This window comes from Cupressus sempervirens, chromosome 11, assembly GCF_028749045.1.
Source record: "Cupressus sempervirens isolate cs-2001-9-10 chromosome 11, ASM2874904v1, whole genome shotgun sequence".
NCBI lineage: Eukaryota > Viridiplantae > Streptophyta > Pinopsida > Cupressales > Cupressaceae > Cupressus > Cupressus sempervirens.
In genome coordinates this window covers 167,745,252-167,889,430 of record NC_143128.1, presented here as the reverse complement: position 1 = coordinate 167,889,430, position 144,179 = coordinate 167,745,252, and the positions used below count along the sequence as shown (strand labels likewise).

Below are 144,179 nucleotides of genomic sequence, written 5' to 3'. Positions count from 1 at the left end.
GGGCAAACAAATAATAGGATCTACCAGTATAGCCCAAGAGGAGAGACCTGAAGAGCCTAGTCCTAAGAGGCAAAAGGTAATGACAGAAGAAAGGCCTCAAGATGAGGAATATTCACCCACCTAGTCCCCTTTGAGGATTGGAGAAGAGCAGCTCACTGGTGAACAGGTTGAACAAATGGGATCATAGGGAGATATTTTTATTACTCAAGCAGAATTAGATGAGGGTAACCCTCCAGAACTTCCTCTCCCAAGTTTGGATCTAACAATAGCTAATTATAGAGACAGGGAGTTGGACCTTGTATTAGAGCAGGCAAGTCATCAATTTTTGACTGATGACAATTTTGTGAAATCAAGGGCTTTTCAACAGTTTGCATGGAGGACAAACATGAACGTTTTCGAGGAGAAATGTAAAAAGATGAAAACAAAGCATCCAGAAATGGATGAAACTTCCATGCAAAACCAAATTAAAGAAGAAATGATGAAGGAATAGTAGAATATAAGCCCTAAGGAGGGGAGGAAAATGATAAAGGCATCTAACATTTTATTATTGCCCAATTGCGATATTGCAGATGCATTAATTTTCAATTCTGTTTCAAGTAGATTGGAGTTGCAAGACCCAAATAGAAGAGACTTCCAAGGCACTTCATTCATTGAAGATCAAGTTGCAATGGTCAGTTGGTCATTGAGAAAGGGATCTAGAGCCACACCATCACAATCAGATGAGTCTAGGTTGATGGGAAATATACTTGTAAGAAGGGTTGCTAACACTTCACATGTACAGGCAGCATATTGGAATGTGGATTCTTCTAAGTTTCTGTTGGCCACTGCTAAGAAGGAGGAACAGGTTATGTCTGAGTTACAGAATAAATATGAAACACTTCTTGAGGCCTATAATAGGGAGGTAAAAAGGAGAATTGAACTTGAAAACAAGGCAATGGGAAAATCCACAAGGCCAAGAATAACATACCCCCGTCCTCCAGTGGAACCTTTTAAATCCACCCCCCTTGTAGAGATACCAGACACACCTCAAAGGCCTAAATATTATATAGCCACAGAATTTGAAGAAGAGAAGAGCAAACTATGGGCCTTACATGTAGAGTTAAATACGCAATATGAGGATAAGCTTAGAAAGGCTCTAATGTATTTAGCGAACAAAATTGAGTGGCCCTTATTCTTTGATCAGTTGGTAAAAGTAATAGATATATGGGAGGAATTGAAAACTCATGATGATACCCTGAAGCCTATTGTTAATAAATGGGGAAGAAGGGAAAAGGAAATCACCCTTCTATGTTATTCAGTTATAAAGTATTCCCATGACCATGTTGAAAAATTGTATGATATTGCTAATGACCTGTCAGATTTTGATAACAGGAGAGTTGCTCTGCAACTGAAAATTGTTTCTTATTTGAATAAGTACAAGAATAAAAAATTTGATCTATTTCCTTGTGCGTTGGATAGAAAGAAGAAATTGAAAAATAAGGAAGAGTGGAGTAAATAATTGGATGACCTTTTTTGCACAAGGATAAATAAAGTTATTAATGAAAAAGGGCATGCCTGGTGGGCCACCACGATAGAGGAATTGGTTAAAGTCCAATTATTTTTTGATTCTTTGAAGCAAGAATTTGTTGGTTTTGAAAAGGAGGCTGGTTATATTTTTAAAAAGCAAAATGATATCCTACAGTTCAGTTGGCTGGATGATATACAATTTGACACTTGGATGGCAGATCTTATGTTGGACAAGCAATTAGAGGAGGACAGTTCAGATGATGATGAGAAACTAGAAGGCGAGGTGCAGGTTATTGACACCTCTGCACCAGAACTGAAAAAAGAAGAAGGGGAAAAGGTAATAATGCCTGCTCAGGGTGAAAGCAATGAGAACTCACAAGAGAAAACCAATTTGGAGGTATCACAAGATCATCCTTCTTTGGCTAGCTTGGTAGCCACGTATTCTAAGGAGTCAAAATAATGAGAGACAAATCAGAAGTTGATGATTCACAACAGAAACTAGAACGGGCCTACCTGAAGGAATATTTGATACGCCGGCATTCTGTTGTGATTGTTTTTGTCTTTTGTATGATGCTTTGTTCCTTGGACACTTTTCAGATCACAATTGCCCTTTGCTTGTTGCAACTCATGCTATATAAATGAGTTTTCAAGGCACTATGATGGTCCGAGACTTGTGCAATTTTTTGTTTCTTTCAAGAAGAGTACATATTCAGTCGATCCAATAGTATGCAGAGGTTTTGAGTTTGCTTCCATTGTACTTTCTGATAAGAAAATTGAAATGATAGAAATGGCAATCTATTCTGGGCATTCAATTGGTTTTCTATTGGTTATTGTAATATACACTGTTCAATCCACACTGTCATCCAATCAAGATTGTTTGCAATATACAAGTGTAGTGCATCCCACTCACGACCAACTATAAAGAAGACAATTACACCAGTTAGAAACAACTTATATATATTGATGATGGATAAGAATTGTTAAATTACAAAAAAAAACTTATAATTACCTCTCACCCTCCTCAATCTACCTTTCCCCGTCAGGTACTCCCCTTTGAATTTGTCATTATAGTTGGGATCCCAAATGCAATCTAGATGGATACTTGGTGCAAACTTTGGAAGATATTCACTGATATACACCATGGTCTGGTATATCATATATCCCTCTATCATAGAATCCTCAGGACATGCTCTTTGTCAAACCAAGCCCTTCATAAATTTCAAATACCTCTCAACCATCCACATTGATCTAGCTTGTACAGCTCCACACAATTCAATCTCCTCAACTTGATGTATGAGGTAGTGTTCTTGAGCATTGAAAAATGTTGGAGGTAAAAACTTTTGCATTTCACACATAAGCTGTGAAATTTTTCTCTTCCAATATTTTATATCTTTTTTATCAATTTATTTAGATGATAACCACCTAAATGAGATTCAATACGCAAAAACACATAGAGGAGATTTCAAATAAAATTATACAATAGATTTCAAATAAAAAGCTACAAATCTAAGATAAAACACTCTTCTAACCTCATGTATTTTCCAAGATCATATATAACTTGTTTAATACTGTTGTCAAACTGTTGTGGAAGGGATAGAGGTAGGACGAATTGCAATCATTAAAAAATGATCATTTCAATATATTATTAAATAATGCAACTGGTACTACATTTAATCTTACAAATATACTGTAAATAGAAAACATGACTTACCTTGAGGGAGGTATGCCAATCATGTGTCTTCAACCCTGGCCCAAAATCACCTTTCTTTGATAGAAGAGTGCTTATATTTGTAGCAAATCCTGTTGGAAATTTTGTTTTTTTATGACTTCTTTTAATGCATCACTTTGTTGCTCCATTAATAACCAAGGAAGGGCACTTGTATTTATATGATCTCCATTCCTATTTGATTCAATAAAAACTTTTAGTGCATAATTAGATAATTGAATGTCAGTACAAATTTTATCAATTTGTTCTCTATCACACCTTCCATCCAACATTTTTCATAGTGTCTCTATTACATTCTTTCCAATATGCATAGCATCAAACAAATGCACGATTGGGAGATCCTTGTAGTATGGTAACCTACTAAATTGAGTAGGATAACTTTTCATTCCTCTAGGAAGTTGGTCATTGATTCCTTGATGACCTTCATGAGCATCAATTACAACATTAGTAAATATAAGACAATATCAAAATACAAATTGTAAACTTTGGACAACAAATTGGACATTACCTCGATGATTTAGTCAATCATATTCCAACTTCCATAAATGAGGTGTCATTCTTCGTGGCCTTGATGATGTCTCTTCTTTCCCATTGAAAAGATGTTTTTCAAAAATTCGACACCTATGATTATTGTGGAGAAAGTGTCTAAACTCATCAAACACCTGCTTTCCTAAACTTCTAGAATGACGACATTTCATCTTCGGACCACAATCTGGACATGCAAATTTTCCATTTGTCTGAAGACCTAAAAGATCATGTATAATTGGATCATGTACAATTATCATGGGCAACTTAAGCATTTGATAGTTATGTGTAAGCACTATAACAGACCAAAAATATGTGATCTTAACAATATAACATACCGCAAAAATGAGTTAGCCCAGGGGCATCATGTATTGTCCATATAAGCATTGCATGGAATTGAAATTGTCGATGTCCTATCAGTCTAGAGATGTCATACATAGTGATGCCATTCCATAACTTCAACAACTCATCAAATAGGGGCTCAATATACACGTTCATATCTTTAACTTGGTATTTACCTAGCAATTGAATGAACATAAACATTAAAATTAATTATTATAACCATTTTCATGCACTATTTATAAATTAATTTAGATAACTATAAAAAAAAAATACCTGGCACAATCATTGACAACATTATGTGCTCCCTCTTTATGGACATCCAAGGAGGAATGTTATTGTTAATAACAAAAATAGGCCATACTGAGTAAACAGATCTCATATCTCCATATGGATTGACACCATCTACCACCAATGAAAGTTTCAGATTACAAGGTTCTTCTTTAAAGTGTGACCATGTTTCTTCTATCTCTTTAAATGCGTAACCATCGGTAGGCATTCGCATAATGTCATCCTGACTTCTATTGTGTGCATGGTAATCCATAAATTATGCCAAGCTAGTGCACTTGAATAACCGTTCCAAACGTGGAATAATGAGAATGTACTGAAGAACCTTGTGAGGCACTTTTTTTGTTATTTGATCTAACTGATATCTACTAACATGACAATTAGGACATTCTGTTGCAAATTCATGTTGTTTATGATATAGAATGTGATCATTGGGACATGCATGTATTGTTTGATACTTCATTCCAATCTGATCCATAATGTTAGATAATTCTCGGTACGAACGAGGCAAAATGTTTGATGGTGGTAAAAAAAACTCACTAATCAACCTACAACAACAAATATGCATTGTTAATATAATGAATAGTAATTGTATGCTAACCTTGAAGATGACAAAAATGAGATACCTTAGCATACATGACATTGCTACATTAGATATGCTATTCATAACCTTTAAGTTCACCAACAACACTATAGCCGACAGTAGAGTTGTTTGGGAGCCTGGGTATAAGGGCTCGTGTGCCTTCTCAAGTAAAGGTATATCAAGACCATCTTCATCATTATTATTAGATTTTCTAGTACCATCATTGTGAGCCTATTCATCACTTGCCCCAATACCATCTTCTTCAATCATGTCCTCTGGCCCATTATCATCTTCTTCCATGGGAGTGTTATCCTCAACTTGGATATTCACACCTCCATGTTCCTCCAGTAGGAAATCCACATTCAGCAATGGATGAAAATCGTGGCCCCCTTCAACATGACCATATTGCCTACAATGACTCTGGGTTGTTGTGATTAGAATTCTTTGATTCTTTAAACCCTTACACTTTTTGCAAGGACAATAACATTTATCAGGTTTTCTTCAAAATTGAGCCCACAATGCAGCCATTGTCTCATTGTTTTCTTCTAGATTCATATTGTTAGGCGTGGTCTTTCTTCATAGGAAAATATACCTACAAATAAATTGGACATGTTGTGATTAATGTTTATATCTGCACATATGGTTTTTGTTAATTAATGTTTTCAAATGTAACTAAAATGATTACAAACATATCAAAAAGGACCTTCACAGGGTCTTATTACATCAACTATCTTAATACTTTTTATAATCAATGGCTTTCTTTCCAATGTCTATCTCTCGACTCAACACATTTTTTCATTTTTCTTTCCTTCTTGCTTCATCATAAATACTTGGTTCACAAGCACTTAGTGTGTTCTTCATGCTAAGATTATGAAGTGGACAATGACTTTCAATCTAGATAATCAAATGTTTGGCTCAACTTTTTTGGGTAAGTGTGATGATATGTAGTGCACTATAAATTTTATCTTCAATGAAAGGATTAACACCTATAATTTTCAAATGGCGATCAACCAGAACTAGCTGACAATCTAACCTAAAAAATACATTTTATGCCAAATTCCAATCACAGTTAAAGACATTTAGCTATTGGAAAATGGCAAGATTATGTCTCATTTCAAATATGCAATAAAATGGGCAAGAAATATGGAAGAACGTTAAGTTTTTGTCCACCAAAACATGAGTAAAATTGTATAAACTGAATGTATTTTTTAAAATAATGTCAATTCCCTTCAAAAAAAATATTTTGCATGCAACTTACTTGCTGAAGATATTTCAAGTTCAGCAACTCTTTAATCACAGGATCCACAATAGTTGGAAGCTTTGACTTGTCTGTCAGCTGTGGCTTGGCCTACAACAACAAAAAATTCTTAGTATATGCATCTCAACATTTAAAAAATACATCAAGCAATTTAGGTCAGTTACAGTTTGTAAATTAACTAGCATTTATTTCTTCTTTAACATATTCGACAATCAAGTACAATTAATAGGAATACAAGAGCAAAACTTGGAATTCTACTAATGTCATCAATGTTAATCTTGGGTACTAGTACAAAGCCAGCAAGAAATCTGCAGTTGTACCAACCAAGATATTTACAAGATTTGATCACAAAAGGTTCATTTAGCACAAAACAACTTCAAAAATATTGTATATATACACTCTTTGACGCTGTCAAAGGGAACAATTATTTTAATGATGTTTTACGTAAGAATTGCTAGAGGAAATGATAAGCATGAAATATATTCAAGTTTTGACACTAAGGAATTGAAACATCCGCACTCAAGAATTGCCTGGAGTATTTAAAGAGTGTGTATCCCACAAATGAAATTGGTATAAATGTTACAACCACCAAATTTGGAGGGCATGGAAATTCAGTCATCACTATCCTATGTAGTACACTTAATTTCATATGCTAGAATCATTTTGTGACTTGTACACATGATAGTCCAATAGTTTTTAAAGTCGTCTTCATCACAATTTTTCTATGATAGTCTAATAGTTGCAGGTGGCATCTTCGTCACAATTTTTCCATGATAGTTTTGTTGGTCTGAATTTTTGCATAATCAAATTCCTTTGTCCAAGGTATAGAAGAATTCAGATTGGGATCCACCTATGGTGAATAGGGTTTCTAGCCAAGTCATATTTTGTAGGTCTTTGAAGCAAATTTTTGTCGAAACCCTAGGTCTTGTTTTCTTTTAAATTTTTCGGGCGTGAAACTAAAAATATGCGAAGATTGCCATCCTTTTCAAACTTTTTGCACCTTGAGTCACATATTTTCTTTTGTGTTTCTGACCGCCTGATCCCTAAAAGATCTACGGCAATCGCTATCTCGCTATGAAAAGATACAAGTATTTTACCCTTAGCGACATAGCGACCACCGCTAAGTTGAAAAGCAGTACCGTCAAGTGGAAATACGGTGACCGAAGATTGTATTGTTTCAGAGATATTTCATCACGTTTACAACAGACATGTCAGAACTTGAAAAGGAATTACAACATTGAGGTACAAAAGGCGTCAATAGAAATATTAGCTTTTTCGATTAGTCGCTTTGTCACTATCGGAGAAATTGGGCACTTCGCCGTTAGCAACATGACGCCTTCACCAAAAATAATAGCTGGTAGTCACTTTTAAATTTTTCGATGATCGTAAGTTTTTCAGGCTACGTGGTGCACGTGCTATTTTATTATGTGTCAGATGCATTAACGAGGGTAGTTATGACTTCACTCACCTTTATCTTTCTGACCCTGAATTTTGACGAGTCACCAGAAATCGCTATGTCGCTATCAGAGAATTGGTGTCTCTCGTCATTAGCAACATAGCGCCCAAACAGAAAGTAGTACTGCGGCAACTTTTCAGAGTAAGTGGGTCCCAGAAAGTACTCCATCAAATATCAATTATAAAGCTTTGGAACACGCTGGCATCTAATGGGCTACATGTATACGCTGGGAAAAGCAAAGACACCGGGATTCGCTATGTCGCTATCGGGAACTTGTTCTTCTCGCCATTAGCAACATAGCGCCTGGCCGAGAAATAAACAAATATGGGCCCCAAGTAGTAGGTAATATAGCCAAGATTTCATCACGTCATCAATGATTGGACCCACGCCCTGTTCATAAAATATATGAAAGACTGATCGTCAGATCTATCTCAGATCCATGATCATCGCTATCTCACTATGGCGAGTTGCATGAAGGTTACGAATAGCAACATGGCGACAAGGGGCCCACCATATTTCTTTTGAGCAATGCATCAAATGTCATCCACATGATCAAATTAGGATCAATGACGGGCATTATCTCACTATGGCTAGGTGCTCACTCTTTATGTATAGTGAGATAGCGCCTAAGTGACACGTGTCCTTAGAGTTCTGTGCGTCCAGTTTAGAGGTGCCAACAATGAAGGAAAGGTACACATGGAAAATTTTCATTGGGTTGACTGCCAGCTTGTCAAGAGGAACATGAGTCGTCTTTTCTTGCATCCCTGGATCGTAGGATTTTTTGTAAATCCACGGTGTAAATTTGAATATAGAAGGTGATGCCACCCTATGCATTTATGAGAGATGAAAGCTTCATGTGTGAAGAAAAATAGAGTATAACACAGAAGATTTTCTTAATTCCACCGTACTCGAACAAAGATTCAGAGCATTTCTAAGCAAAAACAGTTGTTGAGAAGACCGTGCTGGATTCGGTAAGATTGTGAAGCAGTTTGTTCGCAGAAAGTTTGCAGTAATACTGAGAAGAACTAGAGAGAAATTCAAAGTAAGTACTTGTATTATAATCCTCCTACTGTTTCAATTCCTTCGAGAGTTAATTAAAATGGCTCCAAAATAGAAAGCATTTTCTGGTCAAGAGAACTATTTAGATAGGAATGTCCACGATGATTTGCTTGAATTGCTCCCTTCTTCCACTGTTGAAACTGTAGAAGTTAAGAGGCTAACTTCATTAAACCCTAGGCTGAAAATAGCAGATGGGTTGTATGACAAAAGAAACTAGGTTAGGGATGCAACAACTTTACAGACTGGTCTTGTTTTATTCAAAAAATGGTTTTCAGAGAGGAACCTTTTTGCCCCACATGCCAACATCTGGAATTTTGGTCTAGGGAAAATGGTGGTTCCCAGTGTTTTCATGGATTATGATCTTTTGGAAGCTGTAGCTAAGAATTACGACCAAGCCCTTAGGGTAGTCAGGAGAACTGATGGTGAAATCTTGATTACAATCAATGCAGAGGAGATTAGGGAAGTTTTCAGTTTAGGGTTTGTCACTGATTATCATGTGCCCATTGATTTGAAAGGGTTAGAAAATGAGTATATGTCTAAGAGAGATGCTATTAGGCAAGGAGCGATGAGCGCACACATAGGTAGAATTGGAACACTGCCAGCAATAATAGCATCCTCCAGGGAGCCTTTCAAAAGGGCATACTTCAATTCTAGGGCTATAGAAATATATAGGTCCTTGTGTAAAGTTTTTGGGAGAGGTGAAGAAGAGTTCATGCCTGTGGATTTTATGTATATGATTACTCAGATTTCCTCTTTTGGTGTGGATATAATTTTTTATTTTGCTTCTTACTTAGCTGAGGAGATTCACATTGGACTGATTGGAATTGCTAAGGGTAAGGTGGAAAAAACTTGTGGCCATTATTCTCTGTTAATGCACATGTTCTTATTCAAGGGAGTAACATATTTTAGTAAAGAAATGGAATTAGACAGAGAAGAGAGTGGGGAAGCATTATCAGTTCAATTGTGGAGTGCAGATATGACTTGGGATGCCGAGAATGCCAGTTTTGTCAAGTTTGATAGGTATTTCGCTTCAAAGCTGAGATGCCTCCTATTAAGGGACAATCCTAGAATCCCCAAAGCATTAATGAATCTCATTAGGCCTATGGACAACCCAAGTGGTTTGAAAGTTTCACATAATTGGGGAGATGTCATTCCATATTTTGTTTCTACTATATTTAGAATATATGGTTTTAAAGGAAGCCCTCACGTACTACCCTACCAAGTGTCTTTGAAGGTAGGAGTTGCTGAGATATTGTGGCAGCTGGGAGGAGTGGAGGAAGCCCTTCTATTGAAAAGACAAAAGGGGTCAAATTTTTCCTACTTGCACAGTGGCTTATCATTTTGTAATCACAAAAGGAGGTTGGCTTTCTCTGCACAAGATTTTGAATCCTTATAAGATGGCCACTTCCCATCCTTGTTTTTGTGATTCTGAAGGATTTTATCATTTGGCTCTGAGGCAGAGAATTAAGCTTGGTAAAATTGAGCATGAATTTTATTTTTCTGAAGACTTAATAAGGAATGAGTACTCCTTGTAGGAGCAAGAGACTAGGAAAGAAAAGTGGAAAGTCTTTTCTAAAATTTTGGATTGCATTCATTGTTTTGATCTAGATTGTAGTCATTTGGACGATGCAGTTAAAAATGTAGATAAGATGAGAAAACTTATGAATAATTTTCTTGAAATAATAGAGGCAATGAATGAAAAGAAGCAATTGTTTATTAGGTTCTACCCAGATAAGGCTAGGGAAGTAATGGGAAGATTGGATTTTACTCCCAATATAAGGGCAGGTCAATTAATTGTCCAAAAAAGGTCGGGATATACTATTGTTCAAAATAAAAAGAATACAATGGACAAAGGCAAACAAATAATTGAGTCCACTAGTAGGGTTTTGGAAGAGAGGCCTACTGAGCCCTCCCCTAAGAGGAGGAAAATAATAAGAGAGGAGGATTCTCATGTTGAGGAGTATTCTCCTTCACAAACCCCTTTGAGAACCGGGGAGGAGCAGCTCATTATTGAGCAAATTGAACAAATTGGATCACAAGGGGGAGTTTTTGTCACTCAAGTAGAGATCGATGAAGGGAACCCCCAGGAACCTCCTGTGCCAAGCCTCGAGCTGACTGTAGCTGATTTTAAGGGAAGGGAATTGGACCCTATTTTGGAACAAGCTAGCCAACAATTTTTGTCAAATGACAGTTTTGTAAGGTCTAGGGCTTTCCATCAATTTGCTTGGAGGGCAAACATCCACAATTTTGAGGAAAGATGTAAGAACATGAAAACAGAGCATCCAGAAATGGATGAAGCCTCCATCCAAAACCAAATAAAGGAGAAAATGATGCAAGAATTCCAGAACATTACCCCCGAGGAGGGAAGGCAAATGGTAAAAACTTCTAACATACTATTGTTGCCTAATTGGGATATTGCAGATGCATTGATTTTCAACTCTGTTTCTAATAGACTGGAGTTACAAGACCCAAATAAAAAGGAATTTGCAGGGATTTCTTTTAGTGATGATGAAGCTGCTCTTGTTATGTGATCATTAAGAAGAGGATCCAGGATTGTATCAGCATAGCTTGATGGTTCAGGACTGATAGGGAATATTATTGTGAGGAGAGTTGCTGATACCTCACACATATAGGCAACCCACATGAATGTGGATTATTCTCAGTTTGCCTTGGCTACTGCTAAAAGGGAGGAAAAGGAAATGTTTGAATTACAAAGTAAATATGAGGCAGTTGTGGATGCCTACAATAAAGAGGTAAAAAGGAGAGTTGAGCTTGATAACAAGCTACTGGAAAAATCCACCAGGCCTAAAATAACATACCCTCGCCCCCCTGTTGAACCTTTCAAATCTACCCCCCTCATTGAAATACCAGAAACACCCCAAGGGCCACAGTATTACACTGCTGAGGATTTTGAAGAAGAAAAGAGTAAACTGTGGGCCTTACATGTAAAGCTGGAATCTAAATATTAAGATAAACTAAGAACAACTCTTACATATCTAGGAGACAAGGTTGAATGGACACTAATCCATGATCAATTGGCCAAGGTGATTAACATCTGGGAGGAGTTAAAAGCAGATGATGAGGCCCTAAAGCCTATTGTGAACAAATGGGTGAGAAGGGAGAAAGCAATAACCTTATTGTGTCTATCTGTTATAAATAATTCTCGTGAACAAATTGATAAAACCTTTGACATTGTTTTTGATCTTGCTGATTTTGATAGCAAAAGGATACATTTACAGAAGATAATAATAGGCTACTTAGACAAATATAAGAGCAAAAAATTCAATTTATTTCCTCATGCCCTAGATAAGAAAAATAGTTTGAAAAGCAAAGAGGAATGGGCGAAGGAACTTGATGATTTATTCTGTTTATGAATGAATCAAGTCATAAATGAAATAGGGCATGCACGGTGGGCCACCACAACAGAAGAAATGGTGAAAGCCAAAATATTCTTTGATTCTTTAAAACAGGAATTTGTTGATATTGATAATGAGGTTGATTATATAATAAAGAAACAGAAGGATATTTTGCAATTCAATTGGCCAGATGATACATTATTTGACAGGTGGATGGCAGAAATGCCTTCTAGTGAATAGTTTGATGTAGATGAAACTGACAGTGATGAGGTGCAAGGTGAGGAAGTCCAAATCATTGATACCATCACTACTCAAACCCAATCAAAAGAAGAAGACAAGAAAAACCTATCACTTTCAGTTGCAGAACCCGGACCACAAGATGCCAATACAATTAAAGAAAAGGAAAAGGTAGAAGTTGTCCTTACCATGTAGAATGAAGGTGGTGGAAGCCTGCAGGTGGAGGTTAATGTGCCCTCGTCAGAACAAGCTTCATCGTTGGTTAATTTAGCAGTTACATATGAAGATGAATCAGATCAATAGCCAACTCAGCAGCATCAGAACATGTAATAGAAGCCGGCCCACCGAAAGGAATGATTTGATTTTGATATCTTCTGTTACCCATAGTTTTGTCATTTTGTGATAGGTGTATGTAGATATTCCTTGTAAAAGACACCTGTCAGTTTCTCTTAGCCTGAAGCTTGTTGCATTTCACACTATATAAGTGAAATTCCAGGGTAAGAGAAAAGGTCCGAATTCTATTTGCTAAGTGATACACTTAGTCTGTTTTTGGTCCACCATTTTTGAGCAAAAATTCATGATGTATTTTCTCTGTCAGATCTTGAGAATACATGAATATAGAATGATCTGTGTTTCTTTCTGAAGGTCATTCTGAGTCTATTGTAAATTGTATACAATTTTCAAGGAAAATGAATACAAATTATGAACTGTCCCCATATCAGTTCTTTCTGAACTTTGTCTCCTTTTGATTACTTGATTATCTTGATGTTGTATAAGTAAAGGCTTGTGCAATTAAATGCAGTTCAATTAGGTTGTATATCTGTTTATCATGGTTATTAATTTAATGGATTAAGTAAAAGCTTTGATGAATTTGATAAGGTTGCTGCAGTAGTGGAAAGGATTTTGAATGACGATTTCTGATAAGAATTGCTAATAAAATTTGTTGTAAGGCAACAAATTAGATCTAGAGATTTGTAATAGACTCTGAACCCCAATGGATTAGGCACTGATCAAATTTAATCCAGCTGAAAGAGAAATGTGTCACACATGATTGTCAAAATGCAAAATTATAATCAACTTTACTTTTATTTCCTGTAGATCTTCAAAGTTGGCCTCTACTTGTTTGCATGGAATGTTTTACCTTTAGTTAGCCATTACTGCTGAGAACATCTGCAAACCTATAGAATATTTTTGGCCATATATGTTACATGGGATGTGTTTATTAAAGTATCAAGAATTGTACATGTATTGGAGAATTTGAGATGAGAATCAGAATGAAACTAAGATAATTCTCATATAGTTTTCCCAGTCTTGTATCATCCCTGGTTATACCCACCCTAGTTTTGTAGAGCCAAAAGAGTAGAAAACCAACCTTGGTTTTGTAGAAGTTTGGCCCAAATGGTGTGCACATACAATTGATAATAAGAATTGGCTAGTCTTTAGACTGTGAGAGTATTGTCATCTTGGTATTAAGCATTTTGTTGCTTAGTAGTTATAAAACACCAACAAGTTGGTTATTCATCCAAATGGAAACCCTTATAGGAAGACCTAATTGCAATGCAACAATTAAATGCAATGTTGAAATATAGGAGAGAGATTATTTTGGTTGAACTAGAAGATAAATCATCTTCTAACAAAATGATAGAGACTTTCGGTGAAGGATCCAAAGTACATCAATTCAATTATAGTCTAGTAAATTTAGGTGCCATCTTCATCATAAGTTTTTGAAGATAGTCCAATATTTGTAGGTGTCATCTTCATCAAAAAATTTCCATGATAGTCTATTAATTTGAGGAGTCATCTCCATCACAAGTTTTCCATGGCATACTTGTAGTTAGAGGTGCATTGAAGACCTTTTATCACTACATGAGCTAGTAGTAGATGGTGATTATTCATTATCATCATCATCATCATCTAACATAGAATCACTTGAATATCATGTTTTATAGACCACATGGCCTAGGTATTGAGGGTACAACTCCAAGCACTAAACACACCAGATTTCAAATTATTATCTTTATGTGTTGATGTTTAAGTTGAATGTTCTAGAGTTGAAGAGAGATACACACTCATTTTATTTTTCTTTTTGTTCTTTTTTTGAATATGAAACTGTTGTCTAAATGATACAATATAATTATGTATTATTAAAACAAAAATACAAGAAAAATATGATACCAACACAACTATATTTATAAAACAAAAAAAATTTCATTATTATTTCCTCTAAGCTTTTACAACTACAGCTTCTGCATATACATTTCCTTTCTTTTCTTTCATTACTATAACAAAAAGTATAATAGTTGTTACAATAGACCAACATTCCAAATGATAAATCTGCATCTACACACTTTCAATAAAATTAAACAAGTAGTACATTACATTCTTTTTGCAACTAGACTCTTTTTAACACTTATCATCAAAACATCACTGAGAAAAAACACTTGAGCAGAGACTCCCATTTATATTACACAACAATGGCTAAACTTTGGCATAAAAAATAATAATGATAGTAATAGTATTCACTTCCATCTTCAATATTATCATAAAAACCTACAACAAAAATACACATGTACCTATGGAAATATGCTCGAAGAGAAATCCCTCTCCTCGACCATCAGAGATGCAGGTGTGATTGGAGGTCGTGAATGGAACAACTTTTGAAGTCGAGCACATCAGGAAGAATGAAAGAAAGACAATATTGAGAGTTTCGAACTACTATTCTGCTCCCCCTATATTGATGCAAATGCAGGGCCCCCTTTCATATTATTCCCAGGGCTAGCAGGCATCATTAATCAAGTGGGTGGAGAAAACCTGAAACAAAATTGGGCTCAGAGAAAACCATGTGAAAATGCAGAGATAACCATACGAAAATGCTCCAAAAACATCAAATGAAACCAAGCACAAAAAATGTAATTGGGCAAATGTTTTTTGAACTTTACGGATGTATAAGCCCTGTGTTGGTCAAAATTTCGACCAACACGGGTCTTATATGTAAAAAAATGAAATTTTTGCCTTCACATTTCGACCACCCTAAATTTATTTAGTTGATGGTCAAAATTTTTGGTCGAAAAATGATGTTAAATGTAGTAGTGAAACTTCCATCAAAACCAGTGGGGTTGAGAAACTAAAACCTCGATTCTACGGACCCTATAAAGTCAAAGAAAAGATAGGTGAAGTAGCTTATGAATCAGAGCTTCCTTCAGACAGTCGGATTCATAACATATTCCATGTATCAAGACTGAAAAAGGTTTTGGGGCAACATATTACTCCATGCTTGGAACTACCACCGCTAGATGATGAAGGAAGATTAATCTTAGAACTAGAAACTATTCTTGAGTACAAGAGAAAAAACTAAGAAACAGAACCATTGAAGAATACCTAATTAAATGGAAATGATTACAGATGGAAGATGCAACATGGGAAGGATCTCAAATTTTAGATCACCTGAACCTCAGAGGAATTGCTTGAGGACAAGCAATTTCTAAGAGGGGATGGTTGTCATATCCCCTTAATTAACCAAATTGTAAATTATTTTAAATGTTTGATATTGATTATATTCACCACCTTATCATTGGTGTTGAGCATTCATAAAAAATTAATAAATTATAAATGTAATAAGAATGTTACAAATGTTGCATTACAAATCACCAATAAAATGTTATTACCAAATGATTATATTATATTACAAATGTTATATCCAATTAAATATAATATAACTTTTATTATAAAAAATAATTATAAACAAAAGAATACAACTTTATATTTAAAAGCAATTAAAGTATATAGTCATGCCTCCTCATATACGTCGCTCCCGCCAAGAGATAAGATATTTAATTAGGGTTAGGTAAAATGTAAAAGAAAGAAAGGAAAAGTTTGGAATAAAGATAATAATAAAGAAAGTGCAAAACTCTTCTCCTCCACGTAAAGTCTGCGATAGATAAAACTATTAATTACAGCCTCTGTCAGGGTACAAACCCTACGCAAGGTCTAACGCCAGGTTCAGTCACTATGTAATGTCTGACCCCAGGTACAATCACTGCGCAACATCCAAACTCGAGTTATAATCCTAGTACTTCGAATGATACAGGTGATAAGCTATGAATGATATAAATGCTTTTCCAATAATGGAAAATGCGGTTGATACTTGTTGATTGAATTGATGTTTGAATTGACAGTAGTTTCATTTGAAGATTGAATTGTTATTAATACATTATATAAAAGATATATATATATATATCATTGAATTGACATTAGCTTTAAAACATATATGTCAAAGGTGATATTTAATATTAAATCTCTCTATAACAAAAATATACCAAGATTAATAATTGAATTAATATCAAAATTGCAAGAACATACATTAAAATGGAATATTGGGTTAATATTAATTTCTCTCAGGATAATTAAATAGATTAATCCATCAAGGAAGCATTAGAATAACAATTGAATAATACTTAAACTAATGAAGATCATGATTCTCCAAGTTGAGATAAGGCCTGCAGTGGAATGGACTGGATGACATCACTCGAGGTACCGAATAAAGCCTACAGGTATCAAGTAAGGCCTATGGTGACAAGATATCCCAGGGTACATCATACAAATGCACCTTCTTGGAAATAATGATCGAAGGAAAGTAACGATAATAAGGGTGAACAGTGAGGCCCATTGATTGGGTAACAAGACACCCTATTATAGTTCCTCCTCCAACATTTTAATAATAAATTAAGTTTATGATGCTATAAAGAACTATTCCTTCTGAATGTAAATAGATTTGATAAGATTATTTTAAAGTTAAATCTGTTGTATTCTCTAAAACTAAGAATATAATTACTTTGTCAGGATTCCTTATAAGAGCTCCAAAAAGGGGACATCACACAAACCTAGGGAAACAAGAAATACTATAAAGTTTTTATTTATTTATTTTTCATATTTCCATCGGTATTTGAAATTTTAAAAGTGGGAAGTGACCGCTAGGTATTTGAATTCAAATATGGCAATTTTGGCGGGAAGGCAATTTTGACCAACAATTCTAGGGACTCAGAGGGGATGCAGGCCAACTATGTATATGACCAATAACCCTATGCATCCATTGGGCTATAGAGTCATAAAAAATGTGGATCTACATTTATGAAACCCTAACCCTACCTCTGTGGTAACAAAACACAAAAAATTCTACCTCTGTAACTAGAATTAGGAACCAAAAACCCCTCTGCAACCTTGAAAACTTCAAAAAGCCTACTATCTCACAGAGAAACAACCAATGCTCGCGCACTTCTTGGAAAGCAGGAAACCAAAAGAAACAAAACAAAACTACTTATGTACATGGAACTTTAATCTTATCAGAAATATGGTTTGAGGTAGATCCCATTGATTGGGATAGGCAAAATTTCACCATTAGGCTTGCTTAATTGAAAAGTATTTTCCTGCTTGCAATTGATAATCACATAGGGACCACTCCATTATGTATCAAATTTTGAGTGCCTCCCTGGTTTTGCCCTATCTACATCCCATTTCAATAGCAAATCACCTTCTTTGAAGATTTTGACCTTGCCCTTCCTATCAAAACTCCTTTTCACCTGTTGTTGATGTGTTTCTAGGGTCTGCATGGCCTGTTTTCTTTTCTCTTCTAGTTCCATCAAGTCATCCATTCTTACTATCATTGCATCATCTTCAATTAGCTCCAACTGATGAGCCAGTTCTAGGGATGGGAATTATAATGAAATTGGAAGCCTTGCTTCCCTGTCATATACCAACATAAAGGGTGATTTCCTATTGACCTCTTAGGTGTTATTCTATCAGCCCATAAAGTGATTCTTAACTTTTGATGCCAACACCTCTTGTTATCCTCTATTATCCTTTTCATAATCCTGATTAGGTTTTTTTTGGATGACTCAACCAATCCATTTCCTTGAGTATGGTAGCTTGAGGATGTGCTCAAGTAAATATTATGATCAACTACCTATGCACAAATTTGAGCTCCAACAAAAGATTTTGCATTATCTAAAATAATGGTTGAAGGGGCACCAAACCTAGTCACAATTCTGTCAAGGAACTCAACAACCGAAGATTATGTGGCATCCTTCAAAGCAACTACCTCTGTCCATCTGGTGAAGTAATCTATAGCAGCTAGAATCCATTTGTGACCATAACTGAAAGGAGGATTGATAGGTCCTATGAAATCCAATCCCCATTGAGAAAAAGGTTGGTCCACCTAAATGGGATGAAGAGGAAGAGATGCAAGCTTTTTCTTACCAGAGAAGAAGGCACATTTTTCACACTTCCTCACATACTTATGACAATCATAGAACAAGGATGGCCAGTAGTAACTAGCCCTCATGATTTTCGTTGTAATTGTCCTTGCTAAAAAGTGGCCGCCATTAGGACCATCATAAAGCTCTTTGATCATTCTTTTAGCTTGGTCTGTGTCAATGTATCTTAATAGGGCTCCATTGGAATCTCTCCTGAAAAGAACACCATCAACTATGACATAAGGAATTGACTGCAATCTATATTGTCTTCTTTTAGCTCTATCCAATCCTTGAGGATATCCATTGCCTGACAAGAAATTCTTCATATCATCCATCCAATTCCTTGGGTTATCATTTCTTGTCTCTTGATGTTCTATTAGTATCATAGCAACCTCCTCATCGGACTCTTGAGATGAGATCATTTGTTTACACAATCCATTCCCTCTTACCAACTTGATAATTTGGATGTCAACATCATATTCTTTTACCTTAGTAATCCATTTAGCTAGTCTCACTGATATTTTTGCTCAAAAGGAAATCCTTCACACTAGCATGGGGTACTAATAAATGAACCTTGTTGTGTGACAGAAGGTGTCTAAATTTCTTCAAAGCTCTGATGACTGCAAGGGCTTATTTCTCTACATAGTTGTATTTGTCTTCATACTCTTTAAGCCCTTCACTAGAGAAGGGTATGGGCCACTCTTCATCCTTATCATTTGTTTGAGTCAAAACAATAGAAATACTTGACTCACCACCTAAGGTATATAGAATAAAACCCTTTTCAAATTTTGGATTAATGAGAGTAAGGGTTGAGACTATGGTTGCCTTATCTCTTCAAAACTTTCCTTCCCTTCCTCAGTCCATGCAAAGACCATATTTTTCTTGAGCATAGCTGTAAGGGGTTTCACCATGGTAGCAAGATTAGGGATAAATCTTCTCACAAAATTTATCCTACCAAGAAAACTTTGCAGCCCTTTCTTATGTTTAGGAAGAGAGAGAGAGAGCAAGTATTGCTTTTGTTCTCTCTGGATCAATGGTTAGACCATCCTTAGATACAATGTGTCCTAATAATTTTCCTTGATTGGTAGCAAGGACACACTTGCTTGGGTTAAGGGATACCCCAAACTCTCTACATCTTAAGAACACTTGTCTGATATGACCAAAATGATCTTCTACATTCTTTGAATACACTGTGATATCATCAAGGTAAACCAACACAAACCTTTCAATCATGTTCTTGAAGGCCATCTCCATTGCCTTTTGAAATGTGGCACTTGCATTTGTTAGCCCAAAAGGCATCTTACTATAAGCATAGGTACCCCACTTAGTGGTGAATACAGTCTTGTACCTATCAGACTCTTTGACTAGCACTTGATTGTAACTAGAGAATCTATCTAGAAATGAAAACCTCTCTGAACCACTAACTCTGGACAAAATTTTCTCTTTGGAAGGAAGGGGATGGTGATCTTTAAGGGAAGCTTGGTTAAGGTCCCTAAAGTCCACACACAATCTAATTTCTCTATTCTTCTTCCTAATAGGGACAAGGTTTGCTACCCATGATGAGTGCTTGATAGTGAAAATTATATTAGCCTCAATTAGTTTGGATAGCTCTTTTCTCATTAAGGGTTCAATCTTAGGATTCACTGGCCTCTACTTTTGTCTTACTAGTTTAACATTATCAACTAAATCTATGGTATGTTGAAACAACCTTGGGTCAACAACTTTTAAATCATCACATGTCCAAGCAAATATATCATTAAATTCTTGACATAGATGAATGACATTTTCTTGTTCAATTTCAGAACATACCTTTCCCATGTTGAAGGATTTCCCATCAGCAATTGCAACTGGTGTGTGATCATCTTTGTCAACAACTAGGTTCATGATTTTGCCTCTTGCTTGGTCATCAGGGTTGAAAAAACTCTCTAAGGTAATGAAACCTTTAGGCAATTTGTTGGAACTGAGGTTAATGATCTGATCACCATATTGATCATGCAATCTTGACTGGTTTCTATCTGAAAACTCTGCTTCATTCTGCAAGAAGCTTACAATTTTTTCATCAGATTCAAACACTTGCCAATGGATGTTGTTGTTAGGGATGGTAGGCCTTACTAACAATTTGATTTGTTGCTTCTTTTTAGCTTCAAGATTCTTCAGCACATCATAGGATGCACTTATTGCTGCAAGTCTATCAACATGTCTATTCTTTTTTCTAGGGACACTTTGAATATTAAATGCATTGAAACCTTCAAGAAAATCCCATACTCTATGTTTATAAGACTTGAGCAAACCATTCTTGGTGATATTTTGATTTCTCACTTGATTAACCACCAACTCACTATCTCCATGTACACTTAAGGCTTGAATCCCTCTCTTTCAAGCAAGTAGGAAACCTTGAATCAAGGATTCATATTCTGTCATATTATTAGTGCAATTAAATTGGAGCCTAAAGGAGTAGTAGTACCTTACTTGTGTAGGAGAAATCAACATCACATCAACCCCTGATCCATTCTTGTTTCTTAATCCATCAAAGTACATGCTCCATATCCCACTCACATCTTCTTTAGTCTTCACAAGATCAGGGATAAGGGTATCCTTTTCTGATATGCAATATGTACCAAGACCTATCTCAAGGGTTTCTGATCTAGGATCAAACTGGTATGCATTAGCCCATTCATCTAAGAGAAAATTAGGTAGCTTCGCTAGAGAAGTGGTAGGCTCATTTACTATATCTCTATCCTCCTCCTCATAGATGGCACAACTCATATTTATGAGATTAGGGGTGTAGGATTCAATGTGATGGAGAGCTAAAGACTCTGCTCTGATTGAAGCCTTAGTTCCATATCTTGTTCTAAAAAACATGTATGACCAATCAGAAGATATGTAGCCAACTATTTGGGTAGTGAAGTCTTTTGACAGACAAATAGCAAAATGTAGCTTGACTTCAGCAACTAATATATCTTGGATTGCAGTACAACCAAGGCATGCATGTAGGGCCATTTCCACATTCCTAAGAATCCCTACAATCTTGATAGTACTACCATCCAACTGTAGCACATCCTTAACAATGGGCTCCTATTTTATTGCTAAAGCATCAACAACACACCTATGCATCACTGAACTACTAGCCCTTGAATCAATCATGCAATTGTGGACTAGCCTATCCCCTATAATCAGAGAAACATAAAATGGAGGAGATCTAACCTTTTTACTTGTTTCCACCTCCCTTGATGGTTTTATTAGACTTGTGGCACTTTCTTTTTTTGATGTTTGATCCTTTGGTTCAATGCTCTCCAATTCTTGCTGCAGTCAACATCCCACATGGAAATATTCACACTCGTCTTTTTCATCTAATCTACTACATTGAATGATGCATTATGCGCTCTACTAGAAGCTTTGGGAGCTGCATTTGTAGGAGGTTGAGATGGAACAACCTGACGATCACTCACATCCTTTCTGCTATTATTTTTCCTTTGTTGTTGAAAGGTATTTGATTGATCATTTATATCTTGTACATGAGGTATTGCATTTGAAGTTGAAGCTTGATTAGGAAGAGGAGGGGTAGCTTCTTCAATAGCTCTTCTTTTGCTCTTGGTGTTGTGAGCAATGGAATCCTAGTTTACATTACAATGTTCCTCTGCCTGATGATTCATAGAGGAGCAATCACCTTGTCCTTGCATATATGAGGCATCCTTGAATTGATCATCCTTATATGATTGTCCTATTGTAGGCTCTTGAATGGTCAAAGCCAAATAAGATTCATCCTTCTGACACATGCAATGGGCATAGGAGTATTTACAAGAGGGACAAAAATCTTGATCTTGGGCCATATCATTTTGAGGGACTATGGCCCTACTTTAGTTTACATTTGAGGTTGAAGCATGACTATTCTGCTTACTCTGATCAAAAGAATTGTTTCCATAATTATGATTTGGAGGCCTACCATTGTTCAGAGTTTGACATTGCGATTGATGAGTTTTACTACCTTGAGCTTGTTGTCTCTCCATAGTCACCACCTTGTTGCTTACTTTATACATCACCGAGAAGCTATCTTCTAGCTTCTTCTCTTGGCCTTGTAATCTTTTATCTATGTTCAGCATCATAGACTGCATCATCTCCTTGATTTCATCTATTCCATTTGAAGATGTGGAAGGTTGAGGGACTAGAGCAAGGGGTTGTGATGTGGAAGTTGTGGGAATAGGAGCCATTGTTGGTTGGTGATTTGGGACATTAGGGAAGAAAGGCATAGGAGGCCTTGGAGCTAGCTTACCTCCTTGCATTAGGATGTTTTCTGACTTTATTGCTATGTCATAAGCATTAGGCAAGGTATCTCCTCCCATAGTTTGGATTGTAGTGCCAATGTCACTATTAAAAGCTTTGAGGTAATGCAAGAAGCCATTACCAAGGGTAGGCTTCACTGAAGCAGGTATCCTATCCCATGTCTTTTGAAATCTATAGTTGAAATCAGTCATACATTCATGGGGGGCTCTTTTTGTAGTAGTCAATTGTTTTAAAAGTGACAAATGGTCACTTTTATCCTCAAAAGTGTTTGCACAGTCCTCCTCCTAACCCATCCCAATTTGTTATAGAACCATGAGCCAAACCTCTATGCCATTTTAGTGCTTTTTCTTTCAAGGATGAGGCTAGAAGCCTAACTACAACATCATCTTCCATAATGCCATGGGTATTGTAGACATTTGCAACCTCTTGAATGTGTTCTAAGGGAGAGATAAAAGTTTCACTAATAAATTCGGGTATACTTTTGAGTGCAGCTACTGGTATGTCATGTCTTTGAGCCAATAGGAGAGGGCTTCCACCATTAAAGGTGGCAAAAGCATGAGCTCTAGGTTGTGCCATATAAACAAGTGATCAATCTATTGATATGTGTTGATGGCAATCTAGATTGAGATCTAACAACAGGAGGAGTGGATCTTGTAGGTGTATTTTTTACTGTTGCACTCCTAACTGGTGATAAAGATACTCTAGTCTTTCTTCTTCTCGGATTTGAAAATGAAAGCTCTTGATATTGAAATTTACCTCTAGAAGATGCCCTTGTTTCAGCTTTGGGCATGAATCACTACAACTTTTGTCTGGAACAATATGTATTTGAAGCTCAGAGTCACCAAGTACTTGAAAAAGAGCCTCTTGAAGGCTTGAATACGAAAGCTAGTACTATCGCTTCAATATTAATCTTGAAATCTTCCTTTTGACACTAGTAGACTTGAAATTTTCTAAATATTGGTCCCACCAAGTGTACCAAAAATTGTTGTCACAAAAGTTTGCACCCTTGTCCAAAGTTTTTACCCAAGGACAACCTTGTGAAACATGGAAACAACCTCCAAGCTGTGGGACTTGAATTGTGAGGTTGAGTCTCTAGAGAAGGTTGGCTTCCTTTACTACAAGGTGCACCTAACTACTCTTAGAGAGGAAAAGGGAGAAGAAATGCATGGAAGCAAATCTACCTACTCTAACCTAAGGGGTGATGCACCAAAATAGAGTGTTCGAACCAATCTCTACCCATACATGCACTATTGAACCATCGTGACACCAAAAGATATACAAATCCAGGCTTGCTTTAATCTAACAACCACATGCAGATTAGAAAACCCAAATAAATGACACGAGGAAAGAGAGAATTCACTTATATATCATTCATAGGCCAAAAGAGATACAATCATGTAGATTACAAATATCCACAACACACCAAAGAGAGGCAAATAGTTCTTGCACTTTACATCAATGACTAGAGGAGATAAGGAAAAATGTCATACAACTTAGAGGCAAAGGGAATTTACATTAAAGTTGTAGAGAAATATTAGAGAAAACAAAGAAGAGTCCAACCTTAACAAAATCTACAAAAACTGCCTTTATAGTTCAGGCATAACTGAGATATCTTCTAACTGAAGTTACCCTACAATTATTGCTATTAAGTTTCTCAGAGAATAATCATGCAGATCTAGAGAAAATCTGATCTTGGTACAGATTCAAATACAATGAAATCCAATATTTTGCCAAAACAGAACCTTGAGAAGATAGAAACGGTGCCATTAAACCATTCTAACCAAGTAGATGGATAGGACTAGGGGTGGTGGAGTGTTTCCTTTATTTACCAGGCATGGCATTCATTCAAGAGTGTTTGGAATCAATCATGCAAGAAAACCTAATTTTCTCACCTCTAGCTCGATGAATCAATAAGGTCAGCAAATCAAACAAGTTCTGCAATCAAAATGGGCCATGTGGACCAATAGCATTATTTCATTTTGCCACCCTGCAAAGTCTCCACGTAGTTGACCATGCTTCTTAACTAATTACACCAACTTAAAAACCCCTGACCATGGCGGCTTCATAACTATCAATGCCAACTGTAGCTTTTATTTCTTTGGGCCTATGAGGACATGTGGCAATTTGGCACTTGCCCACATTGCCTAATTTCCTTGCATCTTCATAGAACAGGGAAGTGTCAATCATCGATCTATAGAAGATTGATGATTGTGAAAGATTTGCATTTATTTTGTGCTTACCTTTAAAGATTTTGGGCCCACGAACCACTCAAAAGCCACCTCAGCAACCTAGCATCCATCTAGAATCACATGTAAACCCCAACGGCCTATACAATAAAACATGACCCCACAAGGACATGTGGCAGGGAGGCGCTTGCCCGCACTATTAGGAAGTCTGACAAAACACAAAATGCAGGAAAGCGCCCACCAATCAAATTGTCAGCTCACTTGATAGCTTGTCAACTCTCTTTGCGACGGTTCACAAAGAAGATGGACCCACATGTCCACACGACAGCGAGGCACTTGCCTGCATTGCTTAAAGGTTGCTTATTTTGAGAAAGCGGGAAAGCGCCCATCGTAGATCTATGTAAGATCTGACAATGCAAAAAATTGTGGGCCCGCGAAAACAAACCTAGGGAAATAGGAAATAACATAAAGATTTTATTCGTTTATTTTTCATATTTCCATTGGTATTTGAAATTTCAAAAGTGGGAAGTGATCGTTGGGTATTTGAATTCAAATATGGCAATTTTGGCCAACAAAAGGCTTGCAGCCAAATGGTATTTCTGTTAAAAATATATATGTTTTTGGAAGGCTCGCCGCTAGAACAAGTAGCATTTATCAATTTTTATTTTAATAGCATTTTTATTATTATATAGAGTGCAATTTTTTTAATTAAATATTTAAAATCAAAAAAATATTTTTTCCCTAATATTTTGACTGCAGGAAACACTTAATTAATGTTATTTATGATTATAATTTTAGTTAACTTACATTACTAGGCTTAAACCAATTCATATTCTTTTTTGAAAATTTAAATATTTTCTCTCATCTATATATATATAATCTCTCATATTCGGCTATTTAATCTTATTGATTCCTTCACTGTTTGCATTTTTCATTGCATTTCTTTTGTATTTGATTTCAGTTTAATTTTTTTTGGGTTTGCATTTTTGTTTAGTATTTGATCTAGTTGGTAGTTCATTTCTTTTTTATTGTCGGCTTGCCTACTCCTTGGTTCCTTTGTCAGTCATCCTCTTGCATGAGCCTTGTTTCCTCTCTACTTGTCTTGCTCCTCCTATTATTTGTCATGCCTTCCTCTGCCAGTCATGCTCTTCCTTTGCCTCTCCTTTGGTTGTTGTGCCTTCCTCTACATGTCATGCTTTGCCACTCCTCTCCCTTTTTACACGAGTCCTTACTCTTTCACCCTTTGTTAACGTCCCTACTTCATGCATTGTCATGCCTTCCTGGCTTGCTGGTCTCATACCCTCCTAGGGACTTTGTTGTTGTGTTTCCCTCCATCTTGAGCTCCATGTTACATTTTTCCTTCTATCCCTTGCCATCCCAGCTAATCTGCTTACGTGAGTGCCCAACTGTCCCTTCTAATCCCCCTTGTTGCCTCCCAGCCTTCCTTGTGGCTGCCCGCTGCCTACTGTTACATTCCACCATGCCTTCCTTGCGACTGTCTATTGCCTATTGTTTCATTTTACTCCCTTTTAATGCTAGGGATATTTATTGTATTGCATGATAAGTTTTTAAAAAATATGAAGATTTACATTAACTTCCTTCTCGATATTAAATTTTAAAAGGTATTGGTTCATTTCAAATCAACTTTTATTGTTTCACCAATACTTTTTCATTTTTTCAAGTTTAATTAGAGCATTGTATATTATTGTTTTGAATTTATAGGAACACTTCTTAGTATATATTTAGTTGTAACGTTTGTTGTTAAGTTAATTTAATCATGTTTTTATTTTTTGTTTCTCTATTATTGCTTAATTAATGATTTCATAATGTATCTACATCATTTTTTATTCCTTACTTTGCAGGAGAACTATTATTATACTAACGCTTTCTTTTGCAGGGTATAGAGCTTTTATTGAATGTTTCTTTTAACTTCATATTCAATTTTCATTCCAATACTCCCTTTTTTTTATTTCTATGTTATTTTTTAATATTTATTTTTCAAACTAAGTATTCAAATCATTTACTCTTGCTTCTTTTCAATTATTCCCACAAGGGGATTTAAAAATATATAGTCTTGTTCATTTAAAGTAATATTTATATAAGGGGGACTTTTTGTTTACCATAAAGATGTTAACCTTAATTCCCAAAATTAAATTTAATAGTTCTAATTACTACTCATGGAAAACTTATATTTCATTCATTTTTCATTTTAAGCACATGTTGGACATAGCCACTAATACTTTTGTTGAACCTAGTTCAGCAGTCACCCAAGATGAAAAAGATGCTTGGAAAATAAAAAATGAAGAAGTTAGAATTTCTATCATTCTAGATTTATAAGTTTTAATTGCAAATTGTTCCAAAGCTCATGAAGCCTAGACAATTCTGCAAACAACTTATGACAATGCAGATGAATCCCACAAAATACAGTTACAGGATCAACTTGAAGATCTGAGGTATAAAAACTTCAAAACCATGAATGAATTTATGTTAGAATTTGATGCTATTAAAAGTCATTTAGTTGGTTTAGGTGTTCGGTTAGCTGACATTCTTTTGATTCATATTATTCTTAAAATCTGTCTTCCTAGAAATTTTCAACAGTTTATAACTAATATACATGCCCAGCTTACAAATCCTACTTTAACTTCTCAATTGACTTATGTTATTTTTCAAAAATTATTGCACCTAGAAGAAGCAAAGCTAATTCAGTTTGGTACTCTTAAATCAAGTGAACATGAGTTTATGTCTAGGAATTCAAATAATAATAACTTTCATTCAAATAATAATAATCATCAACATAATAATCATAATCATAATAATAACAACTCTAATTATTCAAATAATAAATCTAATGCCAAACATAACAATAATAACAATAATATCATAATTATTCCAACTATAATAATAATCAAAAGAATCGTTCAAATTCCAAACCTCATTGTACTTATTGTGGCAAAGATGGTCATGTTGTTAATAATTGTTTTAAAAAGGAAAATGATAAAAAAAAACCATGAACAATAATAATCACCATAAAAAAAATCCAATCATAAAAATATTTTTTCCGTATTATTTAAAATAAAATAAAAATTATTTCCCTAATATTTTTACTATAGGAAACACTTAATTAATGTTATTTATGATTATAATTTTAGTCAACTTACATTACTAGGCTTAAACCAATTCATATTCTTTTTTGAAAATTTAAATATTTTCTCTCATCTATGGTCTTTATTTTTATTTTTAAAAATATTTAATCTTTAATACATACATACACACACACACACACACACACACACACACACACACACACACACACACACACACACACACACACACACACACACACACACACACATATATATATATATATTTGAGCATCTCTAATCTTTTCAAATCTGAACTCCACTCATTTTTAGATCTTTCTTTTTTATTTCCTATTTTATCTCTCTCATATTCGACTATTTAATCTTATTGATTCCTTCACTGTTTGCATTTCTTTTGTATTCGATTTCAATTTAGTTTTCTTTGGGTTTGCATTTTTCTTTAGTGTTTGATCTAGTTGGTAGTTTATTTCTTTTTTATTGCTAGCTTGCCTGCTCCTTGGTTGCTTTGTTAGTCATCCTCTTGCGTGAGCTTTGCTTCCTCTCTACCTGTGTTGCTCCTCCTGTTATCTGTCGTGCCTTCCTCTGCCAGTCATGCTCTTCCTTTGCCTCTCCTCCAATTATCATGCCTTCCTCTACATGTAATGCTCTGCTACTCCTCTCCCCCTTGCGCAAGTCCTTGCTCTTTCACCCTTTGTTGTCGTCCCTGCTTCATGCATTGTCGTGCCTTCTTGGCTTGTTGGTCTCGTACCCTCCTAGGAACCTTGTTGTTGTGTTTCCCTCCATCTTGAGCTCCATGTGACATGTTTCCTTCTATCCCTTGTCATCCTAGCTAATCTCCTTGCGTGAGTGCCCAACCATCCCTTCTATTCCACTTGTTGCCTCCCACCCTTCCTTGTGGCTGCCTGTTGCCTACTATTACATTCCACCATGCCTTCCTTGTGATTATCTGTTGCCTGTTGTTTCATTTTACTCCCTTTTAACGCTAGGGATATTTATTGTATTACACGATAAGTTGTTTAAAAACATAAAGATTTGCATTAGCTTCCTTCTCAATATTAAAGTTTAAAAAGTATTGGTTCATTTCAAATCAACTTTTATTGTTTTACCAATACTTTTTCCATTTTTCAAGTTTAATTAGAGTGTTGTATATTATTGTTTTGAATTTATAGGAACACTTCTTAGTATATATTTAGTTGTAATGTCTGCCATTAAGTTTTTTTAATCATGTTATTATTTTTTGTTTCTCTATTTTTGCTCAATTAATGATTTCATAATGTATCTGCATCATTTTTTATTACTTACTTTGCAGGAGAACTATTATTATACTAACACTTTCTTTTGCAAGGTTCTTCATCATTTCTTTATATTTCTTTAGCTCTTAACTGTCTCATTGTAGAGCTTTTATTGAATGTTTCTTTTAACTTCATATTCAATTGTCATTTCAATACTCAGTTTTTTTATTTCTATGTTATTTTTTAATAGTTATTTTTAACTAAGTATTCAAATAATTTACTCTTGCTTCTTTTCAATTATTCTCACTAGGGGATTTTTTAAAAAATATTCTTGTTCATTTAAAGTAATATTTATATAAGGGGGACATTTTTTTTACCATAAAGATGTTAATCTTAATTCCCGAAATTAAATTTAATAGTTCTAATTACTACTCATGGAAAACTTATATTTCATTCATTTTTCATTTTAAGTACATGTTGGACATAGCCATTGATGCTTCTATTGAACCCAATTCAATAGTCACCCAAGATGAAAAAGATGCTTTGAAAATAAAAAATGAAGAAGCTTTAAGTTTAATAAGTATTTCTATCATTCTAAATTTATGAGTTTTAATTGCAAATTGTTCCAAAGCTCATGAAGCCTGGACAATTCTACAAAAAGCTTATGACAATGTAGATGAGTCCCACAAAATACAGTTGCAGGATCAACCTGAAGATCTGAGGTATACAAACTTCAAAACCATGAATGAATTTCTGTTAAAATTTGATGCTATTATAGTCATTTAGTTGGTTTAGGTGTTCAGTTAGCTGACATTCTTTTGATTCATATTATTCTTAAAAAGTGTCTTCCTGGACATTTTCAACAATTTATAACTAATATACATGCTCAACTTGCAATTCCTACTTTAACTTCTCAATTGACTTATGTTATTTTTCAAAATTTATTACGATAGGAAGAAGCAAAGCTAATCTAGTTTGGTACTCTTAAATCAAGCGAACATGAGTTTATGTCTAGTAATTCAAATAATAATAACTTTCATTCAAATAATAATAATCAGATCGGCATAATAATCATAATCATAATAATAACAACTCTAATAATTCAAATAATAAATCTAATGTCAAACATAAAAATAATCACAATAATAGTCATAATTATTTCAACTATAATAATAACAATCAAAGGAATCGTTCAAATTCCAAACCTCATTGTACTTATTGTGGCAAAAATGGTCATGTTGTCAATAATTGTTTTAAAACACAAAATGATAAAAAAACCCATGAACAATAATAATCACCACAAAAAATCCAATCATAAAAATATTATTTCCCTAATATTTTTACTGTAGGAAACACTTAATTAATGCTAGTTATGATTATAATTTTAGTCAACTTACATTACTAGGCTCAAACTAATTCATATTGTTTTTCTCTCATCTATAGTCTTTGTTTTTTTTTTAATATTTAATCTATATATTTAATCAGATTTGAAAAAATTAGAGATGCTCAGGATTTCTATATATGTATATGCATATATATATATATATATATATATATATATGTATGTATGTATGTATGTATGTATGTATGTATGTATGTATGTATGTATGTATGTATGTATGTATGTATGTACGTATGTATGTATATGTATATGTATGTGTATGTATATGTATACATATACATATACATATACATATACATGTATATGTATATGTATATGTATATGTATATGTATATGTATACATATACATACACATACATATACATATACATACATACGTACATACATACATACATACATACATACATACATACATACATACATACATACATACATACATACATACATACATACATACATACATACATATATATATATATATATATATATATATATATATATATATATATATATATATATATATATATATCCTGAGCATCTTTAATTTTTTCAAATCTGAACTCCACTCACTTTTAGATCTTTCCTTTTTATTTCCTGTTTTATCTCTCTCTCATATTCGGCTATTTAATCTTATTGATTCCTTCATTGTTTGCATTTTTCATTGCATTTCTTTTGTATTTGATTTCTGTTTAGTTTTCTTTGGGTTTGCATTTTTGTTTAGTGTTTGATCTAGTTGGTAGTTTATTTCTTTTTTCTTGCTGGCTTGCCTGCTCCTTGGTTTCTTTGCCAGTTGTCCTCTTGCATGAGCTTTGCTTCCTCTCTACCTGTCTTGCTCCTCTTGTCTTCTATCATGTCTTCCTCTGCCAGTCATGCTCTTCCTTTGCCTCTCCTCTAGCTGTCGTGCCTTCCTCTACATGTCGTGCTCTACCACTCCTCTCCCCCTTGCATGCATCCTTGCTTTTTCACCCTTTGTTGTCATCCATGCTTCATGCATTATCGTGCCTTCCTGGCTTGTTGGTCTCATACCCTCCTAGGAACCCTGTTGTTGTGTTTACCTTCATCTTGAGCTCTATGTGACATGTTGCCTTCTATTCCTTGTCGTCCCAGCTGATCTCCTTGCATGAGTGCCCAACCATCCCTTCTAATCCCCCTTGTTGCCTCCCACCCTTCCTTGTGGCTACCCACCACCTACTATTACATTCCACCATGCCTTCCTTGCGACTATTTGTTGCCTATTGTTTCATTTTACTCCCTTTTAATGCTAGGGATATTTATTGTATTGCACGATAAGTTTTTTAAAAACATAAAGGTTTACATTAACTTCCTTCTCAATATTAAAGTTTAAAAGGTATTGGTTCATGTCAAATCAACTTTTATTGCTTTACCAATACTTTTTCCATTTTTCAAGTTTAATTAGAGCATTGTATATTATTGTTTCAAATTTATATGAATACTTCTTAGTATATATTTAGTTGTAACGTCAGCCATTAAGTTTTTTTAATTATGTTATTATTTTTTGTTTCTCTATTTTTGCTCAATTAATGATTTCATAATGTATCTGCATCATTTTTTATTCCTTACTTCGCAAGAGAACTATTATTATACTAACGCTTTCTTTTGCAGGGTTCTTAATCATTTCTTTTATATTTCTTTAGCTCTTAACTATCTCATTGTAGAGCTTTTATTGAATGTTTCTTTTAACTTCATATTCAGTTGTTATTCCAATACTTAGTTTTTTTATTTATGTGTTATTTTTTAATAGTTATTTTTAAACTAAGTATTCAAATCATTTACTCTTGCTTCTTTTAAATTATTCCCACAAGGGGATTTAAAAAAAATAAAAAAATTGTTCATTTAAAGTAATATTTATATAAGGGGGACATTTTTTTTACCATATAGATGTTAACCTTAATTCCCAAAATTAAATTTAATAGTTCTAATTACCGCTCATGGAAAACTTATATTTCATTCATTTTTCATTTTAAGCACATGTTGAACATAGCGACTGATGCTTCTGTTGAACCTAGTTCAACAACCACCCAAGATGAAAAAGATGCATGGAAAAATAAAATGAAGAAGCTTTAGGTTTAATTAGTATTTCTATCATTCTAGATTTATAAGTTTTAATTGCAAATTGTTCCAAAGCTCATGAAGCCGGGACAATTCTGCAAACAACTTATGACAGTGCAGATGAATCCCACAAAATACAGTTGCACACAAAATACAATTGCAAGATCAACCTGAAGATCTCAAGTATACAAACTTTAAAACCATGAATGAATTTTTGTTAAAATTTGATGCTATTAAAAGTCATTAGTTGGTTTAGGTGTTTAGTTAGCTAACATTCTTTTGAATCATATTATTCTTAAAAAGTGTCTTCCTAGATATTTTCAACAGTTTATAACTAATATACGTGCTCAGCTTGCAATTCCTACTTTAACTGCTCAATTGACTTATGTTATTTCAAAACATATTATGACAGGAAGAAGCAAAGCTAATTTAGTTTGGTACTCTTAAATCAAGCTAACATGAGTTTATGTCTAGGAATTCAAATAATAATAACTTTCATTCAAATAATAATAATCGTAATCATAATAATAACAACTCTAATAATTCAAATAATAAATCTAATGTCAAACATAACAATAATCACAATAATAATCATAATCATTCCAACTATAATAATAATAATCAAAAGAATCGTTCAGATTCCAAACCTCATTGTACTTATTGTGGCAAAGATGGTTGTGTTGTCAGTAATTGTTTTAAAAAGCAAAATGATTAAAAACCCATGAACAATAATAATCACCATAAAAAATCCAATCATAAAAAGGTAACTCTAATGGTTGTACTTCTCATCATGCTTTTACTTATGGTTATAATGTTTGTTGTCCATTAGAATGGATTGTGGATAGTGGTGCTTCTCAACATGTTACTTCTCATAAGGAAGTTTTTGATTCTTTGCAACCGGATTTAACTAACATTCCAATTCAGTTAGCTAATAATCATACTTGTAAAGTTTAAGGTTTAGGTGATGTAAGTGTTTCTAATGGTAAATTGCATGATGTGCTTTGTGTTCATGATCTAAAAATTAATCTTCTTTTAGTTGCAAAGTTATGTCAGGACTATAAAGTTGAATTCTATTAGGATATGTGCTATGTGATTGATCCTCAAACTAATCAAGTGATTGCTACTGCTAAAATGGATCATGATAATTTATTTAAATTTCATGAATTTGCTAGTTCAAGGTATTTTGTGCATACCTTGATTGATTTCAATATATGGCATGAAAGACTTGACTATTTAAATTTTGATTATGTTATTTTAATGCAAAAAAGAAATATGGTTGACGGTTTGCCTCACATTATTCCTTCCAAAATTATTTGCATTGGTTGTATGAGTGGTAAGATGCATAGGGAGCCCTTTCCAAGTGGTAAATCATGGTGGGCAACTCATAAGTTGTACCTAGTCCATAGTGACCTTTTGGGCCCCATGGAGAATAACTCCATCCAATGTTCTCGATATGCACTTACTTTTGTTGATGATTTTTCCAGATGAACTTGGATCTATTTTCTGCATAGCTAGGATCAAGTTCTTGATATATTTATTGAATTTCATTTATATGTTGAAAAATAATCTGGTTTTAAACTTAAAATTCTTAGAATTGATAATGGAAAGGAATATGCGAACAATGCTTTTCACTCTTATTTAAAATTATGTGGAATTAAACACGAACTTGTTATTCATTATACACCACGACAAAATGGTGTGGTGGAAAGAAAGCATCAAACCATTGTTGAAATGACTAGATATATGTTACATGCTAAGAATATGCATTATAAGTTTTGGGTTGAAGTTATGTTTTGCGCAACATATCTTCTTAATAAGACTCTTATGAAAGCTCTCAGGGATACTACTCCCAAAGAGGCTTGGTCTGGTAGGAAGCCTGATTTACATCACTTAAGAATTTTTGGTCCTATTGCTTATGTTCATACTCCTAAATAGAAAGGGCATAAATTAGATGCTAAGTCTTCTCCTTATATTTTTGTTGGGTATGATGAAAATAATAAGGATTGTAGAGTTTATGAATCTACTACTAACAAAGTTCAAGTTGCAAGGGATGTTTGTATTGCAGAAAATGGAGTTCATGACTGTTTTAATGCACATGATGCAAAATTTAGTGGCACTAAAATTGTGCTAGTGGAGGACCAACCTCCTTCTCTAAACCCTACTCCTCTTGACCATACTCCTCAAGCACCAACTATTATTTCTGCACCTTCTTCTGCTATTAATGATATTCAAATAGCTACTAATGATGCTTTGATTGATAATGATTCTTCTTCTAGTGATGATTCCATTAATACTAAGTGAAAACCTAAATGGGCTCAAGGCCTACTTAATGAAAGTGATGACTATATTACTAGATTTGGTGGAATTAAACCTAGGAGGATTAATTATTGCAATTATGCTTTGATAACTTCTATTATGAATTCTAATGATCCTAAGTCTTTTGATCAAGCGAACTCTTACCCTCATTGGCAAAAGGCCATGCAAGAGGAATATGATTCTTTAATTGCTAATCAAACTTGAGACATAGTTAAATTACCTCATGGTAAGTATTTAGTTTTATGCAAATGGTTATATAAAATAAAGTTGAATGCCAATAATAAAATTAGTAAGTTTAAAGCTAGATTAGTTGTTAGAGGCTTTTCTCAAATTGAAGGGTTAGATTATATTGAAACTTTTGCCCTTGTTGCTAAAATGCCCACTATGAAATTAGTTATAGCTTTAGCTTCTAAAACGAATTGGCCTATTCATCAAATGGATGTTAAAAATGCTTTCTTAAATGGTGATTTACATGAAGAAATCTATATGGCTCAACCCCTCGAATTTGTTTAAAAAGGTAGTGAAAATCTGATTTGTAAATTAAAAAAATCTATTTACGGTCTCAAATAATCAGCTAGAGAATGGTATTCTAAGATAAATTTGTTCTTTATTTCTCAAGGCTTTTGTACAAGTAAGAATGATCCTAACTTATATATTAAACATACTGAAGATGATATTATCATTGTTATTCTTTATGTGGATGATTTATTCTCACTTCAAGTTTAGGTGCTTTAATTTTTGATATAAAGTTTCAACTTAAACAAAATTCCAAATGATTGATTTAGGTATTTTACATTACTTCTTAGGCATGCAAATTTAGCAAACTCCTGAGGGTATTTTTCTTTCTCAAAGCAAGTATACTCAAGATATTTTAGAAAAAATTAAGATGAATGATTCTAACCATGTTTTAATTCCATGCGAATTAGGAACTAAATTAGTGGCTGAAAAGAATATTCCTTTTGTTGATGAAACTTTGTATAGGCAACTAGTAGGAAGTTTAAATTATTTAACTCTTATTAGACCCGATATTGCTTATAGTGTTGGTTTAGTTTCTAGGTTTATATCTAAACCTCAACAAACACATTTCAAGGTTGCCAAAAGAATAATAAGGTATATTAAAGGAACTATTAATATTAGATTATTTTATGATGCAAATTCTACTTTTATCTTACAAGGCTATACTGATTTTGATCTAGGTGGAGATCCCAATGATGGAAAATCTACTTGTGGGTATTGTTTCTTTGTTGGTTCAGGTGCAATTTCTTAGAAAAGTAAAAAAGAACACTCTATTTCTCTTTGCTCAACTAAAGTTGAATATAAATGTTGTACTAATGCATCTAAGGAAGCTTTATGGATTAGAAGAATTTTTGAAGATTTGAGTCTACCACAACAAGCACCTACTCCATTACATTGTGATAACCACAACGCTATTACCTTAGCGAAGAATCTAGTTTTTCATGTAAGGACAAAACATATTTCTCTTCAATGTCACTTCATTCGAGAACAAGTTGAAGACAAGCAAGTTACCCTCCTTTATTGTAAGGGTGAAGATCAAGTGGCTAATATTTTGACAAAACCACTTTCTAAAGAGATTTCATTTTCATTGTAAAAAATTGGGTTTACAACTCCTTGGTGTAAGCTCCCCAAGTAAAGATTAAGGGGGGTGTTAGAACTATTAATCTTTCCTTAGATGTACTTAATTTGGGATATTTTAAGGATCCCTACATGTAGTTTGTCCTATTGTACACATGTGGAGGACATGCCATTTACTTATCCTCTAGTCCACATGCAGGATAACTCATTTTATAATTCCTTTTATAAAGGAATTTAATTTATCCTTCTTAAGAGGATCTTAACATTTTGCACACACTTATTATGAATGTGGCATTCATAGAAGTGTGAGTTAACACATGCAACTCCTTTTTGATCTCTTTAAAAGAGATGCTTCTTTCTCTTTCTTCTTTATAGATCACATCGATGTTATTGTACTAAGCTCTCTCTCTCTCTCTCTCTCTCTCTCTCTCTCTCTCTCTCTCTCTCTCTCTCTCTCTCTCTCTCTCTCTCTACATTTGCCTTCATTCATAGTAGTCACAAGGGGGTTTTCTTTGCTTTCCCCTTTCAAATCCTTGTCTCCATTGTTGATCTACTTTGGTGTATGCTCCTGGGCCCTATTTATCTCATGGTAACATTATTTCTTGCTTAACTCACTTGGTTTGTTTTCTTTTCCTTGCTCTAATTTATCATTTCTTACAATTTAAAAGTATATTTTATGAATAGGTTTTTTAATATTAAATATTTATCATTAAAATCATTTTAATTTTTTTTTGTAATTGTATTAATATGTTTTAATTTCATATGTTTATATATCCATGCATTTGAAAATATAGGGTACTGCTTCCTTTAAATCCGCTCTTATAAGAACCTAAATAATTTAACCAAATTTTAAATTAAAATAAAATTATTGAATTTGAAAATTAAAAATCTTGCATTTATACCTTCGAAAAATTAAAACTTAATAATCAAATTGGATGAAATCAAAGTTAAGTTACAATAATATATATACAATAATAAAAATGCCTTACTCGAACTAATACTAATAATAAATATCTCCTTGAATGAGATTGAAGTTGCTATCAAAGCCCTTAAGGATGAAGAAGGCCCCCGGTCCAAATGGGCTCCCTATTGAATTTTACAAGGCTAATATAAGTTGGATTAGCAAAGAAATGCATGATTTGTATACTAAGGCCATGTCCTCGGGCTTCCTAGGCCCTGAGATTAATAGTGGCATTATTAAAGTCCTCCCCAAAGATGGGGATAAAGCTCTTATTAAAAATTGGAGGCCTATTATCCTCCTCAATGTCTCTTATAAAATCTTAGCCAAAATTTTAGCCCTCAGGCTTGTGCACATTCTTCCCAAGTTTGTGTGTGCTACTCAAACTGGCTTCATTAAGGGTAGATACATCTTGGAGAACTTAATTACTGGTTAGGAAGCTATGGAATGGCCTAAGTGTTCTCATTAGACTTCTGCTATGCTCCTTCTCAACTTTGAGAAAGATTATGATTGGGTCGAATGGAAATTTATCCTCATGATGTTGGAAGCTTTCGGTTTCCCCCCTTATTTTTGCAATGTTGTTCAAATTCTGCTTAAAGATGCCTTTGCTCAAGTGGAAATCAATGGTTCCCGCTCCTATCCCTTTCCTCTTGGCTGATCCATCATACAAGGTTGTCCCCTAGTCCATGCTCTGTTTGTTATTGCTATTGAAGCTGTGTTTTATATCCTTAGAGATAACATGCTGTCCCCTGAAGTTAGAGGCCTCTATCTTCCCAATAATGATGAGCTCATAAACAATCATTTTGCTGATGATACTACTTTGTTTTTTGAGCTCACTGACAATAATTTTAAAGCTTTGCAAACTAAGTTGGATCTGTTTTGCACCATTTTTGGTGCTTGTATCTCTCAAGCCAAGTCCATCTGCCTGGGATAGGATGAGCAACCCCTTAACTAGTTCACTTAGTATAGCTTCCAATGGGGAGGCCCTAGTAAGATTGTCAAGTACCTTGGTATTCCTTTTTCTGTTGAACCCTCTCTTAAAGATATGTGTTCTTGGATCAAGGAAAAAATTGATAAGAAGCTTAACAAATGGCATAACAGATCTTTATCTTTTGCTGGTAGAATATAGGTTTGTCAAAAGATGTCTTCTTATAGTATTTATTATTCTCTTGCTTGGATGTTCAATAATTACCAAATTTTAGAAATACAAAAGGCTATCAAACTTTTTTTATGGTATGATGGTAAAGGTAATAAAAAGATGCATGCGATCAAGTGGAACTGGTGTAATACTAAAAAAATCCTTAGGGGGCTAGGGCGTAAAGACCTTAAGACTCAAGGTATTGCCCTATTTGCCAAATGGATCTTTCACTCTTTGGAGGGTAATAATCCTTGGAAGGTGCTTGTTAGACATAACATTGAGAGAGGCTGTCCTAAAAAAGCCAGAACTTGGAAAAATCTCCCCTTTTGTGATCTTATTGTTGTTAACTTCCTAGTCATTGTTCAAGGCTCTACTGTTTTCAAATCTATTTGGAGAGCTTGGGATTGTAGACACCTAAAAAACCTTTAGAAAATAAAGTATTTTTATTTTCTAAAAAATTCCTGATGACATCATCATTTATTAATTAATTAATTATTTAATTAATTAATTTATTTTTATGCCATTAAATCTCTTTATCTTAATTAAAAATATTTAATTAAGGAATCCCTCCCAAAAATGTTTAAATCTTATTTAAACATTATTTCCTTATTTATTAATTATTTAATTAATAAATTGACCAAAAATCCTAAAATAAATAAAAAATTTATTTTTTGCCCAAAACTTGGTCAATTTCCTTATGACCAATAACCTCTTCCAAAATCTTCTAATCCTTCTTTAATTTCGATTAAAGACTAATCCCATCATTTCCTACCCCTAATCCCAACTCAAAATATTTAATTAAGATTAAATATTAATCCTCATGTTTATTAAAAAAGTTTTAATAAATATCTCCTCAACCCAAACCCTTGAAATAAATAAAACTTTATTTATTTCCTAAAAATCTAATTTATCCTCATCCTAAGAAGTTCTGGACTCTTCTAAAAAGTCTTCATCCTCATCCTAGGAAATTCTAGACTATTATAGAAAGTCTTTATCCTCATCTAAAGTCTAGACTCTTCTAGAAGATGTCTTTAACCCTAATCCTAATCACCTCCTAACCTTGTCACATTCCCTAAACATGGGTTAAAACTTACTAACCCAAGCCAAAGTTAACAAATATCTCCTCCTTCACCCACCCTCGTTAAATGCCATCCACTTGCCTATCCCTAAGCTAATCCTAAACCATCCTAATCCATCCTCTAATCATTTGCACAAGCCTAAGCAAGCTTAAAACCTTCCTAATCAAGTCCAAGTTGAAATTGCTCTCATCACCCTCAAAATATCTCAACCATAAAACTTTATGAAGCCCACTAGGCCATAAATGACTCTTCCAAGCCCTTTTATTGCTCTTACAAGCCATTATGAGGGTCTTTATGAAGATTTTATCCCTTGAGCCTCCTTTGTTGACTCATCCTTCCCCTTTCCTCCATCCTCTCACCATGTGACATGTGTCACTCCTTGATTGGTTGTAAGGAAGCACAATCCATGTGCTCTCCTCTCATGCAATCTAAGCCCTCCATGAGCTTTTTCCCATCCTTGCATCTTAGCCCTCAATCCCTCAAGCCTCTTGCCTATAAATTGGATCCTTCCCCTTTGCAAAAGAACACAATCCATGAAGTAAAGTTATAATGCTATTTTGAGAGCCAACTCCATACTAAAGCCATCTATCCACACCAAAAATCCACAATCATCCATTGAAGCCTTTGGAAGCATATTGAGCATACATCCTATCCATTTAGATAAAAACCACTCAACAAGAGAGCTTCTCATTGAGAGAGCCCATTAATGGCTCATATTTTCAATTGAGATCTTATCTTAGTCTATCTTGAAGTTTATGAATTTTGTTTAGTTTGTAGAAGCTTTATTTAAATTTGGTTTCTATTAGCATACTAACATTGCTCATATACAGGGGTCATGTCCGAAAATTTATCACCAATAAGGAGTTTCATAGTGACATGCAACTACATGGTGAAAGGTCCATTTGGTGGAACTTACACTTGAATGGTAAGCCCCTAGCCCTCTCCCAAGGATGCTCTGCCAAATTGTGGATTAAAAAAGGTATTTCCCAGTTGGTTGACATCTTCGAGTAGGATCAACTAATTCAATGGGATGAGCTCAAAGCTAAGTTTAATATCCCTGATTATCACAAGAAGACTTATAATATGATTTCTCAAGCTCCTAAAAACCTTCCTTCTGTTTGTCACGTGGATTCCCATAGACACTTAAAATGTAAGTGGTCGGATGGGGTCATCATGGCTAATTTCAAAGCCAAAAACATATACAGGATTATTGATCATAATGAAGATATTATTCATCACATTAACACTGTTTGGCATTCCTCTCTTGATGCCAAGGTCTGGAAAAATTACCTTGATATTCTTTGGAAAAGCCCCGTTGACCCTAAAATCAAATGTTTTAAATGGTTAGTTCTGCTTGATAGACTCCCCATTAAAAAAGATGGTCATAATGTTGACATTTGTAACTTATGTAGGCTACTCGAAACTAGTAGACACATTCTTTTTTATTGCTTATTTGCCAAAGAGATTTGGAATATGTTTGGTATCTTTTATCCTGTTAATGTAAATTTTCTTGATATTGTTACTGATCATATCAATGGTCTTAATAAGGATGCCAAATTTTTTTGGAATATACTGTCTTCTAACATCCTCTGATAGATCTAGAAGTGTGGGAACAAGTAAAGGTATCAAGGTAAGCTGAGAGTTCTTATTGAGTTTTTTTGAAAACTCACCCATTTTAAAATCTTTCTGCAGGTCCATACCACCATTATGATTGAAAAAGAGAAGCTGAGAAGATTTCTTAAGGATGGGCACACCACCTTCTTCTTCTATGAGTTAAAGCATGGCTTCAAGTGGACGAGAACCCTTGACAATCTCCAAATTTTTTAACAAACCTACAAAAGATTGAACAAAGAAATCAGAAAAAATGTCAATACTAGGAAGGAGGAGTTGTTTACGCTAACTCAGATCCAGAAGCGCAAAAGTACTGTGTGGATGGAAGGGCCGCTTGGGTTGATATCCACTATGATGTCCTACATTAGCTTTTCAGTTACTTCTTTTTGAGCTGTTTGTAATTATGATACTTTGATCTCAGGTTGAGGCTTTGCCTCCTTATTACTACTCGGTGAACTTTCCATAATATTTTTGATCTCTATGATTAATATAAAAAGTAGTAATAATAAAAACAACAAAAATTTAAAGTGCCAAAAATAAAAATAAAAAACCAGATTGAAAAAAAAAAAAAAAAAAAATTAGGAACAAACGACAAAATTAGTTGCCAATGAACAGAACGAACTCGTCAACAAGGCGCACACTACCATATCCTCCGCTTCAGACCAGGGAGGGCTTCTCGCTACAACGACGATCGAGCAATTTAAATACTAATTTTTCCTCCCGCCACGCTTCCTTCTCCATCAGATTACGTACTTCTCAATGTTTCTACAAACATATACACATTGTGTATATTCGTCCGAAAGTACTATTCTGGCTTTCATAGGCACTGTAAATTTCGTAAGGATTTGAAAAAATAATCAAAAGAAAACCAATTTTTCTGAGAAGAATCCATACAACGAGAGCTATTGTTCTTTTCTTGTTTTTTCCACTTTACATCATTGTTGGAGGAGTCGTGAACAAGTTACCCGTGAAGATTTTGAAGCTTTAATCATGGCGACTGCCATTACATCGGCCAGCGGGCTGCTGGCAATGCTCAACGAACAACACCCTGCACTAAAGCTTCATGCACTCACAAACCTTGACAGATTCGTGGACACGTTTTGGCCGGAGATTTCAACCAGCGTTTCTATGATGTACGTACATAAACTTTTTTTTTTCTGGTTCGATTTTGTACGTTGTTTTAGGGTTTTTTGTTTTTATTAAAGCCGTTGTTGGCTTTTTAGGGTATTGTATGATTACAACTGAGTACGATAGCTTGTTAGCATTTTCAATCTCCCGCAGTTATTTATTTGAAACAGACATCAAGGAAACAATTTTAGTGAACAAACTTGCATTGTTTTTAGGGTTTTAATACAATTATAATTTCAATTGTCTTCGTTAATTTAGAGAGCCTAGAGTTCGAAACGGATCTTGGAGAAAGAATTTAGCCTCCTTTTTAGGGTTTCAGTGCTATCGGATTTTGAGTACTATATATAGATAATCGTGTCTCGCCTGAGTGATGTATTTTCAATTGAGATCGGTACCTTTTTGAGTCTCCACGAGACATTCTTTTCAAATTATTTTCTATTTTTGTTATCGATATGTTTTTACGGTGTTTAAACCGTTAATGCTCGAGTGTTGTCACATTTTAGTAAATAAACCTACCTGAGAAAAATGTGATATAAAGTAAATTGACCTGTGGCCAAACCGTTTAGATAAGGTACACATTTGGTGTCGCATCATATATACAGTTTTTCCAGATGCATATTTCTGAACATTACGCAGAATAGAAGCTTGAAGTGGTGGATAGTGAATATTGAATGCTTTAATTTTTTGGGTTTGAACTGGAGTTGGTATATTCTAAGACCTGACAGGGTTTCTGTTAAGCGCAATTAATTATTGGGTGGATTTATATTTGTTAGTAAAATGTTATGAGGTCTGTGAATAGTGGATTGTGATTGATCACTTGTAGTCAGGGATTCAAAGTTTTTGAGAGGTCATATGCCAGTGCAGTTCTCTGTGGTATTGTGGTCTAATTTGGTGGCTTAGTATTTATTCAAGGACTAGATTAAAGCAAGGGCTGACTGTGTATTAGTCTATAGTTCTCTTCACAAAAAAAGGAAAGGTTTTTGTACTACTACGAGAATGACGAAGAGTTTATGCTTGCTCATATTGACGTTTAGTGTCCAACTAAAATGCATATGGACAGCTGTTTTGTGTGTGTGTGTGTGTGTGAGAGAGAGAGAGAGAGAGAGAGAGAGAGAGAGAGAGAGAGAGAGAGAGAGAGAAATGTTGGTTAAAAGATATATTTGAACCAGGAGTTGAATGCAAAATGGGCCAGACATAAAAATGGCCAGAGAAGGGATTGTTGTATTCATTTATGCACAAATTTAAAGCAAAAGAAATGGTAATTTTGGGATATAGCTTTAAATCTGCCGGCAGAGATGAATAGTTTATGCTTGCTTCCCTCATATTGTTAATAATCATATTGCTTTTAGCGTGCAACTGAAATGCATATGTACAACTGGTTTGAGAGAGAGAGAGAGAGAGAGAGGTGTTGGTTAAAAGATATATTTGAACCAGGAGTTAAATGCAAAATGTGTCAGACATAAAAAATACCAGAGAAGGGATTGTTGTATTTATTTATGCACAAATTTAAAGCAAAAGAAAGACCCAGTGTGAGAAAATAATGCTAACAATGTCCATGGATGGAGGTAAAAGGTGAGCTTGGTTTTACAAAAATGTAAAGTTCAAGGGCTGGCTTCATCATCAACTATCATAAAAGGTGAATAGAAGAACGTAGAATAGAGTAAGGAATGTATGTGGCCAAGTGCATATAATGTACTGCACTTGCTAATGTGATCCATGGCTGGGGGCAAATGGTGGCCCCCATATACACAATTCATGTGAGAATGCAGAGTAATAACTAATAAGACTGATGCCCTGATAAACACTAAATGAGTTTTACAGAATGCCAAATAATGGAAGGACTTTGTTTACAATTGAATGCTGATAATATACTTCTCATGAATTGAGCATCAGTTGGCACCATGAGTTTTTACCTTATGTATGTTAAACTTCTCTACAATGTTACATCTAGACATGGCAGATTTCAACATTAGAAAAATAGGATTTCAGATTCTGGTCTTGAATTTGCAGATTTCTTTTCAAAACAGTTATTATTAGGTTTTGTACCAGTTCCAGATCTGGTTCATATTGGTCTATTGGATATTTGTTGATTACGGTAACAATTTCAGGGATGCTATCTTGGCTTTTGTCGTATGTGCCCAATTAAGTGAAAAAGAATATGCTAGGCCTCCATGATCATAGGTGAAAACCTGGGAAATTTATAATAAAGCATCTTTCTGAAAACCTTTCTTTGCCTTCTCGAAATAGGTTTGTGTCGATGAAAAAAGTCTAAAGAGGTTCCTGTTTTTCTTGATACAAATCATGCTCACCTCCTAGGTCAGAACCTGAAATTTATCCTGAGAAGCAAAGCATGAAGAAGGCTTTTGTTTACCTTTGCCTTGCAACGTGATACCCGTAAGCTCCTATTCATGCTCTCCTTGAAAGTCAAAAGCTTAGTCACAATTTAGCTCACCTTTGCATTAACAATCACAGTCCCTCATTGGTTTTTAAAATACTAATATGGAAGCACGGGAACTAAACACACTTGTATAAGCAAAACCATCCAGACCAGGAACAACTGTATCCTTCCTCAGCATAGGACATATTAGTGGGATGGAATTTATTTTTCAAACCACCATCAGTGATACACCCTTTATGCAGGGACCATACATAGTACCTATACCCATCCATCATGTTTAAATACCCTAATTACAACTAAACAAGTCGTTTCTGGGTTGTAAGCAAGTGAAGCCAATGCAGTATGCCAAAAGGACAAGCCAATGAAGGACTTACATTTTAATATCACAGAAGCACACCGTATTCTACAGTGATCACACAAAATTCTAACTGCTAATTCCATTGATAGATACTTGCACATATGATCTAAAACTTCCTTGACCATAGCTATTGTGTACATATATGTTCAATGCAACCCCATTACCAATGAAAGTTTAATATTTATCAATCAATACCTACTACTTTTTGATGGACATTCCTTTCAACGATGTTTGAAAGCCTTTCCCAATCATAGATGTCTTTACTTTTTTGTGTGGATAAGTTAGGAAAAGCTAAACCATGGTTGGCTTATGAATGTGCTGCCTTATTTTGTCCACAATAAAAATGCAGCATGAGAATAGAATCAAAATTTCTAAGCCATATAAAAGCTTCTTCGATTAAAGCATTAATCACCCTTCCGTCAAATTAGTACGAAAACTAGTATAAGATGCCAGAGAGACTTGCAAGGAGCTTTTGCCACACTGGTTTAGTCCTTAGAGTACCCATGCTAATTTAATCCCTAGATAATGAGATCTGCCTAGCAAACAATTAGAGACACTTCTCTAATTACATGTGTTGAGTTTGAAGATCGCTGCAAAGGTAATAGCACTGTCTGATTGTATGTGTTTTCGAAAGGCAGTGATCTCTTGTATTTATATTGGAGAATATGTCAAGAAAAGACATGTCCCTTCATGGGACATGTCTGTTCATTATTATGGATTAATATAAATGACAATTTTAATTATGTGTGTGTGTATATAATATCTTTTGAGTCATTATCACATTAATTTCTATAATAATAGTGCTTATATATATATAAAAGTACTCTTGACTCATAAGTTTATTTGACTGAAGCTACTAAACATCAACACTCCCTCTTAGCTAGGGAGGGTAAGCACAAGGTTGCCTTGATGCAAAATCAAGGAAGACAAGATTAAGGATATCTTTGATCATTATACACACACACACACACTTATTCATATCTTCACTAGTCCTGACTCATAAGTTTATCTGATTGAAGCTACTAAACATCAACACCCCCTCTTAGCTAGGGAGGATAAGCACAAGATTGCCTTGATGCAAAATCAAGAAAGACAAGTTTAAGGATATCTTTGATCAGAAGATATCCACCATTTAGATATCATCTCATGATATCAAGAGTAATGGCCTTAGAATATCAAGTCACATGATATTCACCAAGAACTTAAAAAAATGTCCCTAGATAATGTATCCTCAATGATGCTTAACATAGAAACATTCATGGCCTGGTTTAAGGAACTTAATCCACCATGCAAATTATCATCTATCATGATTTGCTTATACGTCATAAGATGTCCATCACAATATAAGGCCATGGTCTTTTTAAGGAACTTAATCCTCCATGCAAGTTATCATCTATCACTATCTTCTTAGACATCATAAGATGTCCATTACAATAGAAGGCCATGGTTTGTTTAAGGAACTTAATCCACCATGCAAGTTATATTCTATCATGATTTACGTAGACATCATAAGATGTCTATCATAATGGAAGATTAAGTTATTGAAAGATCGTCACCTTTCAAGAACTTCTACATATACAAGTGTACATCATTTGGAAGTTGTCACTTCTTGATGATGTACACAGGTGGTAGGCCCATCAAAATCATGTAGTCACATACATGGATTTTCAGACCCCTTCTGAATATCAATCTTCTGACAGCCAATGTTGCCTCTAATCAAGTGTTTAACTCCCTCTAAATCGGAGAGATAGGAAAAGATCAAGGCAAATAGCTCTTATAGTATGTATTGAAATAAAAAATAAGGGAGAGACTAATATAATAATCTAAGGATAATAAATAATTCTGCATGATAAAATAAGGCCATTCCAATATAATATAGATAAATATCTACGTTAAATATATACTTCAAACACATGCATATATTCCATCTTCTATATGTATTTTAATCTATGTTTTCAACATATTATTACCTCATTAATATTACTTATAATAATATAGGGTGACAAATTTCTATATTCACTTATCTTCATAATAGAATAGACAATTAATACTTACCTCCAATACTTTAATTGCTTCAATCCCTACACACACGTTCCATGGAAGGTTCTGTTGAGTAACTGAGATCGCTGCAAATGTACTAACATTACCATTTTTATAGATGTGTTCCAAATGCAGATCCCAAACTCTTATAAATATACGAGTAGGAGGAAGAGACATGTCTCTATGATTAATCATTATTATTTAATATATTAACAATATAAATCACAATATATATATATATATATATATATATATATATATATATATATATATATATATATATATATATATATATATATATATATATTGTATAGTTATAATTATATATTTTGTGAAAAATGATATGTCCATACATTCCCATCAAAGGTGGAAACCTATTAGTAATGTAAAGACCACATGGATTAAGCATTGGAGGTGCTGGTGAGTATATTTGAAGATATTACAAAACATATGGTAGAACCTGTTAAGATTATAGCTACAGTCGGATTGATTTAATCTCAACATTGATATACTCACCAGCACCTCCAATGCTTAATCCATGTGGTCTTTACATTACTAATAGGTTGCCACCTTTGATGGGAATGTATGGACATATCATTTTTCACAAAATATATTTCTTATTTAAACATGACTTGTGCCATTTCATTTTAATATCTTTCCTTTAGTTGTAACTTGTATTTGAACTTTAATCATTTAAATGCCAATCTCCTTTTCATGCATTAGTGGGTCGGTATTTTTTCGATAGTAACAACGACACTTGTTGGGTGGTATACTTATCTGCTGCGTTAGGCCTTTATCTTATTATCCACGATTTCCCTTCATTTTTCTTTCTGAAACCCACCTTTATTACCATTCCCATGCCTGTGGTGATGTGATATATGGTCCCTTATGTGGCATGTAAATCTCCAGTGGTTCACTCTGTTGACTGCTCCTCCCATTCCTTTGTGATGCCTGTGCATTGTTTTATACCCAGTTTCCAAAGTGATGATTAGCGGTGGGACCAGTAATGGTTTGCACTTTCGCCCTTCCAATATAGTTTCTTTCCTTGGTCTGCATGGAAACTGATTTCAATGGGTATTGTGTACTTGACCTGATGTTATTCACTGATATTATCACACCCACTGTTCTTCCTTGGTTTGCCCAGTGTAATGATCTTGGGTAAAATACCACTGCTAGGGGTAGTCAACTGATGGATTATCTTTTGTCAGGCTTTATTCTGGTCAAGGTAAGATGAGAGATTCTACGTTCTTTTTTTTGCGTGCTGTCCGGTCTGTCCTGCTAAGGACCTGCTTGTGATTGGTCCAACCAATTATAATGTTCTTCTCAGAGATTTTTATTTATTGATAAAGAAGTTCATAATCTCTATTCATGGACTTTATCTAGTGGATTGATTGACAATTGCTGTTCCAGCAATCTCTTCTATTTGCTGCTCAAGTGCTCTATGACTGCCAAACTTTCCCTCTGTGGCACAGACCGTAGACTGAGCATCAAGCTTCTGAATGTCCCTATTACTATTGAGAGTGAAATTTTTGGCCCTCGTAATTTCTTCAAAAGCTGCGCCTTCTTTTATACCAAGCACTTTCAATGCACTCTCCAAAGAGATTTCAAATGGCAAAGAATCATTAGCCTTGGAATTCGCATGTGCTTGTAGAACCCTTTTCTTTCTTTATCGCTTTCTTACATTTGTAACCTCGCCCTAATACCATGTTGAGTTTTAAGGTCATTGCAAATGTAATAGCACTGCCCGATTGTATGTGTTTCCCAAAGGCAGTGATCTCTTGTATTTATATTTGAGAATAAGTGAAGAAGAGACGTCCTTTCATGGGACATGTCTATTCATTATTATGTGGTTAAATAAATGACATTATAATTATGTGTGTGTGTGTGTGTGTGTATATATATATATATAAATATCTTTTGAGTCATTATTATACACACACACACACACACGCACATCTCATATATACTAAATATATATACTTATCTTCACTAATCTATACTCATAGGTTTGTCCGACTAAAGCTACTAAACATCAACAACATGACCTGCTCTTGCTGATTCTGGCGTACCATGAGAATCAGCTTAACACTCTTATTTGGTACTTTCCAGATATCTTGTTGTCTTCCAGCTTTTCCTTGAGCTACTAATGCTTGAACAGGAAGAAAGATACTACCCTTAGATCTCAGATTCTACAATAGAAGCTTCAAGCAAGGTTGGAAATATTCTATTCTACGAGATTGGCCATGAAGACAAGTTTGAATGCTAGTCTTTATCAGCATGAGTGTGGCCATGTAGATTTAGGCTGAGATACTGGGTCATTCCCCCTGAACTGCTGGGTCTGGATCCTGTGTGAAATGGGTTTGGGTTTGGGGCTGGTATTGTGCAAATGTGGCCAGGGATCTTCATTTTATCTGTGAGTACGTCCTAGATGAACCTGTGAGAACCCACTAGGAGTTTTGGCATTTAATTGACTTTCTATGGGTGAATTTGGTCCAGGCTTCCTCACTGAGTTTGATTCCAGTCTTCTGATTCTGATCCCCTACTTCACTTTTAGTTAGTAAAAATGGTGAACCTTGCGCAAAAAAGTGCCGGGACATCAACACTGTGATTAATTTAGGAACCCTTGTTGATGATCAACCATTGGCATTAGAATGGCTTCGGGCCAACTCTTGCTGAATCCTCAGTGATGCTCCGACAATTGCTAATAAACTGAAACATTGTATTGCCTCCTGTTATGCGCACCTGCATCATATTCGATGCATCTTCTAATACATCCTGCACAGCTGCAGTAACATGGTAATATCTTGGTAGAGAGATGCATATTCTGGATTCGATTGTGTGCCATATTTTTGCATCAACGTTTCGGATCACACTCAGTGATCCATCATTTTTTCTCCTCTAGCTCTTCACATCCTGATGATGGATCACCGAGTGTGATCCGAAATGTTGATGCAAAAATATGGCACATAATCGAATCCAAAATATGCATCTCTCTACCATGAATATTGTGGAAATTTGTTCATGTTAATGGTAATATATTGCTGCTTTACCACAATACAATACATACGTAACAATATTCAATCATGACAGTGATTCGGACCAATGGATCATATTAATATCAGTCTATTTCATATTTTATATTTATGAAGTGATATTAATAAATTAACTATTACCACAATATATTTATATATTAATAACAGATATTAAATATCAATACATTATGATTAGATACATTGATGTTGTATTTTTTTTATAGGTAATGGACCAAAGCCTAGATTAATTATTTTTATTTGTTGAAATTAATTATTATTATGTGTTAAGCTTGAGTAGACTTGTAACATACAGTTTTTCATAACAAAAATAAAGAGATTTTTCCAACATTCATTGATTAGATAACTGATTTCCTTTTCATATGACATTAATTGGTTAACTATCAACGTTTAACTAAAATAACCATGTTCAACTGAGATAACCATATCAATGATCAACTGAAGAACCTAGATTAACGATTGACTGAAAATAACTGTATCAATGATCAACTGAAATATCTAGATTAATGATTAACTGGAAATAGCTGTATCCATGATCAATTGAAATAACTAGATTAACGATTAATTGAAAATAACTGTATCCACGATCAACTGAAATAACTAGATTAATGATTAACTGAAAATAACTGTATTTAACAATAACTATAATATCAATTAGCTATCTTTTTATATATAAAAATAAAGTAATTTCATAACATGAAAAAGAAAGAACATACGAGAAATATCCGGTGGGTCTTTAGCTGGTTGTGCAAGCCTCAGCTTTAAGCATTGACTTAGGCTTAACCTCCCAACCTTGGACTATACTTATCTCCACACAATCTATTGAATTAGAAAGGCCCTCCCTATCCCGAGATTGGGCTTAGGATATTCTTAGTCCAACCACCTGAGCATTTCGGTGTTTAGAATGTCCACATAGTTATGGTCGGACATGTTTGCATAATTGGCACCACTGACATCAAGTGATCAATAGATGGCAAATGTGCCTTTAAACTACCTTGGCCAAGGTTTTCTAATGGGTTCAATGATCCCATCACCATTGCTCGACTTGACAACAGGAAAAATGATTAGGGACGAACATGTGCTATTAAGTATAGTTATATAATTTATTTAATCATATTTGATTCCATTGCCCGTGTTCTTGCAAATTTCATCTCTCTTCACCCTTACATGGCCATACAGTTGGTGAGTCCTAGGTGTTCAGATTCTCAGAGCAATTGGCTCTATTTTGTTAATTCATGGCCAATAGATGCTTCCAGCATTTCACATTTGTGATTTGAGAGATTATACTCTTTAAGACTTGCAAAAATAGATTCATTGTATTCTAACTTCCAATGGCAAAAACAATTTATGATTCCATGTCTTGGATACTTTGCTATGATATATGGTAACAACTTCTTAAGGTTATTCAAGTATGAATGAGTATAATCTGCAGTTTATTGCTATGGAAATTGAAATGCATTAATGACTATTAAAGGAAATATAGCAATATTTGGAGATGATCAACCACATTACTTGGTATAAATTTTGGAAATGCCTGAGCCTTGCTAGACGCTTGTATATTTGTTCTTCTCAAATTGATTACCTAGTGTAACTATAGTATGTAAAGGCGATCTCAACTTCAGCAAGGTAGAAATATACGGTAGCCTGTAACAAGAATGGCAGCGTTTATATTTTGTAGAGATCTTGCTTGGAGTTTGTAGAGGTTCAAATGGTGAGTGAAGTGAAACTATGAGCAAAGGAAAGGCAGAATAATGGAGAAGTTAGAAATGGTAAAAGGGAGCCGATCTTGAGTAAGGTAGTTGGGTGCTTGGAAAAAGATATCTGCCTCTCACTTACGACTTCAATAACAAGGAAAAAACGTGACTCCTTGGCTTCCATAACATAAGAATTATCTTGGCTCTTTGAATGCGAATTAAATGCCAAGTGTTCAATCGGTTTTTAAAAAGAAAAAATAAAAGAATGAAAGAAGATTATAATTTGAAAAATATTATGGTTTATATATATCTACATACATGTAGATATATTGGTGAGGTGGCATCATTTTATTATAAGAAAATAATATTATGGTGTCACTTCATTTTTATGTCTGTGTACGTATATAGGTATAAATTTAATAATACGGTGAAAGATCATTTAAAATCCTTTGAGGTACATATTATATTTTAATTTAAATTATTTTATGTTTCTTAAATTATTTATTTAATAGCTCATGTGGGTCCTTCAGTTGTATCCTGAAGTTCAAGTTGCTAGGTCCTAGCCAAGGCAATTTAAGGTCATACCTGTCAATCCTATTGACTGGACTAAGCTAATATCCCATGCTGTTGATCTCGTTTAGCAATGCTTCCCCCCTTCATCTTCTTCTGCAATCGCCTGTGAAACACTTCCACCATAATAATAAGCTCCATAATAATTTTCATATAAACATTTAAAAGACTTTAATTATTAACCATAATTCCAAAATCAAGCAACTGCTAAACATCATATAATAAGTAATGGTTAACGACCATCTTCATTAACAGTGAATACAACAGATATAAATAACTACCTACTTCACATGAGCATGAAAGAAAAATCCGTTCAATCTAACAGATACGAGCAAATGTAAAATTAAGTCAAAATTTGGGATTCAACAAGACTCGAACACAAGACCTCCTACATGAGAGGCTCACATGTTACTGTTGTGTTGTAGGCTCTTTCCTATGGTTCTATTGTAATTTATACTTATTTAATATATTATAAGTAATTGATAACTATTTAATTTTAATAATATTGTTATATATAGTATAATAATATACGTCTAATAAATATTAAATATTAAATATTAAATGTTAATTATAATTGCATAGTAATATAATAATATTGTGGTTGTTATATATATATGTATCGATGTGCAGACAAACACAAAACAAACCCACCCTCCAATTTTTTTTTTATCGAACCTGCGGCAACTTAGGATTCAGACTTACATAAATGCCATGCTCAACATACTCGTCTAGTTGTTTGGGGAAAACTACCGGGGAAGAGGTAATGAGAAGAAAGATGAAAGAGGTTGTGCAAAAGCTCCAAGGATGCCGATCCAATAAATTTATGTGAAGGTTCTTCGACATAATGCCATTTTCAGCACATATATTAGATGAATCATTATGATCGATATTTAAAAATTAAGGGTGTTCTGATGATTAATTGCATCTTGCAAGGTGGAATTATGTGGCCATGCCTAAAGGAACACAGATGAAGAGAATTGGATATTCTCATTGGTCTATCCAAGATGAAGATATATTGAAATATTCCTGTCATCATTTTTAAAAGAATCTTCTTAAACATAGTCTTTGACTATTTGACTCAGGTGACAGTTCTCACCAAGTGAGGAAGTTCAAGATATTGTTAAAATGATACAAATGCTTTTATTATCTGGATGTTCATGTTAGGCATATTGCGCCATTATAACAATTTAATATGTTTTATGGTAAAATAAATGTGAGTATAATAGATGCTCACATAGCTATTTTAGGGTTGAAATTAATTAGTTGGGATTTTGTTACGAGTTGTTAAAACAGCTTATATATTTAGAAATTTGTTCCTTATTAAAATAGAATCTAAATAATATTATAAATATGTTGAATGAATCTGAAGAAGGATAAGAGTTATATAATTTTATTGTTTATAATTTTCCGTGTATCTCTACTAAAATTTTTCAATATGGTTTTGGAGCAAGGATATCCTTGACTATCTCATGAGAGGGGCTGGAATATGAACTCATTGTCATCCTCTTGTTTGTAGGACTAGAATAGCATAGGTGTCTAGAGATTTTTGTTTATTGTTAGAAGTTAGTAGAATTATTTTATAGGGATAGAAAGTAGTTGATATTGCTGTATCAAAATCATCACATATATCATTTGAAGTGCCATTAATGCATGTTTCAGAGGTCTCGGAGGTGCCTAAGTTACTGTAGGTGTGTCTATATGTGACCCCAGGCCAATAGAAGTTAAATGATGCTTGGCATAGTTGTAGGCATTTTTTTTTGCAATCTAAAAAGGTGTGTCAAGAGACGTACAGGTTGACACTTGTCGGTGTCTTTATTCTTTTGTCTTCTGTGAGCCCTGTTTAGAAGTGGTACCATGTGTCATGCTCGTGGAAGTTTTGTGTGAAGGGAAGAAGTGTTTTGACAAAACCTGCCTGTTGGACACGTGTCCCAGGCTGAACTTTGCGAACAAGGACATCAACATCTAAGCAGTTGGATGTGAAATGTTGACATCAAGAGAACAAGCATTCTCCTAGGCATACCAAAAATCAGTGATTACAAAGTGTCATGCGTACAGACGGTTGCAACTACTTCATACATATCTGTTCCATGTGGTGTCAAGCACTTGAGTTTTCTGTGAATTGGGAGAAGATTCTTAGTAGTGGGTTAGTCTTATAAATAGGAAGGGGCATAGGTGTTCAAAGGGTTCCAAATCTGATACAGAAGAGACTATTATTTTAGATTTTGTACTAAGACTTGATAACTGCGCCTACTTTAATTTACCAGTTTTGTTCTTGTCATTTCTCTGGTGTTATTTTGATCATCAAATATATCGAAGATTCTGTCAACTGAGCAGTTATAGTTGTCTTATTTTTAACTCTTTTAGTTTTAATCTGAAGGCTAAGGCTGAATCATGCATGTTACCCGCTTCACAATTGAATGCGTAGAATTGTATCATGTTGCCAATTAATAATGGAATGGAAATACATGTGTAAGGGATACAATAGAAATTTTCCATTATCTTTTGAGCTTTAGTAGGCGCTCCTATGAAATGATATGAATATTGTTATATGTGTCAGAGATCTTATTACTCCGTTCTCATTTTGACAATGAATGGATAGTGGTGCTTTGTGCTAAGTTTGGTAAGGTTTTGTCCTGAAACCAAGTTTATGAAGAGTTGACTTCTCAATCTTGGAGGTTGTTTAGTATCACGTGCAATGCCCCTTAGGGCCCGTTTGGTTGCTGGCATAGGAATTGAAAATTAGAATAGAAAAATAGAATGTGAATGGAAATGGGGAATGAGAATAGAAAAGGGCAATTCCAATCCTGTTTTGTTCACTTGGAATTTGATTGGGAATATGTTAATCCATTGTTTGGTTGTACAAAAATGGAATAAGAATAAAGTTAAGTTTTTGTATTTTTAAAAATATTTCCCTTAAATTTTTTTGTTTTAATTTATTGTTTTTTGCTTAATTTTTTCAATAATGGTAAAAAGGTTAATCTATTTTTATTTTTATTTTATTCATTGAAGTTAATGAAAAATATAATTTATTTCATATTTTTAAACAAATAGATATAACAAAAAAAATGTTATTTAAAAAACAATGTTAAAAAAAAAAATTGTTAAAAAAAACCAAAATTAAAAAAAAAACAAATTGGGAATAGGAAAGGCGTATTCCAATAACAGATATTTTTTGGCATAGACATATGCTCATTTTAGGGGCAAAATTGGAATATGTCTTCCTATTCCCAATTCTGATTGAGCGTACCAAACAACGAATATAAAACATATTCTAATTTTCTCTTCCTATTCCAATCCTATTCCAGCAACCAAACGGGCCCTTAGTCAATATACATCTCATAAGGGCTGTTACCTTCCTTAATGTGAAAATCTCGATCAAGATTCAATAGTTCCCATTGGTTTAAAAATTGGGATCAACTGTTCTTTGTGGTTGAACGCTTGGTGGGACCCTTAGTTTCTAGATTAGTAGCTAGTGTATGTGCCATGGGCCATGTTGTGAAGTTTTCACACTATCATCCCATTGCAAATGGGCACCCCCTTTTTTAGCTTGGTAGCAAGACAGTTGTTGTAGGTAGTCTTATTTAGTGGCAATTATCAAATTTATCTTGGAAACTCAGGAAAATTGTGGAAAATAACACTGTTGGAGGTGTGCTGATTATTGAAATTTGGCTGAGTTTGAAATTTTTGGGGATTTCCCAAAATCTGAAATCTCCATTGTAACTCCTAGATCTTGAAACTACTCTCAAACATCCTGACAGTATATACATAACATATGACTTAACATTTAGAAAAAAAATTATGTGACATAAATATTATATTGATGCAGGAGCATCTTGGATTTACTTGGTGACTACTTTGGAGTTCATGGAGCTCGACATGGTCTTGGTTACTCGGCATGGTCTTTTGGAGCTCAGCATGGTCTTTTGCTGCTCGGCATGGTTTGGAAATTTGGTACCTGTTGCATGTCATGTAACTAATATTCTATAATGAGTTAAGAGGAGGAAAATTTTAGGGATAGAAGAGGGCCTAAATTTCTAATTACAGTTTGAAGCTCGAGTTTTAATTCATTCGGGGCTAGGAGATATCGCAATTTTACTAAGACATCAATTTTGGGAATTTAATTATTGTAGGAGGCCGACTTTGGCATTTAATTTGTGTATTTGTATTTAATTTGTTTTCTGGGCCGACCAGTGGCTTAGATTGGTATAAGTAAGGGTTGTGGGGAAGTCTTTAGGCATTATTCATCCATCAAGGAGAAGTAGAGGAGCTTGGAAGAGTGAATTTGGAGAAGAGCTAGTAGTTGCGGCTTGGAAAACAAGGAGATTGCTTGGTGGGCTTGCGAGCACAAGTTTAGATCTTCCTTGGAGGTTTCTACCAAAGTATAATTTGGACTAGCTAGGGTTTGGGATTGGATCTTGAGGGATCTTGCAGAACTATTACTTGCTTTGTATTTGGCCGTAATCGGGAAGGCCTTACAGCTCGGCACATTGCATGTAATCAGTTATATTTTATGAATATATTATTATGATTTGGTATCAGATCTTGCATTGTTGCTTCTTGTTATTATGTATCTGCTGCATGGTTGTATAGTTGGGGGTTAGGACATCTCCTTTGGGGATTCTCCTGCCTTGCACTACGTCAGGGAAACCTGGAATTAGTTACTGTAGTATTTTTGCAGATGTAGTTGTTGAATATGAGACTGATATTTGTTGCAGCATGTTAAACAATTGTATGAGCACATTTACATGGCAAAAATCAATATTTAATTAGCAAATAAGAAGTTTCAGATTTTCCTATATATTGTAGTATGTGTGCCAAGTGTTTGACAAAAATGCTATGTTGAGTTATTAAGAAAATTAATTGATATCATAAAGTAGCTTGCAAGTTTCTTTATTTGGGAAAAATAGGGGAGGATATTACATAAATATTATATTTTATATTATGTGACATAAATATTATATTTTATGTTCCACCCTATCACTTGCGGGCCTGATTTCCGATTTTGCTCACGAAATGGTTGCAACCATGAAGTTTTGGAAATTTTGACAAGGGGGCAATGTAAGAAAGTGAGGTTTCAAAATCAAAGAAGATAGGAGAGATTGACTTTGAAGGAGGCAAGACACGAACAAACCTTGGAATCTGGTTCACAGGCAGGTTGGCATCTGACATTGCCTTGGACAAGGCTCTCCAAAGCCAGGTTGGATTCTGACCTGACCTTGGACAAGCTTGTCCAATGGACACCAAATTTTTTCCCTTTGCTTTTTGGAGAGATTTCTATTCCATGGGCAAGCATGCATGTTGGTAATTAAGGTTTTTAGGCATGAAACATCACTCTTACTCTTAAATCAATCAAGACAGGCATGAAAGATAGAATGAAATGGTGAGTGCATGGTCAGATCTGAACCCAATAGTAGAATGAAATTAGCACAAACCATTTCAAGTATGGGAAGTTTCAACTTTGGAGTAATAAGAAATAAGCTGTCCAACCTCAGGTTAGATTCCAGCCAAGATTTGGACAAAGTAGAATGAAACTAACGCAAACCATTTCAAGTGTGGGAAGTTTCAATTTTGGAGTAATAAGAAATAAGCTGTCCAACCTCAGGTTAGATTCCAGCCAAGATTTGGACAAGCCTGTCCAAGGCCTGGTCGGAATCCAACCAGGGCTTGGACACACATGCAACTCCTTCCCAAATGCTTGCCACCTCCTCAAGTATAAGAACAAGTTGCTAAGATTTATAACAAGGTGAGATGGTGATTTTGAGGGATGAACTTAGAGGAATTTAAGAGCTGATTAAGGGCAGGTCATGATTAAATCTGATCTTTCATTGCAATCAGACCTTTCAGTCAAAGCACTGAAGGAGCAATCTCTGATTTACTTTTTTTGATCAATTTATAAGCATGGAGAAGATTTCAGGTGAAAATGTAAAGGACTAAACATGAAGAAAAAGAAAGTTTTAAATGAGAAGTTGGAGGATTCAAACCAAGGGAAATTGATTTAAGATTGTCCAACCTCAGGTCAGATTCTGACCTAGGCTTGGACAAGCCTGTACAATGCCTGGTCAGAATATGACCAGGGCTTGGACATGCATAAATGCCCTCCAAAACAAAAAGTTTGCCACCCCAATGCAAGTTGAAAAATGAGATGCCAAGACTGAAATCAGGCCTAGATGATGCGTATGGAGGAAGAATTAAGGAATGCAAGGAGATCAGGGCAAAACAATGTTGAGAATATTGCATTTGAATTCTGATTTGAATTGATCAACAAGATGTTGAAGGGGTGAAGGTGAGCAAGCTCAAAATGCTTTGAAATCAAGCATCTAATTCACACTCACAAGAAAACAGTACCGTTTTAAATGAAAAGAGCTTGATTGTTTTGGAGAAATTTTGATGGCACCTAGGAAGCTTGTCCATAGGTTGGTCTGGATCTGACCATGCCTTGGACAAGGCTGTCCAAAGGCTGGTTGGACCATGCCTCGAACAGCTTGTGTCCAAGATGCCCCAAAATTTTCCCCTTAAACCTTAGGCAAATAATAATTCCTTGCTTATTAGAACAGCTAGAAGGAATTATTTCAAGGTGAAAACTAGGGTTATTCCCCCTAAATGAATGCTGGAAGAATTTTGTTTGAATGAAGAAGGAATGAAAGTTTGAAGACGAGTTGCCTTGGATCCGTGTCCAAGGGCTGGTTAGAATCCAACCATGCCTTGTACAAGTTTAAGACATCTATTATCTCCACCAAGTTGAAGAGGCCTAATGCAATCTTGAATCTAAATGCCCTTGTCCAAATTCAATACTTTGCAATAAATGCATGTCAAAATGGTTTAAAATTGGGTTAAAAATGATTTCATCTATCTAATCTCATAATTTAAAGGTGGAAAATGGCAAGTTTGTAGGAAGTTTCCTATTTATTTCACAAGCCTAATGCAATCTCTTTTGTTTTGGTAGATGTGATGGAGGAAGGAGATGTTTGGAGAATGTGGCAAAACTTCAAGCAAGAATATACGAATGTCCAACCATCCATCAAGGTGGACAAATGAGAAGGTGACCCAAGATCAAGGCTAGATTAAAGATGCAAGTTCAAGACGAAGATCAAAGAACAAGTCATGCAAGAAAATGATGAAGGCTTCAAGTGAAGGAAGTTATCAACTTGAATTTTCTTTAATAATCCAAGTTCATTTTGAAGGATTCGACTACATGAAGCACTTTACAAGAACAAAGCCAAGACTGTTGCATCCCAATTTTTGACCTAATTTAAAATATAGCCGTTGAGGTTCACATAAAGTTAGTTGATAGTTAATTTGGTTATAATCCTGTGAAATGGAAACATGTTGAAGGGGTGGAAGCATTGTCAGAAAAGAATTAGGCACTGGAGCATCACCATCATTGGGCAAATGGGTTGAGAATCTAGTCACTTGAAACATGATACATTTGTGGGACCCGCACGAGCTATTTCAATAAATAAATAAATTGAGAAACATAAAATAATTGAGTTAAAATATAATACATGCCTTTCGAGATTGTTTAATTTTTATCTTATCATTATAATAAACACTTACATACGAACACATAAATAAAAAAATGAAATGGCACCAATAAATTATAATAATATAATCTAATGATGTCACCTCATCAATAGACTTATGTGAACTTATATAAGAACGTATTATAATAATAAAATAAAGTCTATAACTTTTCAACTCCTTAATTCTTTTCCCTCTTTATTTCTCTTCTTTTCAAATCGAATTAATGTTTGAATTCGAATGGATTTCTTTCTTTGAAACCGATGCCAAGAAGTCACAACTTGCTCTTTTAATGTAAGTCGTGAGGGAGGTGGACAGATAGATCTATCTTTTTTATTCACCCGACTACTTTTTAGGATCGATTTTCTTTAACAATTCTCGACCTCCTTTCTTTTCTATGTGTGTTGTGTGAGTGGATTTCATAACTATGAGAATATTGCATTATCAACATGGGAAAGCTGATGTGTTATGTTCCTTCTCTGCAGTATGTCTTTTTCTTCCACAAAACGAGGTGCTCTTCTACCAATCTTTGTTTTGTATAATGTGCATCACGACCACAACTTTTTATGCCAGCTATCCTTGCATTCGAAAATGATATTTCATTTATATAGACTCGCGTGTAGATTGTCACCGAGGTTTGGATTGACTACCATCTTTGACTGCAGATTTCCTTGGTTTGCAGACTTAACTTCGTACAGGTCATGCTACTGTGATAACCATTAACATTTTTTTTTACTCTCGATTCTAAGCTGCTCCCGATTTCTTCGCCAACGATTCATTCTGTGTGAAATTTAGAATATATTCTGCTTATGTGGTACTTCAATTATTATTTGTATCATTGAATCCATCGCAAACTTTGACAACACAATATAGGAACGAATCATTGTCATCTCATCGGGTTGATATTACTAATATCTTTTTCTCAAGTCTTTGACCCACGATTTTAATTTAACTCAATGTAATAAAGCATTTGTGATTACCATAGTAGTTACCCGACTCTTGGTCTCTAAGTGCAACAAGTTCATTCTGGTAGAATCACAGAGTTCAACAAATGAATACAAACCAAAGATACGTTATGGGTAATGTTGAATATTAATGAGTTCTTTACATAACAGGGTATATGTTAACCTAGCCATTACAATAATCACAATATGTATGTACATTTATCGCTTATGTTGATATATTGTTGATTTGATTCTCTTTCTAATTCTGCCTTGTTCATGGCAAGTGATAGCCAGGTAAGCATAGTATGGATCCATAGATCATTATGCCAATGGAGATTAGAATTATGCAATAAATTAAGCATTCTTTAAGAAAATCTTTTTCAAATCACATAGTGTGAATGTTGGATGCATGCAATCTTCTTGTATAATTGACAGAACCGATTGTTTTGAGAATTCCAAACACTTAGGACTCACTCGACTATGTAGCCAAAGAAAAGAGTGAAGAGGTGAGAGAAAGGAATCTGCAATATCATGAAAATAGTATCAGTTATGACATAACAATGTTTATCATTTTTAATATGAATTATTTAATAGCTTATGCATGATCCTATTATTGTAACTCTTGCTATCAAGTCTAGTGGTGCGTTTAAATACCAGGCTGCTCAGTAGATGATAGATGTTCCAAGTTCAATTTCGGGTAGGGAGGGCCTTTCTCGTTAGAGATCGTGTGGGGAATAAGTTAAGGTTCGAGGTTGGGTTGTTAAGCTCTTGATAATGTTTCACCTCTCCCCAAGTTGTCGGACGTACAACAGACAAAGATAAGTTATACATTCCATTGGTTTATGAAAACATGTATTTTACTTTTATCATATATATGCAAGAAGGTAAGATTAATTGAGTTATTTCATCATTACAAATATTTTACACCTAGATGCGAGAGATAGATTTATGAATTGTTTTTCATTTATATGAATATCGAATATGAGCATATTTTCTAATCTTGAGTTATTGCCATAGTTAAGTAATCGAAAGGAAAGGAATGATACAGTGGTATCTGAAGCCCTAATTGATTCAATGGTAACTGGAACCCTAAATGATACAGTGGTATCGAAAGCCCTAATTGAATAAGTGGTATTGGAAGCCCTAAATTGAATTAGTGGTATCAGAAGCCCTAAGTGATACAATGGTATCAGAAGCCCTAAATGATCCAATGGTAATCGATGCCCTAATTGCTACAGTGAAGTATTCTTACAATGATTTATCAGTTCGATTCCAAGGTATATAGATTTTAATTTCTATAGTAAATTCATTGATGGTGTTTTAAGTTCTTAGTTAAGAATTTTTTTTTTCATTGTTTTTAACCATCAATCCCTTTTCACGTGAACATGACTGATATAATTGGCTTCCTATGAAACGAAGTAATAGCTGTATTTCTTTGAGTATGTTAATTGTTAATTAAGACTCGGGAAAACTGGTTGTTACAGAGGCACTAAAATTTCAAGTACAAGCAAGTTCTAACAATTGCCATGACAAGAATTTTAGAAGATGGAAAAAAATTGAAGGTGAAACAATTTGGGAATACGTCATTATAACTGAAAATATTTTCTCATCATCAAAGAATTGGTCAAGTCTATGAGATAAGCATGCTGAGGTAGCGCCTACTCATATTCAACCAATCAAAAGGCTCTAGTTGCACGTGTTTGGGAACATTCAATCAGATCATGACAAGTGTACTTGTGGAGTCCACATAAAGCTTTCGACCAATGTATTTTCTGATTGGTCAAGCAAAGTGTTGTGTTGTTCTAATTGGACCACGAGGTGGTGCTTTCATGTAATTGGAGAAGCATCTAATGCTTGTAGTTGTTAGTTGGACTAGGGCTTTGGTGGATTAATTTTGCCCTACAGTTTTAGGCCTGGAGCAATTTTCATCAAAGGAGCACAACAAATGGGTACAGCAGTAATTTTCAGGTTGAAATGGGATCCATGTATCCTATGGATATAGATTAGTTGCACTTGTACCCCTTGCTTCTTAGTATGAGAGGATGTTATCTTATTACTTCCAAATTTGGTTGCAGAGCTTTTGGTAGATTTATATGGTATGTCGAGATAGTTATAGGATTCATGATTGCTTGAGGACAAGCAATTTCAAGGTGGAATTACTGTAATGCCCCCTTTTTGGAATATTAGAAAAAAGTTAAAAACTAATGTTAAATTTATGAACTATTTAATTTGGCTTATGGGAGCTTAATGCAGATTAATAAAAGGGTCATGTTAATATTAAAGGGGCATTAATAAGAGACAAAATGGTAAGAAGACAAGGAGACAGGGTAGGGGAAGCTGAAAAGTCATGACATTGGGCCTTAAAAAGAGGAGAGATGGTTTCATTTGCATGCTTGGTTTATTGTTTGTTTGGAGACTTTGAGTTTCTCTTGGAGAAACATTGGGAGAGTTTATATCTTCCATTTTAGACTTGAGGACGCAAAGCTTTAGGTCATTTCTAGTGGATTGGATGCAACCTTGATTCATCACTGCAGTGGATTCAAGACAGTGTTTCCAATCTGACTGTTGTTGCTGTTTATAAGATTGGCTTTTCTATGCATGCTATTGTATTGCTGAATATTATAATATTACAAGAGAGTTTTTGAGTTTTTTCTATATGAGAAATTATTGTTGTATTGCTAGCTTATAATACAATAACCAGTCTGAAGTTGTATTAAACCGAGTACTTTAATGAGCATTTATTGGTTTGTTTGCTGGTTTATATTACTGGTTTGGTTTGCATGGGTTATCTATTATGTGCTGAAATTTGTCTATGAGAAAAATTGGTAGAATATCGGGATATTACAAATTCTTTTGAAATGAGAGAGGCATGCTAGAATATTCATAAAGACTAGAATTGTGATAGAATATTCATTAAGTGAGAAAAGTATGATATTCTTTTCCCTTTATTCATGTATTTTCTTTATATATATATGTACAATATTTATATATTAACCTATTAGTATTTGCATCCCAATTATTTATCAATACATTTATTTATTTTATTTTTGGGAAATAGCAATTAAAAATGATGATTTTTTCCAACAAATTAATACTTTAAAGACAACTATTTTTCTTAGCAATATGGTGATAATCTAATTGGTATAACCATGAAAACATTTTTAATTATTTCTTTATTTTGAATGCTATAGTAGTATGAAAACATAACAAGTACTCCTAATTACTCAAACAAAGATGTATTGACATTAAAAAAAAATAATTAATTTTCGTATCCGTCACTACAACAGCTATGCTTTTTAAAAAAAGACACATAATCACAACATGTAGATAGGGTTAGGATTCAATAAAACATATAAGATCGTTTACCTAAGTGAGTGATATATATGCATCAAAACAACCACTGCCAAAACGTTAACTACCTCTACTTGGGCCACATTCTTGCCTTCAACTCCTTGCCAACCACTTTGCTAACTCTCAAATTACTTCTACATTGAATAATATCAATTCATTTTATATCCCACAATTTATTATCATGTAATTATACTTTCAAATAAACACATTCTCATATTTTGATTTGATCATGTAATTGTCAAAAATATTCTAATCATGTAATTATTAAATCATTAATATGTTCTAGACTCACCAGACAATGACACTTCTCATCCGATAGTATTTAGAGACATTTCGGGACCCTTGGTCGTCTTGTTCCTTATCCTTTGGTGGTGGACTTCTATTGGCCAAGGAAGGACCCTGAGTCTTGCCTTTGACATCTTCCTTTGCTTCTTTGTTGCTTTGTTACTTTCTTTTGTGGGCATCATTTGCTGTCCATGCTATGGGTGGTTTCCATTGCTTGTAAACTTTTAGTCCCTTAGACCCATGTTGGTATCTTGTTGGAGATTAATAAATTTATCTTATCTTATCTAACTTTCATAATGCATATTAATAGGTGTCATATAAGGTTAATAAGCAGTCAAAGTCAAAGAGAATCAAAGTTGAGATGTGACACTCTTCCCCACTAGGAAGAGGCATTGTCTTGATGTCTTACTAAATACACAACACGCACACACACACATGCATAGTATATAAAATAGTAAGAGTCTTATGAAATCGAAACCAAACAATGCATTAACACTAAGAGGAGTACAAAAGAGCATACATATCGCACATGTGAGCATGCATGAAAGTCTGTTCGCTTATATATTTTCGTAGACATCCCTTGAGTATATGAAGTTCTTAAAAGAAAAACATGTCGTAGGTAATAACATAAAAATCAAGGGAAGCATCTTATACATATCAATCATTGGTAAATTGGCCCAAAGCACTCGTACGCATACAATGCATACATAAGCATATGACATCTTCCTCCTTGCTACCAAATAATATCCATCTAAGTCACAGGGTTCGGCGAACTTCAATGATGAAGTTCGAAATCCGTCGCATATTTAGGGGTTTAAAAAAGTTCGATAAAATTCGTAACAAATTCGTGTTAAAACAACTGTATTTGGTCTACTTTAAATTTTCTCACTGTCGGCTACTTTGTCTGACATGTGAATGGGAAAGAGCGAGGGTTTTAGCCGTCGCACAGATAGGAAAGAGGGTGGTTTCACGGATTTCCTCCCGAACCCGCCATTGACTGTACTCTGCGATTACTCTTCCGTTTTATTTGGACTTAAACGAATATTTTTTCCTAGGTTTTGGATCTTCAGCAGCGATGAACAAGCCCCCGTCGTCATTTCTGAACTTTTTATTTCATTTGATGTTTCCTATCGGCTAATAATTTTGTTTATATTGCTATTATAATGTAGTTTATATTGTTATTATTATATATGTGTTTTTTATTTCTTTATCAATAGTAAAATATATATATATATATATATTTATATTAGAAAAAAATTAATATTTAATATATATTTTTGGTTATGTATTTATATTTTTCTTTTATCAATAGCAAAATATTTTTTAAAAATCTTTTTATTAGGAAAACATTAATGTTTCATGTATATTTTGTTTATGTATTTTATTAAATATTAATATTTTGTATGTTCAGCTATTATTATTCATAAATTTACTATAATTACAATTACTATAACTATATATATATATATATATATATATATATATATATATGGCGAATTTTATGTCGAATTTTTTCGAATTTTTTTGACCTCACGAACTTCATCCAAACTTCATGGTTGTCGCATTCGAATTCAAACTCAAACCTTGTGACTTAGATATCCATAAACATCAAGTAAAGTTGCTCATAGGAATTCATGTGCCTCATTCTAAGCAGTATCTTTTATTATTCTGTTACAAATTGAAATCCAACTCGATCATGAATTAGCAATAAATATATAAGATGTAGAATTTGTTTTTTATATACTTTGAAGTTCTTCAAAATTTCAAAGATTATTGTGATATATTCCACTTTGGTTGTGTACTGCAGAATTAATTTTTCCCATGTATTGCTGATTGTGGAACTATTATCTTTTCGCCTAAACGAATTTTTCCCATTATTTACATGGTTAGTAAGATGGGTATAATATTCATATTTTAAAATGGAATGGCCCACTTATGTTTCTGCCATAATATGCCTTTTACTTGTCAGAGCTCAGAGATACACCGTATATTGTTTTTATACTCGTATCATTTTTGTGTGGTTGACTGTGTATCATTTAATTTATTCTTTCAGAGAAAGCTTATATGAAGATGAAGATTTTGGTGAACGGAAACTGGCTGCCTTGGTTGCATCAAAGGTTGATATTTTGAATTGTCTATGTTAATTGTGTTTTTGTTGATGAATAGCTTTTTATGGTTTCTCTCTTATATCATATTCTTTTTTTTTTTGCTTCTGTTGGACTATTGCAGGTTTTCTATTACCTGGGTGAGCTCAATGATTCATTATCATATGCCTTAGGTGCTGGATCCTTGCTTAATGTATCAGAGGATTCTGATTATGTACATGCCTTACTTGGTAAGTAGTGCTGGTTTATAGCCCATTGAAGCTTTTGTTTTTAAAATAATATTATAATAAGCATTATGTTATTTGATTTTTTTCTTGTGATTTTTGTTTTCTTATCTTCAAGTGAATAGAGATGACATTATCGGATGTTCCTCTGTTTGATATTTTATGGTTTGTTTTTCAAATTTACATTTCAGCTAAAGCCATAGACGAATATGCCACTCTTCGTACACAAGCATCAGAATCAAGTAAAGAGTCAGTGGAGATAGACCCTAGACTAGAGTCAATAGTAGAAAGAATGCTCAACAAGTATGTACTATAAGCAAAATTGTAGATACTCATTTATTTATCTTTAAATGTCTGCGAGTGTTTATAGCATAAAACCATTGTTTGCCTTAAAATAAAACCATTGCAGATGCATTCGTGAGGGCAAGTTCCAGCAGGCACTGGGAATTTCCTTGGAGTGCCGAAGGCTTGATAGGTTAGAAGAGGCAATCCTAAAGAGTGACAATGTTGCTGGAATGCTATCATATTGCATTAATGTTTCTCAAATGTTTGTTAATAGAAGGGAGTATCGATGTCAGGTAAGAATGTCTTTACCATTTAATGAATATGTTTTTAAAGAAATCAGATTTATAATTAGTGATCTAGGGTATATTATTGTTTTAGTGGAATCAGTCATTTGAGTTGGTTAAAAAAAACAATTAGCACACAATTTCTATAAATATCAGTGGACATAGCCAAATGCTTTTGAATGAGGTAGGGAAGTGTCAACATTATCGATAAAAAGGCCTCAAACAGAGTCCAAAGTTTTATTCTCTGTTTCTGCGTAGAATACTCTGGTGTGTACGGTAAAAAGGGTTAATTTAGATACACAAGTACAAACCAGATTTAAAGAAATTATACACATGCATTTGTGCATAAGATCAGATATTTGTATATTTCAATGGTTCATAGTCATATGTTGTCTTTGTACTTTCCTCATGGTTCGTGCTATCTTATTCTATATATAATGCTATTAGATACCTTATGATTCATTCTTCATGCTTCATCCATTTTTATATCTTACATCTTACTTCTTTATTCTCACTTACAATCGATGCTCTTATCTCCCACTTTTCCTTGCTCACAGCTTCTTTATGCCTATTCATAGCACCTTTCCATTCAATTTTTTTATAACAAGTTTGAGTTATCTTCTTATAAATGATGTATCTCTATTGTATGGCTTACTAGTTATTTATGAATATTATTGTTAGTTTGTGGTGACTGATCAGAGAAGTACTGTACATACTTCATAATTCTTAAATTTTTGCTCCTATTTTATCGTGCCTTATTTAGATAGGCATATTGTAACCCTAAAACGAGAATATTATATAAGATAGCTTAGGGTTAGGGATTGTAAAAAAATGCGATGTATAATGAGATAGGTTGTTCTTGCGGTGGTATTGAGCTGTAGGGGTTTGTACTGTAATCACTGGATAATAAGAATGGTTGGATGACTGTGTAGGTGGACCTAGCCTAGGTTTTGGGTGAACCACGCTAAATCTGTGTGTTATTTGTGTTCTTACATTTTTCTTCTTTTGTTTTTTCATTTAACTGTTTATTTGTATATTTTTCTTGATTTGTCAAATCCTAACAATTATGATGTATTTTAAGGCTTATTCCAATGTCATGTATCCCATTGTGTGGGTCCATGAATGATGCAAAGCATCACTTTAGTGGTGCATTGATGCGGATTTTGTCGTTAACCAGTCTTTTGTTTAGTCAATGTGGGCCTTGAAGGATCGGTTGGGATCATTTCCAGTGGATCAAGTTATGTAAATAGGTTTAGCAATTCAAATTTTGGTTTTCCTTCTAAAATGCAAATTTAATTGTTTTAGGTATGCTTGGTTTGTTGAAGGTTAGGGCTTGTTTCCCAGCCTTATTTTTTGGTTTGTTGAGCTCAATAAGGTCTCAAAGACCATGAAGGCCTTGTGAGGACTTTTCTCATGTTTTTATTTGAGTTATAGGTGTCAAAGTGGAAATTTTTATAAGTTTTTTTGAAAGAGGACATTAGGTATTTTGCTAAATTGCATATAATTTTCATTGGATAAGTGCTTGGAATGTTTGTTGACATGAATGAATTAATGTACACGCTCCAAGAGGTTTGATGGAAAATCCTTGTTTCGACAATTATTATGGCAATTTTTCTTAGATCAGTCTGATTTTTGCTTTGTATAGACTTGCACGAAACATGATAGGCTTGTAAATGGTTGGAAAAGTTAGTGTTATGTCTCAAGAATCAAATGCAATTGATTTAGATTCGAGTGATATTAATTTTTGTTCAAGCTATGGCCAAAATACTGCAAGTTACACTGTCACAGAACTTGGGTTTCCAGCAAGAGAATAAATTTCAGAATTTTTTATTACATCATTTAAAAATCATATAACTTGGTGAAAACCTTAATTAGGTTGCTGCCTAGGTGCCCACCAAAGGAAATGTTTTACTTTAATCATTTGTGAAAGTTATGCAGGTCTGAATGTGTTTATGTTATTTTTAGGATTGCTGTACATGTAAGAGCACTGCCTGTAAAATTCAGTCTTTTTCAAATGTAGCGATCTTTCTTGCATTTATATTGAGGATGAGACGAGGAGAGACGGGTCCCTTCATGGGACATGTCTATTCATTATTAGGTGATTAATAAAATGACGATATATATATATATCTATTCACTAGTAGTTATCCAACTGAAGCTACAAAACATCAACATCATCATTCACATTTACAAAGATTAAGTCCATTGAATGAATAGCTTTAGTCCCCAAGTGATTACTAGCAAATCACATTAATACAACTGAGTTAAATCCATAGTAAAAAGGAAGCTTGAGGTTGGCTTTGTTGATCACACAATCATATACATTGTTTAGCATCTAAGCTTCCCTATTCAAGAGAGAATTTGATATTTGGTGTTTCATTATAGAATATTAAGTGTTTTGTCTTGCATGCTGAAGTGGTCACAAGCCTCCAACAACACTTATCTATGCTTTGCTCACCATGATATAGGTTGTTAGGAACATTCACAATAGGTCTTGTTAGTCATATGCCATGGGGTGGCATGCTTAGAAGGTGACCTCATCATTGTTTCCCACCTGCAACCCCCTCATTTCTCCCACCATGGCTAGTTGCAGCAGACAAAAATCATACATCATATTTTGCACATTAAATTCATATTACAGCATTCACAAGTCCGCAATGAAATGTATACTAGATCACGGGTATATATATATATATATATATTATTAATGTCTTTTCTGTTCTCTTCTGATGATGGTGGATGGTTGTATACAGTCTTCATTAAATATCTTATAAGATTGAAGAGTTGCAATGATTAAATACCAAGGGATATAAGGTCTTTTGAGAAATCACATGTTATGCTAAATTGTTGTTGTTGATGTAAACAGAGGAGATGAATGCTCATTATAAAGATTTACAAAGATAATGTTTAAAAAGAAACAATTGTGAACTAAAGATGAAAATAAAAATTACCTAATAAACTAAAGACTAAGATGACCATTAAAGAATCATTATAATATTCTAATACCTTTTTGTAATATTCATCATCTAACTGATGTCTTTTGGTCACAAACTCTGCAAAACATTTTGCTACTGCTGATATTATGATAAAATAATGAATGTGTTAGTAAACAAAGATCATAAATGATCTATATATATAAGTATACACAATAATGTTTTATAACGAACTAAGAGAGGAAATAGGGACATTCTGAAGAGAAACATAAAGAGAGTTTCCATGTTGAATAGAGAGAGAATATGGAAACATAGAAAAGGATTGACCATTGGAAATAAAAATAAATCTACACAATAATGTGTGTTAGTAAACAAAGATCATAAATGATATATATATATATATATATATATATATATATATATATATATATATATATATATATATATATATATATGTATGTATAAGTATACACAATACTATTTTATAACGAACTAAGAGAGGAAATAGGGACATTCTAAAGAAAAATGGAAAGAGAGTTTCCATGTTGAATAGAGAGAGACTATGGAAACATAGAAAAGGATTGACCATTGGAAATAGAAATAGATCTGCTCAGAAATAGAAAGATTTAACTCTAATACCCTCCTTTAATGGTCAATCTAATTTCAAAATAAAATCTGCAACTAACATTATTCCTTGCTTCTATGTGTCGTAGTTCTTTCTTTGAATCGCTGATTGCTTTTCAAGCTAAGTTGCAGGTTCAGATTTTGGTATGGATGTGGGTTCAAAATTCGTCCAAATATTTTTGGGGTTGGGTTTGGATTCGTTTTGGCCCTTGGGTTCATTTGTACAAAAACAATTTTTTTTAAAAAATGTGCATGTGTTTGTATATATATGCAACATCAAAAATGTCCATATATCACCATGCTAATAGTAAAGCAACATAGTGTTGATGTCAGTTTTGTACCACTACATAACATATAGCGATTGAATACTTGATATGGAATATTAGACACTCATTCCCTCTCTTGAAAAGTAAATACTCACGAAGACATGAGAATAACTCCAATGTTCCTTACACCTGTGGATACTAACTCAATTATATCAATGTGATTTGCTGGTAATCACGCAGGTGGCCTTACTTTGTTCATTTAAGGATAACTTGGACTTTTTGTGTGATGGTGATGAATCTAGCTTTGTGAAGTATGTGAGCACCAAATGATGTTGATGGTGGTGATGACGAGGGTGTGTCTACCAATGGTGTTTCTCCTTTTCTAACTTTCTAAGAATGAACTCCAATTACTAAACTACTTGCTGCTCTATTCCTACTCCTATGAATGGAAAGATTAGCAAATGGACGGGGATCGAATCTGATGAAAGCTTACCAGCGGCTCTACCTCCATAGATGCAATGATTCAAGGGAAAAAGACTAGATTAACATGCAAGGGTTCCTAACAAGCCTCTAGGATGCTAGTGGCATAGTTATAGATCCCTATCAAACATCCACTAATATCACCATGCAACTATCCATCTACGCTTACTCTTAACAACTTTTTTGAAATGAAATCTACTTTAACAACTCAAAGAATCTAACTTTAACCATTGGAAGTAGAAACCATGCAATAACACCAAATGTTCTTAATCACCATGCAAGTCACAACAATGATAAAGAGAAACAATTTTGGTATTATCTTAGCAACAATTTTCTTCAACCCTTTACAAATGAGAGCAAATGGCCTTATATAGAGGTCAAAATTATAACCAACAGTAGAGATTAAGAGGCAAAATCAACGATCCAGATTGGATTCTAGAAATCCTAATTAGCATTGCCACCCCATCGGCCAATGAGAAGACACCACCTCATCAATGGACCAATGAAAAAAAAGGAAAAGTGGCAACCAATGAGAAGGCACCAAAATGGTAGCCAATCAGAATCAGACGCCTATCCTACCCAAGAAGGAGGAGAAATTGCCACTTGGGCTTACATCAAATGATCTTCTAATATAGTTCTATCCTTTTCTTTCATCTTTTTAGCCAAAGTGATGAACTTGGCTATAATGTTGTTTCCTTCATGGGAGGGCAAAGTGTATGCTTTATCTTGAGCTCAGTTGAATTCATCATGTTGCTTGCTGCTTGCAGTGTTTTCTCATGATCCTTCTCATATTCTTTCGCATATCCGATAAAGGCATTGAGGGAGGCAAGGGTGCCCAAATGTTTCTTCTTGATGGCAACCTTTCCCAACTCATCCAATCTTGATCCAAACTCTATCTCATTGACGTTCTCCTCTCTGATATCTTCAAAGTCAAGTGCAACTCCAACATCGCTCAACATGGTTGAAATGGAATTGTCAACACTTGAGCTGTGTTGTGCAATCTCATTCCGTATCTCTTCAAGTATCCTCAATCTAATGGTCAAGGCAACAAACCAAGACTCCACTGTACTCATTCCTCCCTCATCTACCGACTTGGCTCTTTCCAAATATTTCTCTGGTAACTCGATAAATGCTTGTAGCTTGGGAATGGCTAAGTCTTTGATTGGAAGGAAATCCGTCCACTTACCTTCAACTGTTCTGAAATTATCTTTAATAGCCACTAATGCCTTGAATGTCGAGACAAAGGAAGGTAAGAAATTTCGTCCATCTTGAATTGTATCATGGATCCAATCCTTGACTTCGTGGAATTGAGCCAATATCTCTTCTGTGTTGCTCCCACTATCTTGAGGAAGGGCTGCCTGGTGCAATTGTTGGATAGGTTGACAATCTCTCCAATACCTGTTTTTGGCATCCAACTTTTCAATCCTTTCGTTTGCCTTCCTCAACCTTTCTCTAATTGAAACCATGCCTTCCTGGATCTCCTCACATTCCATGTCATTCGTGATTCTTCCCAAGTTATGCTCTGCTATCTCATACTCCTGAGCTACAATCTCATACACTGTATCATAATCTCCTCTTAGCACATTTTCATCATCTTCCAATTGATCGGGGATATCAAGGCCTCTCCATCTGATTGCCTTCATCATGCTCACTGACAACCTTGAGAAAGCTAGCTTCCCAAAAATCTTCTATAGTAGGAATATGCTTGAATGTATTTCTGTGAGATGCCTTGATAAGACCATTAGGATCGAATCCTTGTCTTACTCTATACCATCCTACATGATACCATTCAACTCTTTCTCCACAGTTGCAAAGGCGACAGGATTGGGGCAAGTATCATTGCCTATTCCAAATGAGAACGTAATCCTTGTCTCACCTTTAAGTTTCATCATTTTGTCATAATGCTCAAGTTGCCTAGCCAACTCCATCAAAACTACCTTTTTGGGTGGGCACCTTGGAAGTCTCTTGGGACAAACTGTACTTTTTGCTACTCTAATATATGTAAATTGCGGAAATTGGATGAGCCAACTCCCATACTTTTTAACTTTTGCTTCCGCTCCCATTGATAGCCTTCGAGCAGGTGTCCCTTGTAATATCCTTACTGTCTTCATGGCAAAGGCGTCATAAAACATTTAATAATCTTTGGTGTTGTGCAACTGAAGTTGTGGAAAGCACTCATGCACCATACATTGCCTCGACCCATGGCCAATCACTCCTAATGCCTTGAGTTCAGGATTTTCATATAGTCTCGCAATCAAATAGAAAAGATAGGACCCCATATAGAATTGCCTTTGATTTTGCACTCTCCTAAGTAGCAACTCTATATTTTCACTTATAATCCTAGCCCCATCAAATCTTCTCTTTCCAATTTCAATTTCACCAATAAAGAAATACATCCAGTTCTTGAATTGCATACCTTGAGCCATGCTCATGATTCGGTTCAGAAGCACAATGAGATCGCCATACGCTGATTTGAAATCTAACTTGGTGAGCCTTGACAACTTGGTAACTCCCTAACCAATTCTGCTTTAGATGAATGAAATAAACCTCTTGATTATCGTGAAATAACTTAGCCACCTAATCCATCATTACCACTGTCATGCTTTTATATTGGGGAATATTAAATGCTTCTTCGACCACTTGTCTGCCGATGTTGGTTAACACTCTCTTCCCTTCATAAAAAATGATGGTCTTGGTAACAATATCAAACCGGAATGGACACTTCATTACCAATTCTGGACAAGGCAAGGGAGGAGGGAAAGCCGCTATGTAAACAATTCTGCTCTTGTAGATCTTCTTTGCCATGGGGGATTGTCCTTCTTTCAATCTATCTTTTAACTGTATCATGTTCATCGTGCCGATATTGGTATCACTTATTCGCCTCACTTTCAAGAAGAAGGTGGTCTTAGGCATCATGTCTTCTTTGTCCTTTTTGGTATTCGTTCCCTTTGGGTTTTTGCTTGCACTAACATCTACCATCCTAAACATTTATTTCTGCCCTTTCGTTCTAAATGATATGGACTACACTTATCAATCTCCAACCCTTTTCTATTGATGGAATCTAGCTTATTTTTGCCTCGCCAAGTCCTATCTGTACACTTATTTATCTCCAACCTTCAACCTAGTGGTGGGACTATACTTATTTCTGCCTCTTTGTTACCCTAGGATGGACTACACTTATATCCCCCAACTTTAATCTTAGGGTGGTCTAGCTTATTTCTGCCTCTCCAAGTGTCCTATAATGAAATCTACACTTATATCTCCCAACTTCAGCCTATCAATGGAATGATGAAGTGGTGGATGATGAGTGCAAGAAGAACATAAGGGAAACGAATCAAGTAAGAACAAGGAATAGAATCTGCCTTTAAATCAGTCTTCACCTCTAAAAATAAGTAGAATTTTTCCTTAAATCTGCCTTTACTGTAAAGATTATACTAATTCTTTGTCCTTTGGATCAAACTTTTAGTTCAGTTTTGAATAGCTGAGAATGGTCTTCTAAATATTATGAATATTCAGATTGTTTGATGAAGTTATAACTTATCTTGAGTGCAGATCCAATTCCCTTATTATCAATCTGAAAATTAGAATATCTCAGACTTAGTATTTGCTGGAAGTAAGATGCATATAGGAGCAAACTGCTGTGTATTGTGTGTCCTATAATCTGCATTTACAATTCACTTATATATCCTTTATAAAGGGTATGTCCCTCAAGGGACATAACCCTTCCTCACTTGGCACCTGTATATATATATAAAGTGCCAGTCATTGGATATATTATCAATAAGAGGAGGTACGATTTGTATTGTTAGACCTGTAGGACTATTTTGGTTAGAATTTTAACACTCCCTCTTAACCTGATAATCTTACAGAGAGATATTATATCTAGCAATCATCAATAAAGATGAGTAAGCAAGAATTAATACTCTATATTTGTCTGTCTCTTATGTGGTATCGTAGAACACATGATACAAAGTCGTATTACTTAAACCTGTGATATGACAAATCACTGCCACTAGTGATAGTGATATTATACAGGATAAATCTAAAGTGTAATCTCTTCATTTATCCAAGTTATGATTTCATAGAAACTGGTATTTCCATATCACAACACGATCCTGAGTTTTAAGATCTACCAGAATACAGGATAAACCTAGAGAATACTAAGATTATTCCTTTATCCAATTTGTGACCCATGAACATAGTAATGTCAACATCACAATATTATCTTGAACTCATCTAGATCTTACAGTAGATCTCTACTGTTTAGCACATTATCTAAGAAATCGTCACCTCTCATAATGTTTTATATGAGGGTTCATTATTTTCAGAGATCGTCACCTCTTAAAATAATGAATACAAATGGTGGAGCCCATAATAGTCAATAGCCTGACAAAATAAAATTATTTTATTAATAATCAAGAGAGTACAAATGGATTACAACTCAACCATACCAAGTCTCTTCCTGAAATGTTCTATCTTCACTCTAGATAGAGGTTTGGTGAGTATGTCTACTGTTTGATCTGCAGTGCAAATGTATTCCAATTTTACAGAATTCTTGTCTACCATATCTCTTACATAATGGCAAGGAATTTCAATATGCTTGGACTTGTCATGGAAAACTGGATTCATTGAGAGCTTGATGGAACTCTGATTATCACAATGAATAATCGTAGAATTTATGGCTTGCCCAAATAATCCTACAAGTAACTTCCTCAGCCAGACTGCTTCATGAGAGGCCATTGCTGCTGCAGTGTATTTGGCTTCTGTGGAGTTCTGAGCTATTGAAGACTGCTTTTTGCATATCCAAGATATCATTGCTGATCCTAAATTGAAATAGCATCCTGAAGTGCTTTTCCTGTCTTTAACACTTCCACCCCAATTTGAATCGGTGAATCCATGCAAATCTAAAGCAACTTTCTCACATTTGAGTCCATAATTAAGAGTGCCTTGTAAGTATCTCATAATGTGTTTAACAACAACTAGGTGAATCTCCTTCGGTTCACACATAAACTGAATTAAGGCATTAATAGCATAGCAAATATCAGGTCTTATATTTACTAAGTACATAAGGGACCCAATCATTTGTCTGTAGGGAGCAGAATCTATGGAGGGTGATTCTGCAGCTACTTCTTTATGTAAATTAGTTTCCATTGGAGAAGACATAGATTTGTAATTCCACATTCCAAATCTCTTCAAGATATCTGATGTGTACTTTCCTTGATTAAGTATGATACTGTCAGAATTCTATCGTACTTCTAATCCTAGGAAGTAACGGAGAAGCCCCAAGTCTCTCATCTCAAATTCTCTAGTTAGATCTTTCTTGCACTGATCTATAAGATGATCATCACTTGTGATTAATAAATCATCAACATACAACATTAGAATTATCATATCATCTTTATCTCTTTTATAATATAAGTTTGGATGGGCTTCATTCTTGGAGAATCTTAGGCAGTGAGATATTTATCAATCCTTTCATACCAGGCCCTGGGAGCCTGTTTAAGCCCATAGAGAGCTTTTTTGAGCTTGCAAACAAATGTGTTAGGATCATGGGTTTCAAATCCTTCCGGTTGCTCCGGATAGACTTCTTCTGAAATTTTTTCATTTAGGAATGTTGTTTTTACATCCATCTGATGTACCTTCCATCCCTTTGATGCGACAATTGCTAAGACTATTTGTACGAAGGTATATCTCCAACATGAGCAAAGGTTTCTTCATAATCAATTCCTTCTTTCTGAGGAAAATCCTCTTGCTGCAAATCTGATTTTATATTTCTCAATACTACCATCAACATCATGCTTTATTTTAAATATTCACTTGGAAGAAACAACAGATTTTCCTTTAGATCTTGGAACAATTTCCCAAACATCATTTTTATTCTTCTGTCATAGCTTCTTTTCAGGTTGAATGTTTAATAGTATTAGAAAGATTGGTTGGCTCTGTTTTGGATAAATCACTCATGTTTGTTGTATAACTAGAGATTCTTTTAGGCTTTCTTTGACTATTCCTGAAGGTGCAGCAAAGTCTTGAGCTGCTTCAACTATTTTTATATCCCAAAGTGGTCTTTTTTTTGAATTTTTTTCAAGGTTCATATTTTGAATTTCATCTTCAATCTCTTCTAAGTTCTCCCTCTGGGATCCAGATTCACTATTTCTTCCAGAACTCGATAAAGGAGAAGGTTCATCAGAACTTATGGCTCTTTTGAATGCAAGATCTTCCTCAAAGATTACATCTCTTCTAAGTTCAATAGTTTTCTATTCAGGTATGAAAATTTTATATGCTTTAGAAGTTTCACTATACTCTACAAAGATACCTTTCCTCCCAGAGGGTTCTAACTTGGTTCTCTTTTCTTTTGGAACATCAATATATACAGGACATCCAAAAATTCTAAGATGACTTATATTGGGTTTTAATTTAGTAAATACTTCTTCAGGGGTTTTATCTTTAAGATAGGAGTGAGGGCTTCTGTTTTGAATATATACAGCAGTACAAGAGGCTTCTGCCCAAAGATAGTATTCTAGATTTTGGTCAAAAATCATAGCCCTAGCAGCTTCTATAATTGTCCTATTCTTTCTTTCAGCTACCCTGTTTTGTTTTGGGTTATAAGGAACAATGTACTCCCTCTTGATCCTTGATTCTTTACAAAAACCTTTTAAACAAGTCTGAAGTATATTCTTCTTTGTTATCTGTTCTAAGGGTTTTAATTTTATGTCCTGAAAATTTTTCAGTTAATGCTTTGAATTCTTCAAATCTTTGTAGGATTTCTTTTGATTCCTTGTATTTTAAGAAATAAATCCATGTTTTCCTAAAGAAGTCATCTATGAACAAGATATAATACCAGAATCCTTCAAGAGAAGGAACGGACATAGGTCCACATAAATCTGAATGAATTAATTTTAGTACATTATTTGTTTTCCTAGTGCTATTATGATAGGGACTTCTGGTGCTTTTACCCAGAGCACACCCCTTGCAAATACTAGGGTAATCTTTATTTAATTTGGGTAATCCAGTAACCATCTTTTCTATAGTTGATAAGGTTTTAAAATTTAGATGCCCTAATCTTCTGTACCATATTTCGTTTGAATCTTCAGCTTCGTGAATTAGGGCTTGAATGGATCGACTAGATCTTGTATTCAATTCATACAAATATCCCTTTCTTTGACCAATTAACTTTGCTTTCTTGATGGAAGAGTTCTTAGCCCAAATTAATACTTTTCCATCCATGAATGCAACATTGTGTCCATCATCTTCAAGTGTTGTAATGGAGATTAGGTTTCTTTTAATCCCTGGTACATAGAGTACACCTTTAAGAAGAAGAGTATTTCTTGATTTTAGTTTCGAAGTACAATTTCCAATTCCTTCGACGGAGTGTGTTGAGTTATCACCAATGGTAATTTCACCGTCAACCTTCTTTGATAAAGAATCTAGAGTTTCTTTGTATCTTGTTATATGTCTAGAAGATCCACTATCAATTACCCATGCTTTATTTGAAATTTCATTTGATAGAGAGGAATACAAAACACGATTCTCAGGATCATAAGTATCTTCTTCTCTAATGACATTTGTACAATTTGCTGCTTGTTTGGAATTTTCAGGACAATTAGATCTATAATGTCCAAATTTTTCACATTTGAAACACTTTATTTTAGATAGATCTTTCTTGGGCTTTTTGTTATTTTGATTTCCTTTTTCCTTCTTGAAATGCTTCTTCTTACCCTTATAAGAGTTTGCATTAAGAATGTGAAGCTCTTCATCTTTTACTTTTGGTTTCCCTCCTTTCTTTAGTTTTCTAGATTCCTCTTGAAGACAATCATTCTTGACTCTGTTAAAGTCCGAAAGCTGATCTCTGGCACTTATTCCTTGTGCGAATGTTTTCCATGAATCTGGCAATCCATCAATAGCCATAAGCGTTAATTCTGTGTCATTAATGATGGTTCCTATGCTTGATAATTCATCTCTAATGCCGGCAACTCTTAAGAAGTAAGAACTTATCGATTCTCCTTTCTTTATCTGAATGTGATTCAATTGCCTTTTTAGTGCAAGAACCCTGGTTGCATTGTTTACTTCATAGGCATTTCGTAATGCATTCATCATATCAAAGGTAGTTTGATGTTTTGTAAGCATAGGGACGATATCATTTTTAACTCCATCCAAGATGGTTTGTAACTTTGTATAGCTTTTCTATTTCCATTGCTCCATATGGATTTGTGAGGTTCAACTGGGGGTTGTTTGGATGCTCCATCAACGAACTATTTTATATTGTTCTCTTCAAAAATCATTAAGATTCTGAATTTCCAGGCTTCAAAGTGTTCTTTCCCATCAAGCCTGTCCTCGGGTTTGATTGTATATGCCATTGAAGATAGGAGAAAATTACTAAGTATATATGAAGTCTGATGACTGAATTTGCAGAGCCCTAGATTTAATAACCTGGCTTTGATACCACGTAAAGATTTTGCTAATTCTTTGTTCTTTGGATCAGACTTTTAGTTCAGTTTTGAATGGCTGAGAATGGTCTTCTAAATATTATGAATATTCAGATTGTTTGATGAAGTTATAATTTATCTTGAATGCAGATCCAATTCTCTTATTATCAATCTGAAAATTAGAATATCTTAGACTTAGTATTTGCTGGAAGTAAGATGCACATAGGAGCAGACTGCTGTGTATTGTGTGTCCTATAATCTGCATTTACAACCTACTTATATATATCCTTTCTAAAGGATATGTCCCTCAAGGGACATAACCCTTCCTAACTTTGGCACCTATAGGATATATATATATAAAGCGCCAATCATTGGATATATTATCAATAAGAGAAGGTATGGTCTGTACTGTCAGACCTGTAGGATCATTTTGGTTAAAATTTTAATATTTACCAATAACTGGGCCCTCAAATTCGGATCAGATTTCGGAAATTTCAACCTTTGCAAATAATGATGCCCAAGCAAAAGTTGGAATTTTGACTTCCTTGAAATTGCCCACACATGCCAAAAAAAATCAGACCTTGGACCATATAGCCTCTTCACCAAATAAAATCACCCAATTCTGAAATTTGCTACCAAGAAAATGGAAAAATTTGCCTTAACAAAATCACCCTAGCTGGAAAAAATAAGAATTGCTCCAAAAATCGCCCTAGGGCAGAAATTCGCCCAAGCAAGGAGAATAAAATGTCGCCAAAAAAGGATAAAATCTGTATTACGAGGTAATTGGTAAATACTTGCTTGATATTGACAGAGACCGAAAGGTCAATATATACAAAAGAGTGAGACGATGTTTCTTTAGGAAATGATAGTAAAGAATAGAAACATTCTATTCTAGAGAAAGCAAAAAACAAAAACAAATTAAAGCTTAAGATATTTACAATAGATAACCATTAACTAATAATAGACGTCTTATCTATTATTGTAATACCCTCCTTTAATGGTTAATCTATCTAGAACACCAAGCTGTCCTTTGAATTTGACAAACTTATCAAGACCAAGAGGTTTGGTGAGAATATCTGCAGTCTGATTTGTGGTAGGAACATATTGCAAATCTATAGTCCCCTCTTCAACCAACTGTCGTATGTAATGACAATGAACATCCACATGCTTGGTTCGTTCATGAAAGATTGGATTGCGTGGTAACTTGATAACGCTTTCGTTATCAACAGGGTAGTTGGTCTTGCTAGTGTCGTTTGCATATCCGCAAGCATCCAACGAAGCCAAACAACTTCACATCCTGCCTTAACAGTCCCTCTGTATTCAACCTCTGTAGAAGAGAGAAACTGCCTGTTGCTTTTTTTTGGTCCATGTGATTGCACCGGATCCCAAACTGAACACATATCTAGATGTTGACTTTTTATCATCAACAGAGCCTACCCAATTTGAATTCGTGAACCCACTGAGTTTAGGATTAGAACTTCAAGAGTATAGAAGTCCATAATCTAAAGTGCTCTTCACATAATGAAACACATGCTTTGCTGCCATCCAATGATCAGCCTTAGGAGCTGTCATAAAGCGTGAAATATAGCTGACTGTGAAGCTGATATCAGGCCTAGTAGTAGAGAGGTAGATGAGGTTGCCTACTAGTGGCTTGTATGTAGTATCATCAACGGAAGGAGAATTAGACTTGGCTGATAACTTGATACCTTTCTTGATAGGTGTAGATGCAGGTTTGCAATCTTGCATTCTGAATTTGTCTAATAGGGCCCTGGCATATTTGGATTGAGAGATGAATATACTAGAAGACTGTTGCCAAACTTCAACACCTAAGCGATAATGCATGAGCCCAAGGTTAGTCATATCAAAAGATAGGCATAAGTTCTGTTTGATTCTCTGAATCAAAGATGCCGAATTGCCAATGATGATCAGATCATCCACATAGATAACCAGAAGGATGATGTCACTGTCAGTAGTCTTGATGTACAGATTGAGTTTGAAAAACTCCTCTTGAAGCCTTGATCACTGAGGTACTTATCAATCTTGATGTACCATGCCCAAAGGGCCTGCTTCAAGCCATAGAGAACTTTTACCAACCGGAGAACTTGATGGTCTTTACCAGCAACCTTGAAACCAGGAGGCTACGTCATGTAGACCTCTTTATGGAGATCACCATTCAGGAAAGCACTCTTAATGTCCATTTGATGGACCTTCGAGCCAAACTATGCTGCCATGGCTACGATTAATTTGATGGTGCTCATCTTTGCAGTAGGAGCAAAGGTCTCTTCATAATTAATGCCCTGACGTTGAGAAAAGCCCTTCGCCACTAAACGAGCTTTGTACTTGTCCAAAGTACCATCTGATTTGTATTTGATTTTGTAGACCCATTTGCAACCAATGGGTTTCTTCCCTGGTAGAAGATTAGAAAGGACCCAAGTGTTGTTCTACAGCAGGCTCTGGTGTTCAGATGTCATGGCCTGCTCCCACCCTAGAATTTCTTTAGCCTCGGAATATGTTTGAGGTTCAAACAAATTGTGGATGTTGGCCATAAGAGCAGAGTTAACAGAATTTGTAGTTTTGCACTTTTTTTGAGCAATTCTCCCATCAATGAGCTCATCATCACGAAGATCAACAAGTGTCTTAGCCCACCACTTAGGCCGGATAGGAGAATGATCAATAGTAGTACTAGGAGATGCTTGATTAGCAGGATCCTCATCAGAAGAAGCTGGATCAAACTCAGGTGAAGCATCTTCAAAGTGAGGTGATCCTGTAGGAGAAGCCGGAGGTGTCTGTACAGGTATCACTGGAATAATTGGAGCTGCAGGAGCTATTGGAGCCCTCCCATCAGGAGCTACTGGAGCCCTCCCATTAGGTGGACCTAATGGAAGCCGAACTCCCAAATCATGAGTCATCACAAGCTAGTCTGCTGGATCAGGAATAGGAGAAACAGACATGAATGGTCCTTGTTGCTTATCAAAGACTACATCACGACTATAGATGAGACGAGATGTCTCAACATCGATCAAGTGGTAGGCTTTGTGAAGACTGCTATATCTAGCAAGCATGAGTTTCTAACTCTTGGCATCTAACTTGGTATGTGAAGCATCAGGGATCCAAACAAAAGCAAGAGAGCCAAAAACCTTCAGGTGATTGATTTTGGGCTTGCGACCTGACTAGGCCTCTTTCGGAGTTTTACCTTTGACCGCCATTGTGGGTGACCGGTTCAATAGATAAACTGCAATGTTAACTGCTTTTGCCAGAACATGTCTCTGTTCGAGCATGGAAAGAGCCATCTCGGTGATTGTCCTGTTCCGACGTTCACCTACACTGTTCTGTTGTGGCGTGTGGGGTGTGGTTAATTGGCGTTTGATGCCATGTGTATCCAAGAAGTTGGAGAAAGCATTAGAACAAAATTCTTCCCCATTGTCTGATCTAAAAGTAATAATAGATTTCTCAGACTCTTTTTCAACTAAGGGTTTAAATTTCTACAATACAGTAAATGCATCTGATTTCTTTTTAAGGAAATACACCCACATTTTTCTATTGAAATCATCAACAAACAATAGAAAATACCTGGACCCAAGAACAGAAGGAGTGGCCATAGGACTGAAAGGTGGCAAAAATAACTAACATTTCTATTGAAACAAATTTTTGGGAAAAAAATTCAGAACAAAAGAGACTCAAAATTTTCTTGAAAGTTTTGCCAAATTCTATGAAATCCCATCCACACCCGCTCTGATACCATGTTATGGTGAGTTGATGTTGTCATTATTTAAATCGGAGGAGGTGAAAACTCCTTATAAAGATTTACAAAGATGATGTTTTAAAAAGAAACAATCATGAACTAAAAACGAAAATGGAAACTACCTATTTATAAAGACTAACTAAGATTACCATTAAAGAAACATTATAATATTCTAATATCACATCCCTTCATTACCGGTTGCTTTATGTTTATAAAGATCCTTAAGCTCTGTCACCTTAACCGCATGTGATTAGTTGAAATTCTGATCTCCTTCTCTACAAAGATAATTGCAGTTCCTGGCCAATTGTTTCACTTGAAATGCTTCACTGCAAGTCCTATCATCAGCTATGATATTGTTTGGTGGTCTGATAATTCAACAGTGGTCAAAGGAATATTATGCTGGCTTTGTCTGTCATTCTTCATAATTAGAAAGAAAATTGTTTTCTAGGGGAAATGATGACTGGGTTCCGGTTTTCCCTTTGAAGCTAGCATCTTTTACGGTTATGACATCATATTGAATTTCTTGGTAATTGTTCTCTGTCATTACGTTTTGTAATATCATGACCATGCTCACAAAGATTGAGAGAATTAGTTTTGTTATGAGTATCTTGTAGAAGGCCCAAAACTGAAAGCTAAAATGCTTCATTTATAATGTTTATGGACTGTTGAGCCTACAGACACTGAGAATGTTAATTCAGGTGCAGAATTTGGGCTATAAAGGATTTCATGTGTAATATATGCAGCCACAAGCTGGACCTGAATGGTTAGGAAAGAATTTAGATAGCGGTGGCCATGGTGACCTTAAGACGGTATATCACTGCTAGGGCTGGAAGGTTTACAACACAGAAACCTGAATCCTTTATTCCTCCAAAGAGAGTATCATTTATAGTTTCAATAAGAGTTAATATCAAATGTCAATTATGATATCAAGCAAAGACTTGAGGGCTTCATTTGCCATGCTCTCAAAGGTTGAAAGGCTTACATTTTGATACCAGTATCTTGTCAAAAGCCCAAAATTGAAAACTATAATTTTGTCATTTATAACTTTTATAGACTGTTGAGCTAACAGCCACTCAGAATGTATCTAAGACATGGTATTTTGGCGAGAAGGCTTCATATACTGTAAAGTTAATGCCTTGAAGGCAATGCAGCCATAAGCTGGACTTGACCAGTCAGGAAATGATCCTTTAGTCCTGCAGTTAGAGTATCATTCTATTTAAAAGGTCCAATGTTTCCTCAAGGGTTAAGCAAGCGCATGCATTTCCAATAAAAAGGATACAGCGGAGTGGTCAAGAAGTGTATTGCACACCTGCCTGTCACTTGAACATGTGTTTTGAGGGTGGGCAGAATTTTCCAATACCACTCTCTGCATCTTCTATTTCTATAATGTATATTATGTGGCTGAAGATTCACAGGTATTGCATATATCAACAATACCTCCCTTAAACATTGTAAAGCCAGGAATTGTGCTCAAAATGAGGGCTAAGCAATGCTAGTCAGTCCCCAGAAACTCTCACAACACAAAAACAAAGCATACCATTCGAAGATTAAACTTCAGATGGGTACATAGAGAGCTCAAATGGAATGGGTGGAAGCAAACACAAGTGAAATCTCAACATATGTCAAGTTTCTGCTCTCAAGTTTATGGCCCCCTTCTTAACGCAACCCATGGCCTTAACACCTATCAGTCACAATCTCAAATGGAATGGGTGGAAGCAAACACAAGTGAAATCTCAACATATGTCAAGATTCTGCTCAAGTTTATGGCCCCCTTCTTAACGCAACCCATGGCCTTAACACATCACTCAAATCTCAAATGGAATGGGTGGAATCAAACACAAGTGAAATCTTAACATATGTCAAGATTCTGCTCAAGTTTATGGCCTCCTTCTTAGTGCAACCCATGGCCTTAACACCTATCACTCACAATCGCCAAAGTATATCAGATAGCATCTTCATGTAAAGTCTCAGAGTCTCTAATGCATATCAGATAATACCAACACTACAAAACTTAATATTGAGCACAGCATAAGTTAAAGTTACTTTAGTGGTGCTTGTCCTCTCTCTCTAGCTTTGTTATTCTTCTTTACTGTATTCTCTTGGCTTGTAATGGTCTATTAAGAGATCTGTAAAGCTGGTTCGGTTTATGGTCGCTACCACTGTTCAGTTCCTTGTGGGCATGGTTCCTCAACAACTGGTATTGCTACATCTTTCAAACAGAAATCAGTATGCTTGCCCAGGTTTAGGGCTTAATCCGTACTAAGTGATTTTCCAATTAAACAGAAACATCATTCGAGATAATCTTTTGTCAAGCAAAATCATGTGCATGTCCATTAAATTGATAACAATAGTTATTTGCAGAACTCATCATTCTATGTTGAGCCTTGCCAACTATTGGGGATGGATGCTAATCATAATATTAGTATGTAGCTTTTAACACCATAATAGCCTACTATATTATCAGACAGAAAAAATACTAACTCAATCGCAAACCTATAGGAGTCACAAGCTACACTGTCACCCACAATGGTCTGAAACACATGAATACTGTAATGAATGCCCATGATGACTGTGAACAGAAGCCCTGATGTTAGAATGGCAGCTCATGTGAGCTGGTAACCTCACATATTGATGAAGCGTCAACTTGAGCAATATTGATAATTAATGACAATGGAAGAGAAACCTTTGGTTCAGGTTGTCTAGTGTTTACATTGGATATCATTACTTTTCTGCCACGTTGCTAGTAAATTGTGACTTTGCCTTCCATAGGATACCATCTGTACAATCAGGGGCGTTTCCTTTCAAACCCACAGAAGTCAAATGCATTAGCTGTTAGCACAATAATTAACCAATATATAATCAAATCAGATCATTGAGTCAGCTGCAGTGTGCAATCAAAAGTCATATAATGTACTGCATTGTCACATGCAGAATTAACTGGTAAATTATGGTAATATAGTATACAATCAACTGATATGCGTGAAAGTTTTCAATCACACAATTATGTGTTGCATAATTTGGAGAAAAAGTTTTAACTATTTCTGGGTTAACATATTTGTTTAGGGTGCAAGTGTAAGTCTGTATGTAACTAGGAATGTATCAGGTAAGACTCCAAACATTGTACATTTAATCTAATCACATTTGATAGGAATGCTAAGAATATTACTCGCTGAATTATATAATCATTAGTTGGTAGATATTTATAGATCACATTGATTATCTTTTTACACGTCCATAATTATGTGCATAGCTACACTGACTTGGTTAAATCGATTTATTAAGTTGTGCGGATAAAAAATACCTTAAAGATGTACATATTTTATTCTTTGTTCATGTTTAAGTTCTATTCCTTTCTCGGTGATTCTTTGAATTGAGGCTATATTGGAGCACTGTATCTTAATGTATTAGAGCTTCTGAAATGCCTATTTACTATTGAAATAAGATACTGGTATTGCTTGCAATAAATTATTTATGACTAATGAAATCTGCTTTCTCAGGTTTTTCGTCTCCTTGTGAAAATTTACCAGAAGCTTCCTTCACCTGACTATTTAAGCATTTGTCAGTGCCTTATGTTTCTAAATGAGCATGGGACTGTTTCAAATATCTTGGAGAGTCTCTTGAAAGGAGAGAAGGTAACTTCTTTGTAGGAATAGTGCAGAGTATTGGATGTTATCTTAGATTTAGAAATATGATTCATTGTCTAGCTTGGTGAACCAAAATATATGTTTTTATCTTTGCAGGATGATGCCCTGTTGGCATTTCAGATAGCCTTTGATTTGTATGAAAATGAGCATCAGGCATTCTTGCTAAATGTTAGAAACCAACTTCCCGAGCCAAAATATCGACTCCTTAAAAACCCAAATGCCACTCAGCCTTCAGATGACGTGCAGGCTGATAACGATAATGTTGCTTCAGGCCAAACTTCTGTTGCAATGGATACCTCTGGTGATGTTCAAATGGAAGACGATCCCATGTCTGCTGAACCTGTTGCTGAACTGGATGTAAAAGAAGCCACTTATTTAGAAAGATTAGCTAAAATAAAAGGAATTTTGTCTGGCGAAACACCTATCCATCTGCTATTGCAGTTTTTGTACAGTCACAACAGGTTTGCAGTCTTACCTTGCATAAGTTTTTCTTGCAGCCAATTTTTTGTTTGCAACACTGGTTATCCTTACGTATCTACTGAGTATGAATGGAATTTTGTATTTTTTTTCTGTATAAAGCAACACTCTTTGGTTTCATATAAATATTGTATTTGTTGCAATCTTGTGCTAGTTACCGTGTTTTCATCTATAATGGCATTTTAATTTTAATTCACAACTTTACAAGGATCGTAATTGGATGTGAGCGTTAGTTAGCAGTATTGATGTCTCTTTTTCCACAGTTCTTGATGTCTCTTTTTAAGTATTTAAGAAGATTACCTCCCTTCCAAAAGTCTATTTCACTTTCAAAGACATTGTCCCTTACTGTTAAATACATGCTTTTTTTGCAGGTCGGATCTTCTTATACTAAAGACAATAAAGCAGTCAGTTGAAATGCGCAACAGCGTATGTCATAGTGCAACTATTTATGCGAATGCCCTAATGCATGCTGGGACAACTGCAGATACTTTTCTCAGGGAAAATCTGGTGAAATAACAATTCTTTTTATTTTCATTAGTTATCTGTGTTCATAATTTAGTTTTTTAGTTAATTCTGTGCGACATATTTGACATGTGTGGCACCAGGAATGGTTGAGTAGAGCGACAAACTGGGCAAAGTTCAGTGCTACTGCTGGTTTGGGAGTCATTCATAGGGGTCACCTTCAACAAGGCCGTTCGTTGATGGCTCCGTATCTTCCTCAGAATGGTACACCTGGAGGTGGGAGTCCCTTTTCTGAGGGTGGAGCCCTTTATGCTTTAGGACTCATACATGCTAACCATGGAGAAGGTATCAAACAGTTCCTCCGTGAAAGCTTGCACAACACAACTGTCGAAGTAAGCATCCATTTTAGTTGCAAACCTGGATTGACTAGTAATTGGGAATTGGTTAAACTGTTATTTTATTTTTTCATGCAACAAAATTCATTAGAGTTGCATTTTAATTTTTGCAGGTAATCCAACATGGTGCATGCTTGGGGTTGGGCCTAGCTGCTCTAGGAACTGCTGATGAAGAAGTCTATGACGATATCAAGAATGTCCTCTATTCAGATAGTGCAGTTGCTGGAGAAGCTGCAGGTATTGGCATGGGACTGCTGATGGTTGGGACAGCAAGTGAAAAAGCAGGTGAAATGCTAGTGTATGCACATGATACACAGCATGAGAAGATTATCAGGTAAGACATATTGATGCATTGATATTGAAGTTAAACACACTAAATATCAAGGTTTTGATGAGTTGAGAAATACTCAGCAGGACTCACCCAACTCGCCAGTTTTTAGGGTGGCTGAGGTGAGTTGACTGGGACTCTGCCAAGTCGAGCCTGGCTGAATCCTTCTCCAAGTCTCCCAAGTCCTAGGCTTGAATTCTTGAGTCCTGAGCTTGGACTCTTCAGGTGCCTGAACCTAATGGTCATAGCGAGTGAAATTTCAAATTTTGAAAGTTTGAGGGTCATATAAAGGGCGTAATATTCAAATTATGACAAAGTGAGAGTCAAATCAGTCTCTTGTATTCTCTAAATGCCCCGATCTCTTTTTATTGTGCGTAATTATGAGATTAATTTTTTGCCGAGTCTGCCAATTCCCGAGTCAAATTTTGGGCTGCTAAATTGAGTCCAACTCAGAGTTTTTGAACCTTGGTAAATATAATAGTAACTTTCTTAAGCTGTGACTGCCGTTTTGCATTTCTTCATGTTTCTTCATTCTGCCTGAAAGAAACTCTTGAATATGGAATGGAAAAACTATGCAGGGGTTTGGCTCTTGGAATAGCACTTACTGTGTATGGAAGAGAAGAAGAGGCTGACACACTTATTGAACAGATGACACGTGATCAAGATCCCATTTTGCGCTATGGTGGAATGTATGCTCTGGCCTTGGCATACCGTGGAACTTCCAATAACAAGGCCATTCGACGCCTTCTACACTTTGCTGTCTCAGATGTTAGTGATGATGTTCGGAGAACGGCAGTATTAGCCCTTGGTTTTGTCTTATATTCTGAACCTGAGCAGGTTTGTTTTCTCCAATATCCCATTCATCCATTCCTTGTACGTGTGATATAAAATTATCTAATTTATCTTTGACATCATCTTATTTTGTTGAAAAGTTTGAAAAAACTATTCCAGGTCAATAAAGAGAATGCACGTATCATTACTATTTTTTCTTTTAAAATTTTTTTCTGGGATTATTTACAGACACCACGAGTAGTATCCTTGCTATCAGAATCATACAATCCACATGTTAGATATGGAGCAGCAATGGCAGTTGGCATCTCTTGTGCTGGAACAGGATTAAGTGAAGCTATTTCACTTTTAGAACCCTTGACATCAGATGTAGTTGATTTTGTTCGCCAAGGTGCTCTAATAGCTATGGCAATGGTTCTTATTCAGACAAACGAATCACGTGAACCACGTGTTGGTAATTTCAGGTAAATTATTCTGTGTAAAGTGCCACTGGGTGAATAAGAAGTGAAAATTTAAATGCTATTTTGTTTGATGGTTCTTTAACTTCTGTTTGCAAATTTCCCATTCATTCTCGTAACTGGGATAGTCAAATGTTTGCTCATCACTGTTTCAGGCGTCAACTGGAGAAGATAATTCTAGATAAGCATGAGGATACCATGAGTAAGATGGGTGCAATTTTGGCATCAGGCATTTTAGATGCAGGTGGTAGAAATGTAACAGTTAAAGTACTCTCTAGAACAAAGCATGATAGAATGACAGCTGTTATTGGAATGGCAGTATTCACTCAATTTTGGTATTGGTATCCACTCATATATTTCTTGAGCCTGTCTTTTGCCCCCACATCGTTTATTGGGCTCAACTATGACCTCAAGATACCAAAGTTTGAGTTCTTATCTGATGTGAAACCTTCAATGTTTGAATATCCACGTCCCACGGCACCTCCAACAACATCCTCGGCAGCAAAGTTGCCAAGCGCTGTTTTGTCCACATCAGCGAGGGCTAAAAGCAGAGCCAAAAAGGAAGCAGATAATAAAATTGCAGTAGAAAAAGCATCCATGGGTGATGGAAATTCAAGCATGTCTGCTAGTGGTAGTACAGGAGCATCAAAGGGCTTAAATTCTGGTGATAAGGATGGTGAATCTATGCAGGTAATTAGTATGAACTCTAGTCAGAACCATGTTTCATGTAGAAATGAAATGTTCCAGGTTTGCCGCTTTTTGAATTCGAGAAACTAATTTTCTATTAATCAAACAATTTCTGTTGTTTTCTCATGTTGTTTTTTTGGTTGAGAATCTATTGGTCATTTACTGATACCTAAAATTGTTAAGATGGAGAAAATGAATGAAAAAGAGTGTGTGTGTGTGTGAACCATAGTTTATCAAGTTTATTTTCACAAAAACATGGTTTCAAAAACTGCTACCAGATGCTTGTTCATGTTCTTATAAATAATCCATATTGGCCCTTCATTCTTGTTTTATTTGCATTTTTCCAGATTTAAAATATAAAAATTATGTATGTTTTGGTGATTTACAAGCATTTATTATTTTACTTTCAGCACTTTACAGCTGTTGGCACAAAATGCCTTTTTTGTCGCTTATATATTCTTAGGCTTGTTCCCCAGTGCATTCCGCTTCCATCTTCCACATGCACTCATCTGAGCTCCATGAAAATAATATCATTGGTGCAGTTGGTCTATTCTGTATTTGCCAAACTGGTACCATTCTAACCTTTCTAACTTCAACTGCCTAACTATTACCCCGTGCTATCTTCTATTCTACTATTTTATTGGACTTGTTCCCCAATACATTCCATCTCCAACTCCCTCAAACATCCTTATGAGCTGCATGAAAATGATGTCATTATTACAGTTGGTGTTTTCTATTGCCAACTGATGTCACTTTAACCTTCTAATGAGAACCTTCTATTACCTCATTATTGCAACCTCTCTTTTATTTTCAAACTGATGATGCTCTTTCCCTTCGATCACAGTTCTTCAGTAAATTATGTTATTCCTGATTATTCACCGTCTACTTAAGTGGGCAGAATGCGCCAGTTTTTCATGACAATTATAAGCTCCAAGTATGCACGTCTATATGTCACTTGGATGATTTGTTATTGACCATGTCATTTATCTTCTGAGCAACTCTCATTTAGAAGTCACTAGGTCACAATTGCTATATGTGGTATATATAAAATCTAAAGAGTGAAGCTCAATATGTTCTTGGCTTTTTCCTTGCCTTACCAATGTGCTCACTCAAATATATGATATATCACATTTTTAAATAGAACTTTGGGAACTACAGACATGCTTATCATTGGGAACGGACTTGTAATTTATGCAGGTTGATAACACATCTGAGAAGAAAGCTGAAGCCGAGTCATCTTCTGAGGTTTTGACGAACCCTGCTAGAGTTGTCCCAGCACAGGAGAAATATATCAAGTTTTTTGAAGATAGTAGATATGTGCCCATTAGACCAGCACGTTCAGGGTTTGTCTTACTGAGGGACTTGCAGCCTTCTGAACCAGAAGTGCTAATTTCCAGTGACGCACCTGCATCATCTGTGTCAGTGGGAAGTGTGTCGAATTCACAGTTGCCTGCAACATCTGTGGAGGATGGAGAACCTCAGCCACCACAACCATTTGAATTTCACACATAAGCATAAGACCACACATACTTCCATCTGCTGCTGCATTTGGAATGTTGAACTTGTTCTTAATTATTTAAATGTCATGTATGTTATGGCTCATTTTTGGCCTATAGTTTAAATCTTTTTATTCTTGCAGCTATTTACAAGAGTGTGAGGCAGGCATTTTGAGGATTTAATCAAGAGAGGTTAAAGCCCTGAGTGATTTATCGGTTGTGCCATTCAAGGTTAAGATTTTGTCTCAAAGGATTGGGCTTATCCAGTAACGCAAAATCAGGATTAATTATGACAAATGTTAAGAATATGACTAGTAATGCTATGAATAAATGTGTAAGTTGCAGTCAAAATTGCAGAATTCAAGAATTAATTTGTACTATTGCCTCTGGTCTTTCTGGCAGGATGTTGACTAGCTTGTTACTGAGGTTTCTCATTGATTGAAATATTGTCATTCAAGCAGCTCTTTCCAGTTTACTTTAGGTAGATATATACACAAGTCAATGCACTATTCTTTACTTCTGCAGGAGGCAATTGAGCCAATATCTAGAAAGGTATTGGTACATGTGAAACTTACTAATGGGTTTTAAGTAAAACCATTTTTTGGCTCCTTTGAAATTAGTAAATTAGAAATTAGTGGGGTTGGGTCTTCCTCAAGGAGCGTAGAGCTTCAAAATTAGTACAAGGAGTGCAAAGCTATTAAAATATGTTCAGCTACTGGTGCTCTTCCCCTATTGGCCATTGAGTCTTTGAAGGATGGTTTAGTTGGAGTACATGATCAGTTATGACTCAATTGGAAACAATCACCAGCATATTTCTCGTATGATAAGGACCACTACCTTCAAATCTGGGAGTTTTGAAACTCCTTAATCCTCACAAGCCATGGTAGTGAAAATGTAGATGATGAATCATATGACTCTGACAATGCAGAGTTGAAGGTTCGGAAGTTTGCCCAAGCAGAGGAAATGCTAGTCGCCGGAGCCAAGAAATGACAGCGTTATAACTCTTACAATGAAATAATTAATGCTACCTAATATCAACCATATTCCATTTTAGCAATTCTAAAACAGATATTTAGCCGAGTGAGAAACTCAAATTATGCCTGCTTCTAGTGTATTTGATCTTTTTAATCTGACCAAATAACCCTAGATCTTCCAGAGACGCACATAAAAGTGTCGTACACTCCAATTTGGTAGTTACCGTTGGCTCCTATTGAAGTTGTTGAATTCATTCTGTTTGTTGGTAAGTTTTTACAAGATGACATAATTTATTTATTTATTTTAAGTAATCAAACCAGCATACTATTATTATTATTATTATTTAAAGTAAATTGAAGTATGAAGAACAATTACTTTATAATTTGTTTGATGTGTTCTTTGAAGCTTCCAAATAATTTTGGGATTAGAATTGTTGTGTTATTGTGGCTTGGTTTTGATGGACAGTTTCTCCTGTGTTTCTACTTATAGATATCTAAAAATAAATAAATCAAGAGAATAAAGAAAGATTAAAATAATATTACGAAAATAAGTACAAATTGACTGTTATAATCTGAAAAATTAATTTTCCTATAAATTGAACTTTAAAATCAAACAATTATGTATATGCTTATAAATCATCTATAAGAAAGAGCTCGTGGGTAATGAAAATCTTCAAAAGCTAAAATAAAATTGCATAGTCAAATTTAAAACTAATGCAAGATCAATAATTGTAAGGACATAAAGTCTACAAAAAAAGTAGCAATTTAAGGTAAGGTATTGTTAAAATTGTAGGGAGGTATGGTAAATGGGATTACAGTTTTGAGAATGAAGAAAATCTACTAAATTGAAAGCAAATGACCTTTCTAATCTCTTAGAATCAAGTTCTTTATATCAAGTTCAATTTAGACAAATTAAAGATTAAACTAACTTCATTGGATACCCTAAATTTGTGAAATTAAATTTGTACATCTATTCATCAAACTGCATGAATAATGATAAACTCAAGATCATTATAGATATATTATCTATTATTCATAATTACATCGTAATGATCATTATAAGATGATTGTTTACATTACATCAAAGTAGAGTTAAACAAGATTGGGTCTATTTGTGATCCTAGTCTCCAGAGCCATTAGACATCATCCATCCACTATGGGAGTGTAGCCCAATTGCTTTTACCATGCCAACCACGAAGCTATCTTGGGGTTTTTCTTGACACGAAGAACGCTTAACCCTGGCACGAGAACATAGCAACTCAAAACAAGAGGATTAGATGGATGTGGTGCAGTTGTGAAACATACTACTTTCCACATGTCTAAGTAACCTAATCATGATATGTGACGGGGAATGTAAAACAATAACATATCTACTCATATGCAATGAAATAAAAGCAAATATATCTACTCATATGCAATGAAATCAATGAAAGCATATCTACTCATAAACAATACAATAAAATAAAGACATATCTACACATATGCAGTAATATGAAATGGCTTGGCCCAACACTTTTAGCCACTTTTAGAGCCAGATTTAATGCTTCGATCTAGTATAAGAGTAGATAATGCATTACTTGGTTTTTAACTGAAAAGTACATAAAACAAAAGTATCAATGTGGAATTTCTTGTGTAGTTGTAGTTGTGTTTAAGAGGCTACTGTTTTCAAACCCATCAACATCGTAAGTTTTAAAATAATCTTTTTAAACCTCTTAGTTTAATAAGGTTCCAACTTAGATTCAAGATCTTAAGGTTTAAGACTAACACCAATATTGGTGTTTTGAATTTAAAGCTGCTCAATCCAACACATTCTTTCCATGGCAGTCATATTGATGTTGAGTAGAAGCTTTAAACCACACAATGATGGATTACATGTGCAATGCTTTTGTCATACGTAAGTAAACAAATCAATTATAAGAGACTGCTACATCACATGATGGTGGAATTCCCTTCACATACCATTAAGTTCAAAGCTACATCAGACATTTTGAGCACAAGATCTGGAACAAGATATATAGTATAGATGAAATACAACATTCTCTCTTCATTTCAACTTACTAATGACTAATCTATTCCACTAAATGGGGTATTTACTTCCAATGATATCTCAATGTAATTTATATTGTGTCCAAGCTAGGTAAAATCACATAATGAATTTCCAGTAAGCTCTTAACCATAGTTTTTGCTTAATGAACATCTCAGAATTTATAAAATCATTTCTCAAGGCTACAATATCATTCTTCTACAATGGAGGAGATCACATCATAGCCTATAATATTCTACCATTCATCCATGGAAGCAGGGATACCAAAAATGGACGCAATATAATTTCATGACACAACATTGTGCAACGATTTTTATACTATTGACATATAAATTCATCTAGCAAGCAATTTGATTTAAGAACAATCTTGCTTCCACCATGATCCAAGTAATCAAGCAAACATCACAGGTAAGTTAACAACATAGACTTCCACATTTTTCCTAGGTTGGAGGCTGGTTGACGAATTTGGACTTCCCTTGACCCTTAGACAATAAGCGTTTACACTATAACAAAGATTCAGAGGGGTCTTGTAATAATTACACATAATATTGTGAGCTCACCATCCATGACATAAAAAGTTGGAGTTAAAGATACACAATTTCCTTTTGCTGGCTTCTATAGTAATTACCAGGAAAGATAAGGACTCTACATTCAAATACGAGAGGTAAATATTGCACAAGAACCGTAATTCGCAGCTTAGCTTGGGTATGAAATAAGGAAGGAATTACATTGCCACATTTAAACCATCAGTCTCTGCACTTACGCTAATGATTTTGGTTAAAATAAAAATAAAAATGTGCACAATGTGCTTTAGCCGCACATAGATTTGCCTTTTAATGGCCATGATTGTGTAATGACCCTAACAGGTTATAACTTCTTCAAACACCAAAAAATCTTTATACTTCAATTGTTTGACATTTCGTCAAACACTTGCAAGCAAGCTCTGATACCACTGTAATAACCCTCCTCAAATCTGCCCTCAAAAACGCTGATGAAAGCTCAAGGAATTTCATCAAACAATTCACATGCAAGGGACGTATGACTGATTTAGTATTTCAGCTAGCTTCAAATGACTTTTTTACAATTTGCATCAATGAAAATCTTGTGCTAGAAGACTACAACGGACTACACAATTGACCTAACATGAGTGTGCTACTAAATTTGACAATATTTAGTGCATATATATGATCTAAGCATGAGAAATGAACACCTACAACCAACTGGCATTTTTACAAACAGTTGTTATGCAAACTAACTAGCTGATAAATAATGATATTAAATTGCTTAAATAACACCAGCAACTATTATCTTCTTAATTGCAATGAAAATTACAATGCTCATGAAATATGGCCAAGACTTTGGCATTTACATGGATTACAAAATGATAATGCTGGTATAATGCACACTTACAGCTGAAAGCTTATAACACCATAAAAACAATACTAACAAAAGAACTTGGTTGTAGATGGCTGAAATAATTTCCTTTTATGCTACCCCTTCTGCTTTGCTTTTTTCGAACTGCTTTTTCGGCCTGCTTTTTCGTACCCGCTTTTTCAGCCTGCTTTTTCAGTTCCGCTTTTTGAACTGCTTTTACGGATTGCTTTTTTCGCCTGCTTTTTTGGTTCCACTTTTTTCGGGCTGCTTTTTCGTATCTGCTTTTTCGATTCCGCTTTTTCGGACTGCTTTTTCGTACCTGCTTTTTCGGATTGCTGCTATGTTGAATCTCAAGACCATATCTTTCAATGGCGTCAAGATTTCTAGCTTGAAGGGATTTCGTCCTCCAAACTATTGAGACATAATCTCCAGCAAATTCTCCAATTTCTTTGATATTTCCAACCATACTAAAAAGAAGCTCTTTCCTTTCTTTTATAGTGTTCTCACAAGAGCTCAATCCTTCGTTTTCTCAATGTGGGATAAAACATCACTCCCTTTTATGTAACTTATGTCTCCAATGTGTTATAAAATAAAAGGGACTCTTTTAATTTAAATATTTCCCACAGACTATAGTCTATGCATTAATAAAGATAAATATTTAAATTTAACTTTATAAAATAGCTTTATCAATGCATAACAAATCTTATCAATGATAAACAAGTCTTCTTGCCAATTTTAAACAATTACCATTGACATACCGCTGCCATTGGATGTCCGACCATATCCAAGATGACTTACTATAAATAGTAAGTATGCCCAAAGTTGCCTCAAAACCCCTCAGAAAGACCTGCAACTGAAACTATCTAGGCCAAATGGCCTCTAAGTCCCTTTAATGTCCTGGTTAGCCTACAGGATAGTGGGGAAATAGGCTAACGACAACATCATGCTATGAATGCTAAAAAGGGGACATTACAAATTGACATCAACCTACAAATTCTATTTAAGAAATTATTGTTTTGCTAATATCATAAATAAACCACTTCTACAACATTCGCTAGTTATTGACAATTTTAAATCGTTATCTACCCCTTTCATAACTAGATAGTCTTTAGGCCTGTAGTCTATGTTTTTATCAGAATGATGCACTTATGCAACCACTGAATCACAAAATATTCTCAGACCAAATGTGCTACATTCATTTCTTTAACGAATTGATTTTCAATTGAATGCATTGTAATATAATGTACATCAATTGTACCTACTCAACTAAGTTAAGGCAATGTAATTTATCAGTCATCCTATGTCATGCATAGGGATTTACTATCTACCATTTTATGTTTCCAACACAAGAGCTTTGAGTAGAAACAAAACTCAAATTTGACTTGAGATGAGGGAGAAACAAGGGTTAGTAAGCCATTAACAATAATAACTATTTGGTGTGTGCAGGCTACTAGATGATCCAACCATTCCCTGTTCGAGGAGCTAGTCTTCTCTACCTCAACCACACTCTCGCCTTCTCCCTACAACCACTCAAACATACTCAAAACCACATCGATAGGTCAATACTCATATAAACATGATCAAACATCATTAATAAAATCAAACATCTAAAGAAATATCAAATCAAACACTTCCATATCTCAAGGATGCTCAAATTTAAGTAACACATTACCTTAAAATCACTTGATATCACACACATACCTGTGCTATTTATCATACCTTGGCATCACATGGATTTTATCATGTAGGTAGATGCTTTATATCCACTTCCTACCATGCTCATACTTATACACTCAAAACACTTTTAGCTCATTCCCATTGTCAATAGCTCAAGAAGATGAGTGTTCAATTATGAGCATCAAAAGTTAACATTTCCCTTTAAACTCTTATTTAATCACACCTTAATCACAAGGAACAAAATAATTAACCATACGTACCGTATAAAATGTGGTGTTCATTAAGTGAGTAAGCATCCATGACATTAGCTTAGTGTCCATGAAACATAATCAAGTAATGCAATCACATTACATCTAACTCATCGCCATTTAAATAATCATGAAATATAATATTTGCATATAACATCATCAATGTACTCATTGACATTTAATCATCATTATGGATCTAAATTCTTGTGAAAGTTAAAAATCAACATCAAATGCATCATTTAGCTCAAAATTAGCAACATATATTTAACCAATATGATAAGAAGATGAATGATAAAAAGCCACATAGTCAAATGTATCAGCAACATTGACCTAATTTCTATAACAATAGATATTAAAACCAAATCCCATTTGCACATACCGACCAAAGATCTAAGTCGAACACATAATGACCAAGTCTATGTCGAACAACATATTGACTAGGAGTCCAAAAACATACAACTCAATATGAACAAATCATTGGTCGACGTTCATTGACCAAGTTGACTAAGTCAAATGTGTCAGTGACTTCCTATACAATAGGAGCCACACTATCAACTTCTCTTTAAATTGAAACTCTAGGAAAAACCACACTTCCATGCACATGCCACATAGGCAAAAAGTCAAGCCAAGTCAAATTTGATTGTATATAGTCTAATCAATTAGAAGTTAGATATTAATTATGTATATTTATACTAGTTTTTGACCTACATGATAGATACAACAATGATTACATTTCATATGTTATATGTGGATGTTATATTTCATGATGATTTAAATGATGATGAATTAGATGTAATGTGATTGCATTACTTGATTATGTTTCATTGACACTGACCTAATGCTGTGGATGCTTACTCACTTTGCGAACACCACATTTTAGATGGTATGTAGGGTCAATTAGTTTTTTACTCATTATTAAGGTGTGATTAAGTAAGAGTTTAAAGGGAAATGTTAACTCTTGATATTTATAATTGAACACTTATCTTCTTGAGTTATTGACAATTGGAATGAGCTAAAAGTATTTTGAGTGTATATATATGAGCATGGTAGGAAGTGGATATGAAGTATCTACTTGCATGATCAAATCCATGTGATTCCAAGGTATGATAAATAAGCACATGTATGTGTGTGATATTAGGCGATTATAAGGTAATGTGTTACTTAAATTTGAGAATTCTTGAGATATGGAAGTGATTGATTTGATATTTCTTTAGATGTTTGATTTGATTAATGTTCTCTGATCATGTTTATATGAGCACTGACCTATTGATGTAGTTTTGACTGTGTTTGAGTGGTTGCAGGGAGAAAGTGAGAGTGTAGCCCATGCGCTTTTACCATGCCAACCACAGAGTGTTTAGGTCCCCCAGGGTCCTTCTTGACATGAAGAACACCCCGACCTTGGTACGAGAAGCCTAGAAAATTGAAACAAGAGGACCAGATGGATTTGGTTCAGGCGTGAAACATACTACTTTCCACATACGTCTAAGTACCCTAATTACCGAATGTGGCAGAGAATATAAAACAATAGCATATCTACTCATATGCAATAAAATAAATGAAAGCATATATACTCATATGCAATAATTTAAAATAATGATATATCTACACATAAGCAGTAATATAAAATGGCTTGGCCAAGCACTTTTAGAGCCAGATTTATTTGAAAGAAGAAACAAAACATAATGTATCCATTCTAATAGAATTGATAGATAGAAAGAAATGAAGCACACCATGTCCATTCTATCCCTCCCTAATAAGCCACATTACACTCAACCACGAAAGAGTCTAAAAGGAACACTCAAGACTCCACATGTACCAAACAAAGCAACATAATTTGGAGTAATGCAATCATCTAAAATCAATATAAGACATACATTGATTCATATTTACTCAACATCAATCTCTATACAGATTTTAACCAATACCAATGCTTTATCTATGCATAAGTATTCCAAAGGATAAAGGTGCTCATTTCTTTACTATTAATATCTTAATGAAAATAAGGAATTCATCCATCCAAGTAAACAAAAGTTCATGTACAACAAAATGAGCATTCTTGTTATTTTACATGATAATAGATCATTTAATGCTTCAATCTAGTCAATGAAACTCAATAAGAGATAGTATTAGCTCTTGGAATTACTAAATTATGTCTACATGATAACAAAAAATAATGCATTCATTGGGTTTTAACTCAAAAGTACCCGAAACAAAAGAATTAATGTGGAATTTCTTGTGTAGTTGCAGTTGTTTTTAAGAAGCCGTGGTTTTCAAATCCATCAACATCATAAGTTCTAAAACAATCTTTCTTAACCTCTTAGTTTAATAAGGTTCCAACTATAGATTCAAGTTCTTAAGATTTAACACTAACAATAATATTAGTGTTTTGAATTTAAAGAAGCTCGACTCAATTATGGAATCCAATGAAAGATTTGATCAATACAAATCCACAAAGCCCTTGAATACCTGCATGTAAAAAACCTATCACATAAGAAAAAGACAAGAGGAGGCAAGGGTTTTGCTTTGAAAATTATGCAAATGTATTTTTAGAAATGAAAGAAACGAAAAATAATTACAAAAGATCAATCCTTATAAAAGGAGATCAAAACCCGAAAGGGTAACCTAAAAAGTCACAAAAGGTAACCTAAAAGGGAAAAGCTATTTAATAATTACTAATTAATTATTAAATAGAGATGCAAAAGCTGCATAAAGTAAAATCTTAAGAAGGGAATAAAATGAATTTAATAAATGAAATGAAATTAACACATTATTCTAACACCTCCCCCCTTAAGTGGAGCAACAATGCAACTACAAACAATGCAAAAAAGAGCAAGGAAACTACAATGCAATGTTGAAAGCAAACTTGGGTCCCAACAACAAGGCTTGATGAGGTACCCTATCGCACTTAAATCTCTATGAAACAAAGAAATAGAGAAAACCCAATGGGAAAAACTCTACAACAAAAAGAGATAGCAGTTAAAAGGAAGGAAGGACTCATCATTGAGACCCCCCACGGACAACTTCCTTCACCCCAAGCATAGAGCACAACTGAAGATATCGTGGGGATGCAAAAGGTTTAGTGAAGATGTCTGCAACCTTCTCAGTAGTAGGAATGTACTCCAAGCTCAAGGGACCATCCTGAATGAGATTCCTGATGAAGTGTATGTGAAACTCGATGTGCTTGGTCCACTGATGCTCAAATGGGTTGCGTGAAATGTGTACAACACTATGATTGTCACACCGTAGAAAGGTGGGACTATCAAGAGAAAATTCAAACTCTATCATCAATTGTTGAAGGCACAAAACCTCTTGACTAGTCAATACAACTATCCTATATTCTGCCTCTGTAGATGATAATGCATGAGCATGTTGCTTCTTGCAAGACCATGTGATAGGACCAAAACCAGGATAGAATACAAAACTAGAAGTAGACTTGCGATCATCAATATCACTAGCCCAATCTAAATCTATGAAACCAACAATGTGAGAATCCCCTGATGTATAGTGAATGCCATAACATGTTGTACCTCTAATATATCTCAAGACATGTTTGGATGCTTGCCAATGACTCTCATGAGGATCATGAGAGAATTGAGGAACAAGTCCAACCACAAAGGAAATATTAGGACGTGTGTGTGTCAAGTACAACAAACTACCCACAAGCTGTCTGTATAGAGTGGAATCCACTGTAGGAGTAGAGCAAGTGGTAGACATAACAACACCTGATTGAAAAGGTGTGGGGGCAAGCTTGCAATCAAGCATGCTGAATCTCTGAAGCATATCAAGAGCATACGTTTGCTGGAGTATGGCTATTCCATCTGAAGACTGAACAACCTATAGGCTCAAAAAATAGTGCAAAAGTCCAAGATCTATCATCTCAAACTGCTCTCTCAATGCTTGTTGAACACCCTGTATCATGGAGATTGAGTTTTCTATGATGATGAGATCATCAACGTAAAGCACAAATATCAATAAGTCAGCCCCATGATGCTGAATGTAAATTGTAGGATCGAAATGACACTGAGTGAACTGTGAAGCAACCAAGAAGGAATCTATCTTCTCATACTAAGCCCTAGGGGCATGTTTGAGACCATATAAAGACCTTCAAAGATGGCATACCAATGAAGAGTCCTACACAAAACCATGAGGATGCTCCATATAGATCTCCTCATGAAGGTCTCCATGTAGAAAAACACTCTTCATGTCCATCTAAAAAATTGTCCATCCCTGTGAAGCTGCTAAAGAGAGTACAAGGCGAATAGAATTCATCTTAGCAATAGGGGAAAAGGTCTCAGAGTAATCAATACCCTCAACATATGAAAAACCCTTTGCAACAAGATGTGCCTTGTACCTATCAATAGAACCATCTGCAACATACTTGGTACGATACACCCAACAACACCGAACCAACTTTCTTCCTTTCAGAAGAGGACAAAGATCCCATGTGTGGTTCTTCATCAAGGAAGAGTACTCCTTATCCATAATCCTATCCCACTCTGAGTCTCCCGTCGCCTATGAAAAATACTGAGGATCATTTGAAATGGCATGCCTCAAAAGGCCACTTCCTGTAGTTTGAGCATGAGTGCGATGAACATCTGTAGGATCTGCCAAAGGTCCAACTACATCAATAGTTACATGATCCCACTTGGGCACTCACGAAACATCTGGTGGAGGTGGTGAAGGAGGATCAATATCAAAATCTTCCTCAAAGGATGCATAATCCTATAGAGGAGTAGAGGAACTACTAGGTAGTGAGGAAGAAGCTGAAGATGAAGGATCCATCAGAGAATAACACTCATCAAATTGAACATCTCGTCAAAATAAGACATCTCTGGAATTAGGATCAAACAACCTGTATGCCTTCACATCCTCATAGTAGCTAACAAAAATGTGTGGTCGACTCTTCTTCTCCATAGCTTTCCGCTAAGCATCTGGAATAAATGCCCAAGCCTCACTACCAAAAATGTAGAAAGTAGAAACATCAGGCTTGACATGAGTCCAAGCCTCCTTAGGAGTCAAGTGTTGCAATGCCTCATGAGGCGTTCAATTCTGAATATAGTTGGCACAATTGATAGCCTCAGCCCAAAATGAAGAAATCATAGCACGAGACTCTATCATATAATTGGCCATCTCCCATAATGTCTTGTTCTTTCTCTCTACAACCCCATTCTGCTGAGGTGTATAAGGGAACAAAGAATTGATGCTGTAAACCATGCTCAATGCAAAAATCTCTAAAAGATTGATTCACATATTCTCCCCATTTTTAGTGCATATACGCTTGACTAAAAGACCAGACTGCTTTTGTACAAATGTCTTAAAGATTCAAAATGAATCAAAGACATAAGACTTGTCCATGTGCGTCTACAGAAGTCATCAATGAAGGTGAACACATATTGAGCACCTGGAAAAGATGGATTGGGAGATGACATAAGATCACTTTGTATCAACCCCAATGGTGCCTTAGCACGTGTGGATCTTCCTATTGGAAAATGATCTCTGTGATGTTTGGCAAGTGCACAACCTTGACACACACCGTTTGTACAAGAGATCTAAGATAACCCAATCACTAGCTCCTGTCTACTCATCTGCTGTAGATATCTGTAGTTGACATGGCCAAAATGACCATGCCAAAGCTTGCTTACTGTGTCTACATGAGCAATGAGAGAAACACCTATAGAATCAGAGCTCTCAAAGCCATCAAATTAATAAAAATGAGATTGAAGATCAATACTCCTTGTAGTAATAACCAAGTTAGGATCATGGAGGTCTCGAATAACCACATCATGTGGTGAGAACTCAACTGTCTTTCTAGATCTTGAATGACAAATATGAAAGACAGATAGGAGGTTCATAGAAATGGCCAAAACCAAGAGAACTTCTTGTAGTGAACCACCTTCTAAAGAGATAGATCCCGAACCTGTGACTGAAAGCTGAGAAGAATCACCAACTGCAATCCATGTAGTAACACTCTGAGCAAGTGAGGTACCCAAATTAGGTGAATGTATTATATGATGGGAAACTCTAGAATTAAGAATCCAAGAAGTTGTAGAAGGCAATGCTCATGCAGAAAGAGCATGTCCTTTCCTTGTAGGTGGAGGTGGAGGCTTCGGAGAAGCAATACTATATTGCTGCATGACCTCCTCTAATGCCTCAAGACATTTCCAACACCTCGAAACTAGATGTCCTTCCTTGCCACAAAATTTGCAAGGTTCACCTGAGTAATTTTTAGTCTTGGAGGAAGAATCACCAGACTTAGAAGTATTACCCTTCTAAGAGGGCTTTTTGAGCATCTGATTTGGGAGAAGGCTTGAAGGAACTCTCACTGCCTGCTAAATTTGACTTATGTTTTAGTTTCTGATTCAAATTTCTTATAGATGTCTGAGCTACCAATGCCTTTGTCTTAGAACCAATCATAGTATACAATTGCGTAAGCTTTGGCTGCTCTCTAGTCTTTCCACAACCCTGCAACACGAATCTCTATTGATTAAACTTCATCAAGAAGTCATCAATTGTCAGAAAGAAATCTGACACAAGTGATGTAAGCTCTGCCTCTATCTGAAGTGCCCTAAAATCATTCATAGTATCAAATAAGCCATGAAGTTTGGTCCACATTGCTAGAGGAGTATTGCACCCATCCAAATGAAACTATAGACCGTCTAATACCTGTAATGCAATCAATTTGATTGCCTCATCAATTTTGTTTTGATGCTTCATGATCTCATAAGGCCTCTGAAAAATATGCTGCATGACATCTAAACATGACCACAACCCTTTTGACTGGAGAAGCCAAGTCATCAAAGTCTTCAAAGTGTGGCAATTGTGAGGGTTCAGAAGTTCTAGAGAATAAGTGAGCTCAGCCATTGTTTTAGAAAGGGTTTTTCAAGTTTTTTGATATACTGATATAATAACAAAAATAATATAAAAATGCCCCTCACAATGCAATAAACTGAACCCTAGCTTACAAATAGATTGCATAACTGAGAGAAGAGAAAAATGCTTCAAATATGAATAAAAAATACTTAGTATAAAATATTGGTGAAATAATAGAGACTCTGGAAAGTTCTCAAGAAGAGCTTTTTGACACTTTTTTTGGAATGGAAAATGAAGCTATAATGAAGAAGTTATACCCCTTGGAAGATATAAGTCATCAACAAACTTCAAGCACCAAAACATGGATCAATCTAGAAAAAAATCCCAAAAAGTCCTTTTCCATTGTCTCTGTCTCGGAATCAGCTTTTTGGCACTTCTTTTAGATTGAAAAAATTCCTTCGTATGCTCGAGTTATTGCAAAAAAACAAGGGGGCCCCTAGAAGCAATATAATTAAAAAAAAAAAAATATAATTAAAAAAAAAATATAATTAAAAAAAAAAAAAATCAAAAAAAAAAATCTCACAACCGGTGAGCAGCAGCAAAGGTAGAGTGCAGCCAAAGTGGGTGGTGCCATGGCAGAGTGGAGGAGGCCTGCCGACGACTGGCGGTGTTGGAGCTACAATAGTCTACGGGACCACTGGTGGTTACCAAGACCACTAGTGGTTTCGATGATTGCTAGCCAAATTTTTAAATGTGGTGGCTGAAAAAGGCACTTTTTTGTGATTTTTTAATTTTTCCATATCTTAGATTGTGTGCAGAGGCTGTACGACCCTGCTGCGCAATTTTTTTTGTCTCCTAGATCAATGTAGTCCAAAATAGAAAAACTTAATATATAAATAGGGGTTTTGACACCTTCTGAATCCATCCATGACATCCATTTGGCCTCAATATGCTCTAAAAATTAGTGACCCCCTCTTTTCACAAAAAATTACTCGAAAAATTCTAGATCTATTCTGTCAAACCCTCATTCTCCTTTTTCTCCAAATAATGAACAAGCTACAATAGATCTTGCTCTGATACCATGAAGGATTTGATCAATACAAATATGAAAACCCCTTGAGCACCTACATGTAAAAAACCTATCATAGAAGAAAAAGAAGAGAGGAGGCAAGGGTTTTTCTCTGAAAATCATTAAAATGTATTCTCAGAAATGAAAGAGATGAAAAATAATTACAAACGATCAATCCTTATAAAATGAGATCGAAACCCGAAAGGGTAACCTAAAAAGTTACAAAAGGTAACCTAAAAGGGAAAATCTATTTAATAATTACTAATTAATTATTAAATAGAGATGAAAAAGGTGCATAAAGTAAAACCTTAAGAAGGGAATAAAGAGAATTTAATAAACGAAGTTAAATTAACACTTTACTCTAACATCCGACACATTATATCCATGGTAGACATATTGATGTTGAGTAGAAGCTTTAAACCACAAAATGATGGATTGTGCAGTGCTTTTTTCATGCATAAGTAAACAAATCAATTATAAGAGACAATGGTATATCATAGGATGGTGGAATTCCCTTCACATACTATTAAGTTCAAGTGACATCAAACATTTTGAGCACAAGATCTTGAACATGATATATAGTATAGAGGAAATACAATACCCTCCCTTCATTTCAACTTACTAATGTCTAATCTATTCCACTAAACATGGTATTTACTTCCAATGATATCTCAATGTAATTTATATTATTTTCAAGTGCCATAAAATCACATAATGAAGTTTTAGTAAGCTTTTAGCCATAGTTTCTACTTAATGAACATCTCAAATTTATTAAATCAGTTCTCAAGGCTATAATATAATTCTTCTACAATCAAGGAGACCACAACATAGTCTATGATATTCTACCATTCATCCATGGAAGTAGGAATACTTGAAATGGATGCAATATAATTCATGACAGAACATTGTGCAACAATTTTGATACTATTGACATATAGATTCATATAGAAAGAAATTTGTTTTAAGAATAACAATATTGCTTCCTCCATGATCCAAGTAATTAGGTAAACATTAGAGGAAGTGATGTAGAGCCCTTTGTATTTACCTCCAAGGAATCTTAGCTCAACTCAAGGGATTTACAATAGGTTGGTACACCCTCAAGGAACCAAGAACATCTCAAAGATTTCAACAGAAAACCTGACATTTGGGCAACTAAGGCAATATCAATATTTCCCCTTTTACATAATCTGATTTCTATGTCTGATTACATTGTTCATAACTTTTAATCCCTTACTTTTTTTGCCAAGACCTTTAGTAAAATTATTCCAAATTAGTAATAATAAAACATATCCAAAGATGAGAGAAAAAAATAAATCCATTACAAGTTATAATCTCTTCACTTTGACCTATTTTCTCTGTCATAAATCAGAAGTAAAACGAGTAACCCTACCTAGGGCATCCAATAACTTCCTCAAAATGACTAAAAATGAAACCAAACCAATCTAACATTAAAATTTTATGAGTCTAGTTTCAAAATATATCAGCCATTAATTTATCCAATGCATAAATCTTCCCACACTCACAATTCATTGTATGCAACTTCAATGGAGATCCTTATAAACTAGTCTTTACTCAATTATACATAACTTACACAAATCCAAATTAAAAAACTCAAACCAATTGGAAATAAAAGAGAGTTCATATATCTTTCCAATTAATATAAATAGAGTTTCCATTTCATCCACATGTGTCCATACTACACATTTCAATCAAACTGTAGTTGGGCATCCTCAAATTTGTAAATAACTACTTTTCCCAAAACTAGCATAACCTCTTCAAAAATTAAAAAAATTGCTCCAAACCAAGAAGATAAAGAATATTATTCATCTTAACACTCAAATATATAGAATATACATGGGTTCCAAGCTTTAGATGGCCGTACAATACCTGGAACCAACACAAAAATAGTTAACACCAATCAAAATGACAAGTTCTTAAGAAACTAATTGATTCAAAATGATCTCTTCTTCTTCTCATTCATTTGTATCTATTTGGAATGACCAATACAATGATTTTATAGGGGTTGTGCTGTTTTACAACTTCCCAACCATCTTTTAAACCAACCCATTACATTCTTTTAACCCTTTTGCATTTTGACAATATTTTATGCATTTTTGCATTACAACTTTCATATAAACTCAAACTAGACCAAAATTATGACTCAAATGATTTTGTATGGATACAAATAGATCTATTCACGTACTCAATAAACATTTTGACATTATTAATCATATTTAGACCTCCTTTTACAATTCTAACAACTTATTATCAATGGCTTCTCTAGTCTTTACATCTTGACTCAAAAGACTCAAATATTTCATAAATTGATCACCTTAATTCAACATATGACTTAAGGACTATAAAATTCCTTGTTCTCTTGAAAATTTAGGTGCCTATGCACCATACGTCCAACCTTGAAAAGTTTCCAAGTCCCTTGGAAACATGAAACTAATAACCTGCAAGAAAAATAAACAAAAAATCTTCATCTTTATCTTTTCCTCGTCACGTCTTTATCACCATTAGTTTCAATTAACACTTATCAATTATCATTATTTGTTGAAAATGTAGAAAATTTTAAAAATGTGGTTTTAGTAAAATGGGCATATATCACTCAATTCTTCATAAAATCAAGAATGAATTGCAGATTTAGAAAGCTGAAAACAAGGATCACAAACCCGTTTTAGTGTTTGAGTTAGTTTAGAATAGTTAATGAGCAACACAGATCAAAAGTTGACTGAGTAAATGGTGTCACGTTTGAAGGTAGTAAAAATCCACTTTCAGTAAAATGATCATATCTTCCATGTTTCTTAATGAAATCCATATTTTCAAAATGATATAGAAATATAAAAGTTAGGATCATTTGGTAAGAGTATTTTATCTAATTCAAAATAATAAATAATAACGATGTGTTTGAAGTGGATTGTTGAAAAGGTGAAAATCAACACACTTAGTTAATCTACTTCTATTTATTGAAATTCAAGCTAAAACTTCAAAAGAGTTTGGATAATATTTTTATTATATTTATGAAGATAAAATAATCTCAACCATGTCATCTTTGTCATAAAATATTCCAAACAAACTCTTTTTCCAATCAGCCAAGAAGACAAGTTGTAATGGGACTCTTCTTCTTAGTCATGATTTTAAAGCCAATCTCTTCCTTGTTTAAAGGAATTATGGAATATTTGTTAGATAGTTATTAGAGATTCAATAAGCTTATATATTAGAAATTTTAATTGATCATTATTGAGAACACTATTGTTTTGATATGTGGAATCTGGAAAAAAATATTATATTGTCAATGATGTCAAACCAATTACTTGTTGGTGAGACAATTGCTTGTTTGGTTTGAATGATATCATTTTTTTGCTTGATGAAGATGATTTGAAAATGAAGAATAAAAAGAGAACCTAGAGAAAGGTTGAGTTATCTAGTGCATAAAACAAGTACTAAGACCAAGTAAGATATGGATGATATGTTGTATTGTTTATCTACTTAAAGCTAAAGTTGATGGATACACTAAGGCTAAAAGAACAAGGAAGAAGAATTGTGTCTGCTAAGCTTGATCGAGTGAAGAGTTGGTGTCGAGCAATGTTAGTGCAAGCTGAGAAGAAAATCAGTTGGTGCTGAGAAAAGTGGAAATACAGTGTATGCCAAGTGAATTGTAGTATTGACGAGTAATTTCTAGGTAGTACCGAGTGACAGTAAAATACTATATGTGTAGAGTGAAATTTTAGTGGATGTTGAGTAACGTAGTGCATGCTGAGCATTAGAGGTTAGTTATTGTCGAGTTACATCAATAAGAGGAAGATTGAAGATTCACAAAATTTGAGCCAATAAAGTTGAATTCTTGGATTGTGTGAACCATGTGAAAGATAAGCTTGATGAACTAGTGGCACAAAATTCACGATAAATTATTTTGAGACAAATTCAAAGAGGATTGAGAAGGAAGTTTCTAGAGGGAGCAAAAATAGAAATTGGGGTAATCCTACCTAATCCTGTTATGGACAATTATGATTAAGCGATAAAAGATCTAAATTCTCTTTATAAGGGGATACAAGGCATGAAGCAATAGTTGGCATGTGCAAAAACCCTTAGTAGACAAGGAGTCTAGGGTGTTGCTTCATATGGTGGTCGAATAAGAGAGTCTGCGAATTAACATGCAAAGAAAGAAGGCTTAAGAGGATGAATGCTTGAAGGGTGAACAAGCTATTAGAAGTGAAGTGTGAAAAGACAAGCATAATGGAGGTCTGAAACAAAGATCTATAATTTGCAAATGAGATGTGATTTTTTATCAGATCAAAGCCTTACTATTACTTCTAACAATTGTATCAGTCTAGGGTAAATCCTTTTGATTAAGGTTGACCTAATAGTCATTTGTAAATCCTTTAACCAAGTGACATTCTAATAGAATGTTCTAAAGTCCTCTAACAAGGCTCACTCCTAATAGGGTGATAAAATCCTTTAACTAGGTCATATTTAACAATGTGTATTATAACCTTTAATAGGGTTGGCCTTTCACATGACATCACTTCAGAAGAGTGAGAATTAGTAGCAAGTTATTGGTGGTTTTTCCCAAATTGGGTTTCCACATAAAATCCTTGTGTCAAATTGTGTGAATGTTCTTATATTGTTTAATGTTTACATTTTTGCAAAGTTGTTTTGACCTAGGATAGTAACATACAAAGTTTAAGTATTATGGATGCATGCAAGATACATGATATGGATATGAGTTTGTTAAAGTGCTGAAAAGTTTTATTAGGACATTTAGACCTTAGATAATTGATTCACCCCCCTCTCATTTATTCTAAACAATTCCAACAATTGTATTAGAGTGTTGGTTGCTTGACAGAGATAGTTTGAATGTACTAGAAGCAAAAAGATCAAGATGTCTAAAAGAGAGGTACCCAAGATTAACAAGGAAAACTTTCCTACATGGAAAAGTTTGATGTAGCTACATCTAGAAGGACTTGGAGATCATGCAAAAACTACCATTATTGTTGAACATGTTGACCCTACTAGAGCCCTCATTATTGAGGATTAGAAAAATGAGAAAAAACACAATTAGGCTATGTTAGAGATTTCTTTTGCCCTAAGCTATATTGAGTATGATGACATCAAGGAATGTGACACTACAAAGAAGATGTGGGATGCTATTCAGAAGATCTATGGAGGAGACACAAATGTGTGAAGAGCCAAATTTGAAAGTCTTAGAGGTAAGTTTGATGATACAAAGATGCAAGAATGTGAGAATATTGTTCAATACGGTGCCAGAGTAAAAGAAGTTGTTAATGCTATTAGAGGAACACCTGGTAAGATTCAAGATGAGACTATGATCAATAAAATATTGAGAAAATTGCTGCCCATCTATGCTATTAGATTCTCTTATATTTAAGAACTAAGATGCATACATGGTAATGATCTGACCCTTGACGAATTGATAGGTAGACTCACTACCTTTGAACTCTCTAATTTTGATAATTTCAAATCTAAGAATGTTAAATCTACTTTCAAAGCTAAGTTGTCACTAAAAGAACCAAAAGAAAAGAAAAATAAAAAGGTCAAATATGTTTCTAGTGACAGTGATACAGATGAAGAAGATGTTGAACAACTTGAAGCATTTCTTGCTAGAAGATTTCACAGAGATGAAGGAAAATAAAAAGGTAAGTTACCCATCAAGTTTTTCAATTCTAATGAAGTTGGTCATATTGTTGCAAGGTTCCCTAATAAGAAGAACAATAGGAATGGAGACAGTTTCGAACCAAAAGAGATGATAACAATAGAGACTACAAGGACAAAGGAAAGAAATCCCGCTACATTTTTGAAGAGGAATCTAGTGGAGATTTTGATGATCATGAAGATGAAGTTGTATATGTTGCAATGAAGGATGATTTTGATTTTGATGAGGCAACTACATTGGTGTCTTATGTGAACAAAAGTGAAAAATGGATAATAGTAAGTTCAATTCCCTTGTTCATTATGATGGAAATAGTGTTAGGTTTGGTAATGATGCACCCATGTCTAGTCAAAGGAAAATGATCAATTAAATTGACAGATAAGATTGCTTGTGATAATACTTACTATGTAGAAGGACTAAATTACAATCTATTGAGTGTGTCACAATTGAATAGTGCTGAATGTAAAATTGAATTTGGAAATAGAAGAGCTAAGATTTATGATGCTAATGGAGAATTAATTGGAAATGGTGATCAAACTAGAGGTAATCTATTTTACTTAGATATGGATGATGCTTCTTATTTTTTTGTACAATTTGATGATGTATGGTTATGGCACAAAAGGCTATGTCATGTAAACTTTGATAATCTAGTCAGTATCGGTAAGATGAGAAGAATCAGAGGTTTTCCAAAATTGAAGTAACCAAAAATACAATTTTTAGACAATGTTAGTTAGGCAAGATGACAAAGTCAAGATTTAAGAGCAAGACTCAATCTTCAAAGAAAATTCTTGAGTTAGTTCATACTAATTTATGTGGACCAATTGATGTGCAAAGCTACAAAGATGACAGGTACACTATCTTATTTGTTGATGATTATTCTAGAATGATGACAATTATGTTCTTAAAGTAGGAATTTGATGCATTTCAAATCTTCAAATGGTACTTGGAAATATTTGAGAAAGAAGTTAGCAAGAACTTAAAATGTCTAAGATTTGAAAGAGGTGGAGAATCTACATCAAATGAATTTGAGAAGTTTTGTAATAATAGAGGAATCAAGAGACAAACTTCTACACCTAGAACCCCTCCACAAAATGGAATTGTTGAAAGAAAAAACATATTTCTTATCGATTGTGCCAGAACCCTCATGATGGATACAAATGTTGTTTTGAAATACTAGAGTGTCTATACCCTAAAAAGATTACAAGTCAAGAAAGGTACAAATTCCACACCTTACGAGCTATGGTATGGATACTCACCCAATGTAAAATATTTTAAGGTATTTGGAAGCAAGTGCTACATTCTTAAAGATAAAAGAAATGGAAAGTTTGATGCTAAAAGTGAGGAAGGTATATTCATAGGCTATTCCATAAGAAGTAAAGCTTATACGTGTTTAAATACTAGCACTAAAATAATTGTGGAAAGTACAAATGTGATTTTGATGAATATACAAAAGTACATGAAGCTGAAACTATGAAGGAACCTAAAGATTATAAATCATTTGTATACTTCTATGAAGACATGAACCAAGAGGAAGTTGTGAACACAGTTTTCAATCAATGACATCAAGTTTTAGTGAGTGTTGAGTCACACACAATGAATTCTAAGCAAACTTTAGGAGCTGAGTTGCATTTAGATGTCAAGGCACATTCTATTAATGAGATTAGTGCACCAAAAATCAATACCAAAATATTTGATAGCGAAGCACAATGATTCTAAAGTTGAAAGATCTATTGTTGAAAACAGAGTAGAACCAATACTAGCAAAGTATGTAAGAAGACATCACCCTGCTGGACAAATCATTGGAGATAAAGAAGCCAAACCAATGACATAGAATAAGTTGAGGAGTGATACATGTTTGTTGAGCATGTATGAGCCTAAGTCAATGAAGGATAAATTGGAAAATGATGACTAGAGTCAAGCCATGAAAGAAGAGATTGATCAAATTAAGAAGAACAAAACCTTGTCACTTGTACCTAGGCTAGAGGACATGAATTTTATTGGAACCAAGTGGATATACAAGAATAAACTAGATGAGAATGGAGAAGTCACAATAAATAAGGAAAGATTAGTTTGCAAAGACTATGCTCAAGAATAAGGTATTGACTATGGGGAGACACTTTCCCTTGTTTCTAGACTAGAAGCAGTAAGAACTCTGCTTTCTTACTCTAATACAAAGGTTTCAAAGTTTATCAAATGGATGTGAAGTCTACATTTCTTAATGGCAAATTAGAAGAGGAAGTCTACATAGAACAACCATAAGGATTTGTTGATGTTAGCAATAAGAACATGGTATGTAGATTATACAAATATTTATATGGTTTAAAGAAAGCCCCAAGAGCATGGTATGAGAGACTTCATAATTATCTTGTGAAGATTGGTTTTGAGAAGACTGATGACAACAACAATCTGTACTTGAAGATTGAAGGAGGTAAAGGTAGTTTATAACTAGCTATTTTTTTTATTGATGATATCATATTTGGAGGAAAAAATGTACTTTGCAAACATCTACTGATGAAATGAGGAGAGAATTTGAGATGTCTATGTTTGGAGAAATTGAATTCTTTGTTGGTTCGCAAGTATATCAAATTAAGTGTGGTATTTACATTACTCAGTCCAAGTATGTGAAGGAAATATTAAATTTTTTTGGGATAGAAGATTCAAAGCCAATTAGTTAACACACCTATTATTACAAGACATAAATTGTCTAAGTTAGATGATTTTTCTAAAGTAAACCAAACTTTATACAAGTCTATGATTGGAAAATTGCAATATGCTATTCATAGTAGAACTAACATTGCATTAGCTATTGGGATTGTTGCAAGATTTTTTGTAAATCCTAAGGAGAATTATTTGATGGCTATCAAAAGGATAATGAGATATCGAAAAGGAACATAGGACTATGGTCTTTACTACAAGAAAAATGATAAGTTTGAGTTGAGAGCCTACATAGATGCTAATTGGGCTGAAATGTTGATGACAAAAAGAGTACAAGTGGTGGAGCATTTTTCTTAGGAAAGAAACTAGTTTCATATTTTTCAATGATATAATAACTTAGAGATTTTTATAGTGTATATATTTTGTGGATCTATTTCAAGTATATGTAACTGCGTTGATGATTTTTAAATGATCCTTCTCTATTAGAAAAATAACTACTTAGTTTGGATGTCCAATCCATGACTTGTGTCTTTAGCACCAAATGTTGGCTTCCTAATTAGATTAATAACTTGGTTCTAAAAATACAACTCATGTAAAATTGAAGCCCTCATTCAATTTTGGTAAATGCAAGCCCTCAAGGCTTCTTTGAAACGTTAATTGGTATTAGGAAAGGAGATCCATTATCCTTGTTTTTATTTATCATTATGGATGAAGTGTTGGGTAGATCCATTAATAAATCTAAGAGGGTCAAGGAATGGAAAGGCCTAAAGATTGCTGAAGGCATATATATGGTTATTCACTCATAGTTTGTTGATGACAATTACCTGATGAGGGAACCATCCACTCGCGAAGCAGTAAGAATCAACGTTAGAAGTTTATAGTAAGGATTTGGGTCAATATATTAATTGGTAGAAATTAGAGGTTTTCTTTTTATATACTTCCCCTCCAACTCAAGAACATATATGCAAAATTCTTGGCATAAAAATGAGATCATTGCTTAATAAATATCTAGGGATTCCGTTATTCAAATGTGCAAATAGAGGATATCTATGGAAAGACTTAATTGATAGTTGTGTGAAAAGAATGAAATGTTGGAAAGGAAAGTAGATGACACATGTAGGTAGAATACTTCTTATACAATCAGTCATCTTTGCTATCCTAATATTTTCTACGAGTTTCTTGAAGATTCCAATGAGGGTGTTAAAATGTATTGAGAAAAGTATGAAAAAAAAGTTCTAGAATGGTGCATAAGGGGAGGGTTAAATTCCATTGTGGCATGAGACTTGATTTGTAAGTCAAAGAAAAATGGTGGGGAGGGCCTGCATAGGTGGCTACTAGTAAACATGGATCTTGGAGCTAAAGTAGTATGGAATATGTATACTAATACTTCCCAGTTATGAGTGAGAATCTTGAAAGAAAAATATTTAGACTTAGAGGAGGACTCTAGAATCTTTATTTTAAGGGATCCACCAAAAGGTTCAATTGTTTGGAACTTTATTATGGAATGTAGACCATTGGTTATTAAGAATCTCTCATGGAAAATCAAGGATGGTAGTAATGCCTCCTTTTGGAAGGACTCATGGTATAGTGGTAGTGTGCCCTCAAAGATAGCAATTCTCAAGAATATATGCTAGATTTGAAATGGGCGTGGGGTAACAAAGTCAAAGATTATATGTAATGGAGATTTGTACTAGTTGGCCCTCATTGGTGTTGGAAAGATGTGCCCTCTACTAATTTGATTGAAGATCAAAAAGTATTTATACTGAGTATTTCTTGGGAAAGAAATACATTTTTAGTGGAAGGAGAAGATAAAATCATATGCTGTATAGTGAAGAGTGGTAAGCATTCTGTTAAATTGGGCTACAAAATATTAGAAAAAGGAGATGATTTGGATGCGGCCTTATAAAATTTGTTGGGAGAAAATTTGTTTGCAAAAAGATAGAGCTTTTGCATGGATTGGCATTGAAAACAAAATATTAACTTGTGAAAGAAGGAATAAGTTTGGTTTTATAGGACCAACTATGTGTATCATGTGTTATAATTCTTTAGAGGAGGTTGATCATCTTCTTGTTCAATGTAAGGTTACTCAACATTGTTGGGATATGTTAATAAATAAATAAAGTTTGTTTGGCCCTTTACCAAATAACTTGTGGTGTCTTTTTCAAAGTTGACCTACTTACCTCCCTAAGCTAACTTCATCAAATATTTGAAATATTATCCCTTCATTAGTAATATGGGAGTTGTGGAAAGACCAAAATAGGATTTTTTTTCAGGATGAATTTGAGATAGTAGAAAAGAATTGGAATAGGATTCATATGGATATTAAAGAAGTTGTGATAACAACCATGTGTAATGTGTACCCTGATAGGGTTTTTTCATCATAAGATAGTAGGAGGATTCAAAGGAATTGGTCAAGGATTAGTTTTAGGTGGAAAGATAATGGAAACATTGCATCAAAATAGAAAGTAAGTAGGAAGGATGTTGTATTGTAACTGCCGAAGGCAGATTGGATAAAAATAAATTTTGGTGGAGCATCAAAAGGAAATTTAAGAATTTATAGGGTAGGAGCAATTGTGAGAAATGAGAACGATGAGGTTGTGGAAATGGTAGCTATGTGACTTCTAGAAGGAACAAACAATTTGGCATAAGTGCATGCAACTTTATTAGCAGTTATAATATAGTGTAGTTTGGGCATGGGAAATATTCATTTAGAAGGGGATTTGAAGATCATTTTGGAGACAATAAAATCTAGTGATAAATAGACTTGGCCCATTCAAAATTTAGTAGATGAGATAGTAAAAGAGTTGGGTTTGCTTTCAAATTAAAGAATTGTCCATATGTATAGGGAAGGAAACATAGAGGTAGATAAGTTGGCCAATTGCACTTCCTCTTTTAAGTTGGTTGGTGTGATTGTAGTTGATGACTTTAGGGATATCAGAAAGGACATGCAATGATAAAATTCAAGTAGCCCTCATTTATTATTCTAACAAGTTTAGTTGGTGACTCTTTGATAAATGTGAGGAGGAGTATAAAGTTGTTGACATATCAGTCAAGTTTGTTATTAGTGACACCGACTTATTTAGAGTGTATATAGCTACCGAGCTTAGTGTACAGTTTATAGTGTTTTCCATGTAATTTAGTTGTCACCGAGTTCTACAGTTGCTATTGAGTCCTTTGGACACATCCCAATGGTTACCAAGTAGATCTAGTTAATGTGGAGACTAGCAGTGTAAACCATACATTTTACTTAATGCCAAGTTTATCAATGGTTACCGAGTAGTGCATTGTTCATTGAGTTCAATGTGTATGTGTCCAGTGTTAACTGAGTTGCCTAGTGTTAACCAATAGACTCAGCTTATACCAAGCTTGAGCTGAGAATGTTTACAAAGTCATATAGTGTAAATCAAGAGACTTAGTTTATATGATGAGTTTCATAATGTCTACCGAGTCACTAGTGTAGATTGAGTTTAGGACTACTTAGAAGTGATCAATATGGATCGAGCTTCTACGCCTACTGAGTGCATGATGATGCCGAGTATTGACAATGGATCCTAAGTATCAGAACCTCACCGAGTTAGTCTTTAGAACATTAATGTCTTCATGTGGGCCGACTTTGTAACATTTGTGGTAACTTGTATGATGGCCGACTTTGTAATTTGTATAATTGGATTGATATATATGTAATGCATTATATCATATCCAATGCATGGATGTATTGTAATGTATGTGAAAAATATGAATATGTGAATGCAAATTACATCAGAGAAAAGCAGGAGTGAATTGTAAAGGCCATAACAACATAAGGAGCAACACAAACATATCTATCCCAGAAAGGTGATCAGTACACAAAGGAATCTCATTCAACAAGCCAAGTTGCAAATCAAAGATCTACTATTGCTTCATCCTAACGGGTGGATCAGTCAAAATCCTTTCACAAGGTAGACCTAATAATCTTTTGTAAATCTCTTTACCGAGTGCATACTTAATTGTATGTTTGTAAATTCTTTCACAAGGTAGACCTAGCAATCCTTATTGCTCCTAACAAGGTAGATAATCAGAAGTGGTCAATGTAAGCTTTAACAGGCTAACTTTATACTGCAGTACTAAAGTTGTGGTTATCATCCCCACCCCAGTTTTACTTTCTATTTGGAAGGTTTCTGGGTTACCAAATCTTTGTATCTCAGTGTTATGAATTCTTTTAGTTTTTTATGCATGCCATTAGATCAAAATTTATATGATGGATTAAATGCTAATTGAATGGTTGGATTAAAGGTTGAAATTATTGAAGTTTTAGAAGTTACTGATTCACACCTCCCCTCTTAGTAAATTAGCTTAGTCTTGAATATTTCCAACAATTGGTATTAGAGCTTTTTGGTTCTCAGGAGAAAGCTTAACAACTTGAGTAAAGATCAAGGCCATGGAGGTATTCAGACTAGAAAAAGCCATTGACAATGAAAAGTTGGATTTAGAAGTGGCCATTGCCCAACTCAAGAAAGCAAAGGAGCAACTCTCTCAATCCTTGAAAAGAAGAAAAGAACTTGCAATTCAAATGAATGATCAAATCTACATTGAAGAAGGAATTGAATACCTTCACTCAAGAAATTCAAATGAAGCCAATGAAGCAATCAAAGAACTCCTAAAAAAGAATGGTTCCCTGCAAGAAGAAGTAAGAAAGCAAAGAAGAGAACAAGAAATTCAGTTAGTAAGGTTATGTGAGCTCCTAGAATAGAGAAACAAGATGAAAGAAGAGATGGATGGAAGGAACAATGAAATCCAAAACCAATCCCTTTAGCAAGTAGACCTTATTGATAAGCTCTCCAGTGCAAACAAAGAAATCATGAGCCTAAGATTTGAAAATGAAAGAATGAGGAATGATTTAAATTTTGAAAGGAAAATCAATGAAAGATTGAGGAATGATCTAAACTCTGAGAAACAAATCAGTGAAAGAATGATGAAATCTCAAGCAAACATGAATCAATTGAATGAGAAAAACATCTATAGGAAAAAAGGAAAAGCAAGAATTGGATATACAGAAGAAGGAGAATCATCCAAACAAGGATCTCAAAAGAACCAAAGACCTACTTGCAATCACTATGGTAAGATATGTCATACATCAAACAAGTGCTAGAATAATGGAAAAGCAAAGTTCAATGGAAAATACTACAATTGTAATCAACATGGTCATAGAGCTAATCAATGCAAAGAGAAACCAAGATTTGAAGGAAAATGTCACAAATGCAAGAAACATGGACACAAATCATTAGAATGCAAAACCAAGGGATTGAATCCAACAAAGAAAATTGTGAAAGCAATATTTGGATGGGACTACAACACTTGGTGTAGATGTCATTACTATGAGAATTTGGACACATTGGTATGAATTGTGTTAAACATCATATGAGGAAAAGAGATACCACTAAAAGATGTTTCATTTGTATAGAATTTTGGTCATCTTGCCAAGAACTACATGAATATTGATAGGATTGAAGATGAGAAGAAGGCAAAAGCTGATAACATCCAAAAATAGATGAGACAACAATGGGTTCCTAAGTCTATCAAGGATACAAGTCTGAGCAATGATGGTCAAGTTAATCAAGAATTGGGTGACTCTACCATTTCTAATTAAGTTCTCAAGGAAGAACTAGAACTAGGCTATCAAAGACAACATCTAAATCGGTTCCAATTGAAAGGTGGCAAAGATTCAAATTTTTATTTAGGATACAAAGGGATCACTAAGTGAGATTGATATTAGTTACTACCGAGTTACTTCTCTACTAAGTGAGGTCAGGTCATAAACTCTACTAAGTAAGGTCGGGAGTAATCACAAAGACTTTTCTGAGTATTCAATGCCAAGTAGTGGATGCCAGTCTATCAACATATCTACTTTTGTACCAAGCATTAATGGAAATTTTTTAACAAAAGGTATGGAATCAGAATAATTTCTTACCAAGAAATTTTGAGTGCTATTGTGAAGAGTAATTTTCAGTGTAATCCAAGTGATTTGAGCAAATTTCTAGTGAAAGTCTTTCGAATTCTCTCAAACCCTACTAAGTAAAAATGACATCTAGTAGCAGCAAGGCTAAGTGAGGATCTGACATGTTGGTTTGTGGAGTTGAGTATAAGGTGCCAAATTTCAAGCTCACTCTTGCGGTTGCTGAAACCCTAGATCTAAGTGGTGCATAATTCCAAATTCCTTCCAAGGTACTTCTTATCAATGATATTCACACTCATTTCAAATGTGTTATTCAAGAAATTGGTACACTAAAAATGGATGACACCCTAGGTTAGTTATGTGTGAATGGTGTCCTAAAACTCGAGCATTAGCATTTGGAAACCAAAGGGTTGACACACATCCTTCAAATGCCCTGAGAATTTCAAATCAAATGGATTAGGTTTATCCTCAGTTGGGTGCATAATGGGTAACTATGGCTAGAACAACCAATTCTGATAACCAAGAAGATGATTCATCAAATCACTAGCCTCCTTATGCTAGCCAAAGCCAAAATGACAAAAACCCTAGGTCAGGTAGAATTGGAAAAGAAAACCCTAGTTAAATGGGATGGCAGAGGAATGAAAATCAGCTGTCATTAATGTAGAATTGAAGTTTGGTATTCACGTCATTGCACACAAGATACACAGTTTGAGTAGATTAAATAGTGTGTCATGTGAAGTCGTGGACTTAGCTTACAAGGTGGTTAAGAACAATTTATCATACAACCTTGTCGAGCTATTGCTAAGGTAATTCAACAAAAACACGAAAAGCATAAGAACTTCGAAGAACAATCCATGTAAGTTCGATTCCTTTTTGACTTGCCTATTCTTTTATGTATATAAATTCCTCCCTTCTAAAGGCACTGTAGTATGGAGAAAAGATGTGCCTGTGCTCTATCAAATCAATGAGTATATTGCAGAGATGGGTGAAAATTACAACAATATTATGGAATTTTTTTTTGATGTATTTAAGGAGAAAATGAACAACCGGTTCAAAATCCCCAAGAAACTAGTTGAGGACTATAAAGATGATATATGTTTCATGGTGGATAGTTATAAGGTGTATATTTAGGCAGTTAAGCCTAGAATTGTGTGGTAAAAACCTCTTGGGTATGAGGTCAACATTGATGAAGCAAAGGATATCATTGAAGCCTTCATCAATGAACTAGTTGATCCTAAGGCTACATACTTTGGAATATATTGAAATTGAAAATAAGCTCCCTCAGGTAGTCAACAAAGGGAAGAGAAGGATTGAAAAATTGAAATCAAGTTCACCCCTTTTGTTAACCGAGGAAAAAGGTGAGGAAGAGCAAGGTGAAGAAGTAGAGGATGACGAAGAATCTAAGGAAGAAGAACCTTTAAAGAAGAAAAGCAAGGTGATCATCACCAAGCCAAAAAAACCATCCACTGCAGTATTCACCAGGAGGTCAAGAAAGAAAGTTGACAAAGAAGGAGGAGACATCATATTTAGAAAACCTCCACCCACCTTCCAAGATAGGTTAAAGAAATTGGAAGAAGGAGTAGGCATAATTTTTTTTAGATCATTGAAATATGAGATTAGGATAGCAAAGGAGTAGAAGTAGGTTGAAGACTTGGTGTTGAATAAAATGGGTAAGTGGAAATACTCACCAGATCAGCTCACCTCTAAAGTTTCTAGTGAATTATTAGAAAAGATAAAGCCAAGATGGGATTTTTCTATGCAAACTGTCAAGGACATATATGGACAAAGGCTAAGGTAGTTATTACCAAGCATACTAGATGCTGAGGTGAAAGAATCATTGAAGAAAAATGAAGAAAAATTGACTCTAAAGTTTAATAGTTGTCTAGTTTTGATCAAGGACATTGAGTATGTTGTTAGGAATGCAACGAACACTTGGAAGAATATATATTTGTTACATAAACCAAGTGATTTTCTAGTCAATGTCAAAGATGATGATGAAGAAGAAGATAAGGAGAAAGATGAAGAAGAGAATGTTGAAGAAATAACTCACTTTGATAATGAAGAAAATGAAGAGGATCAAGGACAAGAGGTTGCTAAGGAAGAAAAGCAAGACGATGAGGAGACTAACCCAGTCACAGTCAAGATAGCTGCAACAATCATTGCCTTAGATCCTCACTCTCCAAGAAAACTAGTTTCAATAGTGGAGACAACATCAACAAGTTTTATTGTGACCACTAGTGATATATCAAATGCCCAATCACTCCTTGTTCCTACTCATCTTAGTGCATCACTAATAGAAGTGACTTCCACTTCATCCACGAAGCTACAGATTCCTTCTTCATCTACCAAGCTAAGTACTTCAGTTTTGACTTCTCCAATTTTGACTTCTTTAGTTGCAAACACACTAGTTTTGGGTTCTAAAATTTTGAGTACACCAATTTGGGTTCCTCAAGTATTTCTATGAGTATTCCTTCAGTTAGTATAGTATTAGTTTTTACTGCAAGCCCTAGTATCTCTACCATTGTTTCTATTCTAGATACAAAAGCAATAAGTCTAAGGACAGTTGAGCCCAAGGTTCAACCAAGCATAAAATTTTTGGGAAAAAGAAAGGAGATAGAAGAAGACATTGATTTAGATGAGGAAATAGTAATCCCCAATTGGGATATTTACAAGCTTACTCCGTACCAAATGTAGACATTTGGTGAAATCCTCCAAAAGAAGGCTAAATAACAAAGGCTAAGAGAGGAGAGAGATAAAGAGTATAAGATAATTGTAGATGTTATATTTTTTTTTGTAGAGGCTATAGGAATTGAGATTTATTCTTCTCAACCTATTTTGTATCAGCTAGCAAAAGCAATTCAATGCACTGATGGACAAGATAAGCTAGTGGAGAAGACGAAAAAGAAGTTTAACAATAAAGTGCTAGAGCACATTGCTCAACAGATTGCCATTCATTAAGAAGAGATTTCTACAATTTTGGGCAATTTAGAAACATCATGTTCAAATGTGTCATAAATTTTTGGGAAGCTATGTGATGTTTCTAGTTTTACAAAGGAAATAAAGGACAAATTGTCCAAAATAGATGAAGATATAAAGGCTAGTGTTCAACAGCTACAACTTGACCCCAATTCAAGCTCTACACACTTCAAGAAAATAAGTTTCTTGTAAAAAATGAAAGCATATTTGCTAAGGGAAGAAGCAAGGATCAGATCGACATTGATTGACATACAAAACATGATCCTTCCCAACGTGGATGCACTGCAAAAACATATTGCATATTCAAAAACTCTAATCCATGAGAATAACTTCTCTATTGTAGACCATATGATAGAATTTTTAGTAGAGGTACAAATTGCACTTCATACATGTAAGGTCTTGCAGGAATATTGGGATAAAACCTTGGCAATCATTCTTAAGGTACATTTTGGTGTTTCTATGTAAATAAAATAGAATAAATCTTTGGCATTAATGTCAAAAAGGAGATTTGTAGAAAAGATATACTGGAGAAAGTCATATGTTATGGGGAGTAAGACATGTACATAGAGACATACAGTATAGGAAAATATGCTATAGGGGAGAACTTGCAATAAGCCATGTTGTATATAGTAGAAAGATGTACAATATATTGTATATACTTTACAAAAGAAAATTTGAAAAATCCCAAAAAATGTGTACTCTACCGAGCCAGTATCACATGGTGATGGATATAAGGTACTTAGTTTTGGCTGATAAATATTTTTGTCACTAATGCCAAAGAGGGAGATTGTTGACATATCAGTCAAGTTTGTTATTAGTGACACACACTTATTTAGATTGTATATAGCTACTAATCTCAATGTATAGTTTACAATGTTTGCAATGTAATTCAATTGCCACAGAGTTCTATAGTTGCTAATGAGTCCTTTGGACACATCCAAGTGGTTACCAAGTAGATTTAGTTAATGTGAAGACCAACACCATAAACTGTACATTTTAGTTAATGTCAAGTTTATCAATGGTTACCAAGCAGTGTAGTGTTCACCGAGTTCATAGTGTATGTGATGGGAGTCCAATGTTAATCGAGCTTCCTAGTGTTAACCAAGAGACTCAGTTTATACTGAGCTCAAGGTGAGAATGTGTATCGAGTCATACAATGTAAATCAAGAGACTCAGTTTATATGACAAGTTTCACAATGTCTACCGAGTCACCAATGTAGACTGAGTTCAGGACCACTTATAAGTGATCAATATGTACCAAGCTTCTACGTCTACCAAGTGCATGATGATGCCAAGTATTGACAGTGGATGTCATGTATCAAAACCTCACCGAGTCAGTCTTCAGAACCTGGATGTCTTCATGTGGGTTGACTTTGTAACATTTGTGGTAACATGTATGATGGCCGAATTTGTAATTTGTATAATTAAATTGATATATATATGTAATGCATTGTCATATCCAATGCATGGATGTAATGTAATGTATGTGAAAAATATGAAGATGTAAATGCAAATTACATCAGAGAAAAGTAGGATGAGCAAATGTAAAGGCCATAACAACATAAGAAGAAAAAAGACATATCTATCATAGAAAGGTGATTAGTACATAAAGGAATCTCATTCAGCAAGCCGATTTGCAAATTAGAGATCTACTACTACTTCATCCTAACAGATGGATCAGTCAAAATCCTTTCACAAGGTAGACCTAACAGTCTTTTGTAAATCTCTTTACTAAGTGCATATTTAATTCTATGTTTGTAAATCCTTTCACAAGGTGGACCTAGCAGTCCTTGTTGCTCCTAATAGGGCAGATCATCAGAAGTGGTCAATGTAAGCTTTAATAGGCTAACTTTATATTGCAGTACTAAAGTTTTGGGTATCATCCCCACCCCAGTTTTAATTTCCATTTGGAAGGTTTCTGGGTCACCAAATCTTTGTGTCTCAGTGTTATGAATGCTTTCAGTTTCTTATGCATACAATTAGATTAGAATTTATATGATGGATTAAAAGCTAATTGAATGGTTGGATTAAAGGTTGAAATTGTTGAAGTTTTAGAAGTTACTGATTCACCCCTCCCCTCTCACTAACTTAGCCTAGTCTTGAATATTTCCAATAAAAGTATACATGTATGAAAGATGGAAAAAATGAGAAGAGGAAATGACTATTAAGGGTTGCTTTAAAGGAGTAGTAGTTAAATTGCTAAGGAATTTGGCATGACTTGTATCAGAGTGTTGTTCAAGTTAGTATTTATAATTATGCACATTTAAATTATCATTCCTTTATATGGAAAGTTGATAGTTTTTGTTGAAGGATCTTCAAATTGAAACTAGATAGCTTGGTAGTAGGGATCATGAAGGATACAAACCATGAAATAACATCCATGAGGAAGGGTAGTCATGGAGGCATGATTTTATATAGATTTTAATAGTCAAATGAAGTCATTTAAAGGCCCAAGAGAGAGTAAAGGGTTTACTCACGATTAAAATGGAAGAGATGGTTTCAATTGTTATTGGTGTCATTAGAGTCCAATTTTAGGAAAGGGCTATTAAATGAAGAATAAATTTGGATATCATTTTTGTGTTCTTAATGGGGGGGCTAGAATTGAATGAAACCACCCAAGAAATGGATAGGATTATGCATACCATATTTGAAAAAGATTTTTTGGGGTGATAGGGTCAATTTTGGAGTGGTATATCTGAAGGATTAGCATAGACATGAGTGTGTGTTTCAAGGATGAGGATGAAGGGTGTCATTTTGGACATGTGTCATTTCTTCATTAGGGAGCCAAAGTGGACAAAAACCTAATGTTAAAAACAACGGAAGTGACATAGAAATGAGTCAAATTAGAGTTGGAAAGACAAGAAAGGATAAGGTGTGAGGGTGTTCATGCACTACTACAGATCTGCCTCATCATCAAAAAAGCTGACATGGAAGGAGGAAGGTAGAGATGTTGGAATTATGAATGGAAGGGGTATTTTTTGTGTATTATTTTTGTTTAAAGATGGTAAGATCAAGGTGGAATATGATCCTGAAAGGAGGAATGACCATTCTAATATGAAGATGAAAATATGCAAAAAGGTCAATAGAGTAGGTTTTAGAATGAAAGGCATGAAAGATTTAGTTTTTGATAGGGACCGCGACAACTTGGTAATTGAAAGATAAAGCTTCGACATGATTTTTTGGGCAAACACTAGTTATGCAAGGCAAGGATTTAAGTTTGTTGTAGTAGTGTAATATTTTGTTTACTTTTATGAATATGTATAATATCTTTAGAAATGTGAGTAAAGATAGGGGAGAAATAATATTGATAGTTTATGTAAAAATGGGACTAAGTAGGAAGATGCAAAAATAGTTTACTATTTATTGTAATGAACTTTGGAAGTTGATGTAACTTTTTATTTTAGTGTTAATGAAAAACCTATTACCAATCCAAAAAAACACAACTCATGGATTGGACATCCAAACCAAGAAGTTATCTTTCTAATAGAGAAGGTTCATTTAAATTATCACCCTAGGGGCATATAGTTGAAACAGGTCTGCAAAGTATATGCACTATAAAAATCTCTAAGATAATATATCATTGCAAAATATAAACTCTAATAATTCTGAAAATAATCTAAGTTCACAATAATGGTTGTAGGAAACTGCATAATAATGGTTGGAGTAACTGTGTATTACCAACTAATAAACATCTACAAATTTCTATATATCTATATGAAATGCTTGATTATATTTTGAATATATAATTTTATTGACTCTCTAACAACCATCTAATAAGCATCTCATCATTCCTTTAAACAAGGGAGAAACTGATTCTAAAATAATGACTAAGAGTGTGAGTCCTATTACAACTTGTCTTCTTGGCTGATTGGAAAAAAGAGTTTGTTTGGACTCTTTTATGACAAATCTGATGTAGTGGAGATTTATTTGTCTTCATAAATACAATAAAAATATTATCTAAACCCTTTTGAATTTTTATGTAGAAGCATATTGTGTATAAGGGAAATCTTGCATCACAAAGAAATATTTCTATTTCTAGTTTTTCAATTTTGTATTTTCATTAAGGGTTATTCCTGTGTAGAGTTTCTATTTGAGGGAGAGTGCTGATTTTAGTAAGTTGATATTATGTGCCTAGATTGTTCTAATCTCATATGTGGAGGTTCTTCTTAGACATACCAACATTCCAAATGAATTTCATTGTCATATCATATGTATCAGCACAGTTATTACAAATTTTTGGTATGAATTTTGGCTATCCAAACTTTAGGTCCATTGATGAAGGCCTAAATGACTTTGAAATGAGGTGAAACCTAGTCTTATAGATGCTTTCATGATTAGACATTGTAGATCACTATTTAATTCTAGAATAGGGTTATAATAGCTCATTGGGTCAATGAATTGCTAGTTATGGTCTCCAGAAGTGGACTCATCCAAAAATAAAATTTGTAAATTGTCCCTATGTAATAAAGTGTAATTAAATAATATAATATGAGGTTGGTTGAACTTAAGGGTTAGGGCTTAGTGTCTAGAACCTTCTCATGTGACAAAAAGTTTTTATATAAGAAAGGCATGTAGGTTGTCTAGGAAAGTTTTGGGTGAAGTCACAACTCTATCTTGTAGACTATTGTAAGGAAGGTGCCCATGTGGGTTTACATAATATAATTATGTAATTCCAAATTAGTGGTGATAATAAGAAGCCCACATTTTTTTTCTCTCAATTTGTGTTGGTTCTCATTGAGCTATCATTTGGCATGATGTTGAATGGCATGAATCCTTTCGATTCCCTCTCTTGAAAAGATGACCGAGGACCAACTCCAATGTTCCAAGTGGTTTTCTAACCTACTAGGTTCACTCAATTGAAGATAAATTCGTATATTTATGAGGAGGCCTTTGCTAGTTTTGAACAATCTTGGATAATATGCTGCTAATGTTTAATATGTAACCAAAAATGATATATATTTTTGTATTTTCTGTTTTATGATGAATGCAATTTATCGATGCAACTATATGAATTCCTATTTAACCAATATTTTGAAAAGAAAATAACAAAGATAGAGTAACAAGGGATTAAAGAAAATAACTTGAAAGGGTAATTCCTAATGGACATAAACAAAGGTAAGAACATGTTTATGAATCAAATTATCAAAAGGATTGGGCAAGAAACCAATGAAATTAGGAGCAACGCTTCCTCAACTCTAGTGATGTAATCATCGATGGTCACTCAATATAAACCAAAAGATGTTTCATGTTTTATCAAATTGCAAGGCCACAAATAGTGTGCTCATGCGAGACAAGACACTATGCAAGATCAATAGATAATCCTTACTCCAATTCATCACAACATCAAGATTTGTTAACATGAGGCAAACACTAGAACTAAAAGATTTCACAATCATAACAACACAATAAAACCATTGGCTCCATTATTATTTATAAACATGCATTCACAAAAATAACACACTCTACAAGAATTACTACACTCAAAATGAGAGCACTAATAACATATATTATTGCATCAAAATAATGGCCCGAAGTACATATTACATCCATATATTTATAAGAAAGCATCTCCTTGATTTGTTCTAGGAGTAAGAGCTCTTACAATGCAAACTCATGATAAAATATAATAAAAAAAATCTAATTATATACAAACTAACTCTCTAAATGGGGATAAGTAGGTCTCTATTCTTTTTTATATCCATTAATGAGTGCATGACCCTTTACATGACTTAAAATAATGAAAGAATAAGAATATAAGAAGAAGGAACCTGTAAGTTGATCTAGAAGTCTTTGGAAGCTCTAAAAATGGACGTTCTTTAGGCATTTCTTGGAGTTGAACTGTCATCAAAATGCATTTTTGGTGCATGAAATGCTCAAAATTAGGAGCTGGTAGTTAACTATCAGCATACTACTTCTTATTCAAAACTGTCAATGCACCTCTATGAAAAGCACACCTACACACCTTGGTGACAAGTTCCAAAAATCCAAAAATCTTCTAGATGTCCAAAACTGAATTTCCAACATCTAGTTTTTTTTTGTCTTTATATTGAAATGATGGCTGGATGTTTATTCTTGAATTTCTCTATCATCTCTGCTAGTAGAATAGCTTTCAGTAAATCTAAAGCTCCATACTTATCCTTTACTAGCTGCCAGTAATTACTAACTTCTATTCGAGTACTCACAAAATCCTCAAGCTTGGTGTCCAACTCCAACAATACCTATTTAGTCTTGAATGCTTGTCTTATGTCATCATCTAACAAAGCATCTTCAAATGTTCCTCTAAATTGTTGGACAACTCATTGAACCGCTAGACTCTTAGTTTTTGAATCATCTTAAAAAATCTCAAGGAAAGTGGCATTATAGTACTTCTCTGCTTCCAAAAATTGCTCTTGAGTTTTTTCCTTAATCCGTTGGATCTCCTCATGCAGTCCCTCCATTACTTTATTCCCTACCAATATTCTCTCAATCCAATTGTCTAGATGATCTAGCTCCTCTGTAATATATACCTCCATAAGCATTCAATACCTTTGACCCCTAATTGATTTTAATGCTTGTAGGTCCCTAGCCTAGGTATGTACTTCATCCATTAGCCCAAAATTTGGTTCACTATTGAAAACAACTTGTAGGCACTTGATTGGATGTGGTGCAACAAGTTCAAATTGCCTTGTATTATTTGCATTCCTTTCTCCTCAAAACTATCACGCCATTGGTGACATGCCTCCAAAAATGAATCCAACTGTGTTCCTACTCCATTTCTTTCTAGTGTTGCTCCAAGAGAAACCTCTAGATTTTCCAGGTCAATAGGGCCCACTACTTCATTCAGGTAGCCTTTGAGTAGCTCATTCTACTTGCAGAGAGTTATCAGTTCTGACTCATCCTGATACATATGTCGAAACACTTCCTTTATGCCTATGGTGATAATCACTTTGGTTGTGCCCAATGTGGTCCTTCCCAAGATGACTTCCTTGATTTGATAATCTTTCAGAGTAAGTTATCTGGTGTCAGTGTGAGGAGGAGGAATGGAAATATGTGCAAGAAGGTCCTAGTCTTGGTTCTTCATTATGAAGGCCAATGTTCATGCATCACCCTTAGGTGGCTAACGCTATGCTAGTGTGGTGCCCATAGGTGACATGCTGGTGTGGTGCTCATAGGTGACATGTACTTGGTTGAAGAGGTTGGTTCTCTAGCAAGCTCCTTTCCTCTATCAAATCTCTCTAGAGTCTTTCATGTTGAGGAAGATCTTCAATAGGAGTCTCTGTACTCTATTGGGTTAAGGATCTAGCCTTTGTATCTTGAGGATTTTGTTGAGTTTCTTCTGGTATTTATCCCTTCTCATATACTTCATTGGCATGAAGCTATTGAAATTCCCCTTCCTTAGTTTTTTTTTCTTCTACTTCTACTTGAGTGACCAGAGAAAGTGGAGTTAATAACCCTTTTTTCCAAAAAAAAATCATATCTTGTGATGGTAGTGGTGGAATGCCCAGAGATCCTCGAGGTAGAGGAGGAAATGGATTCCAATCCTCTCCTAAGGGTTCACTCATGGGAGTATCTTTGATCTTTTCGCCAACCATCTTAGTGTCCACTAGCATAAAGTAAAAACTAATAAATTTGAACTCAATTTTTGATGAATTTTGGTCAAAATTTTGACCAAGCAGTTCTTGGTAAATTTTCTCATCGAAATTTTGACCAATACATTCATTGAAATTTTTTAATTTTTGCTAGCTCTGATTTTTCATTGTTGGTCAAAATTTCCACCAATGTTTGGTCGAATTTTTTTAGAATTGGTGAAAATTTTGACCAATTCTTGGTAGAAAACTGTCAAGAATTGGTCAAAATTTCCACCAATGTTTGGTCAATTTTTAAAAAATAATTGGTGGAAATTTCAACCAAGTCTTGGTAGAAAACTACCAAGAATTGGTCAAAATTTCCACCAATGTTTGGTAAAAAATGTTTTATAATTGGTGGAAATTTTGACCAATTCTTGGTAGAAAACTATCAAGAATTGGTCAAAACTTCCACCAATGTTTGGTCAAATTTTTCTAATATGTTGTATCAAGCAATTGTTTCTTATCCAAGCCATTTAATTTGTAACCTTTTAAGTCTCTACAAAGATAAAGTTGGAGTAAGAAAATTTTTCTTCTCAAAGGTGTCCTTTGATTGTAAAGCATCCATTCCATTATCTGTTCAACAAACAAGACATATCTAGTTCAATAGGTAATGGATGGATGCTTTATAATCAAAGGACACCTTTGAGAAGAAAAATTCTCTTGCTCCAACTTTATCTTTGCAGAGATTTAAAAGGTTGCAAATTAAATGGCTTGGATAAGCAACAATTGCTTGATATAGCATGGAACAAATGGACATTTATGCATAGGACACCATCAATTATGTGAGTGATGTAGATGTAGCCGAATTCTTTTGGGTCAAAGCCTCCAATTAATATAAGGTTTCTAATCTCCACGAGGTTGACATTGTGGTTGTAAGGGCTATGGAGAGGGCACTTCTTCATTGTCCACTTCATCACTGATTAACTTGCACCATAGACTGACAATCTTTATCTTTGTTGTGGGCTCCTATTCCCTATGTGCGTCAAAAAACTAAACTGTAAAAAAATTAAATTGTCTTCATCTTTGTTGTGGGCTCCTATTCCCTATGCGAGTCTTCATCTTTGTTATGGGCATGAATCAATATTTCAGAACTGTTAGAACTTTTTAATGCACATTAAACAACATAAAGTATTAAAGACTAAAGAGAGTAAGCATAAAGATGCATACGTTAATTTATTCACGTAAATCTCTTATGGGTAAAAAACCACAACATACAAGAGCTTTTTATTAACCAAAATGAAAAATAGGCACCAACAACCCAAAATACAAATGCAAGCACTGACCCAAATGCAAAACTTAATACCACTTTTCAGAACATTCTCAACATTTTAGATAACACCCCTTTTTTATCAGCAATAACAGAAAAATGAATGCTGCACTGCAAATATCATCTTTAATGACAACATCTCAACTACAATGAAATGCACAACATCAAATAATATCTATCACATAGCTCATTCATTTCTCCTTTAATGTATATTTTCACCTCCTAGTCTGTAATAAACTTCTTATCTCTATATAACTGCTCTTGCTACATCATATGCTTGACTCAACTCATTCACAGGAATAAAACAACAACTATGTTCTCCAAGAGTTGGATATATAGAAGACTTGTACCCAAATGGATACTCACTTAGTACACACATGATAAGAAGAATCATAGTTAGCCAAATCTCAAGCTCCTCATGCATGCTCCAAGAATTGATACGACTCTCTTTATAAAATAACAACACATTCACCCTTGACTAAATGGTGCATGGCCCATGATAGCAAAAATAAAGAGTAATATTTCCAGAATTTGTAGTAGTGTATATTCCCACCAATACACATGTTTTTTCCTTCATTAAAATTTATCATAACCCATTCTAAAAATAAGAAATATTCAACACAGAAGCCCAAACAAGGTCAATGCTATCTCAAATACATTCTTTATACATGACACTCCATTTTTTAATACAAAGCATTCTCATACGCACCAAACAGTAAGCTCTGACTGTCAGGAATAAAGACAAATCAAACTATTGCCAATAAGTAAATGATTTTACTTCTAAAAAAAGGATTATTAAATAATCAATTCTGAATCCATTCAAGAGTATAATATATGTGACGGAATTTTGAAACATTATGAAAATGAATTTGAATAAAGATGGGTCCCACAACATTTATTAGATCAACAGTGACATGGTACCAGTGCATAAAACATCTCAAGGTATATCTATCATTATCTATCATCTTGAATCCATTTATAAAGTGTCACAATGTCTATATAGAGTGTCACAATGTCTATGACCTTACTTGTTTCTGAGAGTTTCTTTCAGCACTATGGATAGTGGAAGCTTCCTGTGCTATTCACACTATAAAACTTAAAAAATATAATGTTGAATCATAACTACAAGTATCAAGTAATCACTTTTTCAATTTAAAGGCCTTAGCCACTAGAAAGATCTGGTCATGTTCTCCCCACACAATCAAAATGTCCTACAAAACACCCAATCATCAGTCCTTGAATACAACTTTGGATAAAAGGCATTTAGGTAGGAGAAAAAAAAGGCCATGAAAATTAAAATATCATGCATAAGAAACAAGCGAGTAGGCAATGCCTTCTCTAGAACAAGAAGAGGTGGGGCAAGTTCAGTGCTAATAATAAGGCCTTTCAGTAGCTTTTCTTTATTTACTCTATTTTTCACATACAAATTCTGTAGCACAATCCAAATCATGGAAAATTTAGTGTTATGGCTCTGAATCAACAATTTTTAGTCTTTTTAATATAAAATAATAGTAAACTGAGAATACAAGCTTGCTTGAATTTTTCTAAAATTAGGAAATTATGTTTCTCCTGACTCTTCTTACCCAATAAAGGTGCTGAATGAGTTATATTAGATATGTTAGAAAAATTTAAGGGCTTTTCTAAATCAATAAGTGGCTTGGGAAGCTCATATAGTGTGGGTTTGGGGAGTGGAGATAGATTAGGAGGTGAGAAATTGGGAGAGAATTTTGATGGAACACCACGACAAGATATTGAGGAACGAAGGATAGGGACAAATTTGAATGAAGACTCTATATGCTTAGATGTCAATGGGCCACTACTAGGTATACTTGATCGATTAGACCACAACTTACCTGTCAGTGGACTTGAAACAACATGTCGTTTGATTCTCTTAGAATCAAAAGAATTTGGAATGTCGAACCTTACCATAGGTATCCTTTCAACTAAAGCTGGCATATGCAATGTGTTTGCTCAAATGCCTATATTTGGTTCTTTCAAAAGTGGTTTACCTCTTGATATGCCATTTTGACTCAATATGTGAGTAGTATGAAGGTTTTCAATTGATTCAACAAGATTCAATTCATTCTTTTTTGATCCTGTATATTGATTATTGGATTGTGATAATGGAGATGTATGCCACAAAGAGGCAACAATCTTAGTTCCACCTGCTGTCCTTCATCCCATTGCAAATTTACTTCCTCTACCATTTGTATTCCCACTTACACCACCAATTGGAACTGGTAGAGCATAAGTGTGCAAATTTCTTTGTGTTAATGTTCTTGTATCTTGTATCTTTTCAACATTGTCAAACTTCCTATGCATGGATGGTGCCAAAGGTGATGATTTACTGCCAACTAATATTATATACAACAAATAGATAATCCTAAATTTTATACCAACTAATCCATGAAACAATTTCAGTCCCAATCATAATTTTGGGTGGTTTACAATGGTGTCATGAACACTTTGGCAACCCAAAGGTTTCCTTCTATTTTTTGACTTTGAAAAGTATAAGCAAGTATAAGGCACAATTTCAGATCTAGCATAGAAAGAAATCAGAGGAAAAGTTGAAGTGTCACTCAAGATATATATACACCATCAAACAATTCTCAACAAGGATGGTGAATTTGCACATTACAAAAATGATTCACACATTACAAGTCATATTTCTACACACTAAAGACTTAAGCTCAAGAGTGATTCCCAATAGTGTACTGATCCATATTATTTCCCCAATTCAATTGGTCGTAAAAAAGTACACAATTTAAGGTGTTGATTTTTCATCATGAAATGTATAGCTAAAGCAATGAAACATTAATATAAATGAAAAAAAAATATATGCCTAAATCAAAAGTCTGCAATAAGCTAATTAGGAGTAATACTAAATATCCATGATTACAACAACAAAATAGTTGACACAATAGTATTAATTTTTTAGTCTAACTGTTGTCTTAATATAAATGTAAAAAATATATTCCTAAATTAGAAGTCCACAATAAACTAATTAAGAATAATACTAAATTTCCATGATTACAACATCAACTAGTTGAGAACAATAGCATTAATTTTTCAATCTAACGGATGCTCTTTATACAAATTCATTTGTTTTCTCTACTTTAACCTTGTGTTGACCCACATCATCTATGATGTCATGAAAAGTTAATTGTATTTTTCCATAAGAAAGCTGAAATATTCTTCTTTTATACATTAAATTAAACTGAAATAAGCTTCTAAAGGATCTAATTAGGATCTCATTATTTAGAACATAGTTCAACCTCCTATATTGATATTAAAACACTCCTATACTAATATTAAACCAATCTTTATTTAGAGGTTTTACAGCCTGCCTATTTACCAATCAAGACAAAACCATATTAATAATTAAATGCACCTGCATCAAACTTCAAGGTAGAAATTTTAATGGCCTCTTGGTCATAAGTCTTTCATGACTTGATCCTCCTCAATACCAAGCTTCCATCAGCTTTGCTAATGACAATTGATTAGTCACTTGCACTATGTTGTTGACTGCTCCACTTACTTCAATGTGCCTCTTCTTGTGCACTTGAACTATATTCTCATCTCATCAATCACTTTGTCTAGTTGATCCTCTATTTATCTTGTTTCTTCCTCAAAATCTTTAAACATTTTCTTTAAATGTTGTATTGAGGCTTAGTTTGCAACAGTTTATATTCTATTTTTTAAATCATTTTTTTGGGTGTTCATCAACACTTGTTGCAACCTCAAAATCAATTTGAAAATTGAAATTTACCTCTGTTTAAATGCTCTAAACATTCCTTCATTACTAGGCACTTGTGAACATGCTTCATCTCTGGCTATGATCTCCTTTCTTGACTCAGATTCTCTTGGTATTTTCTAGAAAACTTATCCATACTTCTTGAGCAATGCATCTCTATGTTGCTCTTTGTTATTTTTTGTCTGTCTTCATGACCCAACTTTATCTTGTTCTCTACACCAATAGGTTCCTATAATTTTCCTTTAGTAATTCTATTAAAAAACATTGTATGGGTTCCCATTATACCCTTAGCTTCCTTCATCATAGGATTCTGGCAATATCCCTTTTAAATGCTTTGTAAAAAAAAATTATTTTGATTCTACCTTTTTTGTCTTTATAAAAGTTGTAGATGATTGTTCATTTTCATCATTCATGTGACTTGCAAGCATACACATATTATTATATTACAAATCATAAGACTATTTGGTCTCATTTAGTACCTTTGCTATCAGATCATCATGTTAATCTGAACTCCCTTAATAATCCATGAGATTTTCATGAAGTCTCTCATCATCATTATCCTATCCAAGGAATAATCCTTGCTCTAGTTTACAATAGTGAACTTCATCATCAAACTCAACTGCTTTGAGTTCTTGCAACCAAGCACTCAACACGCCTCTCAACTTCTTCCTCAACTTTCTTGAGGACACTTTCCAAATCGGCCATTTAACCCACCTTTTTGTTCAACATCCATATCTTACCTTCTTTTCTTTCTCATATTAACATCATCACTAAACCAATTTCTTTCATTTGAGCCATTTCTTAGTCAAACTCCTCAACTAATTCTCTTCATCTCTATGCCATTTTCTTTGGCATTCTCCTCCATTTGATTGTGGTTTTCACTTGAACCCCTATCATGACTAAGAACAGTCATCTTCATTCTTCCTCTTTCCTTTCTGATTATGAACTATGTTAAACCTATACAATAGAAAGTCTATTTCACTTGCTATCAGTACCTCACCAAGCTTCTCTCCTCTGAATGTGGCCTTTTGGTAACGTTGGTTCTCTTGTCTAGAACCTTTGAGTTTCCTTTTCTCTTCTAGGCTTCGACACTCACTAGGCCCACCTCTTGTGAACTTCAATTCTTCTCTATTATAGCTTCCCTAACTGTAATAAGTGCTACACTATTTTCCACTATTGCTTCTTGTATTGAACAAATTCCTCCTCATTTAGTTGAAAATAAAAGACCAATTACCTATTCTCTCAATGAAACATGAACTGCACTACTATATTTTTTCTAATTTCTCTATTGGATGCAACCCTCAATTATTGTTCGACTCTTAAAATCATACTTCTACCTTCTTGCTTAAGTAGAAAATAGTTTTTATAAACCTTAAAGAACATTAGTGTAAACCTCATAGAACATTAGTGTTCTCTCTTTCTCCAATAGCTCAATCAATCAATTATCAACTCTCTTTAAATTAAATTAAAATGTAAAAATAGTTTGCCTATCAATGAGAGCTCTAAAAATAAAGTCACCAACTAATAATTTCTAGAGAGTTTCACCTATAGCTTCTCTAAGACCAAATGATGGCTACATAGTTTTACAAAATCTCAAAGCCATGTATTCTCCCATCAAGGAATCAAATACAGGTGCAACCAGTACCCACACATATACAGGAAACAATGTAGATACAAAACATAGATGGAAACCTATATGAACACTGATGGAAGCACTTATGCAGATGAAAACACAATCATAGACTAGAAGTAAGTCACCCGTGAAGTAACGTTTGGGTGTGGAGCTCTGTTCTTTTTTATTTTCCTAAGGGTATGACTTGGCTTCTAAAATATAAGAGCCATGAGCCCCTCAAAAATCTCTCCCTTCTATTGAAATTAGTTTGTTTTTGACAATTGAGTGTCAACACACTTAAGATATTTACTAAGCTCATGCCAACCTAGTAATAAATGCTGAGTATAATATGTATAGATGCCAAGTTGCAATGATTTTCGAGTCACTCATGTGCCGAGTGAATAGTTATTGCTGAGTAATTCAAATGTCGAGTGAACAGTTGATGCCAAGCAAGTTCAAGCACTGAGCAAGATAGAATTATAGTAAGTGCCGAGCATCAATATTATCAAGTGTCGAGTAACACAAAATGGACCTAGTTGTTTGTAATGGCACAAAAAACTATGTAAACCATTGTTATGCTGACTTATGGATAGATCTAGAAGCTTAGAAGAGAAGATCAAATCTATTTGGATTTCCTATGCGATCAACATGCAACCAATCAGAAAAATGGAAGGAATTAAGCAGGAAAATGAATGAATCTTAGTCGTAGATTCATACCTAACCCTAAGCCACCGAAGTCTTTTTAAGGGAGACAAAGCCCCATAATTCAATATGTATGTATGTATATGTGAGAAAGTGATGCAAGTGAAGAATTAAAGGAAGTGAAAGGGGTGAATTGAGCAGAAAAAATTAAAGGTGACTTAGAAGTGTAAAATAATTGAAGAATCAGTTTGCAGAATAGAGGAGAAGCTATACATCATTGTTATAACAGATCAAGAGGATCAAGATGGATAGAATTGTGATCTAAAATCAGCAAGGAAAAATTTGTAAGTGTATCAAATCAAACATTCTATTGTTACTTTCTAACAATTGTATCAGCAGGGTAAAATCCTTTGGACTAAGGTTGATTTAACAGTCATTGTAAAATCCTTTAATAGGGTGACATTCCAAGTGAGTGTTTTAAAGTCCTTTAACCAGACACACTTCTAATAGGGTGTTAAAATCCTTTAATAAGGGAAGATCTAACTATCCTTTGTAAGCCTTTAATAGGGTAGGCCTTTCACAGGGTAGATCATAAAAATGGTCAAATTATGTAGCCTTAACAGGTGACACTTTATTACTGCTATAGTGAAGAATTGTGGGTGTCATCCCCACCCTCGTTTTACCTTTTCATTGGAGGGTTTTTGGGTAATCATATCTGGTGTCAAGTGTTTATATGGATGCATTTACTTTACATGTTATTTTAATATGTTAATGCATGCATTATTTTAAGTTTAAAAAAGGTTTTATTGGTTGAAGACTAGTACTTCTAATTCACCCCCCCTCTCAAAAGTATATATTTCCCATTTGTATTTCCAACACCTTCATCAATCTACATGTTTCCAAATTGAAAGTAGGCATAGACAACAACTTCAACATACATAAAAATCACATGGAGGATACAAATACTAATCTGTATTCAGACTACCTTCATTCTAAATGTAGATTACTTCATATGGATGACACCAATATGAGGTCATGGGTTCAATACAAGCTAACTAGTTCCCTTTTGCAGAACATGGTTGTAAATGAATTAAGCTTCTATTAGACTATATATTTTTTTAAATTTTAATCATAGGTTACTAACAAGTTTACACTTTTACTTGTAGGTATAAGAGCATATGTACTTTATAAATGTAGAGTAATATGTTCAATCTTTAATACCTTCAGTAAATGTGATTCGTCTTGTATGTAAGAGCCCAATTCGCTATGATGTAGATCTTTGGTTCTCAATCTGCAATATCTTAATCTTTGAATCTCAATCTGCAATATAAATTAATCTTTGAATCTTGATTTGCAATATATATTAACCTCTAAATATTGAGAATGCAATATAGATAAGATATTAGTCAGATGGTATTTAATGATTATGAGCAATATGATAATGCCGATCTATTTTGAAGGTATTGGGAATTTATTAATTTCAATGTCAATACAACAATCATTGGTGCACATATATATAGATTCCAATGGATGCCTTCCAAGATAGGTCACGATCCTTCAATATCAATCATTATGAGTTTCCAATTTGATTAGTTAGTATTAACTAATTAATCTGATCTTGTACAGGATCAGATTAGTTAGTATTAACTAATTTGTGACTGATATGTTATTCATAAAGAGATATATTGGATCAATCAAGACCATCATATTTTTGGTATTGAATGTAAATATAAATGTACAGGTTTCATCTTAGTTTGATATAAAGTGCTTGATCAAATTTAAGATATATATAATTAGACTGAGATTATATATGCATGTGAGTGTATGTAAAACATACATGCACATACATGTACAATCTATAGTCTCTGACCGAGACTATTCAATAACAATGGTCCTTGACATGGTTTGAGCTTGTGATTCTAATGTGGATGCTAGTGCCCTATGGATGCATGTAGAAAGTGAATCCTGGGCATCTGGATGAACTCAAACTTCTATCCTAGAATTAGCATCATGCATGTTCACATCTATATCCTATGTATTTTTTGTAGAGAATTAGTCTCATCAAAATAAAATAAACAAGTATTACAGTTCAAAATAACTCCTAGACCAAAAGCATTATTAATTAATTTATTCTCTAACAACTAAATAGGAAAGAAAATTCAAACCTACTTTAGCAAAATTATTTGTCTAGGCAATCATAGAAGAACTCCTAGAAGCATCATTATTTATATATATACAAACAAAATTAGAAACATGGCCTAAACAATTAATTTAGAATGTTGCACTCTTAAAAAAAGAATGAATGCAAACTATAAACATGGGCAAAATGCAAAAAAATGAAAAAGGCCATATTGTATACATAGACAAGAAAGCACTTACAGGAGGAGTTCTTGTCATACACTATGCTAGCACATAACCAGTAGCACAAATAGCTCCATGACTATCTTCAAATCTGCAAAAGAGAATAAACCACTGCTAAACACTAAGGGCCACCTTTTAGAAGATCAATAGTATTCAATTATAAATAACAAGAAGAAACAATAGATATCCTACAAAAGAAACATACACAAACCTTATGATATTCACATCATGATTTAATTGCGTAGGTTTTGAATCAACTCATTGTAGTAGACCATTCATTCTCATTCCATGAGATATGGTCCAACTAAATGACTTGTACTTCAGTGAGAATGAATGAAATACCACTAATAAAACATGGGTCTAAGGAGCTTGCCTCAAAAACCTATGCCATTGAATCCTAATTTTAATATCAGAATTTCAGACACAACAAAGAATACTCCTTATAAGTTCACAAACCTTCCTTTGTTAGAAACTTTAAACTTAGAAAAAAATTCTTGAATCAGAACGGATGATGAAGAAGCAAATAAGGATGAGCATGTGATACCCACTAAATGAGCTATAGACTCACTAGTTTCTATGTCTATGTGATCTATATATTTTTTCAGCCATGGAAGGTGTTCAACATATCTTGATGCAAGTATCTTCACCTCAAGAAAAAAACAACAGCTCAAATGTGTTAGAAACTTCATTTAATTTTACATTTTATAAATTTAGAGATCAAAATAGTAAAACAACAGTGCTCACTATAGTTGGAGAATGGTTTTGGAGAGTTAAATTGGAAGTTGTGAGGAAATGTGTGCAACTTATCACTTAAACATGTTGAGTGTTGTGGAAAAGAGAGCTGGGGATTGTACAATGTAGAATTTTGAAAAACCTTTTCACCACTTAGAATGGGAAATATATCAAGGCTAGGTGTTTTGGAGCAAAAGGAAATAGTGCTTCTCCCTACAAAGCATCTAGTGACAAATTAGAAGTTGTGGAGGAGTATAAGAAGTGGAAGTGGAAAAGTGATAATTATGTTTCCTTCTCATGACAATGTTTCATTAGGGATTAGGCAAAGCTCAAGAGCAAAATTCCTAGGGTAATGGAAGTTGATTAGATGCTTATTTTCCAATCTAGTAAAGGAAGTTAATATATTTTTACATAATCTCTTTATAGGTAAAGAAATAAGCAAGTAATAAGCATCACCTTATCTGTATCATTGTGAATATACACTTTTAAGGAAAACACAACTCTTTAATGTACAATTGTGACATATGAAACAAAAATAGTCATGTCATCCAACTTCCCCCCTTTATACCAATAGCCTACTCTTTAAGTAGCATCAAAAAAAGGAGTATCTTTATCTTTGTCTAGTGCATGCTACCTTGCAGATACAACAATTTTTTCTATAGTTGTCTGAGGTCCAAAGTTATCTCCTACCGCTTCAACAACCAGTGCATTTAATTCACCATCATAAAAGTTGTCAAATAGTCCATCTGTACTAGTAATTATAACATCTCCATTTACCACATTAATGGTGAAGGTTTGCAAGCATGCTTTCCAAATAGGTTAAAATTACTCTAATTAAATATTAGTTATATAAGTAGAGCTGCAAGTCTAATCGAGTGAATCAAAAGGAAAATAATATATGCTTCCATTACTTGAGAAAAACTTGGAAGATAATCACCATCACCACTTTGAAGCTAAAAACAACAATTAAAGCCATGCTGCTAAATAGGGGACTTGAATAGTGTATGCCCACCTCTTATTACAATGAATCTGCTATCACTTAGATTCGCTGCACGTAGTCCCTAGAAATTTAAAAAAAAAAAAGATATTCAAGTATAAAAGACAACTTAATTAGAACCATGAAGAAGTAAATGAGTCTATATCAATAAATATAGCTGTGAGAAACTTTTTCTTTAGAAGAATCTTAGAGATTCCAATCTACAAACAATTTTATGAATAAAAGATGCTGAACATTTATGACAAAAAATAAAAAAGATATGTAGGATAATATAAAAAATCAAAACAAATAATGTAGGATACTCAAGAATTTTCTGTTACCTTATCTCAAACTACTAAAACAAAAGCAGTAGAGGATCCTTGTGACTTTGTACTCCAATAGGCCTTATCTAACACCTTAATAGGATCAATTGAATTTTGAGGCCCCCCTTTAATGGAAAAAATAGCATTTTCCATGAGTTCTCTAGCATGATCTCTTGCATTAATGCCCACTTCTTCCCACCCTCCCACTCCATCAACAACCCCAACAACTTGTTCCTTTGTAAGGATAAAGTGAGCATCTTCTCCACCTCTATCCTCTTTTTCTAATGTGGAAGGTAGTGTGATCTAGAAACCAATTTCAAAACTTTATTTTCCATAGATGCCCTGAATATTAAGCATAAGAGACCATGAAAAAGACTACAACAAAGTAATGCACATTTACAATAATTTCATGAAAATCTATCAAGAAACATGCCGTTTGATACTCAGATCCAACACAAAAATGGTATATAAATGAAGGTGCAAAAA

General features: G+C 34.4%; 1 protein-coding gene across 1 annotated transcript; it reads left to right on the top strand.

Annotated features, from left to right (window-relative positions):
• The first annotated feature begins 42,130 nt into the window (after positions 1-42,130).
• Positions 42,131-93,366, top strand: LOC149528709 (26S proteasome non-ATPase regulatory subunit 1 homolog A-like). The gene is made up of 14 exons (XM_089811537.1): positions 42,131-42,681; positions 66,938-67,001; positions 67,114-67,219; positions 67,405-67,516; positions 67,623-67,791; positions 87,748-87,882; positions 87,991-88,355; positions 88,743-88,878; positions 88,977-89,225; positions 89,342-89,562; positions 90,135-90,393; positions 90,577-90,809; positions 90,959-91,493; positions 92,688-93,366. Exons 1-14 carry the CDS (start codon positions 42,539-42,541, stop codon positions 93,000-93,002), a joined length of 3,042 nt encoding a protein of 1,013 aa, XP_089667663.1. The 5' UTR covers positions 42,131-42,538; the 3' UTR covers positions 93,003-93,366.
• Positions 93,367-144,179: the final 50,813 nt, after the last annotated feature.

Excerpts from the sequence above, each read along its gene's own strand:
- LOC149528709 (XM_089811537.1), top strand. The coding sequence starts at position 42,539 with ATGGCGACTGCCATTACATCGGCCAGCGGGCTGCTGGCAATGCTCAAC. Across the intron at positions 88,356-88,742 it reads TTTTTGTACAGTCACAACAG|GTCGGATCTTCTTATACTAA; the intron begins GTTTGCAGTCTT and ends CTTTTTTTGCAG. Across the intron at positions 89,226-89,341 it reads TGCACAACACAACTGTCGAA|GTAATCCAACATGGTGCATG; the intron begins GTAAGCATCCAT and ends TAATTTTTGCAG.